This window comes from Malaclemys terrapin, chromosome 2 (genome assembly GCF_027887155.1).
Source record: "Malaclemys terrapin pileata isolate rMalTer1 chromosome 2, rMalTer1.hap1, whole genome shotgun sequence".
Taxonomy (NCBI): domain Eukaryota; kingdom Metazoa; phylum Chordata; order Testudines; family Emydidae; genus Malaclemys; species Malaclemys terrapin.
In genome coordinates this window covers 5,130,255-5,253,708 of record NC_071506.1, presented here as the reverse complement: position 1 = coordinate 5,253,708, position 123,454 = coordinate 5,130,255, and the positions used below count along the sequence as shown (strand labels likewise).

At 47.2% G+C, this 123,454-nt stretch overlaps 2 protein-coding genes across 5 annotated transcripts; one reads left to right on the top strand and one right to left on the bottom strand.

Annotated features, from left to right (window-relative positions):
• Positions 1-2,677: 2,677 nt before the first annotated feature.
• On the bottom strand, positions 2,678-55,086 carry TOP1MT (DNA topoisomerase I mitochondrial). The gene is made up of 20 exons (XM_054020647.1): positions 54,983-55,086; positions 53,087-53,189; positions 50,817-50,890; positions 49,663-49,765; positions 47,994-48,052; positions 41,867-42,110; positions 30,866-32,322; positions 25,663-25,778; positions 25,080-25,201; positions 22,477-22,599; positions 20,699-20,886; positions 19,590-19,734; positions 17,170-17,313; positions 15,882-16,067; positions 13,942-14,010; positions 12,641-12,755; positions 11,664-11,791; positions 10,048-10,142; positions 6,153-6,302; positions 2,678-4,207 (listed from the first exon to the last, which is right to left on the bottom strand). Exons 1-20 carry the CDS (start codon positions 55,084-55,086, stop codon positions 4,105-4,107), a joined length of 3,828 nt encoding a protein of 1,275 aa, XP_053876622.1. The 3' UTR covers positions 2,678-4,104.
• Positions 55,087-63,884: 8,798 nt separating this feature from the next.
• On the top strand, positions 63,885-122,170 carry RHPN1 (rhophilin Rho GTPase binding protein 1). 4 transcript variants are annotated; one of them, XM_054018833.1, is made up of 15 exons: positions 63,885-64,055; positions 76,201-76,316; positions 84,070-84,198; positions 89,283-89,358; positions 90,120-90,197; positions 91,357-91,481; positions 92,413-92,579; positions 93,255-93,442; positions 96,376-96,532; positions 102,117-102,236; positions 110,944-111,138; positions 112,405-112,481; positions 114,813-114,959; positions 116,733-116,891; positions 118,975-122,170. In XM_054018833.1, exons 1-15 carry the CDS (start codon positions 63,984-63,986, stop codon positions 119,164-119,166), a joined length of 1,998 nt encoding a protein of 665 aa, XP_053874808.1. In that variant the 5' UTR covers positions 63,885-63,983; the 3' UTR covers positions 119,167-122,170. The 4 variants fall into 4 exon arrangements, with proteins under 4 accessions (XP_053874808.1, XP_053874809.1, XP_053874807.1 ...); XM_054018834.1 differs by having other exon boundaries at positions 76,198-76,316; positions 116,733-116,858; XM_054018832.1 differs by having other exon boundaries at positions 76,198-76,316.
• The last annotated feature ends 1,284 nt before the right edge of the window (positions 122,171-123,454 follow it).

Below are 123,454 nucleotides of genomic sequence, written 5' to 3'. Positions count from 1 at the left end.
TTAGAAAGAGTCCAGCGGAGAGCAACAAAAATGATTAGGGGGCTGGAGCACATGACTTATGAGGAGAGGCTGAGGGAACTGGGATTATTTAGTCTCCAGAAGAGAAGAATGAGGGGGGAATTTGACAGCCGCTTTCAACTACCTGAAAGGGGGTCCAAAGAGGATGGATCTAGACTGTTCTCAGTGGTACCAAATGACAGAAAGAGGAGCAATGGTCTCAAGTTGCAGTGGGGGAGGTTTAGGTTGAATATTAGGAAAAACTTTTTCACATTCCATCTAAATTATATTAAAACAATGTAATGTTGGGCTGTTCAGAAGGAGATCCTGTCCTAATAGCACCCACCGTCACCAGATAAAGAACCAGATTTTAAGGTGGTTAAAGAAAATTTTGTTTGAGAGCGTTCTGTCTGGCAAGAAATCACTTGTCAACAGTTGTGATTGTGAAATCCTCATTTCTTTATTGTTTTGTCTTTATGATCCACACTTCTCTATTGTTTCTGTATGGCCTCTGTCTGGTTCTTTGATTGTTTCTGTCTGTTGCATAACTAATTTTGTGAAATTTAAATCAACTATGGTGGTGGGGTATTGTTAGGAGGCTTATTCTTTCCCCCTCTCACTTCCCTGGCCCTTCTCGCATGAACAGAGAGCAACAATACCCGAAGTTCAAAGGCTCAAACAATTCGATGTTTATTGAGGTGAACTTCCAGCAAGCATGATTCCAGTTAAGCAGAGCTCAAGGTTTACTATATAGATTGCAGTCGATCAGGAAGTAAGGGGGGAATGGGAATGGAGGAACTGAAATCATGTTTCGTTAAGGGGAGGGGAATGGGAAGAGGGAATGGGAACAGAAAGACAGGCAAGGCTCTGTGGTGTTAGAGCTGGGAAGGGGGACACTAAGGAAGGAAACTGGAATCATGCTTGCTGGAAGTTCACCCTAATAAACATTGAATTGTTTGCGCCTTTGGACTTCGGGTATTGTTGCTCTCTGTTCATGTGAGAAGGACCAGGGAAGTGAGAGGGGGAAGGAATAAGCCCCCTAACAGGTATGATTGGTTAAACAATTGTTTTACAATATGCTAGTATTGGTTAGGGAATTGTTTAGTAAGCAAGACTTAAGTTTCACTATATAAACTGGGGTCCAAAAGGAAGTTCTTTGGGAACCAACTCCAGGACACAGCCACAAAGATCAGAGCTGCCAGACCTCTGCCAATCTCACCGTGCGGAAGCTGGCGTCTCCCGATGACCTGATCCTGACTGGCCATCAGGAAAAGTTCATCTGCCTTATTGAGAATGATGAGCGCTGTATGTTGTGTGTGCAATCTGTTTTGATGATTGTTAATAGAGGTTAAGGATATTACTGGGTAAGGCTCTTTCACTGGTAAAAGACCCCATAAACCCGCAGAAGATTATTCCCTCTTGTCATCCTCCAATAACCACTCAACTGAGACAGGAACAACATAGGTGAGCTCTGAATGTCTTTAGTGCAGGCATCTTCATTTGGGAAGATAGTTTAAAGGGGGGGGGGATCTTTAGAGTGAAGAATCCCTTTCGGGGCAAAGGGAAAGTTTATGTTATTGAATTGTAGATGAGCTTATTTATATTTAGGGCCCTCCCAAATTCACGGCCATGAAAAACGCATCACGGACGGTGAAATCTGGTCTTTTGTGTGTGTTTACCCTATACTATACCAATTTCATGGGGGAAGAGACCAGCGTTTCTCAAATTGGGGGTCCTGACACAAAAGGGGCTGCAGAGGGCTCACTGGATTATTTTAGGGGGGGTCGCCGTATTGCCACCCTTTCTTCTGAACTGCCTTCAGAGCTGGGTGGCCAGAGAGCCCTGAAGGCAGCGCCTTGCCAGCAGCAGCGCAGAAGTCTGGGTGGCAATACCATGCCATGCCACCCTTATTTCTGCACTGCTGCCTTCAGAGCTGGGCACCTGGAGAGTGGCAGTTGCTGACTGAGGGCCCAGGTCTGAAGGCAGCAGCACAGAAAGGTGGCAATACCATCCCATGCCAGCCTTACTTCTGAGCTGCTGCTGGCGGGGGCGCTGCCTCCAGAGCTGGGCTCCCGGTCCGCAGCCGCTGCTGTCCAGCTGCCCAGCTCTGAAGGCAGCGCTGCCGCCAGCACCAGTGCAGAAGTAAGGGTAGTAGCATCGCAACCTCCCCTACAACCACCTTGTGACCCTCCCCCCCACAACTCCTTTTTGGGGTCCTGACCCCTACAATTACAACACCATGACATTCTGATTTAAATAGCTGAAATCATGAAATTAACTATTTTTAAAACCGTGAAATTGACCAAAATGGACCGTGAATTTGATAGGGCCCTATTTATATTACTAGGAGACATGTATCTGCCAAACACGAACTAGAAAAATCATGTTGGGACCCATCCGACTATCAGATTAGAAACCCAAAGTCCCCTGCTTCCTAATAGATGGCGGTCAATTGCACACAAGTCCTCTCTCCTGCTTTGACCGCTGTCCAACGTCCTCTCCCAAAGTTAACGTTTTAGAGCCCTATTTTCAAATGTGTCCTCACAAAAACTTGCATGTGCACCGCTTTTGCTGGCAGCCCCTCCATCACCACCCCGGAGACCAACTACCAATGCAGGTTTCTCCTGAGCTAGGGTTGGGTTCTGTGACTGGATTATCTGCATAAACGAGAGGACCAATGTACCCAAAAATATTTCAGATTTTAATGAAATGTTTCAAGCACCTAACTTCAAACAGAAATGAGAACTTAAATAAGTTAACACATGAGCGACGGTCTGAAAATCGACACGCAGAAAAGGACCTCCAGACCGCAGTGGCAGGGACTTTATCCACTGAATGATAGAAAGGTTAATCCTGGAGCTGATTTTAACCCTTAGTGTGCATACAAAGATTTACTGACGAAAGTATTTTTAGGCTTATTGCTTGGAAGATCCGTACAAAACTTTGTGCTTTGTATCAAAACAAGTGATCCAAAGTGATATGGCAAATATCTTCATTTTACTGTACTTTTCCTACAGTAGATCCCCACCCGGTTTGTGCTGAGAGTAGTTTGCCAGATCAGTGAGAAACATGGACTCAGTCAATGAAGTCACATGCCACTTACTGTCGCTTCTACAGCAAAACCATGTCCCCGTCCAACATTTCCAACCCCTGCCATGACCTGACCCCTGTCCACACTATGAAAATGAATGGATGCGGTGAGATTTGCATCGACTGATATGGTGTCTAAAGATACCTGCGGCTTGATCCCAAGCCCACTGAAGTCAATGGAAAAACATCTATTGACTTCAATGGGCTTTGGATGAGGGCCACAGAGAACGGTTCTGCTAGACCAACGTTATACAGAGAAGTTACATTCAAGCAGGCTTTGCTCAAATCAACATGATTTTGCTTTGGGTTTCAACCATCTATTGTATAACCACCCTAATTGCTGGTTGGCCTTTTCAATCATTTCTTCCCTCCGTAAAGCGAATGTTTCCTATAAATCACTATGATTGTGTGTGTGTGCATCCGAACCAGTTTCCCCTTCCAAAGAATAGAGAAAACAAGATATCCTGTAATTCTTTCTCATGCTCAGACAGGTAGACTATCCCTTCTTGCAGTGTCCCCAGAACTCCTGCTACACCTCTTCAGTCATGTTACAGCTGCTTTCAGTGTTTCCAATTGCTTGGGTCCAGCAGTATCATTCCTTAGTGTTTCTGGTCAAGCTAATTCCCAGGCAGAGTGCAAGGGTAGAGACACCCTGATACAGAGACTAGAGATGGGATGAGATAATCTAATCTAGTTTTATGTTGCATACTTAAAACTCGCACCTAACCGCCGTCATCTCAGAACCAAAGGGGGAAGAAGACATGAAGCACTTGGCAACAGAGAGAAGGAACTGAAAGTTCATATTTAAGGCCACTGTGGTCAGGATTAGTACCACTGGGAGTGGTATCTGTGTTTCTGATTTAAACTCGTGGGTTCTTTTTACACAAAAATAGACATGCTGTGCATGTATCAAATTCTTCCATTACACGTATTTTCCCCAATACATAAAAACTTCCAAAGCTACCAGAAGAGCACGAGGTAACGTGGGTTCTGTTTCTCAGTGGGGAAACCCCACTCTCAGAACTCAAAGTCTTCGTCAGCCATGTCAATCGCCCACGCAAACTTCTCCCTCTGGGTCTTATTGTAAATCTTCTCGATGGGCACTCCAAACTTCTTACACCTGCGGGCAAGCACAGGGCAGATGCTGAATGGTAGCAGAAGGCAACGGCAGCAGCAGGCTGTTGCTATTAGTTCCGCCGGTTCAACACCCGGGTCAGGAAGGATTCTTACCTACTGGGCATTTGCTGATGTTTTCAGTCTGTGGGTTTCCTCTAGGCTGACATAAATGCTTTGAGATAATCGAGGTGTGGAACCACAGTTTTATGAGTGACATGCATCACTTCCCCATTCACAGCACTATACGGCATACTAGGGTTTTTAGTTTTCTGTTACACACTGTAATGGAGGGAGAAAGGGTGGCCTAGTGGATAGGACTGAGGTTTTTAAATCCATGGAGGGGCTGGTATGATGGGACAGCCTACAATGCCATAGAGCCGATCTGCGACTGCCGGGGCAAAAATCCCCAGCGGCTGGAGACGGGAACTAGATGGGAAGGGCTCTGAGACACTACAGAGAATTCTTTCCCGGGTGTCTGGCTGGTGGGTCTCACCCACATGCTCAGAGTCTAACTGAGCGCCATATTTGGGGGCGGGAAGGAATTTTCCCCCGGGATTTTCTTCTGCAGCGTGGGGCACGGGTCACTTGCCGGTCTGAATTCGTGTAAATGGTGGATTCTCTGGAACGTGACGTCTTTAAACCATGAGGATGTCAGTAACTCAGCAGGGGCCTATTGCAGGAGTGGGCGGGTGAGGGTCTGTGGCCTAAAATGTGCAGGAGCTCAGACTAAATGAGCGGGATGGTCCCTTCTGGCCTGTGAGACTATGAGAGACTGGCTTGGGATTCAAAAGAGGTGGGTTCAATTCCCACTTCAGCCTGGTTCCTTGTCTGGGGACTTTGGGCACATCACCATCTAACCATCTGTAGAAGGGGGATATCCCTTCCCGACCTCTCCGGGGTGCTGGGAGGGATACATCCATTAACGACTGTGAAGTGCTCAGATACCACAGTGCTAGAAAGATAAGGGCAGCCAAGTTTCCCACTAGCAGTGCAAGACACCAGGTGCTCTGGGATCTGCACTGGCTTCCAAGGGGTGCAACTCAAGGTGCTGGTTTTCACTTAGGGCAGGCCGCTGCACACTGACCGTGCTGTAGGGACCCCGGTGCCACGCTCCTGAACTTCTAGCGCATGGTAGCAGGGTCCATACGGCCAGTCAGGGCACTGCAGGCGACAGGGCCGTAGATTCCCACCCCAGTTTGCCGCACGCTAGCTTGCCGTACAGACGAGCCCTTAGAGGCCGGTTTGGGACCCAGTGTCCCGAGAGGTCGCCTTTGTGCCCTGGGCCATCCTGCCACAGCGGGGGAGAGCAGAGCTGCCTGAACTGAAGCTCCCTTGTTATACGCAAGAAGAGCTGCTTGCAGGGCATTCCCTGTGAGGAATGCTCAGCTTTGCAGCTCTGCCCCTCTCCCGGCAGCCTTGGTCCTGCCGAGCCTGGTTTTGTCTGAAAACCTCCCATTCCCCCAGACCCAGAGACTTGAGGCCACAGACACTGACTTTGTCGTTTCCCGGGGGATGCTCAACCCCTGCTCCGCCCCAGGTCCCGCCCCCACTCCACCCCTTCCCCTAAGGCCCCGCCTCTTCCTGCCCCCGCCCCGCCCCATTCCCCGAGCGCACCCAACTGTCTCCTCCCAAGCGCCTCCTGAACCGCTGATCATGGCAGGCGGGAGGCGCTGGGAGGGAGGAGAAGGAGCTGATTGGCGGGAGGGCTGAGGGGGAGTGCTGTGAGGGGGGCGGGGCAAGAGCTGATCAGTGGGGCCGCCGGTGGGTGCTGGGCACTCACTATTTTTTTCCCACGGGTGCTCCAGCCCCAGAGCACTCCCGGAGTCGGCGCCTATGTTTCAGGGGGCAAGTGGATATTTCACTCTGCACGGGCAGCGCTCGCTGCCAGGCTCATGGGATAGGCACATAGGAGGGTAAAGAAACAGCTCTGAAGAGAGCCAGCAGCCTACCAGGCCACACTAATCCTGGGATCCAGATAGTTCAGCTTGGATGTGCCCAGAGCAATCTGCTTGTTTTCCTCTTTGTCCGTGGCTTGAACGTTCAGCTTCAGCAGCTGTTCTTGGAGCTTCTCCAGGAGCTTCTTTTTCTTCTCCACGGCACTAGCGGAAGAGCAGGGACAAGTCAGACGGGACAGTAAAAAAGGGAAACAAAGCAGGGCTGAGAAACAGAGCGGTACGCTACAGTGCCGCCCCTCTGAGCTCTAGCAGTCCTATATACGCCATGGCAAGCAAATATACCGTACGCCTCGCTTTAACAAGAGAGACGGAGCCTGCCGCTCTGGCCAAGCCAGGAAAAGGAGCCAAGACCCATGGTTTGCCACAGCCACGAGGATCGAGAATCAGGCTTGGTTTAACAGTCACTAAGACCTAAGGCGCTGATCCATTAAAGTCAGTGGAAAGGCTCCCATTGGTTTCAACTATAAAAGCTTGGGATTGTAGCCAATGATTTTAGTTTATTGTTCATTTATTGTGTGATGTTATAATGAATTCACATGTTAACTTGCATATAATCATTGTGTGCTAAATAGAGTTCAGTTGTAGGATTATAGAAGTATAAGATTGATCAGTAGTTAGAAGGGAATCATCATGCATCTAAGTAAGTGCGGCTGAAACGCAAGGCCGACAGGCTGAGGCCTGTAAGATTTTAGCTTAGCCATACTAGGCCTTTTGATAAGAAATGCTGACATAAGTAAGTGACTGAAGAATACCCGGTGCCCTAAAATGAAGGGAAAAGATGCACTAATGGGTGATACTGCAAAAAATTAACAGTGAAAGTAAGTTTTTTTGCTTACAAGATACCCGGTAATCACATTGTTCTAACACATGCCCTAACCGCAAGGTGCATCAATGCTAATGAGAACCTACACAACCTATAGAAATTGAGGTCCCTTAAGTTTCATGGGGACATCAGACCAATAAGAAAAAACAGGGTTGACCCTTTTATGGAAATGCGCAGAATGTAGGTATAGACAGAATCATATTATACAAAGGGGTGGCCAGAGTAGAAAAATTGAGCTCCCTACGGGAAACTCCATCAGGAACCATTCCTCTACTGATGATCAAGCCATGAGAGACCCATCAGACCCAAACACTATAGTTAAGGATGTGAGTATAACTATAACTGTAACAAGCAACAGAGGGTCCTGTGGCACCTTTGAGACTAACAGAAGTATTGGAAGCATAAGCTTTCGTGGGTAAGAACCTCACTTCTTCAGATGCAAGTAATGGAAATTTCCAGAGGCAGGTATAAATCAGTGTGGCGATAACGAGGTTAGTTCAATCAGGGAGGGTGAGGTGCTCTGCTAGCAGTTGAGGTGTGAACACCAAGGGAGGAGAAACTGCTTCTGTAGTTGGATAGCCATTCACAGTCTTTGTTTAATCCTGATCTGATGGTGTCAAATTTGCAAATGAACTGGAGCTCAGCAGTTTCTCTTTGGAGTCTGGTCCTGAAGTTTTTTTGCTGTAAGATGGCTACCTTAACATCTGCTATTGTGTGGCCAGGGAGGTTGAAGTGTTCTCCTACAGGTTTTTGTATATTGCCATTCCTGATATCTGACTTGTGTCCCTCTGCTATGTACATTGGCCAAACTGGACAGTCACTACGCAAGAGGATAAATGGACACAAGTCAGATATCAGGAATGGCAATATACAAAAACCTGTAGGAGAACACTTCAACCTCCCTGGCCACACAATAGTAGATATAAAGGTAGCCATCTTACAGCAAAAAAACTTCAGGACCAGACTCCAAAGAGAAACTGCTGAGCTCCAGTTCATTTGCAAATTTGACACCATCAGATCAGGGTTAAACAAAGACTGTGAATGGCTATCCAACTACAGAAGCAGTTTCTCCTCCCTTGGTGTTCACACCTCAACTGCTAGCAGAGCTCCTCACCCTCCCTGATTGAACTAACCTCGTTATCTCCACACTGATTTATACCTGCCTCTGGAGATTTCCATTACTTGCATCTGAAGAAGTGAGGTTCTTACCCACGAAAGCTTATGCTCCCAATACTTCTGTTAGTCTCAAAGGTGCCACAGGACCCTATGTTGCTTTTTACAGATTCAGACTAACACGGCTACCCCTCTGATATATAACTGTAACGTGTGCATAGGTCTGTATAGCATTTCTGTATGCTTGGGTAATCATAACTTGAACTGTAACTTTAATAAAACTCATAAAATAGACTAGACCTCGTACTTGTGAATGTCTGTGTGGTCACCACTCTTGGTCTTTGCGTGTTCCTAGAGACTCTATATCTGAAGCAAGTAGCAGAGGTGACCTACACTCTGTTGAGCTTGAAGCTACCCGCCAGAGCCGACCCCACGGTGGTGTAATACCCCATTACTACAGTCACTTTAAATAAAATAAAAGGCTACAGGATAAAGGAGGCACAAGGTCACGGATATATGGGATTAGTTTGATGGAGAGCGTTCCATCATCTGCAAGGAAATTTGGTAACCAATACCAATGATGTGGGAGCCTGTGTAAAGATGAATGTTGGAGAAGTAAGACTGAAAGACTTGACCGCTTGGAAAGAGTCTTTGGCTTCAGCACTGTGCACAAGCCTGTTAGACCTACGGAGCATGCAATCTGCTAGCCCATGAAGCAACCAATAACCCATCCTAGAACCAATGGCTGCATAGATTAGCATTGACAGGTTCAGACCACATGGCATCAAGCCTAGAGATGTTCCTAAGATAGCGACAAGGAGGATTTGGTTAGGGCACTAAGGTGGATCTCAAAAGACAGAGCTCAACAGAACAGAACACCTGAGTTTTTATGTGGTCTTCGAGAGTAGGGTCACCATGACAACCAGTACCCAGAAGGGAAATCAGTCTCTGGGACATGAAGCAATTCAGAGCTCTGAAACCATCGCGGGATGGCAAAGGTGCCTTCTATCCATGCCAGTGCTCCTCCTCCTCACACCCTCTTCTGGCCAAGGGCACAACTTTGTGCCAGATCAAACGACTCTAGCCACAAGAAGCTTGAACCATGTGCCACTTGTCTGGGTAGAATTTTATCAACAACATCAATAAAGGTGTGCAGCTCTAGGTGTCCAAAATCTGCCTTGATACAGGATGATTTCCCATAAAGAACCCACGCAACCTCCACTCTTGCAGGCTCCAGGCCTAAGAACCAGGTCAGAAACTGATTTTTAACCAGTAGGCCATGCTAGTAAGGAACATCCTCAAAATCATGATGATCCCCAGTGACTCCCACACTGATATTTCACAGCAAGGATTTTCTAAGCTCGGCGTGGCAGGAGAAACTGAAAACGAGGTTAAGAAAAACTACCAAGACCGATCCCTCTCCCCAGTCCACGGATCCCATATCACCCTGGCCTGGTGTACACTACAGAGTGAGGTCGCCATAAGGCAGCTGACCTCGATCTAACTCGACACTAAAATGTCGCTCCCGCTGATGTAACTCACCCACTACACTGGCTTAACTCCACCTCCGCAAGAGGCGTAGCGCTCGGGTCGATGCAGTTAGATCAACGCAACGTCCATGCAGACACTGTGTTGCTTACATCGACTGATGCCAGCCGGGGCTGACAGCCGGAGCCACACTGCCTGGTGAGGGATTGGGGGGGCAAAAGAGAGAGGAGAGCCTGAACCTGGGTAGCGGGACTCCGGCTGTAGGGCCCCACAATACTAGTTAAAGTGGTCAGGACACTCACCGCCAACAGAAGGAGCATAGTGTGGACGTTAAAAATCAAATTAATTACTGCAGTGGCTGTATGTCGACTTCACTTAAGTCGACTTAATTTTATAGTCTAGCCATGCCCCCAGTCCCGCCCACTTCCCTCTGCTAACAAAGACTGTGATACACGAGACCCTCACGCTTTAGATTTCACATCTTTTTTGGCTTTGAGATCAGCCTTGGCTCTCTTCAACTCCGTCTGCGCCTCGCCCAGCTGTTCCTTCTTGGCGTCGATCTGGGAAAACAAACACAAACTACCCTGAGCTTTCCTTCTTCCTGGAGAAGGCCTGATGTCGCTTCCGCCCCAGCAGCGACCCAGTGCCACCGTTTCGTTTCCATCATACACACTATTGGATTTCCTTGTCACCTCCACCCTGGGTTTCCGATCACGCCTTCTCCGGCGTTTCGTGCGTCCCATGGGCCAGTCCCTTTGTGCTGGCCTGGTTTTAGGTATTTCGCATCTTAAAAAGATGGGCAGAGCTGGTCTCAGAAAGCAGCCTCACTGTTCAGAGAGCTCATGACGCCTTCTGTGGCCATTGCAGGAGCTATGGGCACTGGTGCACCTCAGTCCCGCCTGTTCTCTGCTTGTGACATGCACTAGTTGGCTCTCCTGAGGGCTGTGATACTTTGGTCTAATTCTGATTGTTGGGTTTGGTGTGTGGGTGCCGGGTGCTGCTGTTGGCCTGCGAGATACAGGAGGTTGGACTGAATGATCTGGTGGTTCCTTTTGGCCTTAAACTCTACAACGGTGTAACAAATAATGACAGCTGGTAATGAGCTCAGACACTGAAATATTTAAGTGGTAGAAATGTAAGGGATACATCAATAGCACTGGCCAGGGGGGCTAAGGAAAAGCACGCTGAATTCACAGATTTTAAGAAGAGAAGGGACCAATGGATCTAATCCAACCTCCTGCACAACAGGCCATAGAATTTCAGCCAGTTACCCCCCGTACCAAACCCAATCACTTGTGTGTGGCCAAAGCATCCAGAAAGGCAGCCAGTCTGGATCTAAAGACATCAAGAGATGGAGAACCCGGCGCTTCCCATAGGAGTTTGCGCCAGTGTTTGAGTTCCGTCATCCTCACTAGGCAAAGTGTGTCTAGTTTTTAATCTGAATTGGGCTGGCTTCAGCTTCCTGCCACCGGCTCTTGTTCTGCCTTTCTCGGCTAGATTAAACAGCTGGTGAGTTCCCAGGATTTTCCCACCATTACACTGTAATCAACCCACCTCTTGACCTCCTTTCTCATAAGCCAAACAGATTGATTCCCTAAGTCTCTTAGGGCTGGTCCACACTAAGCCCCCAGTTCGAACTAAGATACTCAACTTCAGCTACGTGAATAACGTAGCTGAAGTCGAAGTATCTTAGTTCGAACTTAAAGGTACTTAACGCGGGTCCACACGCGGCAGGCAGGCTCCCCCATCGACTCCACCTACTCCTCTCACGGAGCAGGATTACCAGCGTCGACGGCGAGCACTTCCGGGATCGATTTATCGCGTCTAGACAAGACGCGACAAATCGATCCCAGAAGATCGATTGCTTGCTACCGAACCAGCAGGTAAGTATAGACGTACCCTTAGTAAGGCATTTTTTCCAGCCCTCAAATCATTTTTGATACCCGGTAAGTAATTTAAAAACAAAAACTCCCCCAGCTCACACAGCACCTGGTCACAGTCAGGATTAGCAACTCTGAAACGCATCTGATACACAGAAGCAATAACTCTTCAGACTGTTATCAGCGTCCTGCCTCTGTTACCTTGGCCTGGAGGTTCTGCATTGACTTCTCAAAGCTCTTGGGCGTGGCTCTCTGATGGTTACACAGAATGGCCACTGCTCGGTTGGCTCGGTTGTACGAGAGGAGTTTCGCTGCCACGTTGTCCTCAGCTGGAGAAACACAATGTATTTATTAAGCAGCCGGTACAGGAAATGGATGGAGGGTAAAAATTACAGGTTTTCAAGATGGGAAAAAATTTAACTGATTTACAGGATATACCTATTTACCTGCAGCCTTCATTTTTATTTCAAGTTAATTTTAGTGATGTTATGTTGAGGGTTAAGCTCTGGCAGCTACAGCCTCAAGTTAAACAGAATTATCTCAGCTTGTTTTAGATCTAGAGCTCCTAGGAACAGATGAAACCATAGGCAAGTAACACAGACAATCACCAGGCCCACTATCTTCTATCCATTATATTAAAGTTGCCAACAAAGTTATGAATGTCACAGCATACCCAACTCCTAAATACATCCATGCACCAGATACAACTACAGAAATCAATCAAGTACACACTGATCAATCTTAGACCTCTATAATCCTACAATTTAACTCTATTTAACATACAGTTATTATATAGAATATGACCTGTTCACCATATCACACAATAAATGAACAATAAACTAAAATCACTGGCTACCGAATGATTTATCAGAGGTCGGAAGAAGGGCCTGAGAGCGCATAGGGTTTGCCCAGTATCTTGCCTCCAGAGATAACTAACAACCCATGCTTCAGAGCAAGGCCGAATAATAAGCCCAAGATAATACCGCTAACCCACTGTGCAACAAAATCAAAAAATATTCCCTTCCTGACTATTATTACACTCATTTGGTATCTCGGAGGCTTGATAACTTTCACCCTAACACACATTAACTGCATGTTGCTATGGGCATGTGGCATTTGATTCCACTGCCTCATGTGGCCATGAGTTCCACAAGCTGCCTAAGGAAACATTCGCTTACCGTCCGTGAGCGCTTTCAGCTGCTCCTGCAGAGTGATGGAAGCGTTGTAAGTTCTGAACACCTTGGCTGTCAGCCCGTCCATCAAATCCTGAAGGTGTTTGTTCAAGACCGTTGTCTGAACAAAGAGACAAGGCAGAGGGGGAAATTAGTAAAAAGCAGGAAAATAAAGTGCTTGGTTTTCAATTTCCCTTTTATTTGTAAGCGGGCAGACTTTAGGCACAAAAAACGACAGTGATGAGGAGCACAGAAGTGTGTAGATTTCTTGTCACGTTGCACATCAGCTCTGAAATTGGTGAGTATACTGGCTCGAGGATACTGGCATAGCTCCATTGAACTCAATGGATCTGCACTAGCTAATGATCTGGCCCAACATCGGCTTTATACTGCTGAGGCACACGGACTCACAGACCCATCAAAAGAAGCAGATACTAAACACCAAGACCACTGGGGTTTGTGCTTGGAAGGTCAAAAACAGTAGCAGGACCCGAGACCCTCGTGTTCTGATTACTTAGCTAGGCGTCCTTGGCCCTCACGGATAAGAGCCCTCCCACAGAAACAACACACATTTGAGGACGCAATATTTTGGGCTGTGTGAATGCAGCATAGGGGAGCAGACTGGATACAAACGCTGGGGTAGCATGGAAGGAGGAGGCTCGCAAGTCCTTGAAGTGCCCACAGAAATGGAAACGATTCGTTAGTGTGTATTTATGGGCTGGTGGCTAACACATAACTCGGCAGGAGGCCAGATTCCAGGAGAGAAACCACACAAGGCTCTGGGCCAGACTCTAAATTGCCCTGCACCTTGGAGAGGTGTTAAAACCTCTCGCACATCAGAAAGGTCAGGTTAAACCCCCACTCTGCACAGCTGGACTGTTTGGAGCTGTTCTAAGCTGCTGCAGGCAGTTTATTAACCTGCTGGAGACAGCGAGTCTGCCATGGGGGTGTGGGGTCCGGAGAGCCCAGCTGCTGAGTTATTACTCATGCAGCAACTGGGTTGAGAAATCAAAGATTACAGTGGGGTGCTGGGGGACACAGTGGGTTGCACTAGCTAATCATGGGAGAAGACGGGCATTAAAAAACAGGGTCATGAGTAAAAATGAAACCAGTAGCCTCACCCGACTGGCCCCCTTTTGCACACACCGTATTGTTGGGTCTGGCAGTCTCTCTGCTCAAGGGAAGCACGGAACTGAACTAGCTTGGGGTCCCGCAGGCAAGACTGGGGCAACTGTCTGCACTATCTGCCTAGCTCAAGTCAGCATTACCGGCCCCTCGGTTTCAAGAGCAAGACGAATCCAGCTTACATTCAGCCTGTCAAAAAGGTCGTCCCCTGGGTCTTTGTTCTCCATGAATAACTGCAAGTTCTTGAACACCTGCAACGACACAAAGAATTACACCAAAGGGCCATGCAGAAGTGCTGTGTGTCAACTCTCATGGATGCTACCCTCCATTGGATTCTTCACCCAAGAATCCCAAAGCAACGTTAGCTAAGCCTCAACACCCTCGTGATGGATACATCACACCATCTTCCAGCGGAAGGCTGGGGCTCCTAGATTTAATTCCCAGGTTATCGATTCTCTCCCCGTGACCTCGGGCAAATGTTTTTACCTCGGTCGCAAGATTACCCACCTGCATGTAGCCTTACCACCCTTGTGAAGTGCGTATCATACTATGTTACAGATCAGGAAAAGGGACACAGAGGTAACGTTCTAGCCCACTGACAGAGTGGCAGCATGGGTTATAGACCCCAGGTGCCTCTCTGCCGTCACTAGATAAAGATGCATTTGAAACATTTGCTAATTTAGACTGAAGTCAATGAGGACAGAAAAACATTACCCTAAATACACAGAGGCCAGTGATGTATGGCCCTATATATTTTTTCCCTCTATACTATAACTTGTGATTAAAAGAGCTTGTCACTCAAGTGTATTTCAGCATCTTTCACCAACTTACAAGTGCAAACCCAATGACGTTGGATGGTCTGAGGAACATCCGCATGTACGTGGTACAAATAACCACACTGACTCCACCCCGTATGGCAACAATAACTACAAAGCGGGGGCGGGGGAAGAGGTGTGGAGATTGAAGCCTCTGTGCTCAGAAGTGTTAAGACACAGAAGAGCTCGAATCCATTTTCCTAGGAGAAAAGTTGGACCAGGTCTCCAGCTGCTGTGACTCTCAAGTCAACAGAACTACACTGATTTCAACCAGCTGAGGGCCCGACCCTTGATGGCCGCACACAACAGGCTGCAGTAGACAATCAGACCAGCGTCAATATTTCGTTTCAATTTTCTTGAGGAAATGAGACCATAATAAGATAGAAAATCTCATAATGCCACTATATAAATCCCTGGTATGTCCACGCCTGGAATACTGCAGGCAATTCTGGTTGTCCCATCTCAAAAAAGATATATTGGAATCAGAAAAGGTGCAGAGTTCAGCTTAGAAAAGAGATGACTAAGGAGGCATATGATAGAGGTCTATAAAATCATGAAGGGGGGAAGGGAGTGAATAGGGAGTGTTTTTACCCCTTCACATAACACAAGACTCAGGGGTCATCCAATGAAATTAATAGGTGGCAGATCTAAAACAAACATTTGGATGTAATTCGCACAGTCAACCTGTGGAACTCATTGCCAGGGGATGTTGTGAAGGCCAGAAGTATAACTGGGTTCAAAAAAGAATTCGATATGTTCACGGAGGATGGGTCCATCAGTGGCTATTAGCCAAGATGGTCAGACACACAACCCCATGCTCTGGGTGTCCCTAAACCTCTGACTGCCAGAAGCTGGGGCTGGACAACAGGCAGTGGATCACCTGATAAAATGCCCAGTTTTGTACATTCCGCCAAAGCATCTAGCACTGACCACTGTCGGAAGACAGGATGCTGGGCTAGATGGACCATTGGTCTGACCCAACGTGGCCGTTCTTATGCTCTAATAGGAAGGATGGCCAAGTGGTTAGGGCACTAGCCTGGGAGTTGGAAGACCTGAGTTCATGTCTCTGCTTTGACACAGCCTCCCTGTGCATTCAGGGGTGAGTCACTTAGTCCCACCATGCCTCAGTTTCCCCCTGTGTACAATGGAGATAATAACCCTATTCTACCTCACATGGGGGTTGGGAGAATACCTGCATTAAAGATCGCGAGATGCTTAGGTACTAGGGCAACGGGAGCCGGACAGGCACCATAGATCGATTAGCTACCTGTGGGAGTGCGTGCGAACCCCGCCCCAGCCCTGCTCACCGGTTTCTCCACAGGCACTTTGTTGTAATACCGGATCGAGTCTTTCCCCAGGAAGTCAAACTCCACAACGTGCTCCTGCCCGTCCAGCTCTGGGTGCAGCTTAATGTGCTCAACACGCAGGGAGCAGCAGCCAACCGTGTCTGCAGTCTCCCCTTCTTCCTTCTCGTTACCGGCTCTCAGGGCCAGCTGGAAGGAACACAGCAGAGCAGGCATGGAAACCCCTAATCTTGGTATACACCTCCTCCCCCAAAAACCAGTGCTAAAGAGGCTACGATGCTGTGAGAAACACACTGTATACTTCTTTCCACCGAGGGATCGGCACAGCCCTCATCACCACAGACTCTAAGGGCTGGTCCACGCTAACCCCCCAGTTCGAACTAAGATACGCAACTTCAGCTACGTGAATAACGTGAATAACGTAGCTGACGTCGAAGTATCTTAGTTCGAACTACAAGGTACTTACCGTGGGTCCACACGCGGCAGGCAGGCTCCCCCGTGGACTCCGCATACTCCTCTCGCGGAGCAGGAGTACCGGTGTCAACGGCGAGCACTTCCGGGATCGATTTATCGCGTCTAGACAAGACGCGATAAATCGATCCTAGAAGATCGACTGCTTACCGCCGAACCCGGAGGTAAGTATAGACGTACCCTAAATGCCTCGTTAGCATCTTGAGTTTCTTTGCTCCATCATTCATCTTTATGCTCATATTTACAGCCCTTCGAACAGCTGTGCAGAAATCTCAAGGAACCTTGTTACGCTTATGCCTTCAGCTAGGCCGGAGAGAGGTAGGAAAAAGTTCAGGGGTGAGATGGCACAGGGGAGGGATATCAGAAGAGGACATAGGCTCAGTTGCATTGACATGCAGTCATGGTAATACAGCCCTGTTTTCAACAGGAGACTTCACTGCCACAAGCAGCAGCACTGAAATAACCCTTACAACAAAGAACTCTGGCGTCAGTGGATGCAGCCTCGCTTATTCGTCTGTGCAAGTGGCAGCAGGTGTGACAAGCATCGCACACACGCTGGAAATCAGTGTGTGTTGGGGGGTAGGAGAGGCAGGGCTGTTTTTTCTAGGAAATGTGTGTAACCGTCCACACGGTGCTGTACCACCAGCATGCTTTCACGGACAGCTCCGGACATTTCCCATCACAATTCACTCCCACGTTCTCTGTGCCCACGAGTGCTAACTCACGACTCGCAGCTCGCAGCAAGTGTGAATGTAGCTCAGCTAAAGTAATTTTACAAGCAAAACACGTAGCCCAACAAGACAGAGAAGCAAGCCGGCACCTTGTCAATGAAGTAAAGAGCCACGGATCTTTGCCGTTTCTTCATCTCCCTGGATTTCCAGTCTGCACGGTATTGAGAGCGGATCTTGTTGACTACACCTTTTAAACGTCTGGCTACTTCATATTTCTGCCAGTCCTTTTCCCCCTGGAAGGAAAAATGGATGTTTCCACTTGCCCTGCGCAACATCCATTGTCACCCAGCCGCTGTCACAGGTAATAAACAGAGCTAGGGAAGAAACTGCTTTCCCATCCTGCAAAACATCTCGAGATTCATAGATTCATAGATTCTAGGACTGGAAGGGACCTTGAGAGGTCATCGAGTCCAGTCCCCTGCCCGCATGGCAGGACCAAATACTGTCTAGACCATCCCTGATAGACATTTATCTAACCTACTCTTAAATATCTCCAGAGATGGAGATTCCACAACCTCCCTAGGCAATTTATTCCAGTGTTTAATTCAAAACATTTCCCATCCTGGGCTGGGGCAAAAAGTTGACATCTAAAATGTTCACCAGTCAAACACCTTAAAAAAATAATTGGTTCAGGTCAATCCAGCCATTTCATTTCAATCATTTCAAAACATTCTGTTTGGATTTTGACCATTGTTTCCCAACTAGAGTTCGCTTACATTTCTAAGCAAAAAGTTATTTTGAGCCAGAAAACCAGAGTTTTTCATATCAACAATTTAAAAAAAAAATTAAATTTTTTTGGTGTAGAAAACCCAAGCAGACCCTTTCCCGTGAACATGTTTTGATTTTGACAACCAGCCTTTTCCAACCAAAAACGTGTTGTCGAACAATTCCTAATCTGCTCCAGGAATAAAACCCTTTACAAGAAACTGCCTGGTTCCAGACTGGACCTACTCTGATGATAGAATATCATTAACAACACTGTCCAGGTTCTAAATACTGTTCAATGTTCAGATGATTTTTTTTTTTTAAATCATCTATCCATGTCACTCAAGTTAAAGAGGAATAACTACAATTTTTGGAAGAATGGTTTGGGCGCCCCCTGATGGCTGTGCAGAAGCACTGAACCAGCACTGACTTCACAGTACTTATTGTAAGATCATCATGCTAACGCACGTCTCATTGTCAGAAGATTAGGAATATAAATCAAGCAATGATAAAGCACTAACTCTCCATTATTACACATCTATCATATTTGATTACTAACAGACTGTTCGATGTGAACCTAAATGCAATCTAGCTGAGTTAATGCTACAATGAAAGCTTTGATATTGTGCCCTGACTTTTGCATATTTATTAACCTTCCTGTTGTACTTGGAGAACATATCCAGATTTAAATGGCCTTTTTTAAAGTAAAAAGGGAGAACAAAGCATGCTGCTAATATTAAGCCCAATACGGGCCCATTTAGACTATCAAAACCATCAGCGCCGGGGTTACTATCAAACAGAACAGTCTCCCCAGCCAAGTTCTACCCATCTTAGTGAATCATTATAATAGGGCACTATCAAATTCACGGTCCATTTTGGTCAGTTTAATGGTCATAGGATTTAAAAATGGTAAATGTCATGCTTTCAGCTATTTAAATCTGAAATTCCGTGGTGTTGTAATTGTAGGGGTCCTGACCCAAAAAGGAATTGTGGGGAGGTTGTAAGGTTATTGTAGTGGGGGTTGTGGTATTGCTACCCTTACTTCTGCGCTGCTGCTGGTGGCGACGCTGCCTTCGGAGCTGGGCAGCTGGAGAGCGGCGGCGGCGGCGGCTGCCGGGAGCCCAGCGCTGAAGGCAGAGTGGTCACCAGCAGCAATGCAGAAGTTATGATGGCATGATATGGTATTGCCACTCTTACTTCTGCACTGTTGCTTTCTGAGCTGGGCCCTCAGTCAGCAGCCGCCACTCTCCAGCTGCCCAGCTCCGAAGGCAGCACACAAATAAGGGGGGCCATACCGCAACTCCCCTAAAATAACCTTGTGACCTCCCCTGCAACTCCCTTTTGGGTCAGGACCCCCAATGTGAGAAACGCTGGTCTCCCCCATGAAATCTGTATAGCATAGGGTAAAAGCACACAAAAGACCAGATTTCACAGGGGGTCTCCTGGCAGCTCCGTGGCAGAGACGGGGCTAGAACCCATATCTCCTAAGTCCCAGTCCGGTGCTCTATGCATTAGGCCACTTGGCCTCTCTTTAAGCCAGAAAGGTCTTTCCATACAAATCCAAAGTCCGAGGCATAACTGCAAAAGCTTCCAATTTCAAGAGACGCTAGCTTCTCTCGCAAGGCTTGTGAGGTTACCGGGGCAGCCATGTGATGCATTGACAGTCTCACCGGACAAATACGCAAAGATGCAGCACACAGAAGATTGTGCCAACTGCTCCTCTATGGGCGCGTACGTGGACTGTGGCATAAAAGGAGTCAATCAAATGGCAAACCGATGGTCTGACAAGGAACAGCACACCCACCTTGAGCTTGGAACTCGGGTTCAGCATGATGTACTTAATCGAGTTCTGGATGTTCTCAGTCCACGAGGCCAGCCACGTGACGGTGTTGTCACAGCGCACTTCCTTCCACTTGTGACCCGATGGAGGCTCGGGGGTTTTAGAGTCCCTGTGGGGTGGAGAGGATGCAAAGCAAAATTACGACCACTCCCTGGGCCTTTCTGTTCAAAGACCGATCCAAACCAACCCAATGCGAATGACACAAAACGCCCAACCAAGGGAAAAGAGATGGACTGGAGCCCTGATGGCTTCTCTTTTAATAGGCAAGGTTTGTTCTTGTAAAGGAGTAAAGAGATTTTCTGCTTAGTTACAATATTAAACATCCAGGTCTTTTACCCAGAAGACTAGAGACAACTGGAGAAGTAGTGGGTTTAACGGCACTGGGTACACACCCAGCAATTGAATCTCATTGAGTGGGGAAGTGACTTTTTTACCCAAACTGCATAATATCGGATTAACACTTATTTAAGTCAAATCCAAGGAAGAAACGCTCTTTGCTAATTCTGCCCTCTTTAATGAAGGGCTCAGAAAGTTCCCAAGCTGCAGCTCACAGCCCTCCAACAAGCATAATGTTGACAATTGCATTCCTGATATTTCTAAGGTAGAAACAAGCAGGATTCGGGGCAGGGCAGGGTATGGAGCAAATCTCTCAGGCTTTCCTCAGACCTCCCAAAGAAGCAATAAAGGGCACCCCATCACGTGTTTCTCCTTTGCAAAGCTTTAATAAGAAATCCCTGGACAGATGGGAGATTGGAGTAGACTGGCTACTCCTGGGCCACTCCATCTGTACCTATGCAGGATTTGACTGCGAAATGTACCTGTCGTGTAGAAAGGGGAAAACTCCTCAGAAGAGGAGGCTCAAGATGTCCCATGTGAATTTACATCTCAGGAGTAACAGTAGAGCAAAGCAGTGACCTAGCCCTGCTGGAAGCAGGGGGGCAGCAGAGTGACTTGAATAAAGCCAAGGATAACGCCAGGGAGAAAATGTTGGCCTTTAATGGAGCAAAGTCCATTGAGACAAGCTGAGGATTTAGCCTGAAGAGTTAAGTTCTAGCTAATGGGAACTCACTCACTTGCTGCAGTTTATGATGACGTCCTCTGGCATGATCCTCTTCTTCAGCATGCCCATTTTAGGGTGGTCCCCGCGCCCACGGAACAGCCCCGGGGGCTCAGTTTTGAAGTTGCCTATTTTCTCCCGATGCCCGTCGAGGATGCAGTACCCATACTCCTCCTGGATCTTATCTGCCTCCTCCTTCAGTTTCTGATTTAAAAAACAATCCATGGAGAAACCACCAGTCCAAGGTGCTACCCCGGGTGCTGCATCTACCATTACCCACGGGTCTTCCAGAAGAAAGTTGGTTCACAAATTCAAGAGCTTTAAGAATCAGAAACCAGCCCCCTGCCAAGGAGTTTCAAACCGACTGCCAGCAATCCACCAACAGCACTGACAGTGCGTGGATACTCAATGGCTGGAAATAAGTCAAACCTCTCTTTTCGAAGCAGGGGACTGGAAGAGGCAGAACCAGTATTAATCAGTACATTATTAAACGATCCATGGCTGTACACATACAGGTCATAGGCACTGACTCTGTGGTGCTCTGGGGCTCAAGCACCCAAAGAAAAAAAAATGTAGGTGCGCCGCACCCATCAGCCAGAGCTGTTCAGCGGGGTCATCAATCAGCTGTTTAGCGGCTGGCGGGAGGCACTCAGGGGAGGGCGGAGAGCAGCGAGCGGGGCGGGAAGAGGCGGAGCATGGGCGGAGCCTCGGGGAAGGGGAAGGGCCTCCAGGCAGAGCATGGGTGGAACATCCACCGGGAGAAATAAAAGTCAGCACCTGTGATACAGGATACCACAGCACCATCACGGATCAAGCCTGGACAGGAAAAGCACAAGCCCCAACGCACTGGAGCTAAACGAGCAATTTCACTGATTGCCGTAATTAGCGTGGATTTTATCATTGCTGGGGAGAGCCATTAGGAGAGAGACATGATTACATCCTCTAAAGCCACTACATTACACACACACACACACACACACACACACACACACACACACACGTAGCCCAAGTGCGCTCAGTGAGAAGGATGTGGCTAATGGCTTAACATGTCCTCACAGAATTTGAACAGCCACAACCCTGCCAGATGATCCACACTAGCAGAACTTGATGCTTGTGTGGAGTCACAATGAAGTCAACAGGACAGAGATCCGATTACAGGATCGGAGCCTAAGATCGAGTGGCTGCATCAGAAACGAATTCTTTCTTCTGGAGAACTGGCCAGTAACTCCATAGACACAAATCTCAAAAGGCAAATGTTATGGGCGTTTGAGGGATGATCATTTAAACCTACTGGAGTCTGACTTTGCTTCCATGTCTCTACCCAGAACGGTGTGAAAAATAAGTTTTCCTCTGCCCTATTTTAAGACAAGAAGCAGCAAATGAGCGTGACAAACGGGCAGGGATGGAGGAGGGTAACAGGAAGAGGTTATAGACTACTACCCAGGTAACAGATACATGATTTTGAATCAGAAGTACACCTCTACCCTGATATACCGTGACCCGATATAACAGGAATTCAGATATAACGCGGTAAAGCAGTGCTCCAGGGAGGGGGAGGGGGGGAGAGGGCTGCGCACTCCGGTGGATCAAAGCAAGTTCGATATAACGCGGTTTCACCTATAACGAGGTAAGATTTTTTGGCTCCTGAGGACAGCGTTATATCGAGGTAGAGGTGTATTCATTTTCCAATCGCAGAGTGACGCAAAACATCTGGCATAAGGAAATTAAGCCACCCACACCCAGACTAAATATTTACCAACCATCCACAGGAGTCATTAGAAACAGCACCCTAACCTGTTTCTCCTCTTTGGGCAAAGCTTTCCGGGCCTCGTTTTTGTCCACAAAGTACTTGTGCATCTCTTTGAAGTCGCACTTCTCCAGATGCTTTATCTTCTTCCGCTCCTCCGAGGTCATTTCCTGAGCAAAAGCCAGCAGAGACTTGGAGAACAGGCAGGCAAATCTCATTTATGACTGGGGTTAAGCCGCATGGGGGGGAAATAACCTAGGTTTCTGGAGAGTCTGCCGAGTTTTACAACTGTGCTATCAATGCTGAAATCAAAGGCTAGGATTAAGCTGCATCTGAAAAGTTTATTTATTTTATTTTATTTTTCTAAACTAGTGGCCGCTTTTGAAAGTCTGAGCCTGCGTACAGGCAGGGATGACAGAATTTATTTGTTCATAATTTCAGTGGATAATATCCATGTTTATTTCTAATCATTTTGTCCAATTTTTTCTTGATTTAAACTTTCACGGTGGTGAGTGTGTATGTCAAACAATGATTATTTAATGACAGCTGCTGCCGAGATTCAAAAAGTTAAAGCTTTATAACCGTTCCAACAAAAACCGTCAACATCCCATGTCAAAACATACAAAGTAAATATCCTTAAACCAAACTCTACTAAGTTCTCAAGCAGCATTTTTCTGACTTTGCCTATCTGTACATTTCAATTACTGATGGGAACATTTTTGCTTTGGATTGCACGTGTTTGGTGAAATCCGCATTTACCGATAAAAACTGAATACTTCAAAGTCTGTGTGTGGGGATCACTTCATACACCCGTGCAATGCAACCACCTCTGGGGTGGAACAGCAGCACTAAACCACAGCTCAGAGCAGACAGGGAAGAAATTCCAAGCCAGGCACACACACAAGCCTGATCTACATGAGATTGCTGGGCATGGCAGCATTATCGCCAATGGCCAGGTACACATAAAACCTGCTCTGAGAGGAGTCACTGTTCTGTGAGATTTTCTCCTGCAACAGAGAAGTCCTCACATGTAACTGCTGAATGATAAAATATTGTTGCCCCTGAGCGGCTAGTCAGAGTTCAGAAACCTGGCGATGTTCCAGTTGAGAGCAGAAACTGTGGATGGAGTCTGGTATTTTATTTGATGCAATCTGGTTTATTGACAAGGAATGCTGAAAGTCCTGCTTCTCCAAATGCAGGAGGAACCAAAACCAGGGGCTAGCTCAGAGGTGGGCAAACTATGGCCCACATCTGGCCCGCAGGACCATCCTGCCCGGCCCTTGAGCTCCCAGCCGGGGATGCTAGCCCCCAGCCCCTCCTCCACTGTCCTTCCTCCTCCACAGCCACACCGCTGTGTGGGCAGCGCTCTGGGTGGCGTGGCTGCGAGCTCCTACAGGGCAGCACGGCGGCGTGGCTGGCTCCAGCCGGGCGGCGCGGCTGCCAGACATGCTGCTCTGAGCGGCATGGTAAGAGGACCGGGGCCGGGGGGTTGGATAAGGGGTGGAGGGTCCCGGGGGGCAGTCAGGGGACAGGGGGCAGTTGGAGGGGGTGGAAGTTCTGGGGGGGGCAGTCAGGGGATGGGGAACAGGGGGGTTGGATAAGCGTGGGAGTCCCAGGGGACCTGTTGTGGGGGTATGTGGATAGGGGTCAAGGAACAAAGGGGTTGGATAGGGGGTGGGGTCCCGGGTGTGGTTAGGGGCAGGGGGTCCCGGGAGGGGACGGTTAGGGAACAAGGGGGGGAGTTCGATGGGCTGGAGGTTCTGAGGGGGGCAGTCAGGGGGTGGGAAGTGGGAGGGGTCAGATAAGGGGTGGGGGCCAGGGCTGTTTGGGGAGGCACAGCCTTCACTACCCGCCCTCCGCACAGTTTTGCAACCCCAACGTGGCCCTCGGGACGAAAAGTTTGCCCACCCCTGGGCTAGCTTCTCTGCCTACAGCCTTACACCTCTTTAGCCAACACCAGACCCCAAAACTCTCTCTCTACGCTTCTCCCAGGGTCACACCGTGCTTATAGCCTCTTCCTAAGCTTTCTTTCTCTGCCTCAGTCGCTCTGGTCCTCATCTGCCCCCGGCTCGACGTTTTCCCACACTCACAGACATGCAACTAAGCAGAACAAAACCCAGTGAAACCTTCTGCCCACGTGGTGCGAGCTTCTGGACAGACTATTACACCTTGTTTTAGGCGTGGCCCCTTAACTGTCTCTTAAGTGAAGGACACATTCACACACCAGTTTCAATGAGGTTTAACTCAGCCCATAACAAGGCTTAATCCAGCTCACACCCCCACCACCGCTCACACACACACGTCTGCCCTCCCCCATCTCATCTAACACCACCTCCTATTAAACAGTTTAAAAAAACCTAGGTAATTAATACTCAAAAACTAACATGAAGCAGTCCGAGCCGGGATGCTACAAACACCTCTTGACTCAAAGCCACAAAAGCAAGGACGTGAAAATGCTAAGCCACCTCACGGTACATCCCCTCTACTGCTCCACCCACAAACACACCCCTTACTGTTCCCATCTCTACCAGACACCACAGGCCATGCACTGCAAGCTCAGCTCCGCCCCCTACAGACGCAGCCTTCCATCCCCCTCCACGTGCATTCTTATGGCCAAGGAGCAGTGACTACGCGCCCACAAAGCAGGTACCTTTCTCCAGTCGTGGAAGAAGTTGTTCTGGAAAATCTCCTTGGTTGTATATTCGTGATCCAGCATTTTTGCATAGAAGGTGGCAATTTCCTCCGTGGCCACATTCAGCTTCATGGGTTTGCCTGTACAGGAACAGAGTGTGCTTTATCATCGGTCACCCGCCTGCCCTAATCCCCGCTCCATCCAAGCTGGCTGCAGAGAAACACTTGAAAGCGTGAAGCGAATTAACCCTAAAGGCTCACGTACCGTAAGGCAAGTACCCTTCCCCCAACCCCACCATTTATTATTTTCTTTTAAAGACATTTTTTTCTTCCACAATTTTCAAACCAATGGGGGAGCAGGGGGAAATCTCATGATTTCTGAATGCCCGGGATTACTCTAAATGCATTGGCTTTTAAAAAACAGTCGGTGTTTAACTCCACGTTCTGCAATCAGAGAGGCTGCAAAATTAGCCTCTTGCCAGGCCCATGGCAAGACAGTCTGCTTCGGACGAACTGTATTCTTTGTTTGACCCATTTTACCAGCTGCGCCATGTCAGGAATATTGCTACGTTTTGCAGTATCAGTGACAAAACAGGACGCACCGTCGTAATAGAACTTGACATCGTCAGGGAGCGGCTCGTAGAGAGGGGCGAAGTAGGGGCCTTTGTGCTCCAGCTGTTTCCATTTCACGCCATCGTCTGTCTTCTCCTCTTCCCACCTTAAAGAGAAAAGCACCGGGAATGGTTAGGGAGCGTCTCAGCACGTGCATTACTCAGATCCTCAATTCCCTGCTGCTTCATTTGGGATACCACCAGCCCAGGACATGGTGGGGACCGAGTCGATGAGCTTCCTGTAGGCAACGTGGGAGAAATGGGTCTTAGGAAAAGATTTGGAGCAGGGGGCTTGTGGATCAGCTCAGGAAGGTACCCCACAGGTAGGGGGATGGTGTGAAAGGAACCAGGCTAGGGAGGATGGTCTAGCTGTAGTGGACAGGGTGCTGCACTGGTACTCAGGCGACATGAATCCAATTCCCAGCTCAGCCAATGACTCTGTATAGGACCATGGGCAAGTCACTTAAGCCACCCCATGCCTCAGTTTCCCCATCTGTACAGTGGGGATAATACTGCGCTCCCTCACTGGGCTGTGGTGAAGCTAAAATCCGTTAGTGATGGTGATGTACTCCGACACCATGGTGACACAAGCATCTAGACAGAAGGCATAGAGATGGGAGAAGCAGTTGAACGGAGGGGGAGCAGAGTGAAGGGGATGCATGGTAAGCGGTGAGGGCGAATAAGCAGTGTGGGGCTTCAACACGATACGGTGGAGAGCGGGGAGAGCGTGAGACAACCCAGCCCTGTTATGTTCACTTCTAGACCCCCCACATTTAACATAATTAAAAAATGGGGCCACAGTGTTGTTTTTATGCAGAGTCCCTAAATGCCCCGGCATAACCCTTATGGCTCCTTTCGTGACGCAGTTTCCTCTAACAGCAGCACTTGCAGGAGGAGATCTGTCCACTCACCTTTTATTTACCCCCTAATGCATTAGCCTCCAAGCAAGGACTTGGGAAGGGGACTGAAAATCCCAGGTGACAAGCTGGGACATAGACTCGAGCTTGCACAGCGGATGTGGAGGGACTGAGGTATTGCTCACATGTGTGATCCTCACACTAACCAGCTTTGCGACCCCCAGCTAATCAGCTGAGATTCTAAGATCACTGCAACCCTAGCTGTGAATGCAGATCCTTCAACAAACATCTGTGATAGAGAAAAATTAGTTGAGGGGAGTTTGGGGGTGAGGGCGATCTAGATAATAGAGCAACAGAGGGTCCTATGGCACCTTGGAGACTAACAAAAGTATTGGGAGCATAAGCTTTCGTGGGTAAGAACCTCACTTCTTCAGATGCAAGTCAAGAAGTGAGGTTCTTACCCACGAAAGCTTATGCTCCCAATACTTCTGTTAGTCTCAAAGGTGCCACAGGACCCTCTGTTGCTTTTTACAGATTCAGACTAACACGGCTACCCCTCTGATACTAGGTAATAGATACATTTTGTGCCCTTGGACTTTGACACAGACTAAGGATCACACCGTGCTCTCATATCATCTCATCATGCCAAAACATTGCCACGCACAAGGCAAACTGGCGAATCCGAAGCGTGCTCCGCGCTGCCCTGCCAAACCCTGGCACAACAAGTAAAATGACTAAGGAGGCCCCCAAAACCTGCTGAGAACTTCCACGCTTTTCTGGGGAGGAGTAGAAAATATTTTAGCCTTTCCCCTCCCTGGGCGGTGTAATATGCAATAGAAAGAACACGTCAGACCAGCAGGTTTGCTGTCTGCAGAAAGACAATCAAGGCAAAAATCTGGCTAAAGAATCCAGGAATTGTGGGACTACACTGAGTTACACCAGCTGAGGATCCGGCCCAAAGCAGCTCCCTGATTGAGCCTTTGATAGACATGATGTGAGGACAGTTCACATCATACAGACAAGACGCTGCACCGATGCCTAATTTACCCCAGATCACCAATGCCTGACCTGCCTTTGCATGCAGTATTGCTGTAATACAACCCACGCTCAATGGGGACCCGATCCTGAAAGAACTCTTTCCTGACCCCCCTCTTCTGGCCTTCAAACACCCCCCAAAGCTCATCATCAGAAGCAAGCTCCCCACAGACCAGGACCCACCAACTCAGAGCGGCACCAGGCCCTGCCAGAACAACAGATGCAAAACCTGCAGATATACCTCCACGGCTGCAATGACCAACACTTTCCACAATGCACCTTTCAGGATCCAGGGGTCCTACCACAACATGCGGTGTACCTCAGTCAGTGCACTAAATGCCCCACATACAGAGGCTGATTAAGATTTATTGGGGTCCTGGGCACAAAGAACAGTTGGGCCCCCCACACCCTGGGAGCCCACGAGCACCAGAAACAGGGAGCCAAGGGGCCATGCCCTCCCCCCACTTTTAAAAGTGGGAGGGCCATGCCTGTCCACTTTTTAACATGGGCGTACTTTGGGGGGCAGGAGGACCACGTTGGCCCCCCAAACTTCAAGCCTTGGGCAGGCACGGAGTGACACCGGCAGGGGCTGGGCTTCACAGCTAGGGAGCTGGCAAACTGATCAGCTCCCCCACCATGAAGCGCAGCCCCTGCTAATGGCACCAGATTCTTCCCAGTGGGGGGGGGGTGTTGTGTTAAGGTGGGCCTTAGTGCCCCCTTGCCACAGGGCCCTGCCCCCTGCTCCTCCTCTCCCCCCTGAGGCCTCACCCCTCCAGGCCAGTAGCTGGAGCCGGGCCATGGTAAGAGGTGCCGACGGAGCCCGGGCTGCTGTGGGGGAGCCCCAGACCCTTCACTTGCCCTGGGCGGCACACCCCACGAGGCAGGGACACCAGCTCGGGGCTGCTCTCGGGGCCCCGGGGCCCCCTCCCAGGCCAGGGGAGGGTCCAGGGCTCCCCACATTGGCCTGGGCACCCTGGGTGGCTCTTACCTCTACCTGGTTTGGCCAGGGGGGCAGGGCCCCAGGGGAAGGGGGCAGGGTCACAGTTCCGGTGCCGGTGGCCCCCTACTTCTACCCAGGTTTCAGCCCTCCTGCGGGGACCCCCAAATTGCCACAGGCCCCATGGGCCCAAATAGCTACTCTGTGGGTGAAACCAATCGCTACGCTCTCAAACAAACGCCCACAGGCAAATGATAAAAGACAAATACACCACATCACCTGTGGGGGATCACGTTTCCCAAAGCGATCATTCCATATCTGACCCATCAGTCCTCATCCTCCAAGGAAACCTGCACAACACCTTCAGGAGACGAACCTGGGAGCTTACATTCATAACTTTGTTAAACACTAAAAATCATGGACTGAACAGAGACGCTGGATTTATTACGACAATCTATAACTCTCTAATAACTAACTTCCCCAGCTGTTTCTCTCTGCCTCCTTCCCCCCATGACTGGAGGAGTGTTAACAGGCCATTTCACCTTGAATGGTCCCCGGAAATATGTATTTATGCTAAACAATCTGTCCCACGCCTTGTATTTAGCTGTGACACTCTGAGTACGGATCCCAGACCTGGAGCAGAGCTCGGGGCAGCTCGAAAGCTGGTCTTTCTCACCAACAGAAACTTGGTCCAATAAAAGATCTCACCTCACCCACCTTACCTGGCTTTGCCACTCACCACTCCCTTGCGAGCGGCACTGACCTGCCGTATCAAAGACTGGAGGCTGCTGAGCCACCCACGGCCAGGATGGGGGTGAAAATGATCCATGGCTTGTCTAACCAGCACCCCACCCCGCGGAAACATGCCCGAAATCCAGTCATGTCACACGGCAGAAGCTGCTATGACACCTCCATGGGTAAGAGCAACCACATGCAAGAGACAGGCACTCTGCAGCCAGCCACATGCTAGCAGCAGTCTCAGCTCAGTCACATCCCATGACCTTTCACGTGGAAGTGTTTCATCCCCTTCCTACACAGCTCCCCCCTGGGCTGAGTTGCAAAGGCAGGTCACTCCAGCGTGTCATTGCTTTTGAGAGACTGGCACTTGTCTAAAAAAAAGTTAAGACATGCAATTCCTATCAAAACAATCTGCAGGTCGCTGGACTTCATTCAATGTCAGGGCAGCACAGCATCCTGGGAAATGTAGTCACAGACGGTGTGTCGGTGTGGAGACCACAGGGTGCAAGCTAACTAGTTACTATGCAACCACCTCATTCAGCCAAGCCAGACTTGTCCAGCGAGTAATCGAAATATACCCTCCGCTCAAGGAGGTAGGATCACTAAATAAGATTCCCCATACCAAGAGAGAATGCAAATTATACCATTTAAAACAGGGTTGGACTCCACATAATGGAAGAACTGCAGCGAAATTATTGCTGAGGGAAGCACTGGTCAACTCTGCAAGGAACGCAGTGGAACTTGTTAAAAATTCCTGACCACATCCAACTGATGGCTCTATCTTCTAACCCAGCGGTTTTCCCATTTGCCGACCCCTAAACATTTTCAAATGGAGGTGCGGACCCCTTTGGAAATCTTAGACAGTATCTGTGGACCCCTGGGGTCCACAGATTGAAAATCACTGTTCTATGGTAACCACGACCTTTCGCGGACCCCTTAGACATATTCTGCGGACCCCCAGGGGTCTGCGGACCACAGGTTGAAAACCACTGATCTAACCACCTGAATTCTAGCCATCTGAGACAAAACTCCAGCAAACAGTGACATCTGCTGGCTACACTAATAATAGCAGGTGCTTTTTAAACATGCTGTGTGTGTATGGTACAGTATAAGGCTCTATCTATCTTGCAAGCTGTCCTTTTATTTTTAACCATTTTCTTTTGCCTTAAAGCAGTGGGGCAAACACGCCAGCATTAATAAATGAGCTGATGCCCATGTGTTGAAATTACACCGACTGCTCTATAACATACATGCATGGGTATATTTTCATAGAATCATAGAATATCAGGGTTGGAAGGGACCTCAGGAGGTCATCTAGTCCACCCCCCTGCTAAAGCTGGTCAGAAAAAAGGAAAAATTTCGCAAAAAGCTCCATGCATTTTTCCTGTTTTGTTCCCTCTCCCCACTCCCCGCCCCCAATCCAAAAAGTTTTGAGATTTCCAAAAAATAATGTGACCTTCTCTGTAGCTGGTTGGAAAATGGGAAAAATTCCACCAAAAAAAAGTTAATAAAATTTGATATTTTGACATTTTAAAATATCAGTGTAAAATTCCATTAGCTCTATAATCCCTGACATCTCCCCCCAAGTCAAACACCAGCACACTCTGGTAACCCACAGAAAGCTTACCACTTCCACTTGTTTTCCTCTTTCTTCTTTTCCTTCTCATCTGCCTCCTTCTTTAATTTCTTGTTTTTCTTCTTGTCTCCTTCCTCTTTGCTTTTCCTTTTCCTCGATCCCCCCTCATTCGCCACCTCCTTGGATTTCTCTTTGCTCTTTCTTCCCTTCTCTTCTGTGCGTTTATTTTCATCCTTTGCTTTTCTCTCCTTGTTTTTTTTCTTGGCCTCGTTCGTCTCCTTTCCTTGTTTCTCCTTTGTTTCCCTCATCTCATCTTTCTCCATTTCATCTTCCTTTTCCTCCATTTCCTGTTCACCTCCCATTCTTTCATTCCTTTCCCATCCTTCTCCCTCTTGTTCATCCTCCTCCTCTTCCTTAATTTCTTTTTCATCCTTCATTCTTTTGTTTCTTTTCCTCTCTTCCTCCACATCATCTCTTTTCTCATTCTCTTTCTCATCCCTTCCCTCTTGTTCTTCTATTGCCCCATCTTCTGCCCTTTCCATTTCTTGCTCATCTTCCACCCTTTTATCCTTCTGTGTTTTTTTCCTTCCTGTCTTTTCTTCAATCTCTTTGTTCTTCTCTCCTTCCCTTTTCTCCCTCTTGTTTTTCGCTTCCTTTATCTTTTCTTCCCTCTTTTCCTGCCCTTTCTCTTTCTGGTTCTTTCCTGCCTTCACTTCCTTATTTGCTTTGACATTCTTTTTCTCTCCCTCTGTGTCTTTACCTTTCCTTTTCTCCTCATCCTCTGCTGTTCTTGCTGGCCGTTGGGCAGGCTTCTCTTCTCCCTCTGCCCTTTCTCTGTCTTCCGTTCTGTTCTTTCCTCTCTCCGTCTGTATTTCATCCTCTCCTGTATTGGCCCAGTTCTCTGCCTCCCCTGCTGTCTCACTCCCTCGCTTTTCCTTTTCCCTTCGATCACCAGCCCCCCCATCCAATCCCTCTGCATCATCCCCACTCTCCAGCTGCTTGGGTTTCTTTGCTCTTTTCAACCTAGGGCGACCCTCTTGCGTTCCCATCTCCTTCGGCCCTTCGCCTTTTCCGGAGATGGCTTCAGTGATTCCCTTCTCCCTCTTGGCTTTGCTGGGCTCTGCACCATCTCTCTTCTCCTGGTCCTTTCCCTCCCTTTCCTTTTTAGGTTCCTCTTTCTTACTCATGCCCCCTTTACTTTCCTTTAGTTCACGTTTCCCCTTCTCTTTGATCTCTTTCTTCCTCACTTCTGTTTCCTTCTGCTCCCTGCTCCCTCTCTCCTTTTCCTCTTCCCTTTTTCTTTTCCTGTCTTTGACTCGTTTCTCCTCTCTGTGCCCCTCAGGAATGAATGAACCTGGCTCCCGCTCAGTGTTTTTCTCCCCCTCTTCCTCTTTCGTGCTGCCTTTGGCTGCAATGTCCACTTCCTCCGCTGAACCATCCAGATCTCCAGAGAATGCCGCGTTTTCACCACCAACCCCATTAGTTTTTGTTTCCTGGTGTCTTGGAACCTTACAAAAAAAAAGGGAGGGGGAGTTAAACTTAGCAGTAGGCGAAAAAATCTACAGATTAAAGCCTAAATTTTGTCACTGCATCTTCATGGGCACACTCTGGTACCCAGACATGGGCCAGGTGCTTCTCAGTCTAACCTCAGATAACCAGGCACATGCATTGGCGGCTCAAGGAAGTTTTATATAAAGATCAGGTTCAAAAAGGCCAGGTGACAAAAGCACACAGGGTAGGGCTGCCAAGCCCTAGGGCTCTGTACTAGGACCAGTCCTATTCAATATATTCATAAATGATCTGGAAAAAGGGTAAACAGGAAGGTGGCAAAATTTGCAGATGTTACAAAACTACTCAAGATAGTTAAGTCCCAGGCAGACTGTGAAGAGGTACAAAAGGATCTCTCAAAACTGGGTGACTGGGCAACAAAATGGCAGATGAAATTCAATGTTGATAAATGCAAAGTAATGCACATTGGGAAACATAATCCCAACTACATGTATAAAATGATGCGGTCTAAATTAACTATTACCGCTCAAGAGAGAGATCTTGGAGTCATTGTGGATAGTTCTCTGAAAACATCCGCTCAATGTGCAGCGGCAGTCAAAAAAATGAACAGAATGTTGGGAATCGCTAAGGAAGGGATAGTTAGTAAGACAGAAAATATCCTATTGCCTCTATACAAATCCATGGTACGCCCACATCTTGAATACTGCGTGCAAATGTGGTCGCCCCATCTCAAAAAAGATATATTGGAATTGGAAAAGGTTCAGAAAAGGGCAACAAAAATGATTAGGGGTATGGAATGGCTTCCATATGAGGAGAGATTAATAAGACTGGGACTTTTCAGCTTGGAAAAAAAGACGGCTAACGGTGGATATGATAGAGTTCTGTAAAATCATGACTGGTGTGTAGAAAGTAAATAAGGAAGTGTTATTTACTCCTTCTCATAACACAAGAACTAGGGGTCACCAAATGAAATTAATAGGTAGCCAGTGTAAAACAAACAAAATGAAGTATTTCTTCACACAACGCACAGTCAACCTGTGGAACTCCTTGCCAGAGGATGTTGTGAAGGCCAAGACTATAACAGGGTTCAAAAAAGAACTAGATAAATTCATGGAGGATAGGTCCATCAATGGCTATTAGCCAGGATGGGCAGGGATGGTGTCCCTAGCCTCTGTTTGCCAGAAGCTGGGAATTGGCAACGGGACGTATCACTTGATGATTACCTGTTCTGTTCATTCCCTCTGGGGCACCTGGCATTGGCCACTGTCAGAAGACAGGATACTGGGCTAGATGGACCTTTGGTTTGACCCAGTAGGGCCTTTCTTATGTTTTTGTGAGGGACCACAAAAGCGACGGTACACTGCAAGATTCTGTAAAATGGGAGGGTTGGTTGCTAGGCAATAGGTAAGTAGTTGGACTGCACTGACACATAGGAATTAAGAAATGATTGAGGAAGTATTGATGTGATTTATTAATATTAATGATTATGGTTAATTATGGACACCCGGAACGCCATTGATGGAATGGGGGCAGGCACTGACCTTATGGTAATTGGGGTACCAAAACAAATATGGATATACATCTGTCATAAACATACAGCTAAGGGTAGCATAAAATCCTTCCTTTACCTGTAAAGGGTTAAGAAGCTCAGATAACCTGGTTGGCATCTAACCAAAAGGACCAATAAGGGGAGAAGATACTTTCAAATCTGTGGGGGAAGGTTTTTTTTGGTGTGTTCTCTCTGGAGACAAAGAGAGAGACCAAGCAAGTAATCTAACTCCTACTGAATGATACATCTAAACTTACAGAAATAGTAAGTAATAGCAAGGAAATGCATTAGAGTATCTTTTGTTTTAGCTTGTGAATTTTCCCTGTGCTAAGAGGGAGGTTTATTCCTGTTTTTGTAACTTTAAAGTTTTGCCTAGAGGGAATCCTCTGTGTTTTGAATCTGACTGTCCTGTAAAATTACCTTCCATCCTGATTTTACAGAGGTGCTTCTTTTATTTTTTCTTTATAATAAAGTTTTGTTTTTACAGAATCTAACTGGGTTTTTAGTGTCCTAAAAACCCAAGAGTCTGGTCTGTGCTCACATTGTTTACCTGTTTGGTTGGTGTATTATTCTCAAGCCTCCCCAGGAAAGGGGGTGAAGGGGCTTGGGGGGATATTTTGAGGAAACAGGAACTCCAAGTGGTCCTTTTCCTAAATCTTTGTCTAACTCACTTGGTGGTGGCAGCATACCGTCCAAGGACAAGGAAGGATTTGTGCCTTGGGGAAGTTTTTAACCTAAGCTGGTAGAAATAAGCTTAGGGGGTCTTTCATGCGGGTCCCCACATCTGTATCCCAGAGTTCAGAGTGGGGAGGGAACCCTGACAACATCCCTGACATCTGCGTAATGTGGGATATAAGACGCCACCACCTATTTCCCTTTTCTCAGAATCTCTTGGGCTCTGCACTGGGTGTCAACTGATCTGTGGCCTTCTGAGGTTCTCCACTCATCCCTGAATTCTTCTAATCTTTTAGAGCGTAAGTACGAAATTCATTTATTAGCCTGGCCCTAATGGGTGCCTGGGTTGCCTATTTGGATAGATTTAAGCTGTTTAATGATCATGGGTAGTACAATTATTTGGTTTCTTTGTGGAATCTACACTACTCTATTGTCACTTCAATCCCAGAGAGACAAAGATGAGTTTCTAAGGGAAATTTGTGTGGAGCCCATTTTGGGAAAGAACCTGTGACTGATTATTCAGAATAAAGATGGTCAGTGTGGCAAATCAGTTGTGTCATAATTTGCGAGGACTATAGAGGCATATAGCTTGTCAGGCAGGGGAAAGGGGAGGAGATGTTGCATTAGACTCTTGTTTTGAGGTCCATAAGCAGGTGAGAGGCAGAGCAGATGAAAGTCGCTGGGTGAAGCCAAAAGGGGGCAAAAAACAAGTGTGATGTCACCGTAGACCACCAAGCCAGGAAGAGGGATGGTCTAGATAATAATACTTAGTCCTACCACGAGTGCAGGAGACTGGACTAGACAACCTCTTGAGGTCCCCTCCAGTTCTATGAGGCCTTTCTAGAACAAACAAATATCCACGACACAAGACCCGTTAGTAACAGGGGGACTTTAATGACACAGAGATCTGTGGGAAAATAATATGGCAAAACACAAAATGTCCCGTAAGTTCTTGGAAGGTGCTGGGACAACTTTTTGTTTTGGAAGGTGGAAGAAGCAACCAGGGGGCAACCATTTTAGACTGGATTCTGACTAAGAGGGAGGAGCTGGTTGTAATTCTGAAGGTTGAGGGCAATTTGGGTGACAGTGCTCATGAAATGAAGGAAGAAGTGAGAGGAGCAGTATAAGGACAACGGACTTCAAAAAAGCAGACTTAAACAAACTCAAAGAACTGGTAACCCCCTGGGTAGAAAATACAAGGGAAAAAGAAGTTCAGGAAACCTGGCAGTTTCCCATAGATAATATTAAAGGTGCAACAGCAAACTATCCTGTTGCGAAGGAAAGAAAGGAAGAATAGTAAGAGGCCAACGTGGCTTCATCAGGAACTCTTTAATGATCTGAAAAATCTAAAAGGAATCCTACAAAAAGTGGACACCTGGACAAATTGCTAAGGAGGATGTAACAGGGTGCTGGCTAGGAGAAACAAGCCAGGCCCGTTAGCCCTGTTCCAGAGGAAAAAGGGTTAGTTGGGCTGGCTGAGGGGCCATGCCCTAATTACCAGAGGGGATCCACCTGTAGGCCTGGGTAGCCAGCCTGCCCTATAAAGCTGGCTAAGAGACAGGAAGCAGGGGTGAGACAGTAAAGGGAGGAGTGTGGGCTCTAGATCCCTGCTGGCTGGGAAGCTAGTAGTCTCCAAGAGTGTTGGTCTCTGTAAATGCTTGTAAATAATAGGTGGTGGGAACGGACACAAACAATAAAAGGACACAGGTGCTGCACCTCGGTTGGTCTCTGGGTGTTTTTGGGCCTAGGCCAGTGAGGGCCCAGTTACAGAGGAGTACAAAAGAATAGCACAAGCATGTAGGCCGAGGCACTAAATGAGTTACACAGAGCAAGGGATGTAAAAGGCAAGAAGAAGAGGTTCTTTAAATACATTAGGAGCAAGAGAAAGATGAAGGAACGTGTAGGTCCCTCGATTTAGCAGGGAGGGAGAGCTAATAATGGATAAAGAACAGGAGTACTTATGGCACCTTAGAGACTAACAAATTTATTAGAGCATAAGCTTTTGTGGGCTACTGCCCACTTCTTCGGATGCTCTAATAAATTTGTTAGTCTCTAAGGTGCCACAAGTACTCCTGTTCTTTTTGCGGATACAGACTAACACGGCTGCTACTCTGAAACCTAATAATGGATGACATCAAGAAGGCTGAGGTGTTTAATGCCTATTTTGCTTCAGTCTTTGCTAAAAAGGCAATTTGTGACCAAAGATTTAACACAATTAATATTAACTAGGGGGAAGGAATGCAAGCCAAAATAGGGAAAGAATAGGTTAAAGAATATTTAGATAGATGTATTCAAGTCAGCCGGGCCTGATGAAATGCACCCTAAGGTACTTAAGGAACTAGTTGAAACAATCTCAGAACCATTAGCAATTATCTTCGAGAACTCATGTAGGACGGGGTCTGTCTAGTACCCATCTTTCAAAAGGGGCACAAAGAGAATCTGGGGAATTATAGACCAGTCAGCCTAATTTTAATGCCCAAAAAGACACTGGAATAAATAACTAAACAATCAATTTGTAAGCACCTAGAGGATATTAGGGAGATAAGTAATAGCCAACATGGATTTATCAAGAACAAATCATGCCAAACTCTCCTAATTTCCTTCTTAGTTAGGGTTACTGGCCTAATGGATGGGGAGACTCTATAGACATGATATAGCTTGATTTTTAGTAAGGCCTTTGACACAGTCCCATGAGACAGTCTCATAATCAAAATATGGAAATGTGGTCTAGATGAAATTACTACAAGGTGGGTGTACAACTGGTTGAAAGACCATACTCAAAGCGTAGTTATCAATGGTTCACTATCAAACTGTGGGAGTGTATCCAGTGGAGTCCTGCAGGGGTCAGTCCTGGGCCCGGTATTATTCAATATATTTATTAATGACTTGGATAATGGAGTGGAGAGTGTGCTTATAAAATTTGTGGATGACACAAAACTGGGAGGGGTTGCAAGCACTTCGGAGGATAAGATCAGGATTCAAAACGACGTTGACAAATTGGAGAATTGGTCTGAAACCAACAAGATGAAATAATAAAGACAAGTGCAAAGTACTGCACTTTGGAAGGAAAAATCAAATGCACAACTACAAAATAGGGAATAACTGGCTAGGTGATAGTACTGCTGAAAAGGATTTAGTAGTTATAGTGGATCACAAACTGGACAGGAGTCAATAATGTGATGCAACGGTATTAAGAGGAGTGTCATATGTTAAGACATGGGTGGTCATTGTCCCACTATACTCGGCACTGGTGAGGCCCCAGCTGGAGTACTGGGCCCAGCTCTGGGTGCCACATTTTGCGAATGATATGGAAAAACTGGAGAGAGTCTGCAGGAGAGCAACAAAAATGATAAAAGGTTTAGAAAAATCTGACCAATGAGAAAAGCTGAATAAAACTGGGCATGTTTAGTCTTGAGAAAAGAAGATGGAAGGAGGACGTGATAACAGTCTTCATATATGTTAAAGGCTGTTATGATGAGGACAGTGGTTCTCCATGACCACTGCAGATAGAACAAGAAGTGACAGGCTTAATCTGCAGCAAGGGAGATTTAGGTTAGATAATAGGAAAAACTTTCTAACTATAAAGGGAGTTAAGCTCTGGAACAGGCTTCCAAGGGCGGTTGTGGAACCCCCATCACTGGAGGTTTGTAAGAACAAGTTGGACAAATACCCGTCAGCGATGGTCTATTTATAGTTGGTCCTGCCTCAGCACGAGGGGCGGGACTAGATCACCTCTAGATAGCCTTTACAACACAACATTTCTATGATTCCATGTAACTGATTCGCTCATTGTGGGTGTCACAACAGAATGGCCTGGGTATCCCAGGCATATGGGTGGCATGAAAAAGGAGACAGAGATGCTTGTGGGAGAAGTGGATGAATGGGGCAGGCAGGGTGGCATCAGTGGCAGATGAAGTGGTTAGAAACCAAGCTAGGTAAGCAGAAAGGGAGGGGATTACATTTGCCCTTGGTGATGAAGAGAAGTTGTGTGATGCACAAAAGGGAGTCAGTGGAGAGGCTGAGAAAGGGGACAGGGCACAGGTCACTTGCTGGTTTGAAATAGAGGGAATGGCGGATTCTCTGTAACAAAGCCTTTAAATCAAGAATTGAGGGTGTCAGTAACTCAGCCAGAGGTTATGGGCCTATTACAGGAGTGGGCGGGTGAGGTTCTGTGGTCTGCGATGTGCAGGAGGTCAGATCACAATGGTCCCTTCAAGTCTTTGAATGTATGGTGAGAGTCAAAGGGGACTGTAACAATACAAGGCGAGCTCCGGAGCGAAGATAGAGCAGCACAGCTTCACTGATGACAGTAGAGCTACATGGATTTATACCAGCTGAAGGTCTGACCCATTTTTTCCAATCCATCAAGACTTGCTGGATAGGCCATAACTCCCTTATAAAGAGTTCACCTTCCGGGAACACGTAACTCTAAGAAATTGACGTGCCCAGGCATCTCCTGTCACAACAATTTAAATACTGAATCATTTACAGAGGCTACAGCAGCTCCAGGTACTTCAGGATGCTTCTTACCAGGTCCCTGTCGTTGGTCACCAGGAGTTTCCCTTCAGGGCCAGTTCTCACTTTCTTCGGGGCATGCTCTGATCTAGAACAAACAGCACCTTTTATTATTTATAAACGTGCATGACAAGGATCAGCTCCACATCCCGCCTAGCTCTACTCAGACAAGCACCACGTTCCCTTGAAACACACCAGCCTATGCGATGATTGGCCCTATGACGCTGGGCCTTTAAAGTCCTCCGTTTGGGAAGACTCATCTGCAAGCGCCAGCAGCAACCTGGAAATGGGGAGGCCCGCCAGCGCCTGGACCGTGGCCCCGCCCCTGAGGCCCCCACCCTCGCTCCGTCTCTTCGTGCCCCCTCCCCAAGATGCCACTCACTCATCTCCGCCTCTTCCTAAGGTTGCCAACCCTCCAGGATTGTCCTGGAGTCTCCAGGAATTAAAGATTAATCTTTAATTAAAGATGGTCATGTGATGAAAGCTCCAGGAATACATCCAACCAAAAATGGCAAACCTACCTCTTCCCCCGAGGCCCACCCTGCTCCTCTTTGCCCCCTTCCCGGAACGGGGTGGGAAGCCATGGCCCCATCACTTTTTCCTGCCTTAGGTGAGCAATGGGGTGAGGGTGGGGGGAAGGAGAGGAACAAGTGGCAGGTGGGGAGAGGCCTCGGGGGAAGAGGCGGAGTGGGGATAGGGCAGACCGAGGGTGTGGCCTCAGGGGAAGAGGTGAGGTGGGGGTGCGGCAGAGCGAGGGCATGGCCTCGGGGAAGAGGCGGAGTGGGGGTGGGGCAGAGCGAGGGCGTGGCCTCAGGGGACGAGGCGAAGTGGGGGTGGGGCAGAGCGAGGGCGTGGCCTCTGGGGACGAGGCGGAGTGGGGGTGGGGAAGAGAGAGGGCGTGGCCTCAGGGGACAAGGCGGAGTGGGGGTGGGGCAGAGCGAGGGCGTGGCCTCAGGGGACGAGGCGGAGTGGGGGTGGGGCAGAGCGAGGGCGTGGCCTCAGGGGAAGAGGTGAGGTGGGGGTGCAGCAGAGCGAGGGCATGGCCTCGGGGAAGAGGCGGAGTGGGGGTGGGGCAGAGCGAGGGCGTGGCCTCAGGGGACGAGGCGAAGTGGGGGTGGGGCAGAGCGAGGGCGTGGCCTCTGGGGACGAGGCGGAGTGGGGGTGGGGCAGAGCGAGGGCGTGGCCTCAGGGGACGAGGCGAAGTGGGGGTGGGGCAGAGCGAGGGCGTGGCCTCTGGAGACGAGGCGGAGTGGGGGTGGGGCAGAGCGAGGGCATGGCCTCAGGGGACGAGGCGGAGTGGGGGTGGGGAAGAGAGAGGGCGTGGCCTCAGGGGACAAGGCGGAGTGGGGATGGGGCAGAGCGAGGGCGTGGCCTCAGGGGACGAGGCGGAGTGGGCGTGGGGCAGAGCGAGGGCGTGGCCTCAGGGGACGAGGCGGAGTGGGGGTGGGGCAGAGCGAGGGCGTGGCCTCAGGGGACGCGGCAGAGTGGGGGTGGGGCAGAGCGAGGGCGTGGCCTCAGGGGACGAGGCAGAGCGAGGGCATGGCCTCAGGGGACGAGGCAGAGTGGGGGTGGGGCAGAGCGAGGGCGTGGCCTTAGGGGACGAGGCAGAGCGAGGGCATGGCCTCAGGGGAAGAGGCAGAGTGGGGGTGGGGCAGAGCGAGGGCGTGGCCTCAGGGGACGAGGCGGAGTGGGGGTGGGGCAGAGCGAGGGCATGGCCTCAGGGGACGAGGCGGAGTGGGGGTGGGGCAGAGCGAGGGCGTGGCCTCAGGGGACGAGGCGGAGTGGGGGTGGGGCAGAGCGAGGGCGGGGCCACGATCTGGGCACCAGCTGCCCTCCCCTTCTATGGAGCTTTGCTTCTGGTGCTCCAAAGGGGGCAGCGGGCCAGTGCACCACCGGAGGGGGGACCTGCATCACATCCGTGGCCAGCCTCTTTTCGGGAGGCTAACCCTCCTCTGACCTCTGATATGCGCCATCCAGGAATGTGCCAACCTATCTGATGACTGGGATTGGTGAGCAGAGCCCACCACAGCAAAGGAGACTCCGCCCCCGTCAGGTGAGGGAGGAGCCACAGAACCCAGACAACAACTGAATACGGAGGACAAAAACGTGAACCAAAGGACAGGGGTGCAGGTCACAGGATGAAAACAAGGAATCCAGGTGGGGACACCAAGCAGAGAATCCCAGACAGTGCCCACTGCACGCTGCCTGAGGGAACTCTGCCCGGGGACCAGACACTAGAAAAAGGCCCCGCAGCCAGAGAATCTCCCATCCAGCATTGTCCTGAACTGCCTCATGGCCACCTTGGCCAGGGCTAGGAAGAAGCTGGTGAGATGGTCTCAGGGCTGTGTGGGGCCATGAGCAGGGAGTGGGTAGAGGAACGGATGTGGGGAGAAGTGCAGCGAGAACCTCAGTAAGAGGTTCTGCAAACTGCTGCAAAGCAGACAGGGTCCCGTTGGAGACTACAGTCCTCTGGTTTCTCCACTCAACAATTACAACAGCCACGCAAGCTTCCCTCACAACAGCCCAGCACTCTGCTGCCACCCTGATGCTACAAGCTCCCTGAGAAAGACAAGCAGGTGGCTTCGTCCACACATGGACCATCCTGGGCCTTTCCAGCCATTTCAACGAGGCTGTTGCACTGCTACCAACTGGACCAGCGAGACGTGGAATCAAGGTGCAGGGGCGGATGTGGCCGAGACCAAGCACTGATCACCTGGATTAGAGATGTCTAAAGAACACCCTGATTCCTCCGCCACACTTCTAATAGGAGTTGAAATGACAAGGGGTATGAATCTTAAACTCACGTAAAATCCTGCTATCTCTGTAGCCAGATGAGGTTGCACGACAACCCTGATGCAATCTGAGAGCAAGGGCAAGACAATGCCCTCAATGAAAATTAACATGCAGCTGCAAATACTACAAAGGCCGCAGTGTGCAAACCTTTCGGCACTCCCCTCCCTGGGCTGGCCCTCTTCACCCTCCTGCTCCCTCGGATGAGAAACTTCCTGGCCGTTGCAATCCAGACCATCGGCAGCCGTCTCAAGGACTCTGAAACAAAGAGAGAGTCGGTGCGGCCGATTTGAATCTCAAGCAGGATGCGTTATACACTGATCCCTTGCCAAAGCAACAAGCAGAGGGCTAACCCCTCTTCAACGCAACAAGTGACTATATGCCACAATCTCGCTATTCGCGCTGCTGCAGACCCACTAGCTGTGTCTCTATTTTTAAAGGGCTGGACAAATACTGCATACCTGGGCTGTTGAATCTCACCTTATGAGAATGGATTTGCTTACGGCGGCGACAGGTGGAAATGGTGTGAGACAGACTAATGAGTGCAATTAGAAAAGAGAAATATAATTTACTTGTATTATGACATTGGCTAGGAACCCAGCTGAGACCGAGGCCCCGTAGTGCTTGGTGCTGTATTCACCCATAGTAAGAGACACTCCCTGCCCTAAGAGCTCACAATCTAAATAGACAAAGGGTGGGAGAGAAAACAGGCACAGAGAGGGGAAGTGACTTGCCCAAGGTCACCCAGAAAATCAGTGGCAGACCCAGGAACAGAGTCCGGGTCTCCTGAGTCCCAGTCCAGGGCTCATCCATTAGATCGCCATGGCATGAGAGAGGGAGGGTGTAGACAGAGAGAGAAAGAAGAGCTGAGACAGTGCAGGAAAGACGCACCGTTCTCCATTACACAAAAGAAAGGAGTGAAGCCAGGAAAGGGAAAGAGATGTAACAGAAGCAAGAGAGATACGTGTAATTACTGTCAGGTTGATTGATAATATGTTGCAATTAAATACAGCAATTAATGGAGCTTGCACTGCTGGGCTTATTCCTGAAACCTCTGGGGTGGGTTTGTGGAAGTGGGGTAGCAGTTATTTTTCCCGCTGGCTTGTAGGCAGGTGATTTTTTAAAGCTGTGCTTATGACATTAGAGGCAGGTAAACAGACTCAAATGTTTTCCCGAGACTGCTTTTCCCTAGAGGCTATCGCTGCACTTGCCCCAAGGATGCTGAGTGATGGCAGATGGGATGGGAGATGGGCCCATTGGAATCTCTGGAGACTGAAGGACCAGCTTAAACCAGCGAGGGGCTGCAGCAGCAGTCTGCTGACCCAACTCGCCGGAGTGTATCAGCAGCGAGGCTCCCAGGAACGGGATAGAACCAAGGGCCGTAAATGCCAGACCCAGCTCACCCCCCAACCTCTGATCCAGCCAGTCAAAACAGGAGAACCTGATGGCGTAGGACACAGGGCCTGAGACAGGACACAGACTCATCCAGGCCTGGGCAGCTGGCCAAACAGCAGCAGATCAACATTCTTTTGGTGTGCACGGAATGATACCCTTAGCTCCTCTGATGAGCTGTCGGGCCCAAATCAGCTCCTCCGAAACGTGAAGGGGCCATCACACTGTCATCTGGCCTTTTAACCCCACAGATCCGGGCGTATGGCTTTCAAGGGGAATGAGCCACACAACTCCCGTTCAGTTCAATGAAAGTCGTGTAGATGAATCCCCTGCTCTGCTTTGATTTACCCACCTGGGGCGGGAGTGGGGACACTTTACGGCAACGAGTGCTTCCAAATGTTCACTGCTGCAGCTGGTGTTGGAAGCACGTTCGAAGTGGCGGGAACAGGGTTAACACAGAGCTGCCTGCTCTTAAGATTTGTTAGGACTAATATTAGATCAGATACATTAGTCACTAGAGTTAACTACCGCACCTGCAAAACAAGTGTCACTCCCAAAGGGGTGAGGGGAAAGAAGATGTGATATAGCTTTAAGGAGTAAGCATGCCATATTCCTGGCCTGCAGGTGTCACTGGGGAGCTACCATCCGGACAATGGGTCTTTAACCTGCATGACTGTGCCTACAGCAACTCTCTATGGTATCTCACTACAGATATACCCAGCATGCCCCAGGACTGATCTCGTTCTAGCCGTGCCTAACGGCAAGCAACCAGTCTGTAATAAAGTTACAAACCCCAAAGCAAGCAACGTCTGCCTGCCTCACTAACTCCAGTATCCCAAGAAGCACTGTGGATCTCAATGCAGTCTTCTTAAAGTCAGCCGTCCACCCAGAAAATCATCGGCAGAGCTTCACTGTAAGAGAAAAGGAACTGGCAGAGAAACAGTGAAGTGTCTTCATTCAAATTTCCTATCATTGCAGTTTCACAGGATCCCCGCTGCCAATAGGGTCTGCTGCATGCAGGGGAAAAGATTTCAAGAGTGACGACTGATTTTAGGGGAGCACATTAAGAGGTCTGGTTTTTGGAATGTCCCAAGCACCTGCCCCCTGGAAATCACCCTCTTTAAGGTCTCAGGTTGGGCACCAAGTAATTAAACACCAGTCACTTTGGGAAGAGCCAGGGTTATGAATGCATGAGGTTAACTTGCAGTACGTGCCTCACTGAAATGTCAGAGAGCAGACAACCATCCACTGCTGCTTAAGGCTTGATGCAATTTCAACCCCAATATTGAAAGAGATGCAAGCAGAACTTTACATGCAATTATCCTTCAGCAATTATATTTAGCTTCTCTTAGGACATAGGATAAGAGCTTATAACTGTGCTTAGTGGAGCTGTTTCCTTTTGGATTGGTTCCCCTCTGCTTATTTGCTACAGCGACTGCCACTTCTTTCTCTGACATCAATTCCCAGAGCACATACAGGTCAAATACAGATTAGTGGGATCTGTTAAATCGGAACCCTCACCAGGGAGGGCAGGGAGAAAGCTTTACAAACATCCACATTAGCAGCCTTTGCAGCAACCACAAACAAATTAAGTAGGGTACAAGCGGAGATATCCCAGGCCAGAATTCCAGTCTCCAAACAAACTGCTTTCCAAAGCAAGGGGGGTTGGATGCAAGGGGGCTGGCTGCAAGGGGGTTGTGAAGTGTTGTCAGGTTACCTGATGCCACCAAAATTTTCAAAAAACCATTATAGAAGCAGCTCTGAAAATAGATCAGTTTCACTCAAGGGGTTTCAATTACAGCTGGCTATTCAAAGGGACAAAGCCAGTGTTGCTGGACATGACTCATGCTGGCATAATCGTGTGCTGTGGGAGCACAGAAAATGCTTGGTCTTTAACAAAAGCCCCATTGGCTTGGATGTTTTCTGCATGGAACAAGGGATTTTAGGCATCTTACTAAAAGATATGCTGTAATTGGTCATATACATCATTGGGCTCACTGGCATCACATAAGCAGGTATAATTGAATTAGTCATGAGTCACTGGGTTCAACATTGTCCCATAACAAAGAAGTAGAAACCCCTCCCCCTACAGGAATCACCAGGTGAGGTTCTATTGCCTCTATTATGAAAGAAGGTCAAATTAGATGATCATAACAAAACCCATCAGTGACACGCTTGATTCTCTCAAGCAAAGGAAGCGAGGCAGTCCAATGTCTGGTATCTCCATATAATGACTAATGCTCAGAGACCTCAAGTGACGTTCCAATTGGTACAGGTTAACACAGACACCCAAGGCAGTATGTCTATCCAGTCTGGTTTGGGATTTCACTCTGCCTGCGTGCCGGGTTTGGAGAGGGTAACAGCAAAGAACTTGCTGAACTGGTCCTGGCAACTCCAAGGTCTAGCTCTGGTACAGACAAGCGAGAGGCGGGGAGGATGAGAACACATTGGTAACTGCTCTCTTTCTCCTCCAGAAACGCAGCAGGTAGGGTGAGCTGAAGAGCCCAGAACATGGGTTTAGGGCTTAACAGCTGTTCACCTGGGGTCTGTTCTTATTCAGAGGCACTGGGAGTCACAGAGGCTTTGTCTACACTGGCAATTGAATGACAAAACTTTTGTCTTTCAGAGGTGTTAACCCCCCACCCCTCAAGACAAAAGTTTTGCTGCAACAAGTGCCAGTGCGAACAGCGCCCTGTTGGCAGGAGCGCTCTCCTGCTGACAACACAAACGGTGTTCCTTGGGGGTGGAGAGCTGGAGAGCTGACAAACAGCGGCTACACTGCACGACTTTTAGCAGTACCGCTGTGGCGACTCATTTCCCCATATGTAAAATGGGGATAATTCTTCCTTGTCATGTCTGTTTAGACTATAAGCTCTTTGGGAGAGGGACAGTCTCTTCTTAATTGTGCGTGCAGTGCCAAGCACAACGGAACCCCGATTTCAGTTGGAACCCATCGGCCCTAGGGTAATATAAATACTAATGATGCACAATTGACTTTCCCTCAGCACCACTATTGGGTTCAGAGTTCCCTGCGCTCCCTTATGGCCTTCCGTGTATTCTGCAGATAAAGAAGGGGGAAATGTATTGGATTTTTTTCCCCAAGAGTTACACAAATTCAGCTAAACTCATTAAGCAAGTAACCGACATCCTCCGTGAAATATGTCAAATTCCTAAAATCTGATTAAGTCTAAAGGGAGCTGGGGTCTCTGTAAATCAACACGTGAGCGGCTGAGCGTTAACGCGTTACCTAACCTCCTCTTAAAATAAGAGCACGCTGGGGTAGAGAAAATCATTTTGACTCCCTTGCAAACATTTAGGAGTTTAACTCCCCCTCCACCAGCTCTCTCATTTCCAGCAAGAGGCGTTGGAGAAGTCACTGACCCTAAAACGAGGGAAGTGAAAATTCGCCAAGTTTACATTAACTCCTTCCTTTCATATCACGACACAACCCCAATATGTAGCAATGTATAGAAAATACAAACCTATTGGACTTCAGATGCGTATTGTCTTATCTTAGTGTTTTCTATAAAGCCCATCACTGTATTTACTAAGTACGTGTAAGCAATCAACAGTCCCCTTCGATATTTACTCTGCTCTGAAGCAAAGATTAAGGGCTTGATCAAATGCCCACTGAAATTAAGTGGATACTAAAGTGGGCATTGGATCAGGTCCCAAGCTGGATGTAAAGATTACATTGAAAACTGATGTCTTAGCCCTGCTTTCCTAGGCAAAGGAGATGTGATAATTTAGTAGCTAGGTCCCTGCTTTGCTCAGAGTAATGCCACAGTGAGTGGTGTGAGTTTCTCATCACAGGGAGAAGAAAAATCAATTCAGTGCAGTAGCAATTTGTATAAAAATTGCAGAGCAGCAAAGTTCCAACATTTCCCTGGTAAATCTGAGGCCACAAACAATAGGAAAAGTCTCCCAGTGCAGAAAACCTAGGAAAGGAAATAATATACAGCGATTATGGAAAGCTTAAGTCTCATCAGAAGCCCGGGTAAGTGAAACCAAGGTTAAAACCAGAATGTTGTCAAAGGGTAAGTTTCTTTCAACGTTCCTCTAGTGTAGACAAAACCTAAGTGTTGATGCCTAGAGTCATAGAATCATAGAATCATAGAAATATCAGGGTTGGAAGGGACCTCAAGAGGTCATCTAGTCCAACCCCCTGCTCAAAGCAGGACCAATCCCCAACTAAATCATCCCAGCCAGGGCTTTGTCAAGTCAGGCCTTAAAAACCTCCAAGGAAGGAGACTCCACTACCTCCCTAGGTAACGCATTCCAGTGTTTCACCACCCTCCTAGTGAAATAGTGTTTCCTAATATCCAACCTGGAGTCCTCCCCACCCACTCAAATCTCCCATCGTTGTTACCACTGGTGGGAGCTCTAGTAGCATTTTTACCACCATTTCACCCAGTGCTGCTCTGAATGGTGGTTAAATCAGTGTCCAATCTACACCAGCATTTTCCTGCATAACACTGGGAGAAATCTCTAAGGAAAGTCGGACGGGTCTGAGCTCAGGTGGCTAGCCCGAGCCACTGCCAGTGATATAAGGACGCACTGCTATTTTTAGCGAGCTAGCGTGAGTCTGCCTACCCAGGCTGGGCGGTGCACTCCCAGCAGCAGTGTAGACACATCTTTGGCAAACAGTTGCTCCTTGAGTTTAGCATGTTTGCACGTCCGGCCTCTCCTTTCCACTTGCGCCATGGTCCATTCCCCACCCCTCCACATGCCGAACCGTTCATTTCTCACCTGGGAGCGCTCTCTTGCCCTGAAGCTGGAGTTTTGGTTGGGATGGATTCAGTCTCCACCTGAAAGAGATTTTATTCAGTCCTACCACCCAGCTGGAGCCAGCCACACCGCCTCGCTGCCCGGCAGGAGCTCGCAGCCCCGCCGCCCAGAGCATTGGTGGCACGGGGAGCTGAGGCTGCGGGGGAGTAGGGACAGCAGGGGAGGGGCCAGGGGCTAGCCTCCCTAGCCGGGAGCTCAAGGACCGGGCAGGACAGTCCCGCGGGCCGTAGTTTGTCCAACTCTGCACTACACACAGTGTGTCGTGGTGCAAACTGTCGGGCACATCACGGACAACTGCCCAATCTATGCTCATCGTGGAGGTGTCGCAGCCGTTCAAATGGCTCCCCACCCCTGCTCTGGACAGGATCAGAGACCTTAAGATCCAACTGCAGTCACCGTTCCATTACTGCCATACGAAAGCAGAGGATCACTGCGCTGGGGCAGTACTAGCAGAAGGGAGAGTGTGTTAGCGATGGTAATACAGCATTCAGACCTGCCTGAGACAGAATTTGCGGGGTTTGTTTGCCCGTTTGAGCTGTTCCCACCTCTGCCGCTGACGTGTGTGAGAACAAAGACACTGGGTGTTGCATCTGCCCACAGCCAGATAGGGGTTATAGCATAATGAGGAAAGATAAGGAATAGAGCTGAAGTGTTGCTGGACATGGTTGCAGTTTGACAGATGAATGTACAACTCCTCTCTCAAGACAAGGTCAAGCAACCAGTTGGGAAGGACAAGAGGGATGGGGTGGGGGGAAGAAGTATAAGAAACACTAAAAGCCAAAGAAAAGAAGTGGCCTTGGCCAGTACACAACCTCACTCCCTCCCCCTCGCATGGGATATAAAAGAGGTGGGACTGAAGCCCCCAGACTCAACACTCCAAAACAGAACATGACCATAAATTGGAAGGCCTGGGACCAGGGGTAGGCATGACAGGTATAATTAGGCCCGATAAGGAGGAGGAGGTGGGGAAAAATCTCTACTGGTGTACAGAGCTATCACTCTGCTTGCTTGATTAACCCCAAGAGACATGGCATTGCCTGCACTTTGGACTCTGGCCTTCTGCTTTCTGTCTGAGTGACAAGAACCAAGAGAGGGCGAGGGGAAGCCCTCCCAGAGTGTTCTCCTCTCTAGCATCTCGCATCACTTCCTGGATTTTCCATGCAGGTCTCCCTCAGACCAGGCTCAGCCTAACCCTGCCAAGCATCTACGATCTGCCACGATCCCATACGACTCCATGCACTTCATTAACATAAAGAAGAACAGGAGTACTTGTGGCACCTTAGAGACTAACAAATTTATTAGAGCATAGATGCATCCGAAGAAGTGGGCTGTAGTCCACGAAAGCTTATGCTCTAATAAATTTGTTAGTCTCTAAGGTGCCACAAGTACTCCTGTTTTTCATTAACATACTCATTCCACTGTGTATTGTGGACGTACTATATATTTATATCAATGTACACACATCACACAGTACGTCCTCCAGCTGCTGCCAGCTTTGCATTGTGAACATCACTCTTCTCCCCTGAATCTCATACTGCCGGTTTCCCTAGAGCAGCACTTAGAATCAGAGAAATGTAGGGCAGGAAGAGACGTCAAGAGGCGTGGGGTTCCCAAAGTCTTTGAGACATACCTGTCTGTGCTTGGCCTTCTCCTCCTCTGGAGCTTTGGACTTTTCTTCCAGCTTTTGGCTGGAGGCTTCATTCTCAGCAGCCTCTTCTTGCTTCAGAGAGCTTCTTAGCAAAAACAGACAGACAGGATGGTGGGAAAGCAGGTTTTACCAACAGGCCATTTTGCATTTGAATAAATGAAGCAGAGAAATTGAAGCAGACCCATTTCTACTCTCCTAGGCAGCTCCCCAACTATCTATCAGCTTTTCTGCTGATCCACCAGATTAAAGGTTAGGACCCTCCGGAGCCAGCATCCACCTCCCACACAGCTAACCTGCAGATTCATCAGTAGAACAACTTCGTCTATAAGCCAAACAAAGAGACATTTGCTGAATCTGGCAGTGCTTGATAAGCTGAGCTGATCGCTCCTTGACGCAAACAATGAGAGGGAAAAAGCTGGCATCATCCCCAATGCTAGAGGGCTCAAATTCAGCTGAGAGCACAGGTAAAAATGGAGTGGTTTCCATCCTAGCCCCTTGTGGAAAAGTAATTCACACCTCGGAATCCACCAGAAAATTCAGCACAACTTGTAGCCTTCTGCTCAAGAGAAAGCAACGCAAGAAAGTGCAGGGTTGGAGAATGCTAGCGGTTCCCCAGCGTCACTGCACTGCAACCCCCTTCTGACAACAAAACTTACTACATGACCCCAGGATGGGGGACCAAAGCCTAAGCCCTCCTGCCCCGGGCAGGGCAAAACCAAAGCCCAAGCCCTGCCGTCCCGGGGGGGAGGAGCCCAAGCCCCAGAGCTTCCGGCAGGGGTCCCCAAAGCCAAAGCCCCAGGGCTTCAGCCCCAGACGGAGGGCCTGTAACCTGAGCCCCAACGGCCAGGGTTGAAGCCCTTGAGCGTCGGCTTCAGCCCCAGACCCCAGTAAGTCTAACACCAGACCTGTTGACCCCAATAAAACGGGGTCGCGACCCACTTTGAGGTCCCGACCCATAGTTTGAGAACTGCTGGGTTCAACCTTGGAACTGCAGTGGGTGGAGAGGATGTGACAAGGCCAAGAACTGATGAGCACTGAGGCAGCTTCATAGCAAATCTAGTGTTCTATTGGTCTAAGTGCTCAATCTCCCGCCCTCAGAGGAGATCAGGACAAGTTAATGAAAAGAAAAAAGTTACCTGCTTATGACGTTTTCTTGCAACGGCTTCTCCTTGGATCTCGGCGGTCTCTTCTTCTCTTTTAACGCAGGGGGCTACACGTTGGAACAAAACAGCATGGAAACAACTTGGTACAACACCTAGTTTAGAAGGGCAAAGTGTGTCCAGAGCTAAACATTGCCCCTGTTCCACACGGAGATGCTGGGAGAGGTGGAACAGAATGGTAATATTCTCCATCCAGACTACACGAGGCGTTCCAGCTCTGTAGCTCATCGAAGAGAAGGTTAAGGGGCGACAAGTTCACAGTTTATAACAGGGGTGGCCAACCTGTGGCTCCGGAGTCACATGCGGCTCTTCAGAAGTTAATATGCGGCTCCTTGTAAAGGCGCCGACTCCGGGGCTGGAGCTACAGGCGCCAAATTTCCAATGTGCCGGGGGTGCTCACTACTCAACCCCTGGCTCTGCCACAGGCCCTGACCCCACTCCACCCCTTCCTGCCCCCTCCCCTGAGCCTGCCGTGCCCTCACTCCTCCCCCTCCCCCCCAGAGCTTCCTGCACGCCACGAAACAGCTGATCAGGAGGTTTGGGAGGGAAGGGGAGACGCTGATCGGCAGGGCTGCCAGTGGGTGGGAGGTGCTGGTAGCGGCGTGGGGGAGCTGATGGGGGGCTGCTGATGTATTACTGTGGCTCTTTGGCAATGTACATTGGTAAATTCTGGCTCCTTCTCAGGCTGGCCACTCCTGAGAACAGAACATGGGGAACAGAAATGTGATAACAGAGGGCTCTTCAATCTGGCAGACAAAGGTAAAACAAGATCCAACGTCCAGAAGTTGAAGCTAGACAAATTCACATTAGAAATAAGGCACAAATTATTAACAGGGAGAGTAATTAACCACTGGAACAACGTACCAAGGACTGTGGGGGATTCTCCATCACCTGCAATTTTTTAATTAAGATTCGCTGTGCTTCTAAAAGATCTGCTCACGTTCAAACAGGAATTAATTCGGGGAAGTCCTATAGGTTGTGCTGTACAGGAGGTCAGACTAGCTGATCACAATGCTCCCTTCTGGCCTTAGAATTTATGAATGTGCACAAGGAGGCCACAACAGGCTGAACTGAGGGTAACGCTCACGTGCTGAGGATCTCAAAGCCCTCTACAGAAAACGAAACAATGCCTCAGCTCCACCGGGCTTAAGGTTTATCCACGTTATACAGAGAGGGAAACTGAGCCACCAATAGGTTAGGGCCCATTTTTCAGAAGTGTGGTGCAGCCAAACCTCTCACTGAAGTCAACAGAAGCTGCCGGTACTCAGAACACCAAGCTCCCTGTAACCCTCACAAAGTCACACTGCCGGGGTCAGAGGCAGACCCTATCCCCAAGGGTCCCTGTTCTAACCAATAAGCCACACTCCCTCCCATAGCTGGGAAGGTGAGTTTTTGGAGTCCATCATTTAATGCTCCCTACCATGTTCTAAGTCGGAAAAAAACAAACACATCTAAGGTAACTACAGAATCATAGACTCATAGAATATCAGGGTTGGAAGAGACCTCAGCAGGGCCGGCTCCAGGCACCAGCCTGGCAAGCAGGTGCTTGGGGTGACCGCTCCGGAGAGGGGCAGCACGTCCAGCTATTCGGCAGCAATTCGGCGGATGGTCCCTCACTCCCGCTCGGAGCGAATTGCCGCCACAGATCGTGATCACGGCTTTTTTTTTTTTTTTTTTTTTGGCTGCTTGGGGCGGCCAAAACCCTGGAGCCGGCCCTGGACCTCAGGAGGTCATATAGTCCAATCCCCTGCTCAAAGCAGGACCAACCCCAACTAAATCATCCCAGCCAGAGTTTTGTCAAGCCTGACCTTAAAAACCTCTAAGGAAGGAGATTCCACCACCTCCCTAGGGAACCCATTCCAGTGCTTCACCACCCTCCTAGTGAAATAGTGTTTCCCAATATCCAACCTAGACCTCCCCCATTGCACCTTGAGACCATTGCTCCTTGTTCTGTCAAACTATCTAGACTCCCAACCCTCACAGTGCCCCTGTGAGGCACGACAGTGCTGTTACCTCCATATTACAGATGGGTAACTGAGGCACAGAGAGACTAAGTGACTTGCTTAAGTCTAACTGCTACAAATATACTTCGGGAGAAATCACCTTTCCTATAAAGATGAGTAAACAAAGAGCAGAAGGCAGCAGCCCGGCTGAGAAGCTGTAAGCGGTCACGATCTCGGGCTGCCTCTTTCTCTCAAAAACAAAACACGCATCAGCTCTTGCTTGAAAGGCCAGTTCCCTCCTACCTGGTCCTTTCGCTGAGCTTCCTCCCACTGGCAGTTCAGAGCTTCTGCTCTCGGTTTCTTCTCCTTTTCTTGTCCCTTCTGCTCAGAGACGTTCTTCCGTTTCCTTAGAAGAGGAAGAAAAATACTCCATGTGATGGGGAAGGGACAAATCAAAGTAGCCAGTTAGGTTTCTTGTCGTTAAGGTGACCAGCTAGCTTCCTAACGAAGACCACATGCACCTTTTCCCCATGTTATTCTCCTTCCTAATTTGTAGTGACCCAGAAAATGAAATGACCCTATTTACTGCAATCAATGTGGATGGCTGCTAAACTCACCTGGGGCTATTTTCTACAGCACATTGAAGATGACAATTGTTAGTAATATCAAGTTCAACCTCACAGCATTACGTGTAACAGTAAAAACAGAAATAAAACCATGACGTTCCTTTCCAAGCTATGCTAAGCTACCGGCTCAACCCGTTTGCACAGCTACGTTCAGGAGTCCAGTCCTAGAGTGCATTTCCTCCTTCTCTTCCCATTGACTTCACGGTGCCTTTGGATCCGGCCCCACTGCTGGTAAATGCAGAAGCATTTCAAGAGAGGACAGTACCTCTGAGGTCACAACCCTTGAAGGAATTTATTTCAACAGTTCTGGCGTGAATTCTATCTTACTGGAAAGCAGAAGCGAAACTCAGATGTGCCAGCCAGGCCAACACAGCCGGAATTCAAGAAAACAGTAAACAACTGGAGCTTCTCTGAGCCATTTTAGCAACATGCCTTGGGTAAAAGTTTGGGGATGGCCCCGTTATCATAGTAGCTGAATAGCTCACAGTCTTTAATCCTCACAAAACCCTTGGGATTCTGGAGGGAATATTATCCCTGAAGCACCTGGCATTGGCCACTGTCAGAAGACAGGATACTGGGCTGGATGGACCACTGATTTGATCCAGTACGGCCATTCTTACGTTCTATTTTAACAGATGGGTTACTGAGACACATACCTACTAAAAATTGCAGGATAGCCAGAGTGGCACAGCTGGTGGGACAGACTAAGATCTGAGTATGTACCTAGTGTCTTGGATGGTATTATAGTTGTGCGGCTAGCTCCTCCCGCCACCCACACCACGCTGCTATTTTTAGCACACTAGCTCGATCAAAGCTAGCCCGCGTACATCTAGCCGAGCTGGAAATTTTAGCTCCAGCTGCAATGCAGACACACCCTAAATGACTTCCCCAAGGTCACACGAAGAGTCTGTGTCATGGCAGGAAATTGAACCTTCCAAGTCCCAGGTTAGTCCTGGAACCACCAGACCATCCTTCCGTGCTGGTGACCCTCTCAAGCTTCCATACTATATGTTGCTGGAAAGACCCTTACAAACAATATATTGTTGATAACAGTAAATGCACTTCACTGGCTGGTAAGATTAACAGCCTTATCCGTATTACCTATTATGAAAGATATTAACAGCCTTATCCATATTACCTATTATGAAGTACAGGGTTTCTCTCATGCTAGTAGAACCTTTCAAATGGCAAGAAAATGCTTTTTCCAGGAAACCCCTGTATTTGAGGAACAGTGCGTGATCACAGAATTAAGGACCACCGCACAGATGCACATAGGGGTAGCGTCAAGGTGGCACATTCAATGTAAACTTTTTGCATTTCCTACTTTTTGAGCATTTAAATTCTTAAGCAGAAGGTGACAGTACTACAAGCTAATGTATTTTATACTGGTGAAGCTGGAAATCACAGACTTACGATTAATAATATTTAAATAAACATACGACACCATCAAAAAGGTCAAGAGGGCCAGTGAGACATTGGATGGCCGATGTCCACAGCTCTAATACCATCAATTCGATTCACACATTTTTCAAGAAGTTACGGTATATTATTGCTGTCGCTGGAAACCACCTGCCTGTTACTGTCATTCTTAGTCTTCACTGATGAAGATGCTGTCTGGTCAGTTTGGTGATGGTTCCCGACGTCCCTCTCCTCTGCCAACTCTTCATTATCAATCATTGTGCAAATTCACATCTGCAAAGAAAAGGGCTGCACCAACCAAATGTGTAAAGCTGAAGCATTGCTATTAATGAGAAGAGCTGGCTGGCTGCATAAAGGTTGCAAAAACAACGCCCAGGTGATCTTGCATCACTGCATCTTTAAGTCAGGTACCATGCATGGGGCACAAGCTCAGTATTTAGCTCAACAAGGAATGTGGTGAAGCATCGCAAGCACAATGCATTTTTAACCTCAAATACTGGACCAAGCAATAAAAGAAATAAACTCTGTGCACATCTAGAATATCATGGAGCAACACACAGCACGGATTCCTACAGAACAAAGCCTGCCAGTCAAACAAGACTGTTAATGTTTTTCTTATCAAGCTATAAAATTAGTGGATACAGAGAACAGATTAGACATGCTACTGGTATTTTAATTATTGATTGTTTTTATTATAGTTGCCCACAGAAGCCTGTCCCAGGTCTGGGGCCTTATTGTGCCGGGCACTGAGTTTCCAATCTACATAGGCAAGACAAAGGAAGAGCGGCGGGGGAAACTGAGGCATAGAAAGGTGTAGTGACTTGCCCAAAGTCGCACTGAAGATCCGTAGTGAAGATGGGAATAGAACCCAGACAACAAAAACCAGGTGGAAAAAACTATTAATAATTTGTCTGGATAAATATCAGGGTTTATTTTGGAGGATGGAAGGACAGGGGGAAAAAGTATTTTTCAAAGTATTTTGCAGTACTAAAACAGAACTCAAAACACGATGCCACCTCTGAGTTTAAGAAAACAATTCATCTCTAATCCCCAAATCAAACTTTGCATTTGAATAAACAGTTTACTGTCCTAGACTTAGAATTATTAGCCTATAAATATTTACATTTAATAACTGGGCCACAGCATTTGCAGCGCATTCACTCAACTTCACCCTTTTCTCCTGTTTTTTAAAACTTTCAAACACTTCCTTGTGTTCTGAAACGTATTTTGATACAGATTTTTGTTTTCTTTCCATTTTAGTGTGTCAGACCTTTAAACTGTTATCTGCTAACAGCTTGAAATGTGTCTGTGGTGGGCATGAGATAGATCAGGATGTTCAGATGCACACACACTTCAGAGCCTGCGTGCGTGCCTGTTTGTTTATTGTGTGTATCTTCCACTAATACATGGCCTTACTTCAATAGGCAATTTTGCATCTACACAGGCTAATGTATTATCGTAATACATATATCTCATGCAACGTATTGTATTTTCCTAATAAAACAAGTTTTTTTTTTTTAATATATTTGAATGACACGAAAGTAGGGTGAAAATCAGAAAAAAAATTAATAATACTTTTTGTAAAACTCAAGATTTTTTTATTGGGGGGGGTTTGTAAAAATCAGTTTAAACTGAAAACAAAGAGGCTTACACATACCCTACCTTCAGCTCACAGCTCTTAGTGATGTCTGAGCACCCCCAGCGTTCATTGAAAATCAGGCCTTCAGGCCCACATCCTCAAAGGTATTTATTCCCTTCTGTAACTCCCATTGAAATCAAGGGGTAAATAATTCTGAGACTCCTGGCCTTAGAGGCTAAAATAAAGTACTAAAAAATGGAGATAACTAAAATTATAGGCAACTTTGAAAGTGTGCTCAAATTCACAAAAGAAATCTGTGCAGAGCTGGGAATAAAATCTAGATTCCCCCCGCCCCCCCAACTCCTAGTTCTGCCCCTTAACAAAATCACCTTTCCCACCTAAGCAGGAATGTAGTAGGTTGCGGGGAGGGCACAGTGGGCATTCAGGATTGATTATGCTTTTATTGTATTACTAACCCCGGGTGCAGAATTAGCAGCATGTTCATTACAGCATTTTATCAATTACCGGACAACCAAGAAGTGAGTGAACACCAGATAGGGGCAGAAAAATAAAACAAAGCACAGTGAGAAAACAGATCCCTCTCTAGAGGGAGAGAAAGAGAGTTTGACAAACTTCATCTGCCCAGGAAAGCCCTAAGAACTTTAGGCAGAACAGGACTGGAAAAAAATCAAGTCCATACTGGATGCAAATAATGCAACCAAAGTGTGACTGGAATGACATTGGGTCACTTCCTTTCTCTGAAGGAAGTTAGCCCCTTTCCTACAGAAACTTGGCTCCTTCATCTCGAGAAACAAGTGGGAGGGAAAATAAGGGGCTTGCAAACTTTTGGAGGAAATAAGACAATTCTTTCTGTTAAAACCCTCATGCTTTAAAAGCCCTTTCACTATATAATCTTAAATGTTACTGGATATTTGCTGGCGGAAGCTCACCTGTTGGAGGTAACACCCGGCTAAATAACATTTGTTAAGAAGAGATTCCCTCATGAATAGCTTCCTTGCTTTCCTCTCTAGGGGAAGTGCCCCCTTGAAGGAGCTTGATTTAAAGACCCCACTCATCCCTGATTGGAAGATACTCAGCCCAAAGAGCATTCTGGGAAATGTAGTCTTAAAATCAAAGTTAAACCAGTGGAAAGAGGCTGTCTAAGCCTTGGGGGGAATTCTGGGAAAATTCACTTATGTGAAAAGGACCTCAGTTTACCTATATTAGCTTTACCAGTCCTAGGCTAGCTAGTGGATGGAGTAAGTGTTATCACGGGGGGGGGGACATGTAAGTCCAGTATTTAGTCAGTGTTACTACATCTGTTTCTTGAACTGTGGTTTTGATTTTTATCAATTTTGTAATAAGACAGGGTTGTATTTCTCCATAAGGCTGATTTCTTTATGATTAGATAGCCAAGAAATAAATAAGGTCTTAGGAATTTTCCAATGCTATAGATATTGCCTTTTGGGGCTTCACTGTTTTTTTTTTCCAGAAGCTTGTCTCCAACCTTAGTTAGTTGCTCCTAAAAACACACACACAGAGCCTGGGGTAGGAGGGAAGCCTGCTTCTCCTTCCTTCATTTATAAGGGTTCTGTTTTTAATGTGCATGACTTAGTTAAAAGCCGGCCGAGAGAGAGTTCTCTTGTGCAAAGCTTTGCAGGCCCCTGGTCCCTTTTTCCCGAAGCTGTGAAACAAACCATTCTCCACAAACTCTCCTAATCTTTCTTAGTTGCCAGTCCCCCTTTTGCTTGTCTGTATCGGAACCACTTCCTTCCCAGTGCCTTTTCAATAAGCCAGTAAGGAGGATACTGGTAGCACGTTCTACCCATATTTTGCAGCATGCCTCTACTGTACCTTCCAGCAAGTGAGTTAAAGGGAGCAGCTTTCTATGCACATACTTAACCAGGAGTTATTACTTCATAAACACTGCTTCTGAGTGTGCTTCCAGGTTTCATGCTGCTCCAGGGGGTGACAGGTGGCCCCTGTTACACACATTCAATAGAAGGGAGGTGGCCCCCAGAAAGAAGTGAGCATTTGCCCTGGAAAGAATGCAAGCTAGTATTTTTTAGGGAAAGCAACACCAGACAACTATCTGCTGTAAAAACGGGGAGCGATCTCCAAGGGGGGCAAACAGGCTCTGTGCTGCACTGCTCCTTGCAAGCATCTAGTGCTTTGCAAACGTTTGCATAGGCGACCTCCTCTACCTTAGACGTGGCTTCTAGGAACAGTTAATCAATTGAACCCAGCTACCAAGGGAGGCTGTGCAACTGCTTTGGGAGGGTGGGAATGCACTTTGATCCCATCGATCCCTCCTTTACCTGGCAAGCCTGAGAGGGTGAGATAGTAGTTTCCTCCCCCTGGCTTGATGCCGATGGTATGACTGTTTTCCTGGATCACCATCCACGCCCTGCAACTGGTTGTAATTAGACACAACAAACTAGTCCAGCTGCTGCTAATGAGATGGCACCGCTCCAGCTGGAGGTCTGCTAAATAACCTGAGAGCCACAGAAAACCTGGAGCAAAAATCCTGGACTGACCTCAGCTGGCATGTTCCATGCCTAACATTGCTTCCAATGAAGTAATGACAGAACAAGGAGCAATGGTCTCAAGTTGCAGTGCGGGAGGTCTAGGTTGGATATTAGGAAACACTATTTCACTAGGAGGGTGGTGAAGCACTGGAATGGGTTCCCTAGGGAGGTGGTGGAATCTCATCCCTTAGAGATTTTTAAGTCCTGGCTTGACAAAGCCCTGGCTGGGATGATTTAGTTGGGGTAGGTCCTGCTTTGAGCAGGGGGTTGGACTGGATGACCTCCTGAGGTCTCTTCCAGCCCTGATATTCTATGATTCTATTAAGTTAATGGCAAGTCTGATGGGAAGCAAAATTGGGCCCAGAGCTTGTAACTAGCGGGACTGGGACGGTGTGTTCCTAGATTTCTTCCTTCAAGGTGAAGCGCAGTTGTCAGCTCTTGAACATTAAACTAAACTCTTAAGAAATAGGGGTGGTTCCTCCTGGACAACTTCCCTGGGAGAACTGTTTTGATCCTGGTTGTGGCAGGTTTGCAAAATCTCACCCACAGCCTGAGTGACTGTTCTTGCTGGGTGAGTATAATAATCACTGACTCCACTCCCCCCAGTGAACAGCAATCACCAGGGTAAATGGCAAGCAAGGAGTCTTCCTCCGTCTTGGCTAGTAAACTTTCAGGCTTATTCTGCAAGTCAGAGTTATAGCAAGAAGCTGTAAAAACTAATGTTCAGGGGCATCCCCTACACTTGTTTTGTTCATCCACCTCCAGCTGCGTTTGCCTGGGCTCCCATCTAGATAAACCTAATCCTGCCGCCCGCCTGGTGACCCCGTCACTGGAGATCTTCAAGGCTAGTCAGGACACCCGTGTATTATTAGGAATGACTTGGGGATAATGAATCAAGTGAGACTAGATGAGCCACAAAAGATCCCTCCTAACCCAAACTGGATTTAGCCAGTGTAAGTCTCACCCTCACATAACTCTCCGGGCACTATTCTGCCCTTCTATTATTGCCAGGGCTGCTGAAGGATAGCAAGCAGCAATGCTCTACTAATGACGAATATCTAGCTCCTTTCATAGATCTCAAACCACTTTACAAAGGAGGTCAGTACTGGGCAAAAGAGCTCGTGATATTCCTAGCTAGGGTGAGATCATCTCCGGGTAGCACACTGGCTGTTCACTGGTCCACTAGCCAGAACACCGAAGTTGGTTAATGAATCCAGATCTCTCAGTGCAGTTCAGAGAGCGTATGAAGCACTAGTGGATGAAATAAAGCAAACGAGGGTGGAGCGTGCCCAGCAGTATCCGTGTTTGACTTAAGTGCTCTGGTTTGTAATGTTGGTGATAGTCTGAGTAGCATGCATCAAAATTAGTCGTAACAGAGTTTCCTACTCAGTAGTAGAAAGTGAACCAGGAGCAGCAGGAGTCTGTCTGCATTAAAGCACTCAGAATAGCTGGAGTTTCATGCAGGTATAGACAGGAAATGTAGGGATCCTTGTTCCTAGATGTACTCTGCCACAGCTGCAGATATCACAGAACATAGTGATACATAAATCCTGCACTTGCTCCTTAGACCCCTTCAGTAGATAGGCAGAAAGAGAACTACCACCAGCCCGAATACTTAAAGCAACTTTGTCCTTTCAGTCCAATGGCTCCATTTGGCTAGTCTCGCTGAGAGAGGACAGTGCAGGGTTTTCTTTGTAACACGCTAGATCAACTCTGCCTGAAAAAACCGGCAGCAGCCCCAAAACAACAGCAGGCTCCTGGAAATGTAAAAGATCTAGGGAAAGCTGGGACTGGACATGTGATGCAAACAATAAATTAGGTATGAGCTTGCAGCTCAGGATGGGGTATTAAACCTGTCCCCAAGGAAGCTGTGGGATCTCTGGACCGTCACAGCAAAGAGCTAGCAACCAGTAGTGCTCGAGCTCTGAATGGATCTATGTGAGCCAAGGAAAGTCGCTTTTGAGCCCTTTGTGCCACCCCCAACCCTGTCCTAAAACTAGGTTTTAAAAAAACACCAGACCAAATAGCAAATCAGCTACTACATCTGAGTTAAGATATGAATTTAATGTTAACACAGGGCATCTCCGTCTCTATCCTGTATTATGATTGGATAGCCCTCTCCACCTTTCTCCTAAATTCCCTGCTGCTGCCGAGCCAATTTGTGCCTGTTAGGAGACCAAATAAGAGGCACCCTTTTTAAATGGGTTATGGCGACCGTGTGCTCAGTACTGTATGACATGTGATATATGATCCTGGCCCTAAAGGGCCTACAACAGAAAAAGATGACAAGAGGATGTACTGGAAAAGCAGAAGTGGGGATAAGTTAGTGGGTAGGCTTTTATTCACTTAATAGTACAAAAGTTTAATATTTAATACAATAATTTGACCCTCATTATTAAATGAGTGCACTCCTATCTAATTGTGCACCGTTCAAGCTGCACGCTGAATGAGGCAGGGCCCCTGTGGAAAAATTATGTGATCATGTAATTAAAGGCTTAGATTTGTACTGCGGTAGCACCTAGAGGTCCTAATGAAGACTCAAGAGCCTGTTCTGTTAGGTGCACTACTTTCCACACATAAGAAGGAATTCCCCTGTTCCCAGATGTGCTAAGACTGTGAACATGAGTCTACAGGTGGTTACAATAAATTCTGGGAAAGAGATGAGGACAAGGTGACCATGAAGCAATCCTGTTTCGTATCATAAGCCGCAGCCTCGGTATTCTCACTGCCTGACAGTTTCAGAGACGAGGTGGGTGAGGTAATATCTTTTATTTCTGCAGCACCACAGCATCGTTGCTTCCTAGACTGACAGAAGAGGTTTTTCTATTGATGTAGGACGGTGATACATCTCCTTGAGTGGCCATAGCTACGTTGATGAAGGAATTCTTCCATCAACCTAGCTACGTCCAGCTGGCAAGGAGTGTGTGTGTGTGTGGGGGGTAAGAGGTTATATCAGCTTAACTACAGCATTCAGGAGGGAGAATTGTTCACACCCAGGTGTGATGTAGCTAGGTCTGTTTAACTTTTAAGTCTAGACCAATGCCCAAACTGTATGCATTAGAATACAGAGGGGGAAGTAGTTAGTGTTGCGCATGCAGCCTTAAGAATGGCATTTCCAGACTCTTGAGTGCTTTTCGACCCAATTTCTATTCTCTCTGCTGTAGTTTTTGGTAGCGTTGCCTAGCACTTGCTTGTTTGAAAGAGAAACTGCTCTAAAAAGCCAGGGACTTCAGGACATAACAGGCCAACAGAGAAGCGTCACGAGAGGAACAGGTTTTGCTCCTACCTCGGTCCGAGGTGAACTGGATTTCTTGACTGAGGGCGCTTGGGTGCAGCAGCACCGCTGGAGTGCTTTAATAAAGATGCTCTAAACCAGGGGTGGCCAACCTGTGGCTCTTGAGACATTAATATGCGGTTCCTCATATAGGCACCAACTCTGGGGCTGGAGCTACAGGCACCAACTTTCCAATGGGCCAGGGGGGTGCTCACTGCTCAACCCCTGGCTCTGCCACAGCCCCTCCCCCCACTCCACCCCTTCCTGCCCCCTCCCCTGAGCCTGCCGTGCCCTCGCTCCTCTCCACCCAGAGCCTCCTGCACACCATGAAGCAGCTGAGCGGCAGGTAGGGGGAGGCGCTGGGCGGGGCTGCTGGTGGGTGGGAGGCACAAGGAGCTGGGGGGGGAGTTGATGGGGGGCTGCTGATGTATTACTGTGGCTCTTTGGCAATGCACATTGGTACATTCTGGCTCCTTCTCAAGCTCAGGTTGGCCACCCCTGCTCTAAACCAACAGGAGAGAGCTCTCCCATTGGAGTAAATAATGGGCCTCCATGAGAGGCGAAAGATTGATACGATTTGAAGAGAAACCAGAGCTGGCAGGAGAAGCTCTCTTGCTGACATAGCACGCCCTACACCCACACTGAGGTTGACATAACTACTTCGCTTAAGGGTGTGGATTCACACCCCTGAGCAACATAGTTGTAGGGAAGTAATTCTGTAGTGCAGACCCTGCCCTTAGACAAATGCACCACAAATTGCAGTGACAGTGGGGTGGAGGTGGTGTAAACTCCCACTAGGACAGGGCTGAGGTGAGGGTTCAGCTCAGGCTGCTGCAGGGAAGGGCAGTGCAGTGCCTCAGAGACAAGGGATTTACATGCATTTTGCATTGCTACTAGTGCCTTCCCCCAAACAGCAATGGACCAGATGTTGGAGGGGTGGGAACGGAGAGGGTTGCAGTGGCCCAGATGTGAGACAAGGCTAGAGGGGTGTGTGTGCCCCAGATCTGGCTGGGGGAGAGGGGGTGCAGTGGCCCAGATGTGAGACAAGGCTAGAGGGGTGTGTGTGCCCCAGATCTGGCTGGGGGAGAGGGGGTGCAGTGGCCCAGATGTGAGACAAGGCTAGAAGGGTGTGTGTGCCCCAGATCTGGCTGGGGGAGAGGGGGTGCAATGGCCCAGATGTGAGACAAGGCTAGAGGGGTGTGTGTGCCCCAGATCTGGCTGGGGGAGAGGGGGTGCAATGGCCCAGATGTGAGAAGGCTAGAGGGGTGTGTGTGCCCCAGATCTGGCTGGGGGAGAGGGGGTGCAGTTGACCAGATGTGGCAGGGGCGGGAGAAAAGAGGGGTGCGGTGGCCCAGCTGTGAGACAGGGCGGGGGGGGGGGAGTTCAGAGGCCGCGTGCAGTCCTCCCTGCGCGCGTCTCCAGACAAGGCCGTGCCCGGGCGGCCCCGCCCCCGTGACGTCCTCGGCGTTCTAATTCCCACCGTCGCCAGGGGCGACAGGGTCTCCTCCCCCCGGGCACTGTTTAGGCAGCGAACGGGGCGGGGACGCCACTGGCCCCACCCCCCGTCCTCGCTGCTATTGGACACAGGCGCTTTCACTCGAACGCGGCCCGCCACTCTATTGGCCGGAGCGGACCCTGCCTCCCGCCCCTCCCTGGGGCTGGCGGTTAGCCGCCGTTGTGGGAGCCGGAGAGCCGCGGCTGCCGTCCTGGCTGAGGGGAGCGCGGCCGCCCCCAGAGCCGCCCGGGTCCCGGCGGAGCAGCCGCCCCCGACACCATGGTTCCCGCGGAGGGAGACGGCGGCGGCTTCCTCCTGCTGCGGCCCCCGGAGAGCGGCAGCGTCCGGAAGGTGAGCGAGGGGCGCGGGGCAGGGACCCGCGGGGCAGCCCCCGAGGCGGCTACCGGGCCCCGTGCCGGGGGGTAGCGCCCTCCTCCCCCCGTCCCCGGTGCCAGCCGCCCGCGTGCCAGGGCAGTGGGTGGGGGAGCGCCCCTCTCTCTTCCCCCCCCCCCCCGGTGCCAGCCTCCCCCGTGCCAGGGCAGTGGGGGGGTAGCGCCCTTCTCCCCCCTCCCCGGTGCCAGCCTCCCCCGTGCCAGGGCAGTGGGGGGGGGCCTTCTCTCCTCCCCCCCCCGGTGCCAGCCTCCCCCGTGCCAGGGCAGTGGGGGGGGGCCTTCTCTCCTCCCCCCCCCGGTGCCAGCCTCCCCCGTGCCAGGGCAGTGGGGGGGGGCCTTCTCTCCTCCCCCCCCGGTGCCAGCCTCCCCCGTGCCAGGGCAGTGGGGGGGGGCGCCCTTCTCTCCTCCCCCCCCCTCCCGGTGCCAGCCGCCCCCGTGCCAGGGCAGTGGGGGGGCGCCCTTCTCTTCTTCCCCCTCCCGGTGCCAGACTACCCTGTGCCAGGGTAGTGGGCGGGGGGAGCGCTCTTGTCCCACGATGGGGTGCCCCGGGTGCCTGAACACCTCCCTGGTGCCAGGCCGATGCAGGGGGTGGGGGCTAGCCAGTGCATGTTGGTACTGGGTGACGGCTGCTGGTACGTTTCAGCTTGTCTTTCTTTCCCGCAGGAAAGTGACTATTCCCATCCCACTAAAGTATTGTGTGTGTGTGTGTTCTACCTCTCACTGTTAACTGTTACTACAATGTAAGCAGCATGGCATTGCATAGTGTTCTTGCTTATGTAGCTAAGGTTTTGTAGTAGGTGGGCATATGTGGTAGTCCCCATGCTGGCAGTTTTACCGTATGTGTTTACTACTTGAGCTGTTTAGTGTATATGAATTGATCTGCTAGATCTGACTGCTAATTAAATTAGTGATGCAACCAACATTAATAATAGGAGGGAGGGAAAACTTCAAGGGGTGTTCTTAGAACTTTAAAATGTTAGCATTGCTTATATGAGGGTTTTTAATGTAGATAGTGTGCTGGCAAATTGCTACTGTACTACTCTTGCATTCAAAGTATTTTACAAACACTAGTTGTAAAACCACCCTAAGGTGGGTAAATAATGGCTTTTGAAACTGTGTGAAGTGTGCCAATTTCTGTGTGTTCTGAAAGTTTGTTTGCTAATTTGATGTAAATTGTCATTGTAATCTGATGTATATCAACAGCTCTTCCTCAAACAAATTTCCCATTTAGTTCAGTAGCTGTTTTGCCTTAGTAAGGGCTGTAGGTTTGAATCCATAGCCTCGTCTAGATAAAGATCAATAAAGAATCTTCAGTCAAATTCTAATTTTTAACCTTTCTGATTTAATTTAAAGGGACACAGTCAACTTAAGTCACATTTGTCTCAGAATTTTCCTGTGGTATTTATAACTGCAGGTGCTAGTCTAGGGTGACCAGATGTCCCAGTTTTATAGGGACAGTCCCGATTTTTGGGTCTTTTTCTTATATAGGCTCCTATTACCCTCCCACCCCCGTCCCGATTTTTCACATTTGCTGTGTGGTCACCTTAGGTGCTACCTATAACAAAAGATTAGTAAGGGGTGTGTGTGTGTGTGTGTGTGTTTAGCCTACTTTGTTATAGTTTGTTTCACGGTTTCTCTTCTGCAAGGGAGTCCATTTACTGTGTGCGTGGGGTCCTCTGACAGCAACAGGCAGGAGAGAAACATGTGAAGTAAGAAAACATGGTTGTAAAACCACAGAAACTGACCTGAGAACTCAAGAACAACTGTAGCACCTGTAATGACTTGACACTTTATAAAAAAAAAAAAAAAAAAAAAAACCCTACAAGTTGGCGGTGTCTCTTTAAAGAAGAATCAGTAACTGTAATGCATTCATTGCTCAGAAAGAGAACTGTGTTGATGTGGTTGCTATGGCTTTACTGTTTTGTGGAGAATCACAGATACTACAAAAAGAACAGGAGTACTTGTGGCACCTTAGAGACTAACAAATTTATTTGAGCATTATTAGTCTCTAAGGTGCCATAAGTACTCCTGTTCTTTTTGCGGATACAGACTGACACGGCTGCTACTCTGAATCCTGACAGATACTACAGTAACAGTTATCTTCTGTACAGGCTAATGTTCTGTCACTGAGGCGCTGATACGTCTGTTCCCTACTTGTGCACAGAACTGGTCTACTGCCCTAACTTTTGTGACATGCAAACTGCTCGATGCCTGCACCATCATGTCTCATTTTAGTGATTTCCCTCACTCACTCTCCTCCCCCCATGATTAGAGTAACTTTTTACAGGTTGGAGCATTTGGACTTGATTTTATTTATTTATTTATTTATTTATCCTTTATCTTTTGTTCAGTGTATCAGTCAACATTGAGAATCTTTTTAGAGAGTTTTAACAAATAAACAGACTCATTAAAAAATTGTCATGCAGCTATTATAATAGCCTTTTTTTAATGGTGTATTGTTATAAAGCATATCTTGTAATGCAGCCTCCCTCAGAAAAATGGAACTCGCTTATAGTGTGGTGCTGTGTGAGTTTGAGGCAGTATTGCTATATTAAACACCTAATAGAGCTTGCTGCAGGACAGTAACTTTTCCTATGTAAAAGGACAAAATATCAATCTGGATGATCTGCCTGTTAGATCTGCTGTGCTACCACAACATGCATTGCTTCTCAAATGTTGGTAGCTCCTTAAGTGGATTTTCTTGGGCTAAAAATATTAGATTTTTTTAATCTATTCTTATGCTTCATTTCAACCACCGCTACCAGTTTTCTTTGAAATGTGACTAGACAATGAAATTTTTATAATCTTTAAACTTTGGTCCTAAAGTATCTAACAGTTTTTCTCTTAGAAATAACTGGTAATATTAAGGGCCTGACACTTCAAACATTTGCTCACTGGAAGTAATGCTTATTCTAGTGAGTCCCATTGACTTCAGTGGATTTCTTGCCATAGGCCCTAATTCAAAAGCATCCCTGTCCAGGACGGTATTTTAAGCAGTACTGGAAGGCCCACCTGCCCAGATGCTATGGTGATGAACACAGTATAAGAGCCTATGTACAGTAATGCATATATTCTGTATGTTTTTTTATACTGCATTCATCACCATGTGTGTTTGCATTATAAGAACCTAAACTAGGCCTTGGACTGTGTCCTGAACTCTACATTGGATCCACATGAATGGATCCAGAGGCAGGATTGGGGTCCTAGACTTAAAATGTTTCATTTAATTATAGCAATGTCTTTCTTTTGTGCTGCAGCAGGTAGCCAAGCTAGCATTTCTAATTATAACCCTCTGTAGGTCTGTAGAAAATGGATTTTTTTTCCAAAAAAGCCCCACTATACTGAAATTTGGCCCATAGAGTTATAGCATATGAGTAATGTAGATATTTGCATTTTTTAAAAATAAATATCTCAAAACTGTTGTAAGCTAGACAAGTAAACATAAAACAGTGAGACTGCCAAATTCACCCCTGGCAAAAATAGGCACAACCCCAATGGCACATATCTTTAGCTATTGTATCTCCAAATGGTTTTATAGAGAGTCTGAAATACTGTAACTTGTCAGTGATGGACTCTAATTGCTTTTGGTATTTTGGGAGTGAAATAAAACTAAGGCGGATAAAAACCTGACACAGCTTTAGCTTTTTAGAGTATGTACCTAGTGTTGTCTCTGTGGTTGCTATTCATGGGCTTAATTTGTTTTAGCTTTTACTATCTCTGATTTACCATATAGTGGCTAAATCCTGCCATCTTAATTCAGCAGTACTCTCTCATCAGAATCACTGAGAACTCTTCCTGAGCAAAAACTACAGAATTGGGTTTTCAGAAAGTTTGAAATGCAGAACAAAACACTCTCATACACTCTTTCTCCTGTACAAAATGTGCATTGTTTCCCTATTGTAGCAAATTTGCAGATTTAAGTGTGCAATATTTGTAAGTTCAATTACCCTGTGGTGGTAACTTACTGTGTGTGAGGTGCTAAATTGGCAGCCTTGTAGATTCAAGTCTTTGTGGTTAGCATAAAACAAAACCTGCAGTAGTATAAATTGTCCACATGCTGCCCCACCAAGGCTCCTCAACCTTTCCTAGATGTATGGCCTCTGAGAATAGGATCATTGTCTTTTATCTCTGCTGTGACTGCCAGTAAGATTTTTTTTTTTTTTTTTTTTTTTGGGTGTGTGTGCGCGAGATGTGAACACCAGAAAATGAGCTAGTTAGTACAAGTTCACCTCAGTTCATACATTGTAAGGCACCAAACAATCATCAGTCACAGTTGCCCCAGGCGGCATTCAAACCTAAACTTAGAAGTTAAATACTTAATGGTCCCTTATTATTGATGCACTGCATTACTATAATGCCTAAGAACCATAGTCATGGACCAGGACCCTGTTGTGGTAGGTGCTGTACAGACACAAAACAAAAAGACAGTCCGTGCCCTAAAGCGTTTACTGTCTGCGGCTATGTCTACACTACCACTTGTGTTCGTATAACTAATGTCGCTCAGGAGTGTGAACATGGAATTTCTGTGGCGTTTTAGGGACAGTTCACTATGTCAATGTGGGCAGCCACAAACCATGGCACACGTTGTTGATGACTGCAAAATGTCTCAACTTCCTGGAGATCTTTGTGCCTTGAACATTGTTGATAAGAACGACTGGATTGCATACACCAAATAAATAAATAAATAGATGCAAACTTGCAACTTATGACCTCAAGTAAGGAACAGGTCTCAGGAATAGCTAATTCTGTTTTCATGCTGCTAAATACCTAATTGGTAGAGGGGAAGGAGTTGAGAGAACTGCTCCAGAAAATGATCAAATGTTCAAAAGCATCAGCCGCTCCCTGATATGTGAAGATGCCCATCTGGATGTATTAAAGGTTACTTCTGAAGTGTAAAAGTTTTAAACCTTTACTGGAGTGTGTGTCTGGCTTCCCCCTCAACATCTACATGCATCTTCACACTTCTCAACATGCAACCTGTTCTCCATTATACATCATTTCCTGGGCTTGTCTACACTGACACTTTACAGCGTTGCAACTTTCTCACTCGGGGGTGTGGGGAAAACACCCCCCTAAGCGCTACAAGTTTCAGCACTGCAAAGTGACAGTGCACCAGCGCTGGGAGCTATTTCCCTCGTGGAGGTGAGGTTTTTTAATATAGTGCTGGGAGAGCTGGCTCTCCCAGTGCTCTGCCACGACTACACAAGCCACATTAAAGTGCTGCTTCGGCAGCACTTTAACGTTGCTAGTGAAGACGTGCCCTTAGTATGACTTAATCCTGGAGTTAAACTGACATTAATCACAGGCAGAGGGTCACATGAATAGAATTTTCATTGCTATAGTCCTCCACCTGTAACTTCTTTGTGAGTTGTACTAACATTGGCTCCCTTATACTTTAACTGTTAGGTGGGAGTTTAGACTCCTTCAGGCCTACTAATTAGCATCACCTCTGAAAGTTGTGCTCCAGCTGGAGCCATGGTTAGTCAGCACCAGTCTCCTAGGTGTGGTATCAGAAAGCACACCTATCAATGTTGTCTAAGAAGCATCCATAAGCATTAAGGTGCAAAGTATGGTGTTTGATAACTATGTCAAAACAAAGCATTGATAAGGGCTTGTCTGCATGAGGAAAGTTACCAGCATACTTTGGTTTCAAACAATTAGATTTTTATCAGTAAATGTTGATTTCATGCGCCCCCACCCCCTTGCCCAAATGGACAGAAAAATATATCCATCAATAATAATAGAAACTTACAGATAGGCAAAGTAAGAAAAATGCTGCTTGGGAACTTATTAGTTTGATTTAAGGGTATTTATTTTGTATATTTTGATGTGATGACAATTTGTGCTTTGATGGTTACAAAGCTTTAACTTTTTGAATCTCAACATCTGCTGTCATTAAGTTGTCTGATTCCCCCCCCCCATTAGTTCCCAAACTGTGAACATTTAAATTGATAAAAATAAAAAATGGTTAAAAGTAAACATTGATATTATCCATCAAAATTATTTTTAAAAAATCTGATTTTTGCCAAGCTTACTTGTTAGTATATCTCCCTATGTAGATGCTCCTGTAACAGAATAAGTGTCCACGTGAGGATTTATAAAAGTATAATTACAGCAGTATAATTATACTTGTAAATTTCCCCATGTACACACATCTTAAGTCAGCAGGAATTACCAGATGACATGTAAGGGGCCTCGTCTATCTTTTGTCCCCTCCACTTTGCATGAGACCATCCTCTCACTCTTTCACAACACTGAAACAGCTCTAGCACATTTCTGCAGAACACTTTGTTTTCCTTTTGTGTTGGACACTGAATGTAATGTTTGGCAGGCTTTTTGGGCCTAGAACGGACTTGCTAGAATAATACTGGCTCTAATCCTGGTTTGTCAGAGGCAATAAACTTCAGTGCTGGACACGACTTGTGTAACTTAATGACCCATACCTTATTCATTCCCATAGCTTTCTTAACATGCTGTACTCTATGTACATACAATCTGTGCTGCGTTCTGACTGTTTTGTGCATGCAACAAAGATTATGGACACCTGTTAACAGAGGAGATGCTGTATGTTTGTTTACTTGGTTTAACGTCCACTGCAAAGGATGGCTAAGAAATCTTGAGTTAAACCTTGAATTTCACTCAGAATGTGACTTGTGCAACTGTAGCAACTGCACACGGAAATGCCTTTAATATCCAGTAAAGGCCTGAGAGGTTACTACTAACTTCATTTAATTACAGTTGCTCATTATGTTTCGAGATTGGGCTTAAGGTTATGCAGGAAATAATCAAGCAAGGAAATTCCTACTTAAGTTTAAAAGCCATCCCATGTGCCCTCTCTTGACTGGCTTTGGAAGAAATGTCCTCACTGAAAACTGTAGTGTAGTTTTTGTTTTTCTTTATACTACATTTTTAAATCTCCAGGGACTCTGGTCAGCAGAAACAGGCAACTGTTCTTTGTTCATTTGAGTGCAGACTACCTGAGGAGATGCACTCTATGGGAGAGATTTTTTTCCAAAAGTACCTGACTGAGTTAGGTGCCTAACTCCCATTTAGCTTTCAATGGGAGTTACGTACCTACCCTCACTTAGGTGAGATTTTTCAAAAGCACCTATGCTCTCAATCTTCTGTTCATTCTTGTGATGGTCTCTCACTTTAAATGGGAAGAACCTTCATTTTACATTATCTGCTTGTTTTCTCATAGGTAAAAATGTCTTGAGGTAAAATGCTGGCTGAATTTCCTTCTTTCCTTCAGTTTAAAGTTCGTTGCATTTTAAAATGGCAAGAGCAGCTAGAGACTAGAATCTAGATCGTAGTTACTACCTACTGTAGCTGTTGCATACTGCTCATTCTAAAAACTGTTCAGTAATGATACTGTGTGATAGCACTTCTAATCTTCAAAAGGCTTTACTAAGTATCTCACAGGGCGGTGGGAGGGTTACTCAGTTTTACAGTGGGTGGAGGAAAAGGAGGCAGAGAGATCAAATGAATTTCCTAAAAGCAGTAAGTCTGAAGATCCTGACTTGCATTCCTATGCTTAAGCCACCCCTCCCATAACCCTGTGCTACATGATCCAGTTTAATACCCGTCTTTCCAGTACAATTTTACTGCATTTTCTGACTGGCTGAGGAGCGAGGGTGGGAATTGAAAACTATCTCATGAAAGTTGATTGTTTAAATGGTGAGATGTAATATTCAACTAAAAAGGCAGTAAACATGAGCACTTGTTCTAATGCTTGCTTTTATAAACTCGTGACTGTGAGCAGCACAGTGCATCTGTCTTATCGGAAACTACATAGTATTGTGGGTAAATCCAAAGAGGGCAACTTCCCAGGCTGCTGTATAGTGAAAATATTAAGTTTAATGCTGCCTTGCCTCATCTCACGTCTGTGGTTAGGATGTTCCTGGAGGTATACAGGAAGGCCAGAGTTTCCCAAAGTGACTGAGGTTTTTGGGTGTTTAATTGGAGACACCTTAAAGGGGTTGGATATTAAGAGTGGGCGTGCTTGGCATGTTTTGAGAATCTGACTCCTTTAAGATGTCCCAAATTGGGCACTGAAAAATAGATAAACCCAAATCACTAGTCATTGTTGAAAAATTTGGCCTGAGGGATTATCAAAATCTAGTGTCATCTCTTCTTTGCTTGTTACCCCTGTGGAATTATCAACTTTCACTTTTTCTGATAGTTTTGCCAAAGCTGTGATATCCTAAAAGATAAAGTTATGTAGATAAAGATCTTGATTTGGGTGGGGAAACATTATTAAAGTCATTACTGTATTTTAGCTTAGCTTTTACTGGTTAAAAGGAGAATTTCCTGTACATCTCTCAAATCAATAAAACGATTTTAAGTGTTGCCATTGTCCATGTGGAGTCCTGCCTCTGCTACAGTGTGTGATCATGTTAAAATATGGCTGGGGAGGAAATCCTCTCAAAGAAAACATCTGTTGCTTCTCAGAGCTCTGTCTCCTTTGCCATGTGTATATATGTCAGCATCCCCACCTGTGTTCTGTTTGCCTCACCTCTATCCCTTCGAAGAGGTACATAAGGATTTGGTTAATTAAAGTTCTTGTAGTTAGGGATGGGATTTTTCATGAATGTAGCAGTATGATATCCATTTTAAGGGATCCCTAAGAGTCTTAGATTCCTTCTGAACCAATTTTTTTTAGACCTTTTAGTCTCCTTGAATCTGCTGTGATGATTCTTAACAGGTTCTCTTGGAAATTGTCATTGAGACTTACTTGTCTGTTTTTAGTGACTCTGTTTTCCTCCACTTGACTAGCACCTAGATAGATGCTCCTTTGTGGTCCCCCAGCCTGCTCCACCTTAGCTTGGAATAACTGGCACAATCACAGAATAGGTCTCTGTGGCTGCAAGATTCCTCATTCTTGCTAAGAATGGCAAGATTCAATCTCTTATATTAAATTCACTTTGGTGAAGAAGCAGAGTGTTTGCAAAATGGGTGTGGACCTTTTGAGAGTTCAGTATTTGCTCCTTAAAACAATCGTCCTCGGGGTTATTCATTTGTTTTTAGCATCTTACACCTGAGGTTTGTGGGTCAGCTAGTTTTTAGTCCCAGTGACTCATTTAATTCCTCCAGAAAGTTCATGATCTCCCTCTCTGCCTTTCTCCAATCTTTGTAATGCATGCATAGATTAATTTTTGTGTCACATCTGAGCACTAATCAGAGTATTAGAAGCTGAGGAACAGAGGTCATGCCATCTGCTATGTTAGTCTGCAGGCTGAATGCTGCTCAACAGTAATCACAAACGTCCATCCTTGCTTATACCGGTACCAGTAACTCACTCAAGTCAGTCTCTTTTTGTATGATTTCAAAATATCCAGAACAGTTAGTCCCCAGTAGATTATAAATTACCTGGAATCTTTTTACAAGCTACGTTTCCCTCCCCCACATCAGTTATTAATCAAAACAAATATGATCTCATTCTTTTTCCACTCCTAAATAAGTTGCACTTATTTCCTGTCCATCTTTCTTTTTTTTTTTTTTTAACTAGGGTAGGTTTCCAAATCCACATTATCTCTTTTTTGCAATCAAGAACTAGGTTTTTATTGGCCCCTACATAATAATATCATGAACCAAAGCTGAGGCCTGTAGTTTCTCCTTTAGAGACTTTCTTGCAGCTGTGTTGGCCACATAGCAGTCTTAGGCTGCATTTATAAGACCACTACCTCCTCTCAGCATGAAGCACATTATCACCTATTCTAAAATCAGTATATTCCCCAAGCAGTACCTCCTTTTAAGCAAGGAGGAGAGACAAGACTTCACGAAGTCCACTGGGGACTTCTACATGCAAATTTAACTTTATCATCTAAGCACATTCCCAGGTACCGTGATGGGTGCTGTAGAAAATGTGTCCATCTCTACAGATAGGCATGGAACCTCACAGACTAACACAGATTCCCTACCCACCAGAGCCTGCTACCTAGGTGAGGGCAAGGAGGTGATGCCCTGTCCCTATCCCCACCCTGTGGTGACCAGGAGAAGACAAGTGAAATAAGCTGATGCCACATGAGATGCTAATGTAAGCTACTCTCAGTGGCTAAAAAATAAATAAAAGTGGTGCCTTTGTTTTGGGTTTTGACCTAATCAGAGCTATAGTGAGTCTTGAGAAGGCCTGAAAGGAAGAGGAGGAGTTAGTCTTTTATTCTAAAGCCATGGCTCTGTGGCGGCTGGAAATAAGGCCATTCTGTTGCTCTGAAAGAACTTCACAAGAGAGATTCTGAGTGAATTCCCCCCACTCCCAGTGCTGGGGGCCAGCACTTGCCCTAGGCAGAACTGAAGTAGGACCTGTGCTGGCTGCACTGGGGTGAAATTCACCCTATATGTGTAAACTGGCATGGGTGGTTTTGTTGGTGCAAATTATCTGACATTAACATAAGAATAGCAGACTTCCAGGTCTCCATCTTAACACAACTCCCCTGCCTTGGACCCCTCCAAAAAAGGCTCTTTATTTAGGTCCATGGCCCTCCTAGAGAGCACATTTCACCATTTGTTTTCTATTGTGTGAGGAGCAATTCAATCTTTCAGTGTGGGTAGAGCTTTTATGTCACTGTGGAATCTGAGACCCTCCTCCTGACAGTGTTTCTGTTGGGAGTACCCGCTAATATTTCTTTCCCTCCCCTTGTGAAACTTCAAGATAATGTATATTTACTATTCCCCAAAGTGATGATTAAACTCATAACAATTCCCTGCCTATAAAGAAACTGACTCAAAGAAATTTTTGGGTGCGGGGAGTGGAGGAGAGAATAAAAGTGATAAATGGGTTACATTTAAAAGTAATGCCCTGATTTTCAGAGTTGCTGAGCAAGCTCAAATCCTTCTGAATTCAGCAGGAGCTCATCACCCATGGAAAATCAGGATGCTAGTGTCCAGGCTGCAGTTACAGATTTACTGTGATCTGAGGCTCCCAGGACTGGCATCCTAAATCTTTCATGCTATGGCCATCTGATAAAGTCCTGTAAAGGAGACAACATATATTCTCTCCTGAGATCCCATATTGTTAAAACTACCTGGATATCCACCTAGTAATCCAGGCAATCTAAGCAACAATGGTACCAGACCACACTAACACACTTTCAAAAGGCTCCGTTGTTTCTCAGAGCGCTTGAATCACTGAATAACCTCAGTAGGTGGCTTACTGCGGTGATTGTCAGTGTTACTATTTATTGTCCTTTGCTGAAAGGAATGAGGCATTTGAAATATAGTGCTAGTGCTGATATCAAGGGAACGGAGGTGAGCAAGTGGTGTCATTCAGTATTGTAGAAGGGAGTGCTAAGGGGGAGCAAGTGATTGTAATTAAGTGATAGCTGGAATATTTCAGCGGCCGTCTGGGTTAGATGCAGATCTCTAAGAATGATGCAGATAAAGGCAAGAGGGGGACTGAAGTATTCAGTAGGTAGCAGATAGCAAACCCACCCTTGTGAAACTAAGGCCTTGTCTAGACTGCCACTTACTGTGCTGAAACTTTTTCGCTCAGGGGTGTGAAAAAACACCCGCCCTGAGCCATGCAAATTTCAGCGCTGGAAAGTGGCAGTCTCCGCTCTCCGAGCTCTGGTCAAGTGTAGGTAGTCTCTTGGTCTATCCAAGGCCGTGGTCAAGTGTCTTGATGATTTTGGTCTTGATGAAAACCTTGTCTTTGCTTCTGGGACCTTGAAGTGAAAACATTCTCTAAGTGCTCCGGTCCTGGGAGCCGTGCTCCCGGTGCTGGTAGCTATTCCCCTCACGGAGGTGGTTTTATTACAGCACTCCCAGCGCTGGAGCCGCAGCGCTTTGATGTCGGCTGTGTAGATATATTGTGAACTAAAACTACACTTCACACCATGTGTGTTGTTTATTAAGCCATGTCATTGTCCTTGGCACTTTGACACAAAGTGAAGATGATCAAACCTGGAGGAAAGAATAGCAGAGGCTTTTGTTTTAAACTATTATCTGTTGACTCGCTGCTTGTCGGCAGTGCAGAAGCAATGGGTCTCCAGGGCGGATTTGAAGAAGAAACAGATGAGGTGGGTGGGATAGCAAGGCTGTTCTGAGTTTGAAGAGGTCATGTTTGAACAGGATATGTTGTGACCATCTCTTTTTTCTCTTAGCAGGGCTGTGATCCCTTTGCACAGACCCAGCGCAGCAAACTGCAGCACCGCCGCGCACGAATTAACCAACAGATCAACAAGGAGATGAGAATGCGAGCTGGGGCAGAAAACCTCTTCAAGTGAGCACTGAACACCTATGTGCTACCATTCTGAATTGCCTCTTAGTTTAGACTGATTATGCTCCTCTTTAGCAAGAGACAGTGACGTGCACTAGAAACGTATCCGTTTGTTCGCTTACAAAGACTAGTGACTCGGTGTTACTAGGCTACCTGTATTGGAGAGGGGAAGAGTATATTCTGGATATTCTGTCATTGTTTCCTATACTGGTCAATTGGGGGATAGATAAGGTGACTAAATAAGACTCTCCCTGTTAATTATGAGTCTGTTCGTGTGGCTAGGGCTTTTTCCCTACCTCCTTTTGCAGCATGACTAGAAACCAGAAAGGAAGAACATAACCCTGTGCTGTGCTGCTGACCTGGTAACGCTTTATTGGTGGCTTCAACTTCTGGCCACTTCTCATCCTCCACTTCTGCATGGTGGGGAAATGCACAACATGGGGAAGTGATTTCTAAGCATACTAATAAGTTGTGCTTTAATTGGTCTGTGTAGACCCTGCTGCTGCTCACTGGGGAACTCCTAGTATGCACCAGCAGGGTCTACACATACACTAACGTGTTACGCATTAATTGGTATATCAAAATCACACCCCCATAGTGCACAGTACCCCGCCATATAGAGAAGCTCTAGGTTGCTCCTGGATGTTATGCCTCATCTAATTAAAAAGACTTGCTGTGTCCTTTTCTGCATGACCCTGCTTCATAAAACCAAGGGGAAATGTTCCATGTCAGCAGGAATGTGCCAGGGTGTGCTGTTTCTATCAAAATCCTGAATCGGAGTGATGATACCTGCCATTCATAGGGCATCCAAGAATGTGGGCAGCAAGTAGTTCCCCTCCTCCTAACATCGGCATTTCAAATCCAGCATAGGTCAAAGAGTGGGGGAGCTAGAAGGAATGCAAGGCAAAACACAGGCAACTTAATTACTTTGTTGGGGAGTATGAGGCGCACCTGGGCCAAGTTAGGAAGCAAAACACCCTGATGTTGCTCTTTTTCAGGCCGCTGAAGTGTTTGGCTCAGCAGTTTGAACACCTTTCCCACTGGTAACTCTTTGGTGAGCCTGTTTTTGAGATTAAACAGATCCCTTCTGAGCAGAGGTTGGCCATGAAATCTCAGATTTTGAAGTTTTGAGTTAATGAAAACCAAAACTTGACTCATAAAATCACCTGAAATTAAGTCATTTAGTAAAGTATTGCTATTTTTCCACAGCTTTAAGGATGTGACCTTGTTCTCCAATGGTTAGCACTGAAGACTTCTGGCCTTGTCTACCACTGCAAACCCAAAATGTAGTCAAGGAAAGCTGTGATTTGTACTAGTTGGTGGTGCAGGGTTTACAGCTATGTGGGTGGCTGGAAATGAGCTGTTGGAGTTAGCACAAGTTCCCATTGTAGACACAACCATACTCCTTAAAATGATCTGTTTGTAGCTTCTTAGAAAAGAGGAATGACACTCCAGTGAATGGTGTGTTTGAAATAAAATGCAGTTTTGTTGCATGGTGTAGTAGGTTTTGTTTAACGGATAAATAAACTGACTGAGGGCAGGTCTACACTAACCCCCCAATTCGAACTAAGGTACGCAACTTCAGCTACGTGAATAACGTAGCTGAAGTTCCAAGTACCTTAGTTCGAACGTACCTCGGTCCAGAAGCGGCAGGCAGGCTCCCCCGTCGACTTCGCGTACTCCTCTCGCTGAGCTGGAGTACCGCAGTCGACGGCGAGCACTTCCGGGTTCGACTTATCTCGTCCAGACAAGACGCGATAAGTTGAACCCAGAAGTTCGATTTGCTTGCCGCCAAACTACCGGGTAAGTGTAGACCTACCCTGAGACAGTTAAACAATGAAAGTCCTTTCCCCGTCTTGTTCAAATACCACTGGCTCAGCAAAGTAATTGAAGCGATTAAGGGGTTGGCAATAAACCATATTTTTAATATCTCTGTACAAAGAATTAACTAAGCAAACATTTGATAACTCCTCAGATTGACCAAGACTCATAGTTATATAAGGTATGTTCTTAATGAGATCAAAATGCACCCTTGTGCAGAGTCTAGTATGAAAACTAGAAACTGTTCTAAGCAGTGCATTGGCCTTGTGCTGACTTTCTGCACAAAGGTAAATTTCACCCTTAATGAATGGTTGGCCATTCCCTGGGGGGGTTGCACCAATATATGGAAGGTGCCGTGTGTGACGGGTTGGATCACAGAAACCCCCTTGTGAGATGCTACCCGATGTGCAAAGACTACCCCTGCTCCTGTTTTCCCTGCCAGCTCAGGACTCCAGCACCCTGTCTTGTTGAGCCAGACACTCCAGTCTGCTGCAACACAGACCCAGGGTCTGAATCACTTGTCCCAAGGCTGCAAGTTTACCGAAAACAGCTTACAGAAGTGTTTGTCTCTAGCACTCAGATGCCCAACTCCCAATGGGGTCTAAACCCAGATAAATCCGTTTTACCCTGCATATAAAGCTTATGCAGGGCAAACTCATAAATTGTTCGCCTTCTATAACACTGATAAAGAGAGATGCACAGTTGTTTGCTCCCCCAGGTATTAATACATACTCTGAGTAAATTACTAAATAAAAAGTGATTTTTATTAAATACAGACAGTAGGATTTAAGTGGTTCCAAGCAGTAACAGACAGAACAAAGTAAGTCACCAAGCAAAATAAAATAAAATGTGCAAATCTATGCCTAATCAAACTGAATACAGATAATCTCACCCTCAGAGATGCTTCAGTAAGTTTTTCTCAGACTGGACACCTTCCAGGCCTGGGCACAATTTTTTCCGCTGGTACAGCTCTTGTTGCAGCTCAGGTGATAGCTAGGGGATTCTTCATGATGGCTCCTCTCTGTTCTCTTCCACCCCTTTATATATCTTTTGCATAAGGCGGGAACCCTTTGTCCCTCTGGGTTTCCACCCCCCCTCACTGGAAAAGCACCAGGTTAAAGATGGATTCCAGTTCAGGTGACATGATCACATGTCACTGCAAGACTTCATTGCCCACTTGCCAGCACAACATATACAGGAAGACTTACAGGTAAATACAGCCATCTGCAGACAATGGGAGTCCTCAAGATTCCAAACCATCATTAATGGCCCACACTTTACATAATTACAATAGGCCCTCAGTTATATTTTATATTTCTAGTTTTAGTTACAAGAGTGGTACATTTATACAAATCGGATGATCACACTCAGTAGATTATAAACTTTGTAATGATACCTCACGAGACCTTTTGCATGAAGCACATCCCAGTTACGTTATATTCACTTATTATCATGTTTTTATAAAACCATATAGACGGCACAACGTCACACCGTGTCCTAGCTAAGATGGATCGATTCAATACCAGACCTTTCTGAAGTGCTGCTGCCTAGCTAATTTCATTTGCAAAGCGAATATAGTCTGACCCGTAACCTATACACTTGGCACTTTAAAAGGCTGATTTTTCCCAAAGCTGAAAAAAATTATGAGCAAAATTCGCTGGGAGTAAACATTTTAGATGTAAAAATGCAAATGAAAACTCAGAGCTAAGTGTTTTCATATATCCAAATCCTCTTCCCCTCCCTTCCCAATTCTGCATTCATGAAACAAGGCCTCTTTCGTTACAAATCCATCCTGCTTAAAAGGAGGTGAAAGCAGCAATTGAGAAAAATAAATGGGTAAGCTGATAGTGTACAAACCAGCAATTAGAAATTGCACATAATTGATAAAAGAAGCTAAATGTCAATAAAAAAAATCGATGGCCAGTTAGACAATAACAAACAATTCTTTAAATATATTGGGAACAAATGAAATCGTAGCAATGGCATAGACAAGTATGGGAAAATTCTCAATCTTGATGCAAAAGAGGCAGAAGTGTTCAATAACTACTTCTGTTCCCTACTTGGAAAGAAGTAGGACGATATATGGCGATAATTCTATCAGTAACTAAGGAGGATGTTAAACCGAATTGGCCGGGAGCTCTCTGAACCACTTATGTTACTTTTAACAAAACTTGGAACACGGGGGAAATTCCAGAGGACTGGAAAGGTAAACGGATGACCCAGGAAAATATAGACCAGGTTATCCTAGGCAGGCAAAGTTATGGGAAGGCTGATATCACTGATATGGGATGCAATCAGTAAAGAAGTAATAGATGGTAGAATACTTAGAACTCCTGTGCTTTATGCAGTGGTTTTATCTGTTACTGGATCATGGCGTTTGTGAACACAACTTGCCGGAGGCTTAGCCCTGAGGTATGGCCTTGTCCTTTTTTTGGCTTGACTCAGCTGAATAGAGGCCCAACTTGATTTAGCGTGAGAGACTAGAACATGTTTCAGCAGACAGTTTAGGTGTTGTCAGCTTTCCCCTGCCACCAGGTTCTCTTCCTGTTTTTTTTTTTTCTCTGAGCTGATAAAGGTGCAATTGGCTTGAAAAGCTGTCTCGTCAAAGCAGGCGACTCATTGCAGCTGAAATTCATTCTTCATGTTTACATCTGCTGCTGTTAAATAAATGGGAGAGAAAGCAGGGCATTCAGCAGGATGCTGCTATTGAGTGACCGAAGAACAGGCTTTGAGCTGCAATATATTGCTATTTGCACTGGAAAGGCTGCACTTTTCATATCTAAGAATTACACCTAAAAGAGCTAAAAATGATGTGGAAGTGTGGAATCTCAGTTGAAAGTGTGTATGTGTAATAAGATCCGAGCCTGTATCGGAGATACTGGCTTGTCTGGTATCACTGGAACTCTGTGGCGGAGGCAGGGACAGAATCCAGAGCCGTATTCAGTGCCTTGATCGTGAGACCATGCTTTCTGAAATCCCCTGGCTCGTTCACCACCCACCTTCTAACTACTGCAGCAAATGAGACCAGAGGTCCTACAGACCAGTCTCCTTCACGGCATAGTGCTGATTAATCCCCAAAGCAGGCCCATCCTGTTCACTGAGTAAGGCAGGGGTCCTGTCGAAAAAATAGTGTATGATCATGTAATTAACGACTAGCATAATTAGGTGCGGAAGGATTAGGGTTTTATTGGTAAATGTCAATTTCACCATACATACACACACACATTGTCAAAAAGTCCATCAATGATAGAAATTTAGAGAGGCGCAAAGTAAGACAAAATGCTGTTTGAACTTTTTGACTTAAGGATATTCACTTTATATATTTCAACATGTTTATGTTTTAACAGTTATAAAGTTTTAACTTCTAAATCTCAACATCAGTTGTCGTTGTCTGTCCCCACCCCATAATTTTTCACAACTATGAAAATTTAAATTGATAAATAAAAAAAATGCTTGAAAATAAACAGATCTGTCAAAATTATAAAAAATAAAATACAGATTGAGTTCTGCCAAGGTTAATCATGGCGCATGCACACAAGGGGCCTGAAATAAGGTTGCACAGGCAAGCTTAATTCTGATGTTTTCTAACTTATGAGGGCTTGACTTTGCAACCTAATTTTTATATGATCATGCATATAGGGACAAGACGGCAATGTTTTCTAATGGGAAGGTCACTGGATTAGAATCTGGCTCTCCCACTGAATTGCTGTGACCTTGGGCTACTCAATTTACCTTCCTGAGCCTCTGTTTCCCTTCCCATCCTCTCTCGTCTATTTGGACTGTAAGCCCTTTAGGGAAGGGAGTGTGTATTTTCATACAGCTCCCAGCTCAGTGGGGCCCCAATCTTGCTAGGGGACTCTGGGCATTAGTGTATTATTATTATTAATGATTCATAAAAGTATGCCTTCATACTTATCTGTAAGGGCGCAGCATGTTCCCTGCCTCTATCCCTCTCCAGTTTGCATTCTGTCATATGTTCAAACCTGATGTTGAGGCAGGAAAAAAAGAGCATGATTTTAGAATGTCAGGAAACTTTTTAAAAAGGTGAGCTTGCCCCATCCCACATACTGGGTGGCCCTAGACCTATGGTTTTCAACCAGGGGTATGCGTACCCCTGGGAGTACGCAGAGGTCTTTCAGGGGGTACGTCAGCACATCTAGATATTTGCCTAGTTTTATAACGGGCTCTAGAGCCCTTCAGTGGGACTGGGATCCTGCGGGTCCTGCAGGAGCTGCTGCCATAATAGCAGGAGCAAGATAACAATTCAACAAACAGTGCAGGACGGAGCGGGAGTGAGTACTGCGGGGCTGGAGCGGGATTTAAAACAATAGTCCTACTGCACTGCAAACACGAATGCCCTATCTAGCAGCTGCTGCTCTCCAGCCACCCAGCTCTGAAAGCAGTGCCTCCACCAGCAATAGCGCAGAAGTAAGGGTGGCAATACCATATCATGCCACCCTTACTTCTGTGCTGGTGGTGATGGTGGCATTGCTTTCAGAGCTGGGCGCCCGGACAGCAGCTGCTGCTCTCTGGCTGCCAAATGACAAGGCTCACAAGTGAAAAACCGCCTCAAGTATCACACTCCAATGGAAGTACAATATTTATATCCCCATTGTTTTTATTTAACAATTATATGGTAAAAATGAGAAAGTAAGCAATTGTTCAGTAACCACGTGCTGTGACACTTCTGTATTTTATGTCTGATTTTGTAAGCAAGTAGTTTTTTAAGTGAGGTGGCACTTGGGGTATGCAAGACAAGTCAGACTCCTGAAAGGGGTACAGTATCTGGAAAGGTTGAGAACCACTGCCCTAGACCACACTGTGGAATTCTGAGACTCCCACAGAGTTAAATACCAATCCTTGCCCATGTTTGTCTTTTTAAACTAAATACTCCAGTTTGCGATTGTGTGCAGCCTCACTTGAAGGCAGTCTGAAAGCTGCTTTGCTGCTGCCACCTAGCAGAACAGGCCACGGAGGCTGCTGGGCACTGTCCTAGCTGCTAGGCTGGGCACACTGCTAGAAATAAATATCTCCTAAGAGAAGCTGAAGGGAGTCGGGATACCATGTCCCACTGCAGACCCAGCTGCATCACACAGGCCGCGTCTACACTACCCGCCGCATCGGGTAGTAATCGATCTATCGGGGATTGATTTATTGCATCTCGTCTGACGCGATAAATCGATCCCCAAATCGACACCCGTACTCCACCTCGGCAGGAGGAGTAAGCGGCGTCGACAGGGGAGCCGCGGCGGTCGACTTGCCGCTGTGAGCACGACCAGGTAAGTCGAACTAAGATACTTCGACTTCAGCTATGTGAATAGCGTAGCTGAAGTTGCGTATCTTAGATCGATTTTTCCCCCCCACCATGTAGACCAGCCCACAGAGCCTTTTCCTCCTCCTGCCTCTCCCTCCTCAACCCCCCCCCCCCCCAAAGTTGCTCTTTTGTCTTTCAACCTCTCAGTCTCTGCCTGCTAACTCCTATTTTTCCATCATGATAGGTGGAAAGTCTTCAGACTGTGGAAAGCTTGTGTTCCAAAATGCATTTTGTGAAGCTCAGTGGAAGTACCAAAGGTTATGTAGTGGTTAGAGCAGGAGTCCAAGAGCAAGCATGCTTCCTGGGTTCTCTCCCAGCTCTGTCACTGACCCAGTGTGAGAGATCTGGGCATCTGGCTCATTTCAAAGGTCTTGGTCTCGGTTTCTCACTCCAAAATAGGAATAACATTTCTCTATCTTGTTGGAGTATTCGGAAGCTTTACTCATTAGTTTGGAAGGCACCTTGAGAGACTCTGATATGGCCTATATGCATAAAGTGGTGCATGTTGTTCTAGTGGCAGCTGAAGGCTTGTGGTTTGAATGTGGTAGATCAGTGGCTTTTATCTTGTGGACCACTTCCTAAGACAATTCCTCCTGTGCTCTGTCTCCTTTTTATTTTCAGGGCCACAAGCAATCACAAAGTAAAAGAAACAGTAGCCTTGGAGCTTAGCTATGTTAATTCCAATCTGCAGTTACTGAAGGAAGAACTAGAAGAACTGAACAGCTGTGTGGACGTCTACCAGAATGACAGGTAAGGTGTATGGGGAGGCAGGTCACCAAGCTGACCAAGAAAGTTGCTAGAATTGCAGGGCCCAGGAAAATGAAGAAAGTGGTCAACACCTAAGTTCCCTCTAAGGAGCCTGGAGAAGAGCGGGGAGAAAGTTGGGGTGTGCAGGGCTGCGGCAGGGCAAGGCGCCTCTCCTCTGAGGCCGCTGCGGCTGGGAGAGGGCTAGGGGGAGTCCTCTCTCCCTGCTGCAGCCCTGGGGAAGCCTGCACCGCAAACACCTCATCCCTGGCTCCACCCCAGAGCAGGCACCCCCAGCCAGACGCCTCACCCCCAGCACCCCAAGCCCAACCCTCTGCTTTAGCCCTGAGCCCCCTCCCACGCTCCGAACCCCTCTGCCCCACCCCTGCCACACATCACCTCCATATTAGTTCACATAACAAAAATCATTCCGCACAATCATCTAAAAAATTAGAGGGAACACTGGTCAAGCCCTTGGAAATCAGGTGTGCTAGGCACCCAGGTGCCAAGACACCATGGTGATGGGCATAATATAAATACCCTGTACCTAGCTAGCAATATGCTCAGTCTGCAGTAAGCCTCAATACGTTTGCACAGTGGAAGCTGGGGCCCATTCCTCAGGAAAGTTGTGGAGAGACCTTCTTACCCCATGCCTCCTTCACAGTAGACATTGGGGTGTTTGGCTATGGGTGAAGTGGATGTGGTCTGTGTGTATATGTTGTATATGCAGCTGCCCATATAAGCAACGGTCCCTACACACTCTCCCACACAAATTATATCCCTGCTCCTCGCTGGAATACAGCAGGCAAGGAAGCTGAGAGCAGGGCTGGATTTGAGGCGATTACACCGGCCTGATTAATCCAGTTCCTGCTGTTTGAACGTTTGGGGTGTCAGTGTTGTCCCGCTTCCGTGTAACCAGTGGGTACCACTGGACTGAGAGTTGGGAGATCTGGGATTTGGATCAGCCCTTCCAATGACTTGCTCTGAAGCCTTGAGTGTGTCCTTGATTCTCTCTCTGCCTGGGTTTCTCTATCTGTAAAATGGGGATAATAACCCTGAGGCTTTATCAGCTAATGTTTGTAAAGTGCTTTGAGATGGATGGTGCTTTACAGGTACAGAAGGCTGATGCAGGAGGAGTAATGCAGGTCTTAAATGTATCAAAATAATCTCTCCTCAAACCAGAGGGTATGTAAGCAAAATCCCCCAACACCCGATTTGCTCTGCAGGTAAAGCTTGAGTATGTAATGAAAGTCATTAAAAACATTCCTACCTAGGTCCTTAGCCCCCTTTTCTTGGTGCTTTGCTTCTTGTGAAGTGGATTATTCACATGCTTTTATTTCCCCATTCGATCTTTTTTTTTAAGAGGCCAGACCTTTCATTAATTGCAGCACATGGTTGCTTTGAAGTGCTTACCAGCAACCTCATCTGCTTGACTCACAGTAGAGGTAGTCCTAGCACCCTAGCCAGCAGCAAGCTAACATGCTGGGACGTCTCAGCAGAGCTGTTTATCTGGATGAGAAGGGAAGAAATGCCTGAGGTGTAAATATCAGGGATGGTGCAGCAGTCTCGGAGCTTGAAATGCACCCCTGCCCTCCCCCCCCCCCCCCGCAAACATATGCGCACACCTTGGTTCACTATAAAGCAGTTCAGCGGGTGCTGCCCATGTAGCTGTCTTGATGTCCCTTGTTCCTTCCTAATACTTGTGTTTCGAATAGGGTGAAGTTAGCAGAGGGGAGGTTTTGTGCTCCAAGAGGGTTGCCTGAAAGCAATGGTAAAGTATGAACTGCTCTCAGTTTGCAGCTCATTCTAGAGATAGTGAAAGTAAAACAGAACCTCTCCCCCAGGGACTGACTGGGTGGCCTGCCCATGTGCTGGGCACGCAAGAGCTAGATTTAATAATGTAGGGAAGCACCGTGAGCACCCTCATCTCCCATCAGGGGCCACACGGTGACCTCTGAATGCGGCTAACTATATCCAACACTGGAGTTTTTTTCCTCTTCCCCAGTGGTATGCAACCACTAATATCGAAGGGCCAGATGTTGCAGCCTTTCCCCGCTTTAGTGCTTGGTCAGGTGATTACTCGCCTGATTCAGGGCAGCTGAATTGAGACTACTTGCATTAAAGCTGCTTGAGGTGAATAAGGGTTCAGAATCGATCCCTTGACTCAGTCATCCAAATTAGTAAATGATGCAGGTGATTCCTAACCACCCCAGGCAGGCAGGGGGATATCATTCTGCTCCTGTGCTAGTGTGACTTCCTGGCAAGTAGTCCTAGGTCTTGTCTACACTGCCACCTTACAGCGCTGAAACTTTCTCGCTCAGGGGTGTGAACCTTCCTCCCCCTCTCCTCCTAGCGATGCAAGTTTCAGCGCTGTAAAGTGGCAGTGTAGATATAACTTAGAGAATTTTTCACTTGACCAGAGCTCAAAGAGCCGGGAAGCGAACACCAGTACTGGTGTACTGGGCCGGGAGCCACTCCCCTCGTAGGTGTGGGTTTTTTACAGTGCTGGGAGAGCTGGTGCCATGACTACACAGCCACGTTACAGTGCTGCCGCAGTAAGATGTCTACACTATGCAACTTTTAGTGACATGACTGTGTTGCTAAAGGCGTGCACTGAAGCCGCTGTTTGTCAGCTCTCTTGCCAACAAAACACTTCGACGAGCAGCATTAGCTTTGTCGGCAGGAGAGTGTCTTGTTTTTGGCAAAACTTTTGTTTTTCGGGGTTGTGTGGTGTTTTTTTTAAATAAACACCTCTGAAAGACACAAGCTTTATCGTTCACTTGTCCAGTGTAGAAATAGCCTTAGTCTTTGTAACTGCCCTCAAAGGCCCTGTTTTCTGTAGTTTTAAAAAACACCAAACAAAACCCTCTTCGTTTATTTTGTGGCATTTGGATCAAACTGAAATCTCATTAGAGAAAAAGTGATAACCCCTTTTCCACACTCATTATAGCTCTCAGGAGGCTGTTTATTCAGTGACTGAGTAAGTATGAACAGACCTAGATGTGCATGTTTGTTTTTCTCTTCCTCTCCTCCCCATTTTTCATGACCATGTGATATTTCAGAAACTGCTGATAAGCTCTTGGTGTTAATGACAGACCTAGGTTAAATAACCTGTTATTGTGTAAACACTGACTGTAATGGTCCTGACCCTGTGTGACCCCCTCCAGATCTCACTCCACTAGCCTTTCCTGCCTCTTTGAACCAGTCCTTTGGGAGGCTGTGTGTGTTTGCGCTAGCATGTCCCTGTAAAGAGGATTAGATAAGTTCCCAACTTTAAATAAACAATTGTAGGTCCATTAGGCAAGCTGTGGTTTGTGCAAAAGAGGAGGCCTGATGGAAAAATCTCAATCTGCTGATTTACACCACAAAGGGTCCATCACTGAAGCAGCTAGAAGTGGGATTATCATTGCTTGGGGCTCACTTTACTGTACTTTCTCATCTGTACAGGAGTCTTATTTGTAGATATAATCGTGGACTTTTGAAGGGGCACTTGTATTTGGTTAATACTCTCTAGAGATGGGGGGGAGAGGGTCCCAAACCAAACCTTGCTAATCAAGGGCTATACTTTGAGGGCCCGATTCTGCTCTCACACCTGGTGACTAGGAGTTGCTCTACTTTACAAGTCAATGGAATTACAGCAGAGTGCAGAATTGGGTCCTGTATCTCTAATAGGCAAAACCAAGCCTCTTGATCCAAATATGGAGATTTGGTATCCAGGACCCAATCTGAACTTTCCCAGCATTGGCGTTCTCGGTTTTAATGTTCAGATCCTGCCCACTATAGAAAGAGGCTTGAGTTTGCTGCAAACTGATCTGAACCTAGACTGGGGTGGTCTCTTTGCCAAACTATAATGTGCTGCAGGCCCAGTGACCTGCTGCTGCTACAAAGACATGAAATTAAAATTCAGTTTTTTCCACTTTTAAAAGGCAGCCCTGGCTTGATTGTTATCTTGCAACCATTGAAATGCTGGCCCTAAACTACTTGACAAGAATCTCTTTTTAAATGTTGAAGTTGTAAACCATTTACAAGACACACCTTAATGAACACTTCTCATCTTCAGAGTGCTTTACAAACATTAACTGATCCTGTGATTGTAGGCCAATGTTAAATCCCCATTTTATCGGTGGCAGGAACTTAAGCCATCCTAATTTCTACCCCCTTTGGCAAGTCACTTAAGTGTCAAAACTGGGATTGGAACCCAGGAGTTGCTGGATCCCTGATCTTTGCCTGTCTCCCAAGAGCTGTTCATTAAGACACTTTAGAGCAGTGATTCTCAAACTTTTGTACTGGTGATCCCTTTCACATAGCAAGCCTCTGAGTGCGACCTCCCACCACTTATAAATTAAAAACACTTTTTAATATATTTAACACCATTATAAATGCTGGAGGAAAAGCAGGGTTTAGGGTGGAGGCTGACCGCTCATGACCCCCCCCATGTAATAATCTCGTGACCCCCTGAGAGGTTCTGACCCCCAGTTTGAGAACCCCTGCTTTAGACCATTGCAGCCAATTCAGTTTCTGATCTTTTGGCTGCTTTTTAAAAATTTAAAATAGCAACCTAAAAGCACTAGATTCTTACCCATGCACTGCAAAACATGCACCCAAAGCCCTCATAAAGTAAAATGCTGTTCCTGATGTGAGATCTTTCAAAACTACCTTCACAGCTGAGAATGTTCGTGTCCGGCTTCTGGGTGCTCCCTCACAGCCTGGTCCTTTTTAAGGCAGGTGGGAGTTTTGTCTTTGACTTTAATGGAATCATGGTCAGCACCATGGTGAAGTGACCATTAACCTGAGACACTCAGGCCTATAGCATTTGGGCTGCCACTGAAGTAGGCCAGAGAAGAATATAAGAAATGCCCCCAGCGGATCATATTAATGACCCGACTATCTCAGACCCTGGCCAGTAGTGGCTGCTACAGAGAAAATTAAAACCCACATACTGCACCTTTTGCCATTCTAATCAGGGGTAACATTTCTTCCTGACCCCAGCTGGTGATCACTTATGGCCTGAAGCATGAGGATCCTTTGCACGTATAAGATAATAGTGACTGGAAATATAAACTTTGCTTGTCTGTCATCTCTTGTTTTAGTGAATCTATCAGCGTCCCTATGATTCCTTTGGGGCTAAAGGAGACTAAGGAAATGGATTTAATGGCCCCATTAAAGGTAAGCCTGCTTAAAGTTATTTGAATTGACATTCTGACTAAGGTGGGGTGGCACCTCCCCCCTGTATGAATCAGCTGTCATCCTGCTGACTCCTTTTAACTTTAAGAACATAAAGGCATAAACTTCAGTATAGTCACATTATTCCTTAAATATCGCATGTACATACATCATGCCATGATTATGAACATCAGTATGTTGCAAGTTTTCAACAGAGACCTTACATGTTATCCTTTATGGACAAATACCCTGTAAGTAATGTATTTGATATAGTGAGTTTGTCAGGTCTGAGATGAGTTGTTTGCAAAGAACAGGGGACCCATTGCCAAGAGGCCTATGTGTCTCAGTAAATAAATTTAAATTTATTAAATGTATTTTTATTATAGTAACACCAGTTTATAAAGCCTTGCAAACAATAGGCCAGATCACATCCCCTGGGTTTTTACTTACAGAGGGGATGAAAGCAGTGGAAAAGCTACTAAAGAACTGTCCCAAAATCTCTTGCAGATGGGAGCCCAACCAGTTCTCCAAGAGCCCCTGTGCATAAACATTGTTTTGTTTTGAAGCTTTGCAGGGTTAGGGAGTGTGGTGGAACTGCAGAATGGTCTCCTGGCATTGTTTGCCATGTGTTTACAAAAGGCATCTACTCCTTTGCTAAGAGAGATGGTCAGTTGCTTGTTCAGTAGCCACAGAAATCACCCAACAAACAAAACCAAAAGCTTCTATTTTTTTCCCTGTCTCTCCCCTTACCCTCCCTTTTCCAGGATCTCATCTGTGAACATTATGGGGAAGATGGCATCTCATTCGAAAAAGAAATCAAAGAGCTCATGGAGCTTCGGCAGGTTTGTGCTCCTCATGTTTAAAAATGAAAATCCACCCCGTTTTGGCTGATTCAGGAGGAAAATGGGGCTTCTTTGCAAATCATTAATTCTACGGGTGATCTTTACACACAACTTCAAGAGCTGTTCTGTAGTGCTTTGTGTGCTTTATATCGTTGGGGTATGGGATTCCCCGGAGCACACGTTGGAAAAATTGCGGCTTCAGTTTATAGGTTACAAAATACTGTATTGGTGCAAGGGTCTGCTGTCATGAGTCAAGCTTTAGGATTGGGGCCCTAGTGAGCAAAGATTAAAATTGGACCATGGTTCAACTGTCAGAATTATTTATCTAAAATATCACCCTACCATCTGAACCGCAGACAATTTACAGCCGAAAAGCCCAGTGCTAGAATGGAAAAAACTAATTTTGGATCTGTTAATAATGGAACTCTCTGGTTCCACCCCATATCTATTTAAAACCTGTCATCTCAAATTGCCTTTTGAAGCCAAAATGAGCTGCTTCCCACACCTGCATTTGATCTGATCTCCTATTTTTCCCAAGTTTTGGTAAATTAATGTAGCTGCCACACCAAGGCTGCAGTAAAAACACCCTTAGCTTTCAGTTTGCTGAGGTCAATCTTAATAATCCAGCCCAGAGTTGGACAGTCTCTAACTTGCCTTTCCTCTAATCTTAGGCTTCATATGGGTGAAGTGGTGCCAACTATGGACCTATATGGTTAGATCCAAAAACTTGTATTAAGAGGAGGTTAAGGTTTCAAAGTCAAGCACTCAAAAGTTAGAAGATGCTTTGCCAGTAAATCTTACTTCAGCCCTCCTATATCAAAGTGCATAGGCACAGATTTTAATTATGATCGTATACTATTCCCCCCCCATCCCCCCCCCCCCCCCCAAGGATCCTTGCCTCATTCAGTGTACGGGTGTACTGTCATTTTCTATCATGGTAAAAGAATCTCAGATATTTTCATATGGGATGAATTTCATTCCCCTATGCCAAAGGCAAGGCCTCTGCACCTCTTAAATCCCACTTCTGTGCCCTCAAGCCTGTCTCTGATCAGCAGGGAGTGTCTCCCATTAATTATCGGTGCGCTTGCCACTGTTCCGCCCCTCTTGATGTCTAAAAGCCACGGCTGCATGTGTTACTCTTTTCCCTCCTCTTCCACAGGCCATGCGGACTCCCAGCCGGAACGAGGCGGGGCTAGAACTGCTGATGGAATATTACAACCAGCTTTACTTTCTTGACAACAGATTCTTCCCTCCCAATAAAAACTTGGGCGTCTTCTTTCACTGGTTAGTGAGGGTTTTTTGTTCTGACCTTTAAGTGTGTGTGTATGTGTAGTCTTAATATTGCTGATTTTGGGGGCTGGGGGTAAATAGATCCAGATGCCCAGGCCCTCTGTAGAGCTTGTTCCTCTGAAATATTTCAAAAATCTGGCCTTTTCTCTCTGTCCTCATCACCAGAAGGTGGGCATATTAACATAAAGATCTGGGTTCCAGCACTACATTCCATGTGACCTTAAACTCAGTGAAGTCGGCAAAATGGGGATTTTAATGCTCCTGTATCTTTAAGGGCATTGTAACCTTGTTGCTGTCTGTAAGTGCTTTGAGATCCTTTCCAGCATGTGATGTACAGTCAATGCAAAGTGTGATCACAGCATTCATAGTTTCTATTTCCATTTATTATGCGCTGGATTCCTTTGTTGCTCACTGTGTGTTCATGTTTTGCTCAACTTGAAAGAGGCTTGTTTTTTAAACATCAATGCCCCAGAGGCCTCCTTGTTTGTGCCACATCTTGTTGAGATGTTTTCGGGTCTGGCAGGCACCAAGTCATAGACTGCTCTGTGGAACGCTGTGCAATGGCATCATTCCCTTTGTGGTGGATTGTCCACTGCTGACAATTTTCAAATCAAGATTGGATGCTTTTCTAAAAGATCTGCTCTAGGAATTATTTTGGGGCAGTTCTCTGGCTTGTGTTCCAGAGGCAGTCAGGCTAGATGATCACAGTGGTCCCTTCTGGCATGGGATCTATGAAATTTCAGGTCTCATCTCTGTGGCTAGCCCTTCTACCAATATAGGCATTGAGAGTGGGTGGCTTTCCAAGCTGCTGAAAAGGCTGTTCCCCTTTTGGTAGGCTTATAAATTTATGCTCCAGTGATATCCAGTGCGTACTGGCAAATCTGCATTTTAAGCTACAAATTTGTCTTCTCCCCTCGGTCTCTAGGTATGACTCGCTGACTGGAGTCCCTTCCCATCAGCGCGCTCTGGCGTTTGAGAAGGGAAGCGTGCTCTTCAACATCGGAGCTCTGCACACTCAGATTGGGGCACGGCAGGATCGCACGACCCTGCAAGGAGTCGACCGGGCTATAGATGCTTTTCAAAAGGCAGCTGGTAAGTCAGCTGTTTGGAGCTTTCTTGGTGATTGTTTTTTCTCCCAGGAAAAAATGGTGGGAGGACTTGTTCATTTCAAGTGAGAGACTTTGGCGTTATTGAGTGTATGCTTCATAGATGCATTGAGTCTGGCCAGTGCCCCCTAATCCTGACCTGTAGCCCCCTGCTCTGCTATAGTACCAGACTAATAACCCACCAAATCCCAAGTTTTGCTAATGCATCTCTCAATCCTGACCCTGTGAGAAGACCTCATGACCAGTATGGAGAGTGCGTTGTTCTGAGGCATGTGTGACTGGTATTGCCTCTAGTCTGAGCCCTTTAGACAGTTGCACCCATTTACCAGAATCAGACTTTGGCTTCACCAGCACATTGGAATCGGCGATCACCCATGGTGTGGAGCAGCTTAAGCACTGCCAGAGTCTCTAGAGCACACACAGTCGAGGCAGGCAGGAGCAACGTACCAAAGTGAGGCAGAGTTTGGAGAGCACTGAGAATGAGTCCTAACCATATGGAGTGCCAAGCGTATCAGTGGCTGTCGTCTACTGCTCTGCTAATCCCACGTGGTGGTGGTGGTGTTCTCTGCTACCTACATTTGCCAGGCCTCCACTTGATTTTAGAGTTGTAAGCAGAAGAGTCTTTTGCAATGTCTCTCTCCAGCTGCTTCTATTCATGCAGGTGCCTTTAACTACCTGAAGGAGAACTTCTCCAACGCCCCCAGCCTGGACATGAGCACTGCCTCGCTGAACATGCTTGTGCGACTGATGATTGCGCAGGTGCAGGAGTGTGTCTTTGAGAAGGTCACCCTGACCAGCGCCCAGAATGACTTCTTCACTCAGCTGCAGATTGCACAAGAAGCAGCCAGGGTACACATCGCTGCACAGCTTCTGTTTGAACCCAGCAAAGCTGCCCATCTCTTGTGGCTTTACTTAGCAGAGCTGTCTGGGGTATGGCGGGAAGAGAGGAAAACCAGCAGGGAGGAACAAGCAGAACCCTTGAGCAAGGGGAGGTCTAGGAGGAAGCACAGCTGGCTTGGGGGGATGAGGCATGCCCTGTGGGGAAGCAGTGGGATGGGATGGGACTACATGGAGCTGTCATTGCTGCAATGAGCAAGGGAGGCACTGCAGGCTGTGCACACTCATTGCCCCACTGGGGGAAATGCAACCATTAGTCACAGCTATCGGGAGGGGCAGCCATCGGTTTCCTGGGTACTCCACGCCTGAATCATGAGCTGAGCACTTAATCCATATTTCCAAAAAATAAGGAATCCTCTGAGAATTGGGGCTAAGTCACACGAGTCCTTAGTTGAAACAATCTCGTGACCAGAATGGATCACTCAATTACCCTGTTCTCTTCACTCCCTCTAAAGTGTCTGGCACTGGCCACTGTCAGACAGGATACTGGGCTGGATGAACCCAGTATGGCACTTCTTGTGCTCTTAAGAGAAGTGGCGGGGGGGATGAGCAGGGTCCCAAAGGACTGGAGAAGGGCAAACCTAGTACCTGTCTTTAAAAATGGGAACAAAAAGGACCCAGGGAATTAATTATAGACCAGTCAGTCAAACTTTGATATCTGAAAAATACTGGAACAATCTATTAATCAGTTTGTAAGTACCTAGAGGATAATAAGGTTATAAGGAATGGATTATACTGGCTTGGCTTGATTGGTTCTTGACTAATGTCTTCCTTTGATGGGGTTACTGGGCTAGAGAATGGGGAGGGAAAGCAGTAGACCTGATGTATCTTGATTTTAGTCAGATTTTAACAGTTGCACATGACATTCTCATAACCAAACTAGGGAAATGTGGTCTAGATGAAATTACAATAAGACAGGTGTACAACTGGTTGAAAGACTGTACTCAGCGTAGTTATCAATGGCTTGCTGCCCATCTGGTGGGGGAGGCATATCTAGTGGGGTCTGATCCTGGGTCCAGTACTAGTCAATAGTTCATTAATGACCTGGGTAACAGAGTGGAGAGTATGCTTATAAAATTTGTGGATGTCACCAATTTGCGAGGGGTTGCAAACATTTTGGAGGACAGGATTAGAAGTCAAAATCACTTGACAAACTGGAGAATTGGTCTGAAATCAACAAGATGAAAGTCAATTAAAACAAGTGCAAAGTACTACAGTTAAGAAGGAAAAAAATCAAATACTCAAATACAAAATGGGAGAATAACTGGTTAGGTGGTAGTACTGCTGAAAGAACTGGGGGTTATAGTGGATCACCAATTAAATGAGTCAATCATGTGGTGCAGTTGTGAAAAAGGCTAATATCATTTTGGGGTGTATTTAACAGGAATGTCATGTAAGACATGGCATTGGTGAGGCCTCAGCTGAAGTACTATGTCCAATTCTGGGCACCATGCTCTAGGAAAGAGGTGGACAAAATGGAGAGAGTCCAGAGAAGGGCAACAAAAATGATAAAAGTGTGTGTGTGTGTGTGTGTGTGTGTGTGTATAGTGGAAAAAGTGGGGGGGGGGCATGCTTAGTCTTGAGAGAGGCAGGGGAGGAGGGAACTGATAAATCTTCAGATACGTTAAAAGCTGTTATAACGAGGACCGTGATCAATTGTTCTCAGTGGCCACTGAAAGTAGGACAAGAAGTAATCTGTAGCAGGGGAGATTCAGGTTAGATGTTAGGGAAAACTTTTTGACTATAAGGGTAGTTACATTCTGGAGCAGGCTTCCAAAGTTTTCAAAAACAGGTTGGAGAGACACCTGTCGGGGATGGTTTAGATTTACTTGGTCCTGCCTCAGTGCCCGGGGGGCTGGACTTGAAGATCTATTGAGGTCCCTTCCATTCCTATTTTTCTGTGATGACATAACTGCATTTTCTAATCTTACTTAAGGATAATTTGCTAATTCTATTCATAAACAATAGTTAAGCTCATAAATCATTCCACTTTGCACCACAGCAGTTAGTAATGCTATCCACATGTAGTGTTAAACTCCCATCCAGGTGCTAAATATAGACCAAGAATATATTGGGTGTTTAAAAGATGCTCACTCTCCAGCTATGACTCCATAGAGCCCACCCTAATTTCTGAAGTCTTACAGCTCTACTAAGATGACACTTCAGGGTGAAGCCAGGATGATATCTTGGCTTGGGGTCATTAATGCTGTAGGCCCTCTGAGTGTTCCTTCAGCTGCTGTGAATGCACTGGGTGGAACAGGTCAGGGACTAAACTCACTTAGTTCTGGGATTTAGGAGACCTGGGATCTATTGTGTGTGGCCTCGGTCAAGTCTCTTAACGTCTGTGCCTTAGTTTTCCGAAGCATAAAGCGAGGATAATCTTTAGTCTTTGAGATCTAGAGATAAAAATGCTATATAAGTTTGACCTAATGTTATGATTTTAATTATACTGCATTGTATTGTAACAAAGACAAGTAGTTGTGCCACAGAAGTTAGAGCTGGAAAAAGCCTGCTATGTTGCCTGACACACACTCACTGCTAGTGCAGGGATTGTTCTCTGCCGAATATTTTCTGTTGCTTTGGCCACTCTAATCTTTGTCCCAAGTGATGAGGCTTCCACCCATCCCTCAAGACTATTTAGCCTCTGACTTCCAGAAGCTGGGAGTGGACAAGAGGGGATGGATCACTTGATTGTCTGGTCGGTTCAGTTCATTACTTCTGAAGCATTTGGCATTGGCCTCCGTCGAAAGACAGGATACTGGGTTAGATGGACCATTGGTCTGACCCCGTATGGCTGTTCTTATATTCTTAATCCACAGCCTCACAGTTAGACTGGTGTCTGATTGGAACCTTCTCATTAATAGCCTGTGTTTTGATGGTTGCAGGTTGAAGAAGTCTACTCGTTGGTGCATCAGACCATGACCCAGGCTCACGTGAAGGATTATGTACCTTTCTCATGGGCCACCATGGTCCATGTCAAGTCTGAGCATTTCAAGGCCCTCTCCCACTATTATGCTGCCGTTGCACTTTGTGACTGCCCCTGTGAGTATCAATCCTACAGCTGACCTGCAGCCCAAAGGCGGCTGTGCTGTCACCTAAACGCTTGTTTATCTTACGTCTTCATGTAGCATTCATCAAAGCAACAGCTCAGCACTTGGCCCCTCAAGGTTCAAATGTGGGACATGAGCAAAAATGAGGGGGACACAGAAATAATAGTGCAGGAAGCATAATGCCTCGTGGGACGTTTTAACATAAACAGAACTGTCTGTAACCTCACTTAATCTGAAACTGAGCACAGGGTGTGTAGCAGAGGTGAACTTGATACACTGCCTGCCTGCTTCTTGTACAATGTTTGTAAAGGCCTTTGAGAGCACTGGCTAAAAAGTGCAATAGGAATGCAATATGCTCTCCATTTCAGAGTTGCAACAGAGACATGGGAGTAAATAGCAAGGAAAGGAGAGGGTTTGTGGAGTGTTGATCCAGCACTTGCCAATCAGTATGGTATCTCTAAGGCTACACTAAGAAGTATTCCACTTAGCATTCTATACCTAGCACTGCCTGTGGGTGCCCTGTGCCCTCAGAGTGAAGGGATAAGGCTAGTACAGGGAGACTGCTTCCGAAAAGTTCATTAAGGCCCTGGCCTGGGACTTGGAAGACCTCAGTTCAATTCCCAGCTCTGCCACAGACTCCCTGTGTGACTCAAGGCAAGTCACTTAATATCTGTCTCCATTCCCCGTCTGTCAAATGGAGAATATTTCTTTTCTCCCACCTTCTGTCTGGCTTCTGTTATGTGTATATACACAGTGCCTTGCACAGTGGAGCACCAATCTTGTTTGGGGCCTCTAGACCAGGGGTCGGCAACCTATGGCACACATGGCAATTTTTAATGGCATGCTGCTGCCTGCTAGGGTCCTGCTCAGCCCGCTGCCGAACCCCAGCAGGCAGCAGCGTGCCATTAAAAATCCTGCCCGACCCAGCCCGCTCTTTTCCGCCCCCTGCCTACTGCTCTCTCTGGCGGGGGCAGAGGGCAGAAGCAAGCCTGCCGGCTGCTGCTGTAGGGCAGGCTCCACTGGTAGCCAAGCTTCCCCCTCCCCCGCCGCTTCCCCCAGCGTGCTGCATTGAGCCCTGCCTCCTCTCCCTCCCTGCTGCTGATGGCCCTTGCAAGGGAGGGGAGAAGAGTAGCCCCAGACCGGTAAGGAGGCGGAGAAGAGGCAGGGGGAAGTGGGGTAGGAGCAGGGCGTATCCCTCCAGCCGCTGGCCCCGCTCAGCCTGCTGCCAACCTGGGGTTCTGGCTGCCGGCCCCTTGCCAGCCGGGGTTCCGGTCGCAGGCCCCACTCAGCCCGCTGCCAGCCTAGGTGAACGGAACCCCAGGCTGGCAGCGAGCTGAGCAGGCCGGCGGCTTAAGATCAGCATTTTAATTTAATTTTAAATGAAGCTTCTTAAACATTTTGAAAACCTTGTTTACTTTACATACAACAATAGTTTAGTTCTATTATATATAGACTTAGAGAGAGAGACCTTCTAAAAAAGGTTAAAATGTATGACTGGCACGCGAAACCTTAAATTAAAGTGAATAAATGAAGACTCAGCACACCACTTCTGAAAGGTTGCCAACCCCTGCTCTAGACAGTACAGTAATATAAACAGTTGACTTCAGAACACATAGATTTCAAAAATCAAGATGTAAATAATACTTTTACAATGGCACAGCTCCACAAAGGGGGCTTAGACACTGCAACACTGAGTATCACAACACCTACCTTCTGGATTCCAAAAAAATGACAGGAACAACACTGGGGTCTACAAAGCCTACATAACGAATGGTCAGATAGGTACCTTAGAATGGGATCCACAAAGCCAACAGGGGTGTGTCCTAAGCCCCACCCCTGTGAGTTCGATTCCTGTTCTCCCCTGGTTATTGAATCACTAACAGAGACCGGCATTTGGTCGCTTAGGTTGCATGTGGGGCCTCATCAGAGGCTGTCTAACTCCATGTAAAACAACAGGGGTGGGATGGAGGGAAACCCCCTCTATAACATTTGTCCCTGTGGTTAATGCACTCGCTCAGAATGTGGGAGACTCCCCACCCCGTTCAAGTCTCCCCTCTGCCTAACAAGAAGGGATTTGAACAGGGATCTGCTACCTTGCAGGTGAGTCTCCAAACCAGTGGGTTAGGGGGTATTCTGATGTGGGTCTCCCTCACTCTGCTATTGAAGTTGTTCCACTTTAATTAAATGACTGGATCATTTAAATATTAATTGGGCATGACAGAGTTAGAATGACTCTATTGGTTCGGGCACTTACATGAGAGAGGGCAGATCCCTGTTCGGATATCTTCCTCTCCTCAAGGAGAGGGAGCACTTGAAGAGGGGATTAGACCCTTGCAAGCCCACTACAAATGTGGGGTTTGTCGTGTATGCAAATAACTTGACGCTGTCTGGTTTGGGTCACGTTGGCAGGGTGTGGCCAGCGGTGTGTCTCGCCGACAGCCAGTGTGACGATCACCACCTGGCTGAGCAGCGAGAGCCAGCTCGGCACCTCGATGAACGCTTGGCTCTGGCCCAGGCTGCCATTGCTGCTTCCTGCCCATCGGGGGGGGCGCTGACAATACGGCGATTAGGAGCCTGGCCCTCAGTGGCCCCTGCAGGCCCAAGGAGACGGCACAGTACTGGCTGGTGAAGAGCTGAGACTAGAATCCCTCCCCTCCTCCCCACTGTAGTCAGCACATCTCTGAGGGGCCCACCCAATGTGCTTTACAGGATAGTCAGGCCTCGTCTCTATCCCAAAACGCTTACACTCTAACCCCACTTGTGGAGTACTGCCTAACAAGTGATAGGGAGAGGTAAGGTGAGGAAGGAAGAGGGTTGCAGCAATGCGGTCATTTCAGGGGTGTGCGCAGATCTGTGGTTCAGTTGTTGTCTCTTCCTCCTGCCCTCCCCACCTCAAGCTCTTCTTTATTGGCTCGTTCCACACACGTGTCACAGACTAAAGCGAGTCTTTAATGGGAATGAGGAGAGGGTGCTGGGTTAGTGGGCCTGACTTGGGAGGAAGCTCCATGAAGACGGGTGTGACGGGTTGGATCACAGAAACCCCCTTGGGAGCTGCCACCCAATGTGCAAAGACTACCCCTGCTCCTGTTTTCCCTGCCAGCTCAGGACTCCAGCACCCTGTCTTTCTGAGCCAGACATTCCTGTCTGGCTCCAACACAGACTCAGGGTCTGAATCACTTGTCCCAAAGCTGCAAGTTTACCTGAAAACAGCTCACAGTACTGTGCTTGTCTTTAGCACTCAGATGCCCATCTCCCAATGGGGTCTAAATCCAGATAAATCCGTTTTACCGTGTATAAAGCTTATGCAGGGCAAACTCATAAATTGTTCGCCTTCTATAACACTGATAGAGAGATATGCACAGCTGTTTGCTCCCCCAGGTATTAATACATACTCTGAGTAAATTACTAAATAAAAAGTGATTTTATTAAATACAGACAGTAGGATTTAAGTGGTTCTAAGTAGTAACAGACAGAACAAAGTAAGTCACCAAGCAAAATAAAATGTGCAAATCTATGCCTAATCAAACTGAATACAGATAATCTCACCCTCAGAGATGCTTCAGTAAGTTTTTCTCAGACTGGACACCTTCCAGGCCTGGGCACAATTCTTTCCCCTGGTACAGCTCTTGTTGCAGCTCAGGTGATAGCTAGGGGATTCTTCATGATGGCTCCTCTCTCCCTTGTTCTCTTCCACCCCTTTATATATCTTTTGCATAAGGCGGGAACCCTTTGTCCCTCTGGGTTTCCACCCCCCCCCCACTGGAAAAGCACCAGGTTAAAGATGGATTCCAGTTCAAGTGACATGATCACATGTCACTGCAAGACTTCATTACTCACTTGCCAGCACACACACATACAGGAAGACTCACAGGTAAATACAGCCATCTGCAGACAATGGGAGTCATCAAGGTTCCAAACCATCCTTAATGGCCCACACTTTACATAATTACAATAGGCCCTTAAAGTTACGTTTTATATTTCTAGTTTTAGATACAAGTGGTACATTTCTACAAATAGGATGATCACACACAGTAGATTATGAGCTTTGTAATGATACCTTACAAGAGACCTTTTGCACGAAGCATATCCCAGTTACATTATATTCACTTATATTTTTATAAAACCATATAGACTGCACAACATCACAAGGGGATGATGGGGGGGGGGGGGGGGGGGGGTTGGAGGAAGCTTGGAGACTGCTGTAGGAGTAGCAGGTGAGGAGGGTAAAACGGCTGGCATCGTTATAGGGCAGCGGGGGCAAAACAAGCATTTTTCTAAACACTCCGTGTGGCTTTTGCAGTAACTGTCTTAACAGTAATAGCTGGTTAAGGGGTGGGAAGGGGAAAGCAAGAATCAACAGGAGAGTCCCCAAGTTGCCACATCATGCCCATTCCGGCTTTTGGGAAGGCAACGTGTCTCTGCAGTTCAGATGCCACAGCTGTTGTTTGTTCCCTCCCTAGGTATAATCCAGCCCTGTTGTTCAGAGTAACAAATCCTTAGCCAGTGCAATAGGCCATCAATAAACTCTTTATGCCAAGATTAATCCCCGGCTGGTATAGTACTTGCACAGAAAGAATCAGTATCCATAATGCCAGCATGACATAGGGCTGACTTCAGATTCAACAGGCTTCAGCAGTTGCTTCCAGTTAGTGTTCTGGGAACATGCTGGCTTGATTTTGATTTTATTGTTATTTAAGTGCTTCTGTTGCTCCAGGTCATGAGTCCTCCCAATCTCTTGTTCTCACCACCTATTCCCTAGAGAGGCAATTATGCTGTAATCCTGAAGTTCATCCCCACCTAAAAAGATTAGCCGCCACTTTGGCCAGGGACTAATTACAAAAAAAAGCCAACGCAAACCGACTAGATCCGCAGCTCGAAGGGCTTGTGACAAGCCTTGTTTGTTTCCGCCTCACCAGGATTGTGCTTTGATCTAGCTCAAGTAGCAGCAGCGCAGCTGTGGCAGTAGGGGTGGGGAGGCATGGGCCAGTCTTCCAAGTCTATCCAGGACCCATGACACATGCTGGAGTGGCTAGTCTGTCCCGCCACCCATGGAGCCCTGGCTCTGCTGCTGTTGTTACCATAGCTAGCCCAAAGCTGGTTTGACTGTGTTCATGTGCTGCGATCACCCCTCTTGATCGCAATGTAGCCATACCCTCTGTATTTGTGACCTTGGCATATATATATCTAGGACACTTTTTTGTTTCCTTTTCATGCCTGCTTTAAAAAGGAACTAAGGAAATTGGGAGAACTAGAAGGTGCCCAGATACCACAGTGACGGGTGCAGTATCTAGGGTTGGCGCAAAAACTTGAAATTTTTCATACGTTTGGTGATTTTGTAGGCTGCCCCATTAAATGCACAGGCTCCCTGCCCTGCATTTGGATCCATTAGCACAGAGGCTCTAGTGTAATTAGAAACACCCACCCTTTAAACTGTTGGAGCAATGTAGATCGAAGTGCTCCTGCAGACAGGCTATCCAGGTTCTTCTCTCATCTGCCTGGGAATTTCCAGCCATTTATGGCTGAGTAATGCTTTGAATATCCCACTGAGCCTGTGTACGCCTGCTTGTTTCACACAGCCGTGTCTGATGCGGACCTCCCAGAGCACGAAAAGGCCTTTGTCCAGTTTCACGTCACCATGCCGGAGGGACCATCGCTTCGTCTTGTGCTGCAAGACCTGGAGGAGCGAAGGAAACTGGGTAACTATCCCTCAGCGTAGTCAACCGTGTATGGAATTAGCCAGGGGATCAGTTTTGATGCATGAAAAGCCCCACTGTAATCCCACTATTTCCCTCTGTGGACAGCATCCATGAGGGCTTGGTGAAGAAGTATTGAGAAACCATGTTCAACATCCTCCCCGCCCCAGCTCTACCTTTTCCATGGTGGTGGTTTGAAAGGGGCCTCTTCTGGGATGCTGTGACTGGAACATGCCAGATGTCTCCCTTTCCATAGTCAAACTTCTAACTATAAATCCTATAGGAGCCAAGCTTGGGGGATATTTATCAGGCAAGGTGCCTTGGAGGCTTATTGCCTCACTTCTCAGCACCTCAGTCCTGCTTTGATGTCTTAAAGATAAGATCAGGGCATGAAAAATGTGTGTACTCCCTCTCCTTTTCCTAGAATTAAGTCCATGGATTTCTGTAAAAAATTAAGCTGTCATTTAAAACAAAAGAAAACCAAAAAGTTTAGCCTTTCTGGTTGCAAAGATCCTTCCAAACATGACTGGATGTAGCTCTGGTTTCCTGAGCCTGCAGACAGTTCTAGTGCCTCAGCGCCCTGAGGGCAATATTAAAGTGAAAGGATTCTCTTCATTTTCACTCTTCTGCTTGGAAATTCTATGATAGAAGCAGACACTACAGCAACTTTCAGGGGCAGGGTAACAGACATTCTCCGGTGACTGTATGTGTAAGAGGAAATAGCATCTTGTGGGGTCCTATGTTCTTCTCTCAATAACTCCGCATTACATCTGCTTATTTTGTACACTAAAGAAGTTTTTCTAACTGCCAATGCTGCAAGTGCCCCTAGGATCAGAGAGCCAGGCTGGGCTCTTTTATTGTTGGCTATATGCGAGCCAGAAAGTACTGCACTGGGTGCTTAGTTACAAATACTGCTGGTGATGCATGAGCCAGAATGGAATCCAGCTCTCTAATTTAGTGGGGTTGGCTCTCCAAGGCTAACTGGAGGCAAAACCAGGAAAGTTTACTTCAAACATTGAAGTCCGCAGTTATCACTCTGAATACATCCCGGGAGAAGCTCTAAGTGTAGGCGCTTTTCAGAGTTGGACTCACTTTAATGGCCCTCTTGCACTGCATTCAATGGGTTTCTTTCACAGGATGTAATGGGAGTTGGATTGGGCTGGGAGTCTGTAATGGAACCCAAAACTTGAGCAGGAGGTGTCTTAGCATTAGGCTTCGAAGCATTAGACTTTTATTGGTAAATGTTGGGAAACCTTGATTTCACTGTACGCACACACACAAACTGATGTCTGTTTCCACCAATAATGATCACAATTTACAGCTAGGCAAAGTAAGAAATATGCTGCTTGAGAACTTATTAGCGTTTAGGGATGTTTACTTTGTCAACATCACATGTCAAAATATACAGTGTGCTTTAATGGGTTATAAAGCTTTAACTTTTTAAATCTCTGCATTTACTCAGGGTTGGCAATTTCCCAGGAAAAACTAATTTAGGACAGGATGCTGGTAAATACCAGTTTAAACTGGAAAAAATAATTTTATTAGAAGAATATACTAATGCTCATTACTAAAAATATTTAGCAATTTGATGATTTCGCAGTAATGTGATCTGTTTAATTTTAAGGAATTTTAAGACCCAAAAAATCCTCAGTCTAAAACTATATACTATTGCCTTGGCTACCTCAAACTGAAACTTTGGAATCTGGGAATTCCCCCTTCTTTGTTGAAAACATGAAAAATTACATGTTTATTTACCAAACAAAGAAAGGGAATTCCCAGATTCCAACACTTTCATTTGAGGTAAACTGCAACTAACTGTCCAGTCCAGTACTGTCTCTTGATGTTGCTGCTGGCGGGCAGCTGACAGGAACTCAAGTCAAAATATTTCAACTTGAGCAAAAGCGGACCACCACCTGACCCAATTCATGGCTATTTTGAGAAAGTTACGAAGATGGCAGAGTTTCTTAAATGCAGAAATGGCAAAGAGAAAATGATCAGGTAGGCAGACTGCATGAGGAAACATTTTGCAAAATGCAGTGGAAAGAACAGACACACTGGACCAATGACTTTGGTTAAATGCACATGAGTATTAGACTCGGACTGTGAGGATGAAGGTACTGATAATACTGTCATTGCCTCAAAAGAAAGCCAGGTCCAGGTCAGTTAAAGACATCAAGGAGGAAGAGTCATGGCTTTTCTCTGAGTGATGTCACTGAGTGTTCCACCGTGTGCGCGGCAGCACCCCCTGCATCTGGCTTTTGGAGATCTTCGTTAACCATGGCTGTTGGACAGCACATGGGCATCTCCTCTGTCTCGCGCTGTGAGCAGGACGTGTGTGTATATATAGCGCTGTGGGTTCCAACTGCCCCCCAGTTCCTTCTCTACCGCCTTTGGTCTGGGCCAGAATCCACAGCAGAGCCTGCTTCTCCTTTACCATTGATAGTGCCTTACTTGTTTGCAGTTTTAGTTCTTTCCTTCCAAACTCTCCCAATTTAAAAAAACAAACAAACAAAAAAAAACCTCAGCTTTTCTATCTCATTAACCTCCTCGTTAGTTCGTAGTTTAGGTTTACGCTTCCTACCCTTCTCAACTGGGGAGCTTTTCCCTCACCCTCATGCCTGGCACTCCTGGATTCGAGTGGGGTATATCCCGCCAGAATGCGTTTCCAGTAACCGACGGTCACCTGCAGTACATTCGTTCACCGGGGAAGGGACACATCCCACAAAAGTGTGCTCGCTGCCAGGGCCAGAAAAGACTGGGACATTCGCTTGTGACTTCTCTTCATGGAGAAATCGCTGTGTCCAGCTTTGGAACCCAGCCCAGACACACTCCGCTAGGTCGTCTACTGACCCGTTCGATGTGTCCTTCCAGAAGAAAGTAGTCTCCTCCCCGCTCTGACCCAAGGAAATGGGGTCCCTCATCACCCCTTGAGACGCCGCCTGCCACAACTCCATCCCCAGCAAGGTCGGTTGCCTCAACATCCTCAGCGAGGGGACATAGTGGGACCTAGAACCTCTCGTACTGACATCAGCCAACAGATTTGCAGCCCTCTGCATTGTCTCTGGGCATTAAAGACAGATGCAAGACCTCCGAAACCAGTGCCAGCTGTGCCAGCCAGACTACTCCGGGCCTCACAGCACCAATAAAATCGTCAAGCACCGACAACCTTACTAGCGCAGACATCCTTTTCAGCACCGACTAAGTATGCAGCACCAGGAAAGTCTTCAACCCCATCAGCTGTGCCAACAATGCTCTTCCCTCCTCCACAGGTGTTTTGACACCTCAAAGACCTGTTTTGTCTCTGAGGTGCCTGAGTCCCCCCCATTCCTCCAACGTGACCTACATCTACTGCCATCCTCGTTGCCGGAATCCTATCACTGTTCCCCGAGGATGGCACCTGCCTTCCCTAGCAATGTAGAAGAGGAGAACTCAGTCCCGCTCGACAGTCTCACAAGGCCTCTTCTGTACGTTGCGCGCAATCCACCATTGGACCAGGCTCCTGGTATGGATGCAACCCCATGTGCCACTCCCTCAACGTTGGCCATACTGGAATCCTTGGGCCATGTATAGAGAACAGGTAGGGAACCCTTCCACAGACAAGATCTGAAGGCCTTCCCCTTCTTCATCAGTCCCTCACCCACCACATTGGTCGCTCGCCGCTTCCCATACCGGAGGAGGAAATTCCACTGCTGCTCCACTTCTCCTCCTCTTCTCATGATGAGGCCATCATGTCTCCATCTCCTACTGCAGCTGATAACTTCAGACACTTTCAGAAGTTATTTTGCAGACACTCTTCAGATTTCTTTAGAGGAGGGGAAGAATCAACAACATAAGCTACTCAACATCCTGCACGTGTCATCGTCCTCCAAAATAGCTCTTTCAACCAGGCCCATCTCGATCCTGCAAAAGTACTCTGGCAAACCCCAGTGTCCATTGCATTGACTCGAAAGTGGACAGACAAAAAATACTATGGTCCCGCCAAGGACTTGGAATTTCTTTTTACTCACTGCACTCAGAATTCCGTGGTTGTCAATGCCATGCAAGAAAATACCAATCTTGACTTATCCACCATGTTAGAGACTGGAAGCGACTGGACCTGTTTGGATGTAAAGCTTATTCATCTGCTACTCTCCAGTTTCGCATATCCAATTACAAGGCTCTCATGGCTAAATATAATGACAGTAACTACTCTAAAATACAGGAACTCTCTGCCAAGACCTTCCTGATGGAAAAACTGGGACAACTCCAAGAGCTCATCTCTGACGGACACCTTAGCCTGTACAGCTCTGCAAGCCTCTTTAGACTCGGCGGACACCACCGCCCGATTCATAGAAACTGCTGTTATGAGGCAGGTGTCATGGCTGCACCTCTTGGGCTTTTCTAAAGAGGTACAAACTACAATAGAGTTGGGCCCCAAATTATTTGCGGAGCGTATGGATGACTCCCTTAAGGATTCCAGGCAACTCTCCATGCTCTCAATATTTACTTTCCAGTGCCAAAGAGATGCCTGGGAAAGTATCAACTTCCCCCATGATCCCGACCACTGTGTTATACCTCAGAGCAGGAATATGATACCCAAAAACATCAATAGAAGCCACTTACCAAACGCAGACATGACTCCCCGGGGAATACTTCTCTCTCACCTCCAACCAAACAACAATTTTGAAGTTGTGGATGAGGCCTTGAGACACCTTCCTCTGTTCCAGTCATATCAAACATCTTTGACATCCCACCAATTTGGCGACCTACTACCCCCTTTCTTTCCATCATGGTGGCTAATTACCTCAGATAAGTCAGTTCTGGTGCTTGTCAGAGAAGGTGATGTCATCCCTTTTCTATCTAACCCACCCTCCTTCCCCATCCCTTTTCAGGGATCCTTCTCATGAACCCATCCTAGGAGAAGAGAGAAATCTGTGATTGGGAGCCACAGAACCAGTCCCACCCCAACGCAGAGGAAAGGGTTTTTACTCATTACTTTCTGGTCCTAAAGAAATCTAGTGGATGGAGACCAGTCCTAGACCTTTGAAACCTAAACAGATTCATCAAACTGCAATGCTTCAAGATGGTTATCCCCTCCACTGTTATCCCAGCACTGGAACAGGGGGATTGATTTTCGGCCCTTGACCTCTAAGACCTGTACTTTCATATCACAATACATCCTGCCCACAGACACTTTCTCCAGTTCATTATGGGAACCGACCACTATCAGTACAAGGTACTGCTCTTCAGACTGTCAACGCCCCTCATGTATTTTCTAAGGTCCTTGCAGTAAAGAGGGCATCGTCATCTTTCCATACTTGGACGACTGTTTCCTCAAGGCCCCATCTGAAACTGACACCCTTTGCACCATCCATATGACCACGAACCCTTTCTCAAGCCTCAGCCTTCGCATAAACCTGGAAAAATCTACATTAACACCAGTGCAGAAACTGCAAGGCAGTGGTACCTCAGCAAAAATCCCATTTTTTTGCCATATTTACTTGCATTTAAAGCACAAGAAGCTTCAGATCCAAATCAATATTTTTGTCCACTATCAAGAAAAGATTCCCCGGTCACAGATTTAAAAAAAAAAAAAAAAAATCGGAAGAATATTGATATTCCATCCGACTTGATAGAACTGATGGTGCAATTGCATCAGTGCCCAGCAAGTTCAGCAATCACCGAAAACAATCTTTTTTTCAAACTTTGTATATATCAGTTCAGAATTTAGGAATAGGCTTAATCTATCTGCTGCATCAAGGTTTGTCTCTTGCTACAGAATGCAGGATGGCCAAATGGGCCTGGACTGCTAGTCTATGACTCGGCATACTTCTGATTGCTCAACGCTAAAACCCTACAGCTCTGCATTGTTTTCATAGAATCAAATGTCTGTTACTTTTGTTTACATAAATATTGAAAGCTGAAATGAGTCACGACTTTATAACTTCTTCTTTGAGGACAATACCAGACCAAAATGTATAGATATTTATACCCACTAGAGTTTTATTTTTTATTCATACAATCCTAAATTTAAGCCCTGAATCTACCTCCTTATGTAAGCACAATTAGTTTTCATTACATATTCAAAGTGTAATATAGTATGCATTAGTGAAACAGTTTTCAAAATAGAAAATGCCTTAAAGTGGGACAAGGTGGTAAAAACCAGCTCTGATGAACACCATGCCATCCCTTCTGCTACTGTTTAATAATTTGTCTGACTCCTCCTGTAACATCTCTGAACTGAAAACGTAAATAGCTAAAAATAGAAAAATGCTTCAAAGTAAACCCCAGTATTATCTATCGAAAGTATATATAAAAAAGTTCTGCTAAATCGGCTTACAATTCTGGTTCAGAAAGAGACCCAGGTGCCTAGTTGTCTTTAAAAAGCTATTGAATACGGCTCTTATCACATCAATGGTCTGTTGTGCTTTCCGAGTCATTTAACATAACCCAATGCAGTTAAGAGACATCTGCTTGGATTAATAAAAGTTTCAAATGCAGGTTGACTCTTGGCTTTCAAGTTATGAACCTGATCACAGGAGGATACTGTGTGTGTGTGGGGGGGGCTATAACTCCTATCTCTTGCTCCCTTTGATACTGATTGCCATAAAGGCAAAGAAGTTATCACTTGCTTTTTCAGCTACATGTGTGGTTTTTTTTTTTTAATTCCAACAACTGTCCCTGAAGCGACTGGAACAATAGAAAGCTTGGGTCTTAAGCTCTAGTTTGTCATATCTGCTTTGCTTCTCCCCCCTCCCCCCAGCCTCCCACTTTTGTGTCATTGTGCATCTAAGACTTCTATGATTTAGAAAGCATGAAAAACCAAGAGACACAGACCTACTGGGGATAATTTCATCTTCAGCCTAAGGCTGGATTGTTCCCTACTAGCTGCTTTGCTTAGTTTAGTTTTGAAATGTTCCAAGCATGAGGGTTTAGATATCATCCTTGTACTAGTGAGACAGATGAGAATCCTTAAGTGTTCCCAACAGAACTTCCCAAGCCAACTATTAGAAATGACGTCTTGCTAAGATTTAGGGGGCCAGATCCCCAGCTGGTGTAAGTTGGTGATCTCACTGGAGCTATATTGATTTACACCAGCTGGGAATCTGGCTCTATTGCTCTTCTCTACCAAGAGGACAAAATGGCCCTGTTAGTTCTTACAAAAAATGGGAAGTGTAGACACCAGTCTCTGCTCTTGTATGTTCACAGGATGCAGAGGTTAAAACATATCCACAGAATGGTCCCTCTTTCCTTTCTCACAAAAGAGCAGTCTTCCTTGCTTTGAAGTTACAACCCGATGAGCCACAGAGGAGGCATTTAGACCAGTGGTTTTCAACCTGTGGTCCGCGGACTCCTGGGGTTCTGCAGACTGTAAGATTTCCAAAGGGGTCCGCACCCTGCACTTTAAATTTTGCAGGGGTCTGCAAACGAAAAAAGATTGAAAACCACTGATTTTAGACCAACCATGTAAGATGTTATACCACCTTGTCAGCAGTCAGCTCACCTTCATCTTCAACTAAGTAATATTCGAGGCAGAAATGCCAGCTCAGACAGTTGACTTTAGTTCTAAAACATGACTTAGTCTCCCTCCACTCCCCAGAGAACGTTATGTCCCAATGTAAAAATTAATTAGAAAGCAACATAATTATCTGAGAACTTTTCAGGACATGCCTGGGCTCATATATTTAATTGCTATTATCTATTGAGTAATCCTTTGATCACCAAATCCCGACAGACCATCCCTATGTGTTTCTGTACGTGATAGGAAAAAGCAGGAAATCCATCATAGCACTTACAAAACCAAGTTCACGCCAGTGTCCAAGAATCTACTAATTCCAAATAGTGGTGTGTATTTTGAATATAGATTGATCTGTTAGAAAACGAAAAATACTTATTTTAATGAATTTTTCTCCTAGTAGAAAACAGGGCCTAAAAATACTTGCCTTGTTCACATCCTACAGCACAAATATTCACTTCTGAGAAACGTATAGCACAGAACCTGGTATGTCAGGTTCTGATCTCTTACACCTGTGTAAATCCAGAGTAATTTACTGGACTGTGTTCCCATCATGTGTCTTTAAACTAGAACTACCATAAGATTGTCAACAAAAGAGTGTTTATTCCGTGGTTTATCACTGGCCATAGGTAGCTTCCTGACTCTGCAGCTGTGTTCATAAATTCACAGTTTAAGGCCAGAAGGAGGTAGAGACCTAGTCTGACCTCGTATATAATTCAAGCTTCAAAAGCCCACCCAGTTACTCCTGTAAAGAGCCCAGTAACTTGTTTGGCTACAGCAGATCTTAAATGACATGTCCTAAATCGTAACTGAGCCCATGTTGGGCTGAGCAATAGCCCTGCATGGGGGCAGAGGGGGACCCTATACCAGTAAAGAACTGAATTGAAAACTCCATGTCATTGCCCAAACCCATGGAGCACGACGACTCCTGTGAGGCATAGAGGTGAGGCCTGCATGTCCATGATTGGTGCTACCTCCACTCAGTTCAAGATGGAGCCCTGCGTGTTTGGGCAGGTCTGTGCTGCAGTTGGGAGCTGTGGTTGCAGCCTGTATAGGCCCTCCTGACTTAGCTTTGATCAAGCTAGCTCGCCAAAAGTAGCAGTGAAGTTACTGGGACTGCTTTCTGCTGATCTGCTAGTGGCTTGGCGGGAACATGGCCCTGCCTGAATTCTCTGTCCTGTCAGTGACGGTGTGTTATGGCGTTTGTACTTACAGGCAAGGCTCATTTGAAGAAAGCGATCATGCGACACGAGGAAGCCATGAGGATCCACAGTCTGTGTAAGATCCTGAGGAAGATGGACATCCTCCAGGAGGTCCTCTCCTTGGCTCATAAGCGCTCGCTTAGCAAATACTCGGAAATCGATCACGAGGAAGACTTCTTCGAAACCGGAGATGCTCCTGACATTCATTGTAAGTGTCCATTTGAGGGGTGGGAAGCACTATTGACTGTTGTCTTACCGTGTCTTTGATCCTTCAGGCTCCTCCTCCCTTAGTCCCTATAACAGGATTTAAAAGAGAACTGGATACATTCATGGTGGTGAAGTCCATTAATGGCTGTTAGCCAGGACGGGTAAGGACTGGTGTCCCTAGCCTCTGTTTGTCAGAGGGTGGAGATGGATGGCAGGAGAGAGATCACTTGATCATTACCTGTTAGGTTCACTCCCTCTGGGGCACCTGGCATTGGCCACTGTCGGCAGACAGGATACTGGGCTGGATGGACCCTTGGTCTGACCCAGTACGGCCGTTCTTATGCAAGTCCTTTTCTCTGTTAAATTATCCCCTCTCAAATTAAATTGGCATGTGCCCTTGCAGGAGCCACGTGGGGAGAGTTATTACTCATGGAGAATGTTCTAAAGTTGCAATTTTTTGTCTCCGACCCCGGTGACGGACCTGGTATAAAAGCCTAGCCCTTTCCTCCATTCTGAAGGATGAGAGGAGAATTTGCGTTTTTGTGGCACTACTAATCCAAGAGATTTGATGCACTTCATCAACATTAAGCTACATTTCTTCCCTCTACCCCAGCCCCTAAGTGGGTATGGAAGGTATTTTACAGAGGAGGGGGAACTGCCGCACGAAGAAGGGACGTGACTTGCCCAGGATCACACAGCGAGCTGGTGGCAGAGTTAGTTAGACCCAGACGCACCCAGATCAGGTGGTTTGTTTAGTACGTTCTGGCATTATGCAGCAATTTCCTGAAGTGCAGTTATGTGGTGGTGCAAATTGTGGGCCAAGCCATCAGCTGGAGTAATCCGGCATGGCTCCATTGACTTAAATGGAGCTAGACTGACTTACACCAGCTGGGAGCCTGGACCTGTTATGTTGGTCTGTCACCTCAGCAGGGTTGGGCTTTTTCTACTGAATACACTATTGCCGTCCTGACATTACTAATCACGTGTTACCATAGCACCTAGGAGACGAGTCATGGACCAGGTCCCCATTGTCTAGGTGCTGTACAAATACAGATCAAAAAGATGGTGCCTGTCCCAAAGGGTCTACAATCTGAGCATAAGATGAGGCAATAAAAAGATGGATGCAGACAGACAGGGAGGTACAAGGAAACGGTATTGGTCAGCATGATAGGCTGAGTCTGCCTGGCCACTACATACATATATGAGCAACAGCTGCTGGTTCGCTTGTGCAACAATGGAATGTCTTTGTTTTTTCTTTTACTCTTAGCCAAAACGAATCAGAGACCAGAAATAAAATCTCCCAACTTCTCCCAGGTGAAGGTGACGGACATCTTCCATAGACTGGTATGTAACAGTGATGAGAGGAAACAGGCCAGCGCCTGATGCCTATCAAAACCAATGATGAAATTGCTATGAGGCCATGCGATGGGGGAACCATTGCATGCAGCATCTAGAAGCTTCTGGGTGGTGCTCTGAGCAGCCCCCAGACCCTGAGAGCTAGTCCAAGTGACAGTGTCACTACAGGCAGCCTGTCTAAGGGTACATCTACACTCGAGCTGAAGGTGTAATTTCCAGCTCAGGTAGACGCATGCACACCAGCTTTGATTGAGCTAGCGTGCCGAGAACAGAAGTGTAGCTGCAGCAGCCCAGGTAAGTAGGTAGGGTACTGAGTGGGACTGTGCTTGGGGCAGCTAGCCCGTCCCGCCACCTGTGCGGCCGCAGCTCCACTGCGATGTTGGCTGGATCAGGCCTATGTCTGCTTAAGCTGGAAATCGTCCTCTGCCTGAGTGCAGACCAACCCTAATGCAAAACCAGTAGGTGGCACACGGCTTCATTGTCTTTGGTATATTGTCTCCTTCTTTTATTTCTTGGGTTGTGGAGGATTTCCTAAAGCAACAGCGAACCTGGCCCAGTGCGGGCTGAGAGCAGTTTTGCAATATGCAGTTGCCTCAGCTTTGTGGTAATGGGTCTTTTAATTATGTTTTACGAGTCCCAGCTAGGGACCAGAATCCCATTGTGCTTGGCGCTGTACAAACCAAGACAGGACCAAAAGACAGTCCTTGCCCCAACGAGCTGACCAGCTAAGTACAAGGCAAGAGGCAAGAAGTGGATGCAGACAGATGCAGTGACGAGGGAAGCTGACGAAGCCAGTTCAGTGCATCCTGTCATGGGAATTAATGGGGACACATGAGCCTTTGTCACCTCTCCTCGTGCAGACGCTTCCTCCAGGGAACTAAGCGATGCTGCTTCCAGGCTTAGGAAGGCACCTTCACTGGCAAAGGGAGAGAGTATGATTTAAAATGGGACAAAGGCTGCCCATAGATCCATGCCACCAGCAAGCCAGTGTGAAGCTAGATGAAGGCTGTGTGGACGTCAGCCAACATGCTAGCTTCTCAAACTGGTTCCAGAAGGTTTCCCATTGATTGAGTGAAGACTCTTGGTGTAAGTAGTGGCCAGCAGCAATTTTGCCAATGGGGCGGGTACTTCCCAGCTCAGGAAAACAAAATGCTTAATAATGGAGATATCCCATCTCCTAGAACTGGAAGGGACCTTGAAAGGTCATTGAGTCCAGCCCCCTGCCTTCACTAGCAGGACCAAGTACTGATTTTGCCCCAGATCCCCAAGTGGCCCCCTCAAGGATTGAACTCTCAACCCTGGGTTTAGCAGGCCAATGCTCAAACCACTGAGCTATCCCTCCCCCCCGTCAGCCTTTCCTTCGTCCCTAACCTGATCCCGTTCGCAGTTAATTGAGTAGCAATGCACGGCCAGCTTCCAGTGGAACAATTTGTGCAGGGTGCCCAGGATGTGTGCAGCACACAGCTTCCAGAGGGACTTCAGAGCAGCAGAGTATCTGCACTCTGGATAGCTTGACAGCCACAGCAGAGGAACCAGGGACACTTGCAAAGGTGCCCTGAAGTAAGGCCCAGTCCTGCTCCTGCTGAAGTTGAGGGAAGCTTTGCCATTGATTTCACTGGCAGTAGGATCTGACTCTAAGGATGAAATCCATCTTTGTGCAGAGGGCTAGCACTGTGCCCTTCTTCGGGCCCGTGTGAGCACCACCTGGACTGGTGTTGCAGACAGTGTGGATTTCATCCTCCAAGGCTAGCTAGATTGCAGTTCCTAGACTAAAGTCTTGAGCTAGAGCCCACACCCTCCCTCCCTCCCTCCCCCCAGTGCTGGCACTTTGATCTCAAGGGAGGGAGTTGGAGAGTCCGTTCCATGCACTAATGGTAAGTAGATTTGGGTCTTTGTTTTCTTCTAATTTTGGTCGAAGGTCTGAATCTAACCACAGACGTTCTTTTAATTGACAGAAGCTCCGAGTTTCTGGCAGCTGCTCTCGATGGCTAGACCTTGCCCCCGCCCCCCTCCTTGCAAGAAATGGGTTGAATAGTGTGGAATGGGTTGAATGTCATTCGGTTCATTACTGCCAACCCCAAAATATCTCCCTGGCTTTTGGACAACTGAATGTTTGCAGTTGCTCTGACATCTAGTCAGTGTAAACGCTGCTTGGGGGGGCACAAACCAGGATTGTCTGCAGAGCACAAATGATCCAGCTTCGTGCTTCCTTGGACAATGAGTCAAAGTCAGTGGGATCTCTGTGAGCCAGGGGACTAGGGCTGGACTGTCGAGAGGACCGCTGCACTGAAACACATTGTCTTGTATCTGTTTATCCAGGGCCCTCTGTCCGTTTTTTCAGCCAAAAACAAGTGGCACCCTGCACGGCAAGTTCACCTGGCCAGAGGAGAAAATGGCTTTGGGTTGACGCTCCGAGGGGATTCCCCCGTCCTGATTGCGGGAGTGATATCTGGGGGCTGTGCATCCGTAAGTAGCTAGTGCTTCCCTCGTCCCCTCTCACCTCGCTGGAGATAGATGGGGTTAGTAGCACCACCTCTGATTCAGAGGGCCTGGCATTTCCCTGTGTGAGCCCATGTTCTCAGCTGCTAATAACTTGGGCCAAACTGGAACCATTTGGACTGATATTTCCCATGCTGAGTGTCAGTCTAAGACTGAACCCCCACCCCCCCCAAAAAATAAATTCAGCCCTTTTGAGGATGAGCTGAGGGAAAATGCTTTGATTTGCCCACGTTAAAAAAATTCTGGAGACTTTTTTTTTTTTTTTTTTTTTTTTCTTCCTTCGGGAAGCTTTAGCTCCTCCATGCTTTGGAGCAAACACTTGAAATTTGGCAGGCGGGGTGGCCTTTGCATCTTTTGTCATCCTCATGAAAGTCCTCCCAAATCTGCCTGAGTTACAAGTCTTTTTGAAAAATCATACTTGGCACATGCTCAATAGAGACTCACTAGAACGTCACGGCTTCATTCCCCAAAGATTCTGTATGAACTAAGCATGTTCTAGTGCCCAGGGCTAGTGGGACTTTCCCTGCAGTTGTTGGCTGCTCTGGGCCATGCTAGATCCAGACACGGAGAACAAGGAGACTCTCTCCTGTGTTCAGTGCCACCCCAGGTAATGTGCCAGCAGTGAGAAGGAGGGCAGCCACCTGAATGGAATGCAGAGGGGACCAGAACTGGACCCAGGGAATGGGGGAGTAGATCCGGACAAGGAGTCTTGGGGATGGGAAGACACTTGGACTGGAGGCTGGCATGGTGGAGTGTGGGAATGGAAATTGGACAGGCAGCAGAGATTGGGACTGGCTGGACAAGGGGACTGGAAGCTGGGGAAGGGGCGGAGAAGACTGGGAACTCATGAGGGTGAGGAGAGGGAGACCTATCTGATGTGGAGCCAAGAGGTGGGGGGTAGGGGAAGCATTGAAGCTGACTGGGCAAAGAGACTGAGACAGGGAGCTTGGAAAGGGGGCTGGAGATATGGAGATTGGACAAGGGGCCGGGGGGGGAGATTGGGAACATGAGCAGAGGATGGCTGGAAGCTGGAACAGGAGTGGGGATGGAATTGGGAATGGTTGGGAAAGGAATTGGGACTGGGAGTGGAGTAGGGGTGGGGAAGGAACAGAACAGATTGAAAGGGAAGGGCCATAAGGGGTCAAGCTTGGGGGGAGGGGGGGAGAGGGCAGAAGAGCTTCTCAAAGGAAAACCCTTCCAGGGGGGGGGGAGGGAGGGAAGCATAGGAGGACCCACAGAAATAGGTGTGGGAGAAGAGCATTTATCTACTGGATCTTTTAATAGTGTTTGAAAGATCAGACTGGTAACCAGTAATGTACTGTGTATTCACTACTGGTCTCATCTGGTGCCCATTGTACCAGTGTGCGTCTTTCCACTGACTTCATTGAGCATTGGATTGGGCTCTGACTCCGGTCCAGTAAGGCACTTAAGCATGTGCTTTGCTTTGAGCTCTGTTGAAGTAGATGGAAACTACTTGTAGCTTAAGTGCTTTGCTGGATCAGACTTACCCCAGATCTTGCAGAAGTAGTCTCCTTTAATGCCTCTGCAAACAGTTAAACAGGCTGAGGATTTTCCTAGGAACATCTCCATGCTTCAGATAGTCCAGCCGGGGTCCTAGGGTCATGCTGTATTGAACTTTGGGGAAGGAAATGCTGAGTCTCTGCTAGTTCCTGAAAGTCGTGTGCTGTAGCCATGCTGGGATATTACAGGCTCCATTGGCCTTTGTTTGCTCTCTTGCAGGAAGCCGGGCTAAAGGAAGGAGACTACATAGTCTCTGTGAACAGCGAGGACTGCAAGTGGTCCAAGCATGCTGAGGTGGTGCAGCTGCTGAAGAGCGTCGGGGAAGAGGGTGTAGACATTGGCGTGGTAACCCTGCAGAGTTCTGATGGACAGAATGTTGTAATTCACCTTCTTGCTTTGTCCGAACCTTAGCAAAAGCCCCTTAGGTGGATATGTATCGGGAAAGCCAGGGCTGGCAGAGAGAAGTTTGCTGAGATCAACCCAAGCTGGGTGATGCTTTGTCTCTTCAGGAAACTTTGGGTAGTGGAGTCTGGAAACAATAAAGCCTGTGGCAATAAACCAGCTGAGACCTAAGGACATGTCTACACTACAAACTTAAGTCACCCTATGGTCGACTTACAGCCAGTGCAGTAATTAATGTGGTGGCTGATGTCCACACTGTCCTCCTTCTGTTGATGGTGCATGTACTCCCCAGGAGCACTTCCCCGACTGAAGGAGGACAGTGGGGGAGGGGGCCGAGAGCCAGGGCTCTCAGCTCGGCTCCCCGCCAGCAGCCACCCTGGCTTCTTGTCTCCCTGCTTTCTGCCAAGAGTGGTGGGTAGTTGCCTGGGCTTCTCTGCTCCCTGAGGGGGGGGGAGTTGGATGCTGGAAGCCCCAGGGGAGCAAGGAGCACAGGCAGTGCCCAGCTGGGAGAGGGGAAGCCATGACGGGGGGCAACCAGGCTGTAGCTGGAGCCCACCACCGGCCCCAGATGCTCTTGTCAGTTTCTGGGCCATGAAATTGACAAGAATGGCCACCAATAGCTGCTGTAAGTAAGGCAGTGTCTACACCTCCACTGTGTCGCCCTAACGACACTGATATAAGCCCAATGCCTCACATGGTCAGGAAGTTACTATATCAGTGTAATAGGGCCCTTGCATCGGTGGGAGCATGGCTGTAGTGTGTACGCTGACATAAGTAGGTTGACGTAAGCTGCCTTATGTTGACTTAACTCTGACCTGGTCTACACGGGGGGGGGGGAGGGGGGTGTCGATGTAAGATATGCAAACTTCAGCTACGCTATTTGCGTAGCTGAAGTCGAAGTATCCTATTCGACTTACCCCGCTGTGAGGACGGCGGCAGATCGACCGCTGCGGCTCCCCCATCAACGCCGCTTACTCCTCCTGAGGAGGTGGAGTACATGCGTCGATTCGGGGATCGATTTATTGTGTCTAGATGAGACGTGATAAATCAATCCCCGAGAGATCGATTTCTACCTGCTGATCCGGGCGGGTAGTGAAGACGTGCCCTCTGTAGTGCAGACCAGGCTTCAGTGGCCCTGTAGGAGTGTAGAGGGACCTTTCTGGGAGCCATAGGTTTGCTCTCCACTGAGTGAGGGTTTGACTTTTCCAGAGGTGCTTGAGCGCCCGTGGCTCTCAGCTCCCCGTTGACTTCACGCTTTTGAAAATTAGGCCTGAAGCTTTGCCTTTAGAAACATCTTGGGTTTTATTCTCCTTCTGATACATTCTCCAGGGGCTGGCCTAGAGACTGGTCTCTGGCATTGGGCTGTGGGAGATTGAGCAGTCCGTTTTCAATCCTGGTCTCTTACTCCCTAGGCTGCAGTGTTTGGGGTTGAGGCGGCTGTGGGGAGATGGGAGAGAGTGGGTGCACTCTGGTGTTCAGCTGCCCTGTGGCTAATTAAGTAGCGACGAGGGGCTTGGAAGCAAAGCCAGTCCTGATTGCTCAGGATTGAGGTCCTGTTGGTCAGGCGGATTTAGGGTCAGAAGGTGGTGTCTGGAGAGTGGGGGATTCCCAGGACTCTGAGCAGGACGTGGATGCTCCATGGTATGTTAAAATAAAGTGGATAGTCAGCAGCACCGGCTAGTGGTCTGAGCAGAGGACTGCAAGCCTGGTGCCCTCCAGCCTCAGCTCGGTCTGCTTTGGTGAATCCCTTAAACTCTCTGGGCCTGATTCTGCTCTTGCTCGCGTGGAAGCACACCAGTGTGTCACTGGCGCAGGGTCAGAATTGGACTCCACAGGGGTGAAACTTACCCTGACTCCTGGAGCACTGGGGGGATTGATGTAGTGTTTGTACAGCGCTCTGGATGCATTCAGTACTCCAGGCCATGTGTTCCTACAGCTCACATGTAAGTGGCATTTACCCACCCACAGCACTGGCCTTGATAAAAGCTGCGTGTTGGTTTCTGTTCCTCCCCTCTTGGGGCTGTCTCTTACGCTCTTGTTTCCATTCTCTTTCTGGCAGGCGGACAGGAGGCCGGCGGCCCTGTCATCGGGGAGCGCGCTGCTGAAGAACAACAAGGAGAATAGCAGGAAGAACCTCATGAACAGCAAGAGCGCCAGCACCCTGCTTGCCTGGAGCAAGAAGAGTAAGCGTAGCAAGAGCAGCACCTACAGCCTTCCCTTCACCACCGTGGGAGACGAGTCCATGTACTGAACCCTCGGCCTGGCCGGGTCCCGGCTCATTGACATTCACTCTCGGCATTGCTGGGGAGCAGGAGGAGAGAGCAGCAGTTACGTGGCACTGGGAGCTACGCTGGTGTCCTTGCAATCAGTTGTTGTTCTAGCCCTGAGGGAGGAGAAGACTCCAGAGCTGATCCTTGGTGCCTGAGGAGCATGGCATGGAGCTGGATTCTTTCCTAGCAGAGTGAGCTGACCGGTGTAGAGCGCTCGTTGCTGGTGACCATCAGGCTCCTCCGTCTGAGCGTATGTGTAAAAAGTCCTCCGCTGAATGGTTTGGGGAGGGACGGTTGGTTGGTTGGTTTTGTTTTCTGCCTCATGCTCGAATACCAAGACTGCCTTCTCACCGGCATTAGTAAGTGCCGGTATAGTCGACACCAGCAGGCAAACCAAATGCTGTGAAGTTCTGTACCGTCTTAGGCCTTGATCTACTGTGTAAAAATCCTGTGCACACGGATGCCAACTTAGCCAAGGAGCTCATCCGCGTGAATCCACAAAGCAGGAAATGTGTAGAATTTTCTCAACTTCATCAGCAAAAGGGCGAGACATTGAGATCCAACGTGAACTGATTGTTGGTATGTCTGAGGATTTCTATTCCAGTGGAGCTGCCTGCAGTCCACCCCAAGGTGGACAGGAATAGCAGGCCACAAATAGCAGGCCAGCCTGCTGAGTGCAGAGAACATAGAGACTGTCTCCAGCTGCTCTGCGGTGGATTGGGGAAGAAGTTAGAAGTGTATTTTCTAAAAACACTAAAGGAATGTTAAGGTTGCTGAGCGAAGCACTGAAGAGTCAGGAAATGTAAGTGTTTAAGTTGGACAGGGAACCTTAACTGAGCCCCCTTGTGCACACGCATCACGGTAGGGGCTTGAGGCACATCTCACATCCTCATATGTCTGCTGGTCTCCTGCTTCACGTAGTGCACAGGGTGAGAGCGCGCACAGAAGATGGAGTACTGAATTTACATGCTCAGATTAGGGGTGGGGATTCAGATGATTTTCCAGACAGCTTTCCAGAAGCACAGCTTTGCACGTGTATTTTGTTGCTCTTTCTGGTGCAGATTTTACAGTCTCAGTAGCATGACCCCAGAGCAACTCAGCTCTCATTTTGCTCCAGGTCCTAGAATTGTAGGACTGGAAGCGGCTTCGTGAGGTCATCTAGTCCAGTTCCCTGCACTCATGGCAGGACTAAGTATTATCTGTAGATGTGAAACATTCATTTCACATGGGTGACACACAGCCCTCAAGTTGTCAGTATTGTGACTCTAGAGCAAATGGATTAACTAACCATTCTTTTGACCATCTGATCAGAGCAGAAGCCATATCCTGCTCTCCAGATATGTGCCACTCTTGTTCAGTGGGTGCTGGATCAAGCTCCAGGTCATTCAGAGTGGTGTGCAATTTGAGGGGGTAGAGTTTGGTGTCTGCACCCCAAAATCTTGTTGATGTCACTGAGAATATTGGGTGCACAAGGAATGCTGGCTCGGTCCCCACTTCAGCAAAGCACTTAAGCAAGATCAGTACAAGCTTAAACATGTGTTTTAAGCACTGTGCTGAATCAGGGCTGGGTGCATTACTGTAATGGATACATAACTGTCTGTCAGCTGTTCAACAAGCACCCGGCCAGGGCATAACCTGCTCCTCTGTATGAAAGGGAAAGATGTATCCACATAGTCATTGACCTTTTTCCACCAGCAGAGATGGATCCACTAACAGCCAAAGGGCCTCCTGCTTCTTCCGTGTGAGATTAAAATTCCAAGCAAATAACTCCTCCAAATCATTAAACTAACAACGTTTGCCCTGGTATCGGATCTCATGCACATGGCTAATATCCTAATTCTGTACTGCCAGCATTCTTAATGGTGCTGAGCTGAACGATGCATACATCTTAACAACTGTACTGTCAGGGCTGGAAAAATCAGAAGAATATAGACATTGTTCATAATGTTAGATTTCTGTATTGTGTGTTTGGGTTTTTTGTGGAGGATGTCAAGCTGTCCAGTCTTCTTGAGTGCGTGCTAGCTGTTGGTAGGTATAAAATACCCTTCAGAGATGTAATTGTATTTTTGTACAAGTAATAGTTGGTGTCTACTTCTCCCTTTTTTAAAGTCACGAATAATTTGTAGCAATAGTTTAATGGGATAAACTGAACACATATGTCCCTTAGACTGGTAGCAGAATATCTTCTCATTAGCTTCCTTTGAATTTTACCTTATTTTGTTTCATGTAGCACAATGCTAATGTGCCAAGCTGTTGATCCTATTTTATTTAAGAAAAAAATATTGGTTTCCTCCCCTGAAAAAAGGCATTTCTGTGAAACACATTAGCTGCTGATAGATCTTTTCATTCACTCATCCCCCAATTCTCAGAACGGCACTTGCTCTACAAGTGGATTCAGATACTTGCCCTCCACCTGGCTTTCTTTAATTGTTACTTGAGGACCACCTCCGTCCCATGGTTTGTGGTGATAAGCCTTCGTACTCCAGGGCATAAACCAACCACTAAACTGTCTGGAGTTAGGAATCTTCCCCCTATGGGACAGTTACTTGATAATTGTCCACTAAGGGATTTCTTGCACCTTCCTCTAAAGCAGCTGGTACTGGCCGCTGTCAGACAGGAACTGCTGTACTGGATCTGAACCATTTAGTACAGTACCCGGGGTAAACGTCCCAGCCACCCGGTGATAAACTTATTGGGGAGATACCATTGTGGGTTTAAATAGAAACCAGAGCTTCAAGCTTAGAAATGGTAGGAATTTTTAAATGTCTTGTTTTTGCTGCCATAAGTGAGGCCTCTGAGCCAGAGACTTATTTATTTAAAGCAATGGGTATGTGACTGCATATCGCATTTGTATCACCAGATGCTTCTGTTTACATCATCAGGTTTGTGTTACATGCATTGTGCATTTTTCTAACACAGGTGGATTTTATTTGTATGTTGACGCTCACCTTTCAATGATTATAAAATACAGATTTGAAAACCAAACTTTCTTCGTGCACTACTTCTGTAGGTCACGCTCCGGGCCTCCGCAAGGGCTGTGAAATGAGCCCCTGGATGCGCTTGTGAAAGAGTCTCTGGGGCTAGATAAATTCATAGCGCCTAAGGCCAGAAGGGGCTAGTTGAACCCCCAAATGCAGAGTTAAAATTCCTTGGTGACTAGTGGATGGATTTGACTAGCCCAAGGTCCATAGTGCAGTGGTGGCCCCTTGAAACTTAGGTGAAGGAGCTGAAGCTAAAACTGTCCCTGTTGTGCCTACTTGTTCGGGTGCATGCAGTTATCAGGGAATCCCCCCAGCACCATAAGTACATCTTTCTTCATGTGTTCTCATAGCCATAAGCCTTTGTTCACCTGAGTACTGTAAGCAGGTGGTTCTTCGAGTATGTGCCAGTGTGGATCTCACACCAGGTGCACAGCATGCGCCTCATGTCCAAAGCCACAGTCATTTGCATAGAAGTGCCCATTGGACCACACCTGCAATGTGCATGTCCTTGTGCCCCCACCTGAGGGTATAAAGGGCAGAGTGGTCACGGCTGTTCCTCATTCCCTCTAACCCCCTGTGGCAGCGAGATGGAACAAGTTCAAATTATCTTCCTTTAGCCTTGGTCATTTTTATTTTACACTTTTTTTTCAATATGGACTGTACAAGGTTGGGGGGGACCCCTCCCCCACTTGGTACTTGGCACTTCTTTCCATGTCAAATGGCACTCAAAACCTTTGGGCTTTAAACCGTGCCCATCTTGTGATGGCTTTGTTCCTCTCCCCTATGGCCACAGCCATTGCTAGCTTTGCCTGCGTGAGCGTCATGATCCAGATCAGTGTTCGGCCTCTGAGTCCATGGAAGTCCAGAGATTCCCACTTCAAGCTCCCCTTCTTCACGCAGTCTGCGGGTAAGCTTGCACGAGGAAGAGCAAGGATCAGCCTCCCAAATGCACCTGATCCCCTGTGAAGTCCTCTCCTGCCAGTGCCCTGAGCAGCTGGCACGCAGCCCCCAGGACTGGCAAGAGACTGGAGTAAGTCAGAGACCCAGCACCATCAGCCAGCGCCATGTCTTCCCAGAGGTGGGGCAGGCTGGAGCTAAGATACGCTGCGTCCTCCCACAAGGAGAGGCTAAACATTAGCTTTCCACAAGGAAAGCCATTAAGCTCCCTCTTACAGGAAGCTGATGGCGCTGGCTCAGTCTCCCTGGGCACCAAAGAAACATGGCTTGGCATCCATCTCAAAGCTAGTCCGTGTCCACACCAGCGCAGGTACTGATGTGGGCACCATTG

Excerpts from the sequence above, each read along its gene's own strand:
- TOP1MT (XM_054020647.1), bottom strand. The coding sequence starts at position 55,086 with ATGATTGATAATGAAGAGTTGGCAGAGGAGAGGGACGTCGGGAACCAT. Across the intron at positions 20,887-22,476 it reads TGCCCAAAGAGGAGAAACAG|AAACTGAAGGAGGAGGCAGA; the intron begins GTTAGGGTGCTG and ends TTTTTAAATCAG. Across the intron at positions 14,011-15,881 it reads AAGTGCCTGTGGAGAAACCG|GTGTTCAAGAACTTGCAGTT; the intron begins GTGAGCAGGGCT and ends GTGTCGTTGCAG.
- RHPN1 (XM_054018832.1), top strand. The coding sequence starts at position 63,984 with ATGGTTCCCGCGGAGGGAGACGGCGGCGGCTTCCTCCTGCTGCGGCCC. Across the intron at positions 76,317-84,069 it reads GGGGCAGAAAACCTCTTCAA|GGCCACAAGCAATCACAAAG; the intron begins GTGAGCACTGAA and ends TTTTATTTTCAG. Across the intron at positions 112,482-114,812 it reads CGGACATCTTCCATAGACTG|GGCCCTCTGTCCGTTTTTTC; the intron begins GTATGTAACAGT and ends CTGTTTATCCAG.